Raw genomic sequence first — 122,697 nt, 5'->3', positions numbered from 1 at the left:
GCATCATCCTACTTTAATGTAAGGTCAACTCACTGAACGATCAGTAGGTTAGTATGTTATATGTACTTCAGTCTCACAACAAACTGGATGTCCTCTTTTTTATTTATATTTTTTTTTACAGTAGCATGCCCTAATAGTCTGTGATAAAAGATATAATACTATATTAGGGAGAGTGAGTATATATGTATGTGTGTGTGTATATATATATATATATATATATATATATATATATATATATATATATATATATATATATATATATATATATATATATATATATATACACACACACACATACAGTACATATACTCAAACACACATTCATAATCATTGATGGTTTTAAAGTTTCATTAAACAAATAATTAACATTAACTTGTCTAATAGTCTAGTTGTGCAATTGCCAAAAGTTGTGCATGATCTATGATATTGTTAATTTTTGTCTGATATATAAATTGTCTTGTTTTGAAACATATTTCTTACTGTGAACAAATTGCCATTTATAAATTGTTCAAAATAAATGTATTTTTATATTGAATCATGTGTCTCTATTATGCATGCACCAACAGTTTGGGTTTTAATGGGAGATGGAATATTATGATATAGTTTACACTCTTTTTTTTTTCCTCCTGGCGAAAGGATGCAAAGACAGAATATTTTGGCTGCCATTGAATGAGAAATGTCTGTATTGTCATGACATAAACCTGAAAACAAGATGCATGAAGCGCATGTTATCTGAAACTCAGGTGCCTTGTAGCAGCCAGCATATCAGTCCCAGCATTACACTTTTAATGATCCCTCAGAGGCTCTGAAGTCAGCTTTAATGGGCAGAAGTGGGATAACATCCATGTGAAGATTCCAATCTGACACTTTGACTGAGCTTCATTTTACCTCCATCACTCAAGTTGCCAGTTACAGATGGTTTCTATTTAATGGGAACAATTACTGAGGCAGTTGTCGAATGATGAGAAAGACAATTTTGTAAAGAACTACTTAGTATTGTGCATTCTCTCGTCTTCAGATTTTAAAAAAAACCTTTCACATTAAAATGGCATATCGACAGAAAGGTTTGGAGGAGAGAACTGTGTGTCTGATTGGCTGAAATGACTCTTCACACTCAAAGATGCAGCAACAAGGACCTTGTTCCTCTGTTTTGCATTTTGTTTGCCACCTCAACAGCAGCCTATCGCACACCAATCTCCATTACTCCAACAGTCATCAACGCCCCAGAGTCTTATTCTCGCTCCTGCTCTCAGTCTGAATTAACACCGAGGTCTTTCTCTAACTGCCCTGGGATGTTCGACGGTGCACAATCAAATTGAATGGTGACAATCCCTAATGGATGATTCGCTGCAGCCAGACACTAATGTAGCACTCAATGAAAGGAAACATGCTCATCAATTTCACACTGTGGCTAACATAATATTGCTGTAGGGTTATTGTTGTGGGACATTTTTCATTCAAGGTGCTACACATTCTGTGAAAATCTTCCTTGATTGTGTGCATGCGTGCATGTGTGCATGCGTGCGTGCGTGTGTGTGCGTGTGTGTGTGCGTGTGCGCATGTGTGTGTGTGTGTGTGTGTGTTGATTTCCCGGAGAGTGGATAATTAATTTGTTGCACAGTAGGAGAGCCAAAGAACTAGCCCATTAGAATCTCTCCAGGCTACTTGGTGCTTTTCATTGTCCTCCTGCTCGGCCCAATTGTATCTTGCAAATGGCTGAATTGAAACTTTGAGTGTGACAAACAACACTTGTTAGAGACGAAGCAGAAAAAGCAACAAATCTGAGTGTGAGTGCCCATCAATCACAATGACCAGTTTGGGTCATAGTGCCGCCATTTATGAAATTGACTAAATCAAAGGTCAAACACCTCTAAATGCTGCAGTCAACTCCATGGATTTTAACTGACAGTAGAAATAAATATAGCGGTTTATGATTTTGGGAAATGAGTTTTACAATCCGCCGACCTGCAATCATGTTTAGTTTCTGCTTTATTCCGCAACCATGGTAACTTCTGCGAGATCAAAATGAAAAACACAGTAACAGCAAGTCACTTGTAATTAAAATGAGCTGTTCAGCCTTTGAGAAACAGAAAATACTGCAGTTCACGTTACATTTTCTTCTTCTAATCAAGACATCTTTTTTTACTATCTTGAAAGAGGGAAAACAAAAATCATCATGCAAATATGTTCACAATCCTATTCACAGGTTGATTATTGGGACTTGACAAAAACTCTACGACGATCGGTGTAGAGAGACAGCGTTCGCCCGATAACGAGAAAGAGTTTATTTATGCTTCAGGCTCAGTCGCAGGATTGGAGAAAAGAAGTATGGAGAAGCCTCCAGTCAATTTGTCTTACTGACATATGATGCTGACAACATTTAAAAAGAAAAGTTGGATGAAGAAGAACTTCAGTACTTATCCCAAAGAGACAGCAGCTGACCAAAGCTCTGTGCGTAGGCTGAGCCTTGTTGACAGGAGATACGTCTTCTCTATCTATGTCCCTTGCAGCAAAGGAGATGAACAAATCCGCAGCCTTTTGTGCGCCGAGTCCTTGGGGGCAAACCTAGAACAGACTGCAGGCTCCTGAGGAAATGCCAGGTGGAGATGCTAGTAACATCGTGGTAGATAAACAGTCCCGAATAAATTAAAAAGGTGTACAATGAGAACATCTTTCCATTTAGACCTGGTGTAGTTTTAGGGTTGCCGTACTTCCTGTAACCTCCACAGTGAGCAAAGAAGAAAAAAACATGTGTAACTGTGTCAAGGAGCTCAAGTCTTTTAACTTCATGGTGGTACATCTCACAAACAAATAGCTAATTAATCTTGAACAAATAAGTAATTAATTAAAATACAGATCTAGCACTTTTTACTGCATCACAGTATGTGTTTGCGATTGTAACCATAGCTTCTTTGTTAACACAGAAATTATTCTGAAGATTTACATTTAGCTCTATTTATAGAAACCAGAATGTACAAGAAATGCTCTGGGCAACAAATAAGTACAAAGCACAAAATTGAAAGTCATTGCGTTGTTTAACAGTCAAATTGACTTTAAAACAATCAAATGTAAGATTTACACTGCACACATAATCCATATGCATGATGTAGATTAGAAATGTCTGTATAATCTGTTTAAAGTAGGTTTAACATTTATCATGTTAGCGCTCATACCACTGTCACTAAAATGACTTATTCGAGTCTTCTACACAAGAGGGATTGTTTCTCGTCTACTGTATATACCGGTCTAATATATTCCCCTTTAATCTTTTGTTGTTATTTTTGTTATGACATATATAACATTTTGAGAGGCAAAGAGACGGGCTTGATGGAATACACATATCTGGGACAAGAAGCCCTCCCTCCTCTCCTGGATATTGCAAGCTTTTCATTTGATGGGAATCGGGTGATAAGATTTACTGATTGTACAGAGCTTAATGAATCTGCTTCCCTCACTGTCTTAATCAGATAAGCTATTTCCACAAGTAAACTTCACAAACACAAACCCAGAAAACAGAAATAGGAAATATATATAGAGATATTATTATACATCACTTCTGCCCCGCTGTGGGATATTGTCATATTTGGGCAGACACAGCTGTAACCAGCTGAGACAAATAACTTTCACTTCTCCCATTATGGATGTACATTATTTACATAAAAAGATCAATGTCCTTGCAAAAATACAAGTATATTCAGTCAAAAAGTGTCCCTTTTCAAGAAGCAAGTATAAATCTGTACAGTCTCCTCAGAGGGATTAGGCAGCACAGTGTGAACTGGTCCATCCATGCATGGGTAGCAAAACACTCGAGACCATTCATTGTGACCGTGGTTTCATAGCTTGCTGGAAGTAACTGCCAAAGAAGATGTATTGCTTTCGAGTTGGTCATAGACTCCCAACATTAAAACACATGGGGCGCTTCATCAGAGAGCTTGATGTCAGTGTGAGATGGCAGGTAGCCTGACAAGGGGGGGGGGGGGGGGGGGAAGGAAAGAGACAAGAGCAGGAATTTTATGTATCCATTTGCATACGGGTGTATTTTTGCACGCAAACACATTTATCTTGGAAGGGTCGATTGTTTAGAAGTAAATCAACTGGAAACTCAGAGATATTTCTTGATGAAAATGCTTTCACTGCTCCGCTACTTTCCTGATGCACTAATTATTTTATTGGGTCAAATAATTCACCCAGACATTCTCATCACTTTAGCTTGAACTTGACTGCGCTTCACTTACCTGTGAATACTAATAGCTTGCTTTGACAAACTCAGGTTGACAAATACATAAATATACTGCACATAATAATAACGTGTCTTGATAACTCCTGTATGACAATACAGATGCAGGAGGAATGGCATCAGTACTTAACAACAAGTGAATATCCTCTATCGGGTTCCTTTCAGTAAGCTGCAACTTGTTCCTCTGGTTTACTTGAGGGTCAGTTCATGCAATTTACAAATCAAATTAAGATGTTCCCACATAATCCTTGAGATATGTAACTATAACCATAACTATTGAAACAAGTCTTTTCAGAAACAATGTTCAGGTCAAGGTACGGTCACTTTAGCCTTCTGTTTGATCAAACTGCTCCAAAATCAGGCCATAAACAAAGATGTGATGTTGCAATTGTGGTTTAGTAATGAACATTTTCAGAGCAATAGTCAAACTGTGTGTGGTTTATGAAAATGAGTATGTATTCTGGTAGAGTAATAGTGAACATAAAACATGTATTTGCTTTTTATTTCTGTCATGCCAAACAATTGTCCCATCCTACACGAGATTACAAAACACTGCTATATTTTTAAACATAACTACTAATTAAATCATACACAAAGCAAAAAGAAAATCATCAGTTCAAACATAATATGTACTTCCACGTACTCTCAAACAATATATATTTATATGTAAAACAAGTTGAGCATCAAATAGCAGAGTAAAGAAAAGACATGTTAGGAGCTTAAAGGTTATCCTGGTTAATAAAGACTTTTTTCCTCTCATCTACCAGGTTTTCTCCAAGTAACTGGCTGACATAAATGTTTTTCCAACTCAAGTCTTTTGTACTAATTAACAAGAATAAGCACTACATTTTCAAACAGAGTGCATCACTGTTTCTGCAAATTTGCAAGGAAAGCACAGAATACGGGTCCAGGACACGCAACGGAGCAGGAAGAGCATCCTTGTATTTGTCATGCTAACGATACAGGCTTCAACTGAAGTGATGGAAGTGTAATGTCACTGTACATGTACGGCTTTACTCATCATGTGTGAACAGCTTTTAAAGGAACAACGTTATACTAAAGAAATAGTTGCATATCTCACAACTGTGACAAATAAAACCACTACCACCAAATGCCACTACAGAAAATGTGTTTTTGTCATTAGTCAGTAATTCTGCAGTCTTTATGACCAGTACACCAACAACTTGTGTTGCATTGAGAACAATGCAGTTGTGTAATACCACAAACTGAATACCTAATTTGACAAGGGATGGAATAAAACACTCCATCAAGATTAGTCCAACATAAAAATGTGAAAATAACAATGAAAAAACCTCAGTATATTCTTGAGGAATAGCTATAGCTTAAAGGGAGAGACATAATTACCTCTGCCTTTTGAGTCCAACTGTACATCCACATGATCCAGTGAGGTCAGCTTCTCCCCCTCAGGGTTTGGGACGTCTATCGAGGTCACTGTCGGGATGACCTCTTGTTCTTTGTCAGGCTGCTCTGCTGTGTATGTGTTGATGCCCGGGATCTTCCTGGAGGTCATGCAGTGGGGGGGAAGAAAAGATTTTCTTTTTAAAAAGGCAAGCTAATGGAAACCTGCCATCAGGTCTGTTTCACTAATGCTTTCACTAAGCATAATGTGTCACACACTATTTTTAACTGTTAAGGATGGGAGAGGATTGCTTGAAAGCTGGAAACTAGGGCATTTCACATTCCACTGGGCATTGCTCTTTCACTTTCATATTGTTCACCTCCGTTTTCAATCAATTTTTCATCCCCTCAGATGCACCCACAATTCCACTTAAAACTAACATCTTGCATTTCTAATTTCAAAGTCTCCCCTTGTGATTTTGTGCCACAGCTGGTGCGATGACATTTGAGGCAGCTTTAGAAACTAAAAGTTGATTTTTTAATGTTGTAATTAAGATCTTGGAAGTGAAAGTTAAGTAATGTTTTACTTCATAATGAGTAAAATCCTGGAAACTACAGAGGAACTAAACCATTCCTCTATGATTGGCATGGGATTACCTGCAGCACAGGATGCTATTTACTGTATGTCCCTCACTGTATAATATATGTTGTCTCAGGGCTTATCTCCTCAACCTTTACTGCCATTCTGCAGAGTATGCCTCACCTTGGATGGCTGTGTTTAGCATTTCCGAAAGGTCAACCCTCACATTGTCAGATAGATGAATATTGATAACTGCAGGACTCTGACAGCCATTCAGCACTCAGGAGGAATTGATTAGACTGTCATTCCCTGTAATATTCTGCAGATTGAGACAGAGGGGAATTGTCGTATTCCTCAAGCTATTATTGTGTCGCGGGTGTCCATAACTCAGAGATATATGGAGTCTGAATACTTCTGGAAAGTTTTAGGAGTTAGGAGTGAGACGCTTGCTAGTAGATAATGGGGCTGACTCCGAAAAGGGTCGTTATGCAAACACACACAAAACAATAACACTATTTTATCATAGATATCTGCACCTACAAATCGGAAGATTGATCGTCACACAAATCCAAATATATTATACCGAATTATACTGTACCTTTTAAATTTATATATGACAAAGACAGCCAAGCCCATCAATACGACTGACACAAGCATGATGACTGCAGTTCCGCTGTGGCCACTATCGCTGCTGTCCACAAGAGGAGCTTTGAGGGAGAAAGAAATTCAAGAAAAAACAATTGCACATGCAAGCCAAATGAGGATAAATACTTTTTTCTTAATCTCATATGAATATAAATGACATAACAATGGAGATCACCGCTGTTTTATTATGCTGACAATAATCGAGAATCATGACTGAGAGAGCTTATATCCAATCAACTTTTTGTCTTCTTTTCTTGGTTTACTTTATCCAGGATAATCCCCTCACTCTCACTCTCCTGGGTGTTTAAATATATTAAAAACAACAACGTACCAATAATACAATTAAAACACGAGACTTCAGTTCACATTTCCAAACATGTAGACTTGGTAGTCATCTTCATCTTGAAACTAGAAGAATTGCACAAAGTCTGGCCTGACAAGCACCTGAAATGCAACTCTCTCCTAAAAAAGGATGGGACTTACATTTGTTGGAGTAGGAGTGTGGCTGAGGATGCGGACTCACCTGGAGACAGCTGCGTGGCGTATACGTTCACCTGCACCCCCGGTTTGAGTGTGAACTGGATGAGGTCTTGGTTCAAAGCACTTAGCAGAACCTGCGAAAGCTATGAGGAGGAGTGATGGAGCAGAGAAGACTCAGTTAGCAGCGGCTGCACAGCAATATTCCACAGTCATCAATATTTCAACCGCAGTCATTTCATCTAACAGCCTGAATTATGAATCAGAATTTTTGCTTCCTTCTAAAGAGGAGCAAACGTTGATATGACACCGGAAACCAAACCTGCTGCATCGAAACCCTGCAGAATTTTAATGGCGATGGAAACCCTATCAGGTAAAAGGGCAGCCCTATTGCTGTGGCAGTGACATAACATAAAAAAAGTATTGCTATTTTGATTTTGATTTCTTACCTCTTTCTTTTTTTGTTTAGTATTTTCCAGAAGATACAATTTAATAATTGAAAGTTCAGTGAGACAAAGCTATTGGAAATCAAAGTATGTTCTAATATCAGAATGTTTTTTCTTTTAATTGTTCTCCCTGAAGTGCCTCAAGTTCCCCTGCTTTCACACCTAGATGAAGCAGTCATTTAACAGGAGACCAAAATGCCTTCCCAGAGCCCATTTGAGTCCTTAGACATGCCTCACTAATTCCATCTTGCTCTTTCTAAAATCTTTCCACTGGTTAAAATTAGACTGCTCTACACAGTATGAATAATTACTTTTTGTTCTAGTGGCATATCAGGGTCAGTAAATCTATTACACATTTTAATAAGCTGCACCACACATACACTCACCACATGCATGTGTGTAACTGTGGGCACACGCTCACTTAATGCATCCACGTTGCAAGTCATTCACTCGAGATGAGAGCGGTGAACTGAAGATTTATTACCCTATTGTCTATGAGGTTCTGCCAGGTAATCAGACAGGCTTTAGATAAATACATCTCTTTAATTCCCAACCCAGGCCGCCTGCCCTAGTTTGTCTCCTTTCTCGATGCCAATTATATGATGCATCAATGTAATTAAATATCTATTAACTTTGTTCAAGACTGACTGTGAGCCAGCAAAATGATGTGTATTTGTGATACATTGAGATCCTACACGTTATGATGAATACATTAGCTTTAGTTTATCTGTGTTATTGTTTTGTTTGATAGATTTCTATAACATGTTAAGAGATTACTTTTGAAGAATCGTATTTTGCCGTCGAAAAAAATAAATAACAAGCACTATGCATCATGACTTGAAATGATTATGGTTTTGTTGTTATCATCACAAGTTTAAGGCAATCCTCCAAACTTTTAAAAGGTGGCAGTGAGTTTACAACATGTGCCAAGAAATTAGTATTTTTTTAGTGCTCTCATAGATGCAGTTTTAGTCCCTTTACACGGGAAGATATTGCCCTCTAGCGTTGATATTATGCATTACTCTTTAGGAGGGATTGAAAACCAGTGTGTGTGTGTGTGTGTGTGTGTGTGTGTGTGTGTGTGTGTGTGTGTGTGTGTGTGTGTGTGTGTGTGTGTGTGTGTGTGTGTGTGTGTGTGTGTGTGTGTGTGTGTGGGAGGGTAGGGGAATCAAAGGGGTTTACTCAAAAACTAAATGGGGATGTTTTATGGAGCTATATGAGAGTACCCTATGTGCCAGCATGCTAATAACAAAACACATTCCTCTTGTTCTCTGTGTGTGTTTTCACTTAATGAACCATACCAATTTTGTTGCATTTTTTACCCCAATTACTACAAAACATGTTCACTCCTCATTACTGCTGACCTTTTCCAAAAGAATAACATAGCGATTTTCCTACAGTACCATGTAGCCAGGGTGTCCAATCATCTCACCATGGTATCAAAACACATTTGCAAAGACTTTAAACGTGCTTGACTTCAGTAATCCATCACAATGAGCATCATGTCTGGATTTATTTTTGTCAAACGTGCCCTTATTGTTGCGCTGTGAAGGAGTGCAGACTTGCCAAATCAAGCTGCACTTAAAACTGTGTTACCATGCAACAATAATGTAACTTTGACAAAAATAAATGTGGACATGATGCTCATTGTGATGTATTGCCCCAGGAAAAAACAAGTTTAACATCTATACAAGTACCAACCAATGGCTGCCTGGAAGGTAGAACAAGGTTTCAAATGTTCAGCATGTAAAATGTAAAACAATTTATAGCAGAACTGGTGAATAATCAGTGATTAGTGAGATAATTGAGGATGATTGCAGTAATATATGGGAAAGCCATTCAAATCAATTTATATTGGCAAGTGTACAAACCCCATGATGAATAGATGTTGATGACTCATTTTTCACATCATACCAGGACAAAATATTTGATACATTTGCCTAAGAGCAAAGCTATCATGCAAAATGTTTGCAGCCAACAAAGGAAGACTGGACTACAACATTCAATGAAATAAATTGTAAGGAGAAATTTACTTTAAACAATATGTTAAAATACTGAGGGGGACGGCAAGGGAATTCTTTTTCATGTTTATGTGCTTATAACTTGTTGTTCACATCTAGCTAGAAGACCATGCTTCTGTACAAATATTGTGTTGCAAATGTCAACCCACTCAAGCAAGATGTAACCTTCTGGTGAGAGAAATGTCCAAACATTAAAATGTCTCCTTAATACAGCAATATAGCTCAAGCAGATCACTTGATCGTGTTGTATGGCACTCAAACTGTAAAGGACATATCCTCCAGGCACATATATCCTCTCTCCAGACTCTAGAGAGTCTTTTGACTTCCTGTGCTTACTTTTGTGCGATTTTAATTATCACAAAAAAAACCACATTGTCATGAACATCTGGAGAGGGCCATTCCAATAACATGATGACAGTACCTGATCCAGGTGTGCCCACTTTTCATCCATGCCCCCATCTCTTGGCTTCTTTTCAGGGACGATGAAAATCTCTGCTGTTGTTGGTAAACCTGGGAGCACTGTGACCAGGAGCTGCTCCTCATTTATTCCTGTGACCTTTAATGATAACAACAAAACATCATTAAAAAAGGGTTTTCTAATTGACAGTGTTTGGAGTGATATTCTCTGCTTCGGCTCTGTATTAATGAGTAAATTCTCCTGGCTCACCGCTTCATATATCATTTGCCTAAGTACCAGTCACTGTCAAGATATAATGCATGGATCAACTGAAACATGCAAGCTCAATTTGACAGTCTTTGGTAAAGGCCAGGGCTTTTAGTGCATTTATCCCGTAACCAGAGGTCTCCTGTCAGTTTCCTAGTGTAAACCGTGGTAATATCTGACAAGACAGAAGGTCAAAGTGAATGTTTCATACTGAGGGCTACTGTAGGATATATATAGATCTCAGTATCCAGGTCTTTTACATAACCTGCTGCTTTTTGACATCCCCACAGTGTCTGAGAGGGGAAACCGGATGCACTTAACCACAATCAAGTTCTTTTTACTTGAGGTTTTGGTGTTCTCTCTCAGCATTCAGCTCTTTAGAGAGCAAATGGCAACTACCACAGTGGTGCTTTTACTCCCCTCTTTAACAAGTTCAGTTGGAAGGTTGTAGTTGTAATAATGATTTCAGGTGAAGCGCAATATCAGTGTGTCGAGGTTAACATTACAATGAGACAGCAATTGAGGTTAAAGACACTGCAGTTAGCGGAGTGCAACACTTGACAAAAGACCACATGCATACATTACACACACAGCTTAAACAAAGAATGGAAATGTCAGTGGTTTATTAGACTTCAGTTTCAAGTGCAAAGCTTTATGCCAGAATGTGAATGAGGAGTTCAGTTAACTCCTGATTGTGTTATGGTCTTTATTATAAAAGATAGCAGATGAAAAACAGACCTGAACCATGTTGCTCTTCACCACTCGGCTGATGTCCTCTCTCCACTCAGACACCTCGGGGTTCAGTTCGTCCAAATTAGAAGAAAACCCCAAAGCGTGTGACCGAAAATAATCTAAAAATGAGATAAGCATACAATTCAGACCTAGGATACATATATTTATGTATGTATTGTATGTAGATTTTTAGAGGAGACACAGTACTTTAATCATTATAATTAACTTTGTGTGTGTGTGGCTGCGTATGTTTTTGGTACTAAACACTTCCCTTTGTCCATGTTATATAGTATGTGCTATTGTTTTGATGGTTCGATGTATGTCTAATTCTTTAATAAGCTAAATGATGGGTTGTTTGGGCATATAATATGTCACATATGTCGGGGATGTCTATAATAAAGACAAAAATAAAGAAAAATACTGTTTACAATGTATTTTATATGTAGGCGTTATTGGCTGTTCGTAATTTCACAAGCTATATCAAAATATGAAGGGATTAAAAATTACAAAAAATGGCTCAAAAATGGCTCAATGTTGACCTTCAGTCTTGACTTTGGAAAGGTCCACTTACATGAGCTTTCGGCCACATCTCATGGCCTTAATCAGTGATTTAGAGTTTACTCCACACACAACGACCTGCTATCACGTGGCCAAATTCCATACTTTCAGGTCATGTGATAACAACTAAACCATCACCATGAAAACTCAGCAAAGCATCCACTGATGAATGCCACAAAAGCTCTGGTGAAAACAACTTTCAAAACATTTATTGTATCCCTCTCAATATGAATGCACAAAATTGACTCTATAGTTTATGTTCAAAGTAAAATTATATTTCAAGGCTCTCTGTGTGTGTTGAGTTTACCATAAACCGCCAAAGTAATTTGGTCCTGATGGACAATATTGCCAACTGAAGCCTGAACAGTGACGGTGTGACTTCCCTCCTTGGAGAAAGTGAAGGACATCGCTCCGTCCAGAGTGACAACAGGCTGAAAGGCAAAGAGACCGAGATGCACTGTGACCTGTGACTCTATGCATTCAGTAAACAGGCGACATGGAAGAGGATAATAAAGTAAAGCTGACCTCCGTTTTGTTATTAAACCACCAGTAATAGCTGACTGTGCCCACACTGCTGGGCCGTAACACTGTGGTGAGGTTTACTGCTTTGTTCTTGACCACCACTGAAGGAGCCAAGAGCTGGACCTGTTCAAGTTGACCTTTAGAGAGAACAAAACTATACATTATAATCAAAACATTATACATTATAATCAAAACATTTTCTAAGAATCTGGCTAATGATAGAATGCTCAAAATTCCATAAAATCCATGTTTTTTTTAGGCATATTTTGGGTAAAGCAATGACATTGTGCCTGGAACACACTGACCATATATGATAGACAGACAGTGAAGAGGTTGATTGCACTATGGGAGTGTTTCGACGAGGGTCTGTGGATGTTTAGATGCCAACCATTACAATGAGCTGAATTCAAACTGAAAATAGCTGCTCTTCTCTTTCAAAGACCACAAACCACTGCCCTTTATGCCTGCACAGGGGTGATTGACGCTCAAAACTTTGGATGGAGATTTTGGATGTAGTCTCGGTTTGATGAGCCAATATTGAAATTACAGAAGAGTTGTTAGCATGTTTGTCCAAGTGTTATAATTATTTTGGCTTTGTAAAGGTTACAAGTTCAAGTATTTAGACTTATTTGAAGGCTGTTGGCTCCAAAGAGTCTTCAATTATCTGTGCTAAAGAATCAAGGACATGGCTTAGTCACTTTATGATATTAAGTAAAACTAAGTTAGTCCCGGAAATGTTCGTCTTACGTGTGAAGATGATGAGAGGAAGTAAAGGGATATTACACAATTGATTAAAATAATGCAGACAAAGAGTATTCTGGAGGAAATGGAACAGAAAGAAGAATCAATAGAAGAATAATACAACAATTGTTAATGTTCGAGCATTCACTTCTAGATGACCAGTTATTTAACTCACAGGAGACGTGGAGATAGAGTATCACCCTTTCAGAGCCCAGAGTGTTGGTTGCTGTCGCAGAAACTTGGTAGATGCCAACTTTACTGTAGATATGCTTGACCCCGTTGTCGATGGAGCTTATGTTAACATACGATATCGCTGTGCCGTCGCCGAAGTCCACTGTTATACTTGTCATGGAGCCGAGACCCTTCCAAAAGAAAACACAATACTGTCACTCACACTGCAGTCTCTTGTTTTTTCAGTGTCCTCGCTGACAAGTAACAGAGTGCATTTTCCCTAATATCTACAAGAAAGAGGTCATGTGGTAAATCATGTCACTGCATATTTATTGGATACGCTGGTGCTTCAGCCTGTCTGGCAGTATCTAAATATACAAATAAAATATTACAGAAAAGAATGAAGCCTTCAAGTGTCTCCTTGTAATAAACACTACTGTTGCTTTGATAAAGTGTAAGTCAGCACCTCTTCCAAAAAGACCAAGAAGGTGACATTCCTCTCCAGGGTTGCTACCAGTGTTCCCTCACTGGTGAGGAGCTGGAGGCCCCTGGGGGCCTGACTGGGACACGTTTGTTGCCTGGGGCTGTACTTCAACAATGTTCCATCAGTGCAGTTGTTAGACAAAGCCCGGCGATATCTGGAATTAATTAAAGCCCCCGAAAAGACACAGATAAGCACCACAATTGTAAAAGCAGACATATAACACATGCACACACAGTGGAAACATTTATTATAGATATACAACAGTGGTTCCTAAGCTTTTATTCGCTTTATTAGCTCAATTAGCCTTTTTTTTTAACAACACCAGCCATCAGTTTGCAATGGATGTTATTTAACACTATTAACAGTATACAAAAAATAACATTGTTGCAATATTTTTATCAAAGAAAACATAGCTTTTAAGAACATTTTGAAATGGGAGCTATTTTGAATTATCCACATGTGGTGTTCAGGTGCTGTCGGCTTATCATGGCTGCTAGTTCATAGGTTAGTCGTACACCAATTTGTGATCCTATTTGTGTTGTGATTTTCCTCCAATCCTCCTTCTTTCATCTGTTCTGAGCGTTAAGAAGCTTTCTCCAATAGTGTATATTGCGGCACAAACAATTTTCACACAGAGTAGCAGCTGATTTTAAAGAAAGTTGAGCTTGAATGTAACCAAGGACATTTTTACACCGACTACTCCCTTTGCTCATGTCGCCACAAAGGAATCAGGTGTACCCCGTGGTGTTGAGGAAGCTGTGCCCGGTGATGCAGTCTCTGGATGTTGCTGCAGGGACGAACCAGAAAGCCTGAGCGCAGCTCCCATCAATCTGCCTCTCGAACCCATAGTCACTGTTTCAGTTGGAACAACAGATAAAGAAAGAGAAACACTTAGGAGTCATCCAGATTAGTTATCATTCATTTATAAAATATAATTACTCAGCTCAAGAAGAATCGCACACAATAAGTGCATGTCTACTGTGAATAGAAGTGTTCTCGCCTTAAGAAAACTTTTCACAGCAAAGCAGCTCAAAGACTTTGAGACTTGATGTTTTATGTATCAAACATCTGAAGCAGAAAAAGGGTTGTGCGTGTTTATACAAAGTACAATCATACCTTGAGAAAGTCAGAGGGATCTGTCACTTTTTTTTATCATGATCAGAGAGACACAATCTCAGAGTTAGAAAGCTTAATAAACCTTGTATTTAGCGCCAGTGAGATTAGAGATAAAACACAAACAATATGAGACAAAGGCAAGTGATACAGAGGTTTAAGAAGTATTACTTGAAGTGACACTTGTTCGACATACATGAGTAAATAATAATAGACTCTAGAGAAAGGCTTTCGCTTTATTCATGATTCAAACCTATTCATGTGCACTTGATATAAGTAGTAAGATGCAGAAATCTACTGCTATCACATATTTGAATGTTGGGGCTGAGCTCCAATATGTTCTGTCATCTTCTGTCAGTTAAATTGGGTTATGATGATATGATATTACTGTTTTATAAAATGATGTCCAAATCAATCATTCCATGCTAATTGTAGTTTATTAAATGGTTTAACATATTTAAAAACAATATGTAATTTGTGATCACCTAACACAGTTCACTACATTAAACACCAGTGTGTTTGTTTTTAAATTTATATTTATATTGGATTATTGATTACAACAACAATCATAACACTTAGTTATGAATACATAAAGTGTATTCATAACTAAGTGTTAAAAAACTGGCATATTTTTAAATCATATACTAACTAACACCCTAAGTTGAAATAAGAATAACAAGCTCTGAATCATAAAATGTAACTCTTCAAACACTCCTCCTGGTGTGCCTTAGGTTTGCGTCACAGACTCTGCCTCTGGAGATTGATAAAGGGTTTTGTATTGGATTTAATGAAATGAAAAGAGTAGCTGCAGAGCAGGGAACTCACCACTCAAAATCTGCCTCTGTGCATGGACAGGAATCTGACATCTGGGAAATATACTGATTTCTGGCCTTGACACATAGAACGTTTGCTTTCAGTTTTTGGAAGATCCTCTTCATTCCCATGATGCACACTTCGCCCTGTGATGAATAATGCATCATAAACATTTCTGAGGTCCTTTATCCTTTTTTGTCTACCATCATGCTTTTATTGTGTGACTGAATCAAAGAGATTCACTTGGGCTTGATCACCGAGTGGCAGCTTACCTCATTGTGTAACTGCCATGTCATGTAATCTTCAGATGTGCATCGATGTTGAAAAATGGACCGAAAGTCAGTTTTGACAAGTTGCCACTCAGATCGATGGCTGAAATGACCGAATATTCTGCACGAACAAGCCAGAAATACATGGTCAACACATTCGGTATATGGGGCCGATTAAAATGAGAAAAACTCACTTAACATCTGGGTATTTTGAATACACTGACTTTAATCCATATTGAGGAACCTTCAATAAAAGCTTTCAAAATTACCTTGAATAGACTCAGATGTACACTTCTAACTTTTCATTGGGGTATTATATAATTACTCAGAGCAATAATTAACAAACTAAAAACAAAGGAGCTCCTTTTGATTCCTTCGTATCTTACGTCATTATGAGGGTGTCCTCTCCAGGCTCTCCCAACACCCCATCAACATAGAGTGGAGACGAGGTGAAGCTGTATTTGTCCCAGTTTCTGCCCTCATCAAAACTCAGCCTGAGGGAGAGAACAATGGTTGGATCACAGACAGACTAGCCACAAATAGAGTTGAATTGAGTATGAAAATTCTCAGCAGAAAAGCAGCCTCACTCCTTGTTTGAAGAATGAGTATAGTCTCTAAAAAAGATTGGGTACACCCTTGGAGAGCCTTACCAAATGTGTCTAATTGGAAGAGGTGTGTGTCGGATGGCCACCAGAGATCCTCCTTGATTCAGGAAAAACACGCTGTACTCTTCCTGAAAAACCTGCAGACACAACTAGCTTCACTTTATCACACCAGAGATCAATTGAGTGTACACAAAGTGTACACCAATGACAACATACGGGACATGCATACTTACACCTACACATTAAACAAGTATAAACCCAACTGTACTCTACACAAGGGTCTCAGCTGTGTGAATAAACAAAAGCTTCAAGCTAGTGTTGCTCTTGACTCTGTAGTCTCCTTTTGGTTTATTCGCTTTACAGATCAGAGATGTACACTTCTTCACAAGGCTGCGTGTCAAACTTCAATTCTTTATTTCTTCACCAAGAACTGAAAGGCGAGAGCTGAAAGTTGGCACTGAAAGCTCAGTCACATTCCTGTTCCTAATTCAGCTAATGCCTGACTAAAGTCAAATTGTTTTCATTTTGTTTTATATTATACTGAAGAAAAGAGTTATCAAATAAGCTTTTAAAAAGTTCAGCAAAGTAATGTACAAAATAAAAATGCCATTGCAGAAACGCAAGTAGTCTAGGGACCTGTCTTACAGTTATCATACTGTACCTCTCTCCAGTTGTTTCCAGCATCAGACGTGATGAAGATACTGACGTTATTACTGGTCAACTCCGGGCCAACCACACCTGGTTACAAAAGGTAGGATAGCACTATTTTTAGTAGTTTATTTTTTTTATTTTAACATTTATTCATTTGCACTGATGTAACATGGATCAGATATGCAGGAAAGATTGATTTCATTTCAGTTAGAAAACTGTTTCCGGATAGACAGCGTGGGGAACTGAACTAAAGGACAGAATCGACTGAGAGAAACAATCGAGGACCATCATTAAGAGTGAACAACAGTTGGATGTTCAAATGAAATAATCTCCTCACCTGACGCTATTATAACCCCTGGAGCTGAGTCTTTGCTGACGATGTTTCCCGAGGTGTAAGGATTCTCTGACACGTGAAGGTGTAGATGTAACGAGCAGTAAGGCTGCAAAGCAAAAACACAAGGAGAAAGGAAATTGAAAGGCTTGATACAGATTTGGTTCACCCTTCAATATTCAACAAAAAATGTTAATTTTTTAATCTGGGGATAAAAATTCGAACATGAAAAACTGTTAGTCAGAATGTGGTAAATATGTTCAAGAAGTAAAAGGTTTTCCCAATACAAAACATTAAATGGAGCTTAAGCGGTAGTTCAGAAGGAAAACTCTCTTTACACAGCTGGTCATTCATAAATATATGTCTCTAATTCTCCCCGTGATTACTCTATCAATGCTGCACCGTGTCCTTAAGCCAATCATATCGTGGCTGTCAACTTTTAAATAGGTTCTCTACTCTGCTGCTGTCAGTTGTCATTTCTGCGCAAAACGAGATGCAACCCTCCTCCACCCCAGGCACCTCCAGCCAGCATTCAGTCATGCTCCTTATTCGTCATCGGATTGTAGCAACATCATTCTTCACCACCACCACCACCACCAGTGTCTGGACTCCAGGAGGATTCTGCCTCATCATCATAACTCAGCATCACTGCCCCCTGATTATCCTGTTTCAGGATAGAGTCCAATCGCCAAAAACTTTGCACTATTCAGATGTATGGTTAAATTCGGACTAAGTCTCTCCTGATTGAAATATAATCATACACTCCCAAGTCTCCACTGATAATACTGACTGCAAATAATGTATGCAGGAAGCTCAATATTGAAATATCCTTTTGAAATGAGAATTTATCAAAATGTGTATTTCAGTAATTATTATGGCTAAAATACAATCCAATGAAAATACAGTAAAAGGCTGTCTGGATGATGCAATTATTTGTGAGACATTTATTGTGTTAAAAGTGCCTGTTTGACTTGATGTATGACTCTCTGTTAAGGATTGAATTCATTTTCATTTTATTGAATTTTTGACTGGCTCTACCACTTTGTGTGTGCGCCCATAAATTAGTATGAGTTTGTCCATCTTTCCACACCATGTCTTTTAGTATTGTCTTTTCTTGTCACCATGTGATAATGTAAAGCTGTTTTCTCTCTTCCATGTACCAAAACCTGTCTATAAAATGAATGAAAACATTTAACTAATGGTCCATTCCCACTTCCTACCCCCTCCCGCTGGCACTTTGCTCAGACTACACCCATCTTCAGATGCTATCACAATGACAAAATGTGTCTGCAGAAATAGAAACACCTGCCAAAGTACTCAGAACTGCTTCTGTGCTATAGTTGTCCTACAGTAGGTGTCTCCAGGACCACATGTTCCCATGATAACACTCAGTGACAAGGGGAAATAATACATGACAATAGAACAATGCTAATTTATTAAATGTTTTGATTTCCAATGAATTAAGGAGATTAATTACAAACGTGTGTATGTATGTATATATATATATATATATATATATATAGAGAGAGAGAGAGAGAGAGGTCGATAATTAGATATATAGATATATCTATATCTACAGTATATATATATATATATATATATATATATATATATATATATATATATATATATATATATATATATATATATAATTTTAAAAGATAATGGTAATCCAAATAACCAAATCTATTTCTTGTCAGTGGCCCACTTACTTTTTCACAATAGACCTTGTTTCCCTGGAGATCGGTTGTTGGAGCCTGAAGAAGACGCCAGTCTCTCCCCTTGTTGTATGTGATATAAGTTTTCACTTGGTTCTCAACAACTTTATTTGACAGGAACACCCCTTTAATCCCGGCAACCTGCGAACATGAGAGACGGAGAGCAGTAGGGGAAAAATAACAAAAAAGGGAGGGAAAAGAAATAACGGTAAATTATTCAGACTTAAGTAAAGCTGAAGGCCTAGTTCGGAGAGGAAAAGATGTCTTAAAGTGATAGTTTTTCTGACAGGGAGCACTATTTTGGACCATCTGTAGGACTCTGCTGAATCAAAACAACATATGGCACAGCCCTGAGATATTTCTTCTTCTGTGCACATAGATGCAGACGGCTATTCACATTTCTCTTCCATCTAAAGAGCACAAATCTTTGTCCCAGAAAGAATCACAATTTCATATTTTCTACTCGTCATTGAAGCTGAATATTTTTGGACAAAGGTGAGATAAAATAATAAAAAAAACATTTGCTGCTGGACAAGTCATCAGTGATGTTCCTGGGATCATCAGGTGTTTCGGGTTGTTTCAGCATCATGCTGCCTCCCCCACTCGACCCAGCAGAGGCCGATCAGACCCCTACTTGTGTCCAGCAGGCAACAACTAATACTTCCAACTGGCGGTTGTTCTCTGTCCAGCCAAAGCCATGTAGCGGCTCTCCCTGCTGTGCTGGTGGTCTCTCAAATGCCCTCTTCTTTTCTCCTTCAATTCCCAGTGAGCTGAGGGCTCTGGACAGCAAAGGCAGCATATATATACATCCAACCTGTTTCGGCAGACACTTCCCCTTCCATCCCGATTCTCTGCCCTAGATGGTAAGATCTACATAAACATTACACATAACATGTCTGTGGAGGTCAGTGAGCAGTGAGAGTAACCAATGCTGACGGATATCTTAGGTGTGTTTTTGTAACAATGTGATGCTTTTACTGCTGGCTGCAGATGAGGATAATCTAAAGTGATGTATACATGTGCAGCCACTGCAAACTTCATAGCACATCTGTCAACACAGATATAACATGTTCAGGGCACTAGTTAAAGCTGCTATTTCCCCTGTATTATGACTATGGGCTTTACATGACACAAGTGTTTCCTTAAACATCTGTATAGATGGTATGTTATCTGAAGACTGAACCTGCAAAATGTTTTTTTTTGTGTGTGTGCTACAATGTCACATGAAAAATATATTCAAAGCAGGCAGGAAGTGGATATGAGAGAGACACAAAATACAATATACCAGCATCTGTTCCATTATGGTGAGGACATCCAAGACAGTGCAGGGTACCCTTAAAGAAAGCACGGCAGATTAACGTCAAGCAAAGTTTTAGTCTGACTGTTGGGTCTTTACTTGTCAGAGTCTCCCAAGGCTCAAGCCCCCAAACCAAGAATTTCAATTTGTATGGTGATCTTATACACAGTTTCTAGTTCCCTCAAATGGTTAAATAAATGAAAGTTAGGTGGATTAGATATTCTAAATTGCATGTGAATGTGAGTGGTTTGATGGATAAAGCTAATGGGTACTTTATTAAAGTGTAAGTACTAATCTCATTTTTGATAAATCTCTTCAATATTTTTCTGATTAAACATTTATTCAGAACCTTGTGAAAAATGTCCATTAATTCTTAAAAACAAAAAGGGAGCTCTTCAATTTCCTTCTCTTGTACCGACCTGCAACTGTATTGATAATACATATGTAGTTTACGTTTCTAAAAATATCCCAGCTAGTAAAATGTAAAATGTCCTGCTTGCCTTTCTCTTAACATTATTGTTAACTGAACAATTTGTTTTGAACGATAAAACCAATTGGTTGGATAAAACAAGGCATCTGATACCTTTGGCTCTAGGAGATTACAATGAACACCATCCACCATTTTATGATATTGTATAGACCTAAACAATTATAAATGAATAAAAAAACGGTTTGAATAAAAATATTTGTTGGTTGCAGCCCTACTCTTGTCCAGCCAATAGTTAAAATACTGAAAAATAAAATAATATAATCAATTTGCAATGATACAAGATGGATAAAACAGCACATCCTCAACTTTGAGCAGCATATCTGAGAAACTGCAAATATCCTATGTATATATGAGAACTAGCAAACCGTCAAATGATAACCCAATTGTCAAAATAGTTAATAGTCGATTAACTTAATTTCTGTTAAATTAACATGAAGAATAATCCAAGTACGGGAAGAATTGGAACACACAAAATATAAAGGCTTGAGTGTATAATTGCACAAAATGTTTAAGGAATTGCTTAAAAAAAATGCACAAATGATCATGGAGCTGATTGTTTTGGTAGTAAACATTATAATACATGTCCTATATACTGCAGCAGTTATAAACCCAGGCCAGTGAGTTGAATTGGTTCAGCATGCCTGAATAACATAAAAACATATAAAGGATGACAGCACCACCCAACAGCACCGTCACCGCCTACCTCATAGAGGTCTATCATGATGTTGCCCTCCGGTCCTCCACTGCACACAGCGTTCTCCAGCATCAAGGTGAAGAACAGCCCTCTGGACTCAGACATGTACAGGTTGTAGGAGTCATTCTGGTGCCAGTCCTGAATCGCTGCCACCACCTGGTTATCGTCTGTGCTGATTATCTGCAAGTCCTAAATATGTGAAATTTATGAGTACTGAAGATGCCTACAGGGTTTTAAGATCCAACTCAAATGAGTTATCTCAACAAAAGTGTGAATCTGCATTTTAGTGTGTGCATAGGGGCCACAGAGATCAGGCAGCAAGCTGCCGATTTGTCACTTCTTGACATTATTCAGTCGGGATCAGCAGCGATTAGACCTCAGTTTCATGCCATGCACTAAACAGGAAGACAGGCTCCATTTTACTGAATCCCTTCTCCAGAGTGAGGTGAGGTAGGGGATGTCTGTCCTGCTCAAAGAAATTTTGACACATCCATGGATGGATGGACGGACAGACAGACTGATCGAATCAACACTGCAGGCATCTCTGCTGTTGTTGTGACATGGTCTCTAAAACCACCGGGCCACTCTGCTGCGCTTTCAGTAAATGGGATTCAGTGCAGGACAATGTTTTTGTGCAGATGCAAATTGACCTTTCTGCTTCAAAAAGTTCCTTTAGAGTTGTTGGGAAAGATATTTTCAAGTAAATATCTGTTAATACAGACGAGAGGGAAAATGATTAAAAGCTATGCCTGAGCCTTGAATAAAAGCATGATCTAAAAGATGTAATTATGCATAACTGAATACCGTTTCAGGAGGATAAGTGTGGGGAAAACAATTCAATGGATTTGTCGGCAAACAGTACGACTAACTGGGAACAACGCTACTTAAAATCAACCCTCAACAAGTCATCATGATACCACAAAACAGCCTGAAGGAATAAATCACGTTTCACAGTCAAAATGAATGCTGCACTTATTCTGTTGCTTGTTCCTCTGCATGTGCTCAACTCACCAAACACAATCTTACCTTTGGCAGAGTGTACTTGGGAAGCTTCATTGGGTAGAAAGCATTTCTTTTATAGGACACATAATGGACAGACTGACCACCTACTGGCACCTGGAAAAGCAAAATAGTGCAATTTCACATGTCAGGTAAATATTCATAAACTTGACTGTGCACACTGATTGCTAGCAGCATGTATCAAACAATTTAAGCCACCATTAAAACTCTGGGTTTGCTACTAACTAGGATAGTGTGCATTATGGTGGAGTGGAGCTGTAGTATAATGCTCAACATTGTGATTTCAATTTCATGCCATCCTTTCCCAGGATAATGGCCCCTTTTAGTTAATGAAAAACATGGCTGTACATTAAGATGCAATTGAATGCAGTGGTTTTACAGCTTTTAATTGTCCTTTAATGAAGCCAGACCTTGCAATAAAAACCCACCTGGATGAAAACGTATTCATCCTGAACCACCAGGGAATTAGGGATGATAAATCCAGGGAAAGGCTTGCCCTTGTTTCCATCAGAGCAATTCTGAAGTTTACAAGTGATGTACTGTGACCCTGTGGGTAAGCAAGAGATTAGTGCAAAAAAAAACACAACGGAGAGAAAAACAAACAATCTTCTGTAGTCCACCATCAAGGTTTAGCTTGTGCTGATGGTTTGAAGAGAGCCATAGAGGCAACATTTTGGAGGCCAATCTTTATTCTCACTAATAGATAAAGCAGAGCGAGAAAGCTGTCCCAGTATGTTAGCATCAGCCAAATGAGGCAATTTCCTCTGGGACAGGGCATTAACACAGAAGGCCTTGTGGTAGTTCCCCATCTCTGCACTCTGGCCAATAAAAAGAGCCAAGTCACAGCCGGCCCTTGAAAAATGAATTAGCTTAATCGTATGAAGAGTCTTGCTGCAGCCAATGCAGATGGGGCGGCATGTTTTAAGTATAGTATTTAAAAAAGAAGAAGCTCTTTATCGTTTTTTTTTTATTCAATGTTTAGGAAATATAACAAATGTTTATATTTTTGACATGTTTCTAGGTAACCAAGCACATCAAATTATTGTGTCACTCACGTCCATCAGAGATGCTGATCTCCAGGTGGATCATTCCTTGCTCTTTGTCCAAACCCATTCTGGACCTGTAACATTAAACAATGAGGTAACACATTTAAGATTTCTGCTTCAAAGAAAGTATCCGTTAATAACGACAATGTGTCCGTTAACACTGACAACGTGTCAGTTAATAAAACATAGTGTACATTAAAACGGACATTGCATTCATAATTATTGACATTGTGTGCATTAATAATAACACTGTGCTCATTCAAAATTATATTTTGTCCGTTAATAATCACTTTTTGTGCATTGTGTGCATTAATAATGACATTTTCTCTGTTAATATTTTGCTTAAGTCAAAAGACAATGTGACTTAAGCAATTATACAAGCTTTTCAATATGGCATTTTGAAGCTAGCATTTAAGCTAGCAATTTAGTTAGCGTTTTTGCGAGCATTTTTGTCAAAGAAAATCTCACTCGAACATAATATTAGTAATCATAACATAATTTGACCGGTAATACAGTATGCCTGTTGTGCAGTGTCCAGAGGCAGCTTGTGCACCCCTATTACATTTGGTCAAGTTTTTTATGTTTTCTGAAAAACTTGAAAAAATGACTTGTGAATTATTTTAGGAATATTGAATATAATTAACTGACAGAACTAATGCTACCTTGCCAATATATTAGTTATGTAGATATAAGAGTAGTAAGAAATATGGAGGATATGAAACATTGATTTATCCAGGGACGCTAGGTTGAGAAACCCAGGTTGGGAGCCACTGATTTAGGTTATGCAGTTTGCAGTGCCTGGAGTAGGCTTGGTTACAAAACATTATTATATAATTTTAACTTTCTTGTTCTATATTTTGAACATTGCATAATAAGGCATTTAGACAAAAAGCATTATCACCTATTTGTTTGCTGCCTCAAGGAATATTTAATAAAGGGATGTTGTGTAAATAATAACAGTATAACAAAAACAAAGATAATTGAGAATATAATAAGAATATAATGTATATAATAAATGCATTTAGGACACAGCAAGCTTTTCAGTTATCAGAGGCACAATATTTGGGGTTATATTATATATATACATTTTCTATATGTATATATATATCGTGGTTTTCATTTTGTATTTTTAAGGGTGTCTGGGAAATACAGCCTTGTTCTCTCAGGCCCATTAAGACAACAACCTTATCTATAACCATTGGCCTGGCAGACATTTGACCTGCAATGCACTTTATAGCTAAGGTGCACTTAGCCATTTCATTCACTTCCAACAGAGATTCTTCATGACGTGCAGAGTGACAAGAGTCACCACGTGTTGTATTAATAGCAGCAGTTGTGACAGAAGATGGCTTTCTTCTCATTTTCTATACCGTGTCTGAACTATAATATAAAAAGCCCCTTCCTGTCTACCTCAGCACTCTGTAATTGCCTCACAGCTCCATCTCTTTTAATGGACTTTATGTCAAATACTTCATCCAATTCTATCAGTGAACAGCGGCGCTTGCTCTTAAATAAACCCCTGCAATGTTACACAGTGTTCTCCCATAACCAACACATACCAGTGTGTCTGCCTAGCGAGGGGCGCTGTTAATGTGTTTTTGTAAATCATGTTTGTCAGATCTTCTCTGATAAGATGAGCAGTGGAGGATGCGATGAAAGAAATTCTTTCATACTTGAGCTCTGATGGCGTCGGGAACGTGTTTTATTTTTATGTTTTTGCCTGGCACGTTCTGGTTGACTTATTTCCAGGAGAGATAAAAGGAAGAGCATATGTGAACATCAAGAAATGTTGTTTTATTGATCATCTTGTAACACAACTACAGGATGATGCTAAAGAAAACTCAGATGCCATTTTTCTAATAAGCATATAAACCCAAGCTTTAAATACTGTGTATACCTGCCTTACCACTAAGATATTGTCGCATGGACATCGATTAATTGGTGAGGTAAAATCTGTATTCTGTATGATACATTTTCTTTTCTTTTTTTTGCAGAAAAAGTTGCAGCCTAATAGTTTGGAAGCTCAGTGCATATTGTTCCTGATGTACGAGGAAAGATGGTCCGTTGATGTAGGTACAAACCTAATTAAGAGGACATTCTCTCATGGAAAACAACCACAGTGTAGAGCCTTATGTCAAGCAAAATTTAACTCAAAGATCTCGTTGTGCACAGTTGAGTTTATGTACATTACCATTAGCGACAGAAACAGGTTTAATTGTTTCCTTGAAGAAAAGGGCTTTGTTTCTTCTTATGTGATTTAGGCTAGACTGAAGAGGATTGATCATGTTTTATTGCTCATTATGTGATGATTTAGGGGCTACATTTTATATAAAGAAGTCCTTCTTCTGTATCTCTACATAAGTCTACATGGGCTGTTAACTTGTATGTGCATGACACAATAAATAGCATAGACAACACACACAGGTAGAGAGTCACTCACTCATGAGAAGGTTAAAGATTAGACCCCAATAATAAATAAATGCCATAGATCTACCTTCTCTGGGGATCAACAAAATCAGCCTCATAAAACAAGACATCATCTTTGTTTTGTCTACTTAGTTGTCACCTCTTTACTAAAGTGATTTTCATTTACATTTAATGTGTTGGGTCGTTGTGTTTCCCAGACCAATGCAAACACTGTAAAAGCATGTACTGGAGGTCACTCCAACCGCCTTGATTAATCGATGGTCCTTCTTCTTTAGCTATATGTGTAAAAGGCATTCTGGAGCCAAAAACTATAAAAAGCATTATAAATTAAACATTTATCCAAGGCCATAATCACTGTAGCAGCACCCGACAGCTAATAACGGTAAAACACTCTGAGAGACACCATCTATCTGCCACATCAGAGCTGATTCTGTGCTTTATAGATCAGGTGTCGTATCAAATACATTACTGACCTATGTGGATATGATTTGATTTGTAATACTGTGGTATCCAAACAATAGTTAATGAGCAGATTCCATTCAGTGGATGACATATATATGTATGTCAACAAACTAGATGTTTAGTTTAATATATTATTATTATTATTATTATTATATATATTATTATTATTATATATATATATATTAATTTGTTTAACCTAGCTTTGTTTGGCAACCAATGATAAAAGCAATCGGAATAAAATGTGTCATTGAATTTAGCAACTCATGGACAGAGTTGTTAGCAGTTAATTCATGCATTATATTAACAATACATACAAGTGATCATTTCAATCAAAGAGGCCAAATATTTCAATTTGTAATACTTTAAGTACATTTTGCTAATATTGTGAGACTGCTAAAGAATGTGAGTATGTCCACCACTGACTAACAACAAATTACATTTCTGTGACAAATTCTGTGACATATTGTCAAGTATAAAACTTGTTACTCAAAAAATATCAAATCTGATATTTATAACTCAGTCAGAGCCACATGTTTACTTGTGGTTCTATTAAGTCAGTGAAAATATAAATAAACACATTTTCTAGAGAATGTTAATATGTACAGTGGAGGCATTTCCCCGACTACTGCTGTGAACAGAATGCTATAAATGCATACATTTTAATTATTAAATGTATAATGTTATTCATAGCGTTGCTGGAAACACATAAATATGTGGCGATAGTGCAGTATTTCTATCTCAGAAAGAAAAACCCTCGGCAAATGACTGATTGTTGATCTCACCAGTAGAATCTGTTGGGGATGACACCGTCGTGCACAAGCTGCCATCTCTTCCCAAATTCAACAGAGACATAGAGCTGAAAAATGAGAGGAATGCATTAACCAAATGAGTTACAGCATAAAGAATAATGTTCCATGTCATAATATCCAAGAGAATTGTTTCCTGATATATGCCTAACTGTATTATCAAGCAGCTGTCAAGATTTGTTGATTTTGTGGCATCAATGTGTTGATGTTGTTTTGAATATTGCGCTACTGAGTGCATACTCTGTAAAAATGTGTCAGTGAGGAGAAAATCCATCAGTTACTGTAAAAAGTAGTCTGAAGCCAGAAAAAAAAAATTATTGAAAGTTTATTTGTTCTGATGTCTTGGAAAAGAGGGAAGGAGGACAGACAAATTGGTCTCTGTATTCAAATCAAAGCGTCTCCTTCATAACTCAGCAGGATTTTGGCCTAATTGGTGTTATAAAATCAGTAATTTAACTGTCATTGTAGTCTTTTTATTTCATAAAGCCATTAGTCTTCTTTTTACTGCAAAGCTGGACTTATGTCAAAGCCTTCAGAACGCTTGTCATCTTAACATAATGATCGAGCTGCAAGCATCTTAAACCCGGAGCTTTATGAGGATAAGCAACATCATCTAAGAGCTTTACACTTTTAAAAGACATGACAGACAATCAATACATGTAAAATTAAATCAACCTAAGATTAATTTGAGCAGTTAAAAGGGAAAAAAAACATTAGAAAGACATATAGAACGACCTGAAGGCAAACGGCTCTGGAGGGTCTTTATTTTGACCCGTCTATGGTTCTCAAATAAGCTTTCATCTTCCTCGCTGCACCATTTATCTCACTTCTCAGACTTTGACTGTTTTTCTCTCACAAAATCAAGTCTTGCAATAGCAGGCTAAAAGGCCGAGTTTGATGTCTGCGGTGTTGAGTAAAGCAGACAGCAGGGTTCTCACACAGCGTAATGAAGGGTGCGTGCTCATGCCTACAGTTGTGCATTAGCGTGTGTGCTTGTGGATTGTTTGGCTGTGTCTTTCTTGTTTACTTTCCCCTGTGTTGTCTGGGACACATCCATTCAGAGCTTGAGTCTGCAGCCAGACTTTACGACCTGTTTTGGGGAGCAGGTGATCAGATGCCTCTATTTTAGAAACTGCAGCATTGGCTTAAGCGGCACATATTTTCATATGTCCTGCAAGCTAGCCGCTATTATAAAAATGAATGCTTTTGACCGTTACAACAACCTATGTTTTGAGATATTCTATTTTGCCCAACAGGCTTGTGATTTATAATCAGACAGAACAAACATCCGGCAGAACACTCAATCCGAGCTAACACGTGCACGATAAGCAGCAAGCGAACCCTCCACAACAGCCCTTATTCAGCAGCTTTTTTTCTCCGTCACATCTTCAGTTTTTATTCCAGCTATTTCATGCCACCCGACAGCTACACATTATACCTTTTGGTCGTGGCTGTAAGCCAGGATCCAGTCCTCCTGCTCGGGGTGAAAAAGCAGGCTGAGGATATCAAAGGCTAAGCTGTGTTTCTGATAGGTCGCCCCCTCGTCAAGGCTAATGAGCAGGCTGCTCTCCACCTCCGGGTCGGTAAGTAACATGATCTGAGACAAGACAAGAAAAGAGACGGGGGAATCAGTGGCCCACCTTGACAGCATTCGTTCCACAGGGCTTATTGTGTACTTGTGTCATGCACTGCAGAGGAGAGACGCCTGGCACAGATTCCTGTAGGGCTGCTATGTAGTGAAAGTGATAAAAACTCTGCGACACAGTGACAATCTTCTTTTTTTGGGGGGGGGGGGGGGTTTCCACAAGATGAATGTGGAAACTTACCTTCCTTTTGTTGTTCGGACTCACGTACAAGTAGCTTAGGATGGTTTTTGGCCCGACTTTCTCGTTAAGCTTCTCATATGTGGTCCCATAATCAGTTGACCTAAAATTCAATTATAAGGACGAAATAAATAGATTGTGTTGGAGAATTAAGGAGAATGGAGAAACGCCTACTAGTTAACATGCTGATGGTATCATTACGCATATCAGGCAAGCAGAAAATTGAAAGAGCAGAAATCATGAAGCAATTTGCAAGATGAAGGAAGATTCTTTTAATTATAAAACAAACAAGAATATCCTGTGTGGCAAGGAGATAAAGTATTACTATCATCAGTATTATTATTGATGCTTTGGGGTAAAAATGTAATTTCATGTATGTGATTTTCATCTTTTAACATTCACATGGAGGACATATTTGGCTGTTGGCTAAAAATATGCTTTGACAGAACAGAAATACACAATAAAATATGAATTTCCCTCTAAAAATCGTACTGCCCTGCTGACTTCATTATGGATGTCTTTATATGAATTGTCACATAGACATAGATGCTGGTCTCAGATGCTTTGTGACATTTTAGAAACAAACAGCCCTAAAATGTTTTATTCTGCATAAAAAGAAATGATTTAACTCTTGTGTATTGACGAACTAGCTTTATTTACTCATTGTTTGGAGTCCCACAGACCCCAATGCTGTATGTGTAAACAATACTAATGAGTGCTAAATCAACCCCATGTTTTTCTTTTGTTATGACCTCATTAAAACCCAATATGTAGAAGTATTTAAGGTGCAACTAACTGATTTTTCATGACCTTTTGAGTTAATAAAGCAAACTTGTGAGCAAACACTTGCTTATTTACACATAATGCGGTAATTCAGTCATGAATGCAAGTCAAACATTTTCTCTTTTGGCTCTATTTTTGGTCTCTACCAATTCCTGAGGGAAATATATGGCTATTTGGCTGCTAAATGCTCAATATGTTTAACAGCTAGTTGCTGCATGTCTCTCTCTGTCTGCTGTTTGGCGCTGAACAGATGAGTGAGTTTTAGAGTTTTAGAGCTTTTTCACTGATAACAGCTGCCTACTTTGGCCGAAAATTACGCAATGAGAGCAGTGGGAGTAAAACAAAGCTAAAATGTTGCAGACCAGACAGCTTGACAATAAGGTGAAACTAGTATCATGTTGTCATTTGATACATTGTTATTATACAACATATTTATTATAGCTGATTTAATGAATGTGACAAAACATGTGAATGAGCAAAATATATGTTTTGTTTTATGTCTTATATGGGCCATGCATAAATATATGTATATATTCCTTTACAACTTTAAGGTTTTAACGTCTGTTAGAATTACAATCAACTGTTATAAAACTAAAAGAAAAGAAATCCAAATGAACTTCTCTGGAATTTAGTGATATGTTAAAAGTGCTATAAACATCAATCGCATACACAAAGCATATAAAAAGCATTGCATTTAATCATAGGTCTCTGAGAACAAAAATATGTAATTTGTCATTTTCTGTAGAAGACATCAAAAACAATCAGTTTGAAATCATGTGTGTAACCAGACAGAAGAGCTTACCTCCATAGAGAACTCTCTGTAACTCGGCCAGAGTTGAAGTCATAGTACTTTGTCAACATGAGGATCACCTACGAAACAGATCAAACAGATTACTAGCTTCGAAAGGAGAGGTATCATCAGTTTTGTGAACAGCAAAGTGTCACATAGTGAAACAAAAGAACCGATTCATCCATGCACATGTCTTTAATGCTCCCTGACAGACGCAACTTTATTAAAAACAAAACTGTGATGACGTGTCAACCCATTCCTTTTTGTGTATATTCTCTGAGGAAAAGCTGACCACGTATGCATGCTATAATAGTTTCTAGGACCTGGTTGATTACCAGAAAATGCTACCACTGGTAAACTACGACTAAATGAATAAATAATATCATACATTCCATGCGCAGAGAGACAGACCTCGTAAATATCATGGACATCTTTTTGAAGAGGATCATAAAAAGTGTCATAGTAGTATGTGGTTTGCAATAAACAGGCCTTTACTTAATATACATAAAAAGCTGTAAATGTCTTGTAAATTACCCCAGATATTAATGAATGGCTCACTGTGGACATTTCTATTTGCCTCTGTTTATTTTTCCTCAGCAAATATCAGAACCTAAATCAAAGCCTGAGTGTTTCTCTACTGATGCATAGGCACATGTTAATGTACATTTTAACCAGCGTTTTCCTTTTTTTTTTTTTCTTTTTTTTTTACAGTGAGGCAATAATATGAGGAAATACTTATAATAATAAAAAATAACTTCCATCCAAAGAATACCTTTTTCCCACAATAGCCACACATTGTGCCCTTCACCCTATACTTAAATGTGTAGTGCAGGGCATTGCCTGCATTGTGCAACCGTAAAATCTGCGGATCATATTACTCTCTGGGGGAGACTCTCTGGGCATCTTTTCATGGCTATCCTCTAATTATCGAGTGTTATGAGTGTTTTGGGTAACATTCTGTATGACGAGTAAGAACTCCATCATGTAAACAAGAAACTTGAACTTTTTAAAACCTTGCTTGCGCAGTTTGTAGTTTTCATTTTCTTGTCTTTCTCTCATATTAAACGAGTCAATCATCCTCATCTCTGCTAAATAAAAGCCCGCCCCTTCTTGAAACTAACTGACAGACACACACTGTGCACACATGAGGCACATCGAGGTCCCTTATGTACAGTCGGCTCCAGGATTAAAGCTAAATTGGTCAATACCATGTTTGGAAATATGATTTACTGGTGCAACACCACAAACACAGGAACTCTGATTTATGAATACAAAACAATATTATCCAAGGGCTCGATTCTAAATATAGACTCACTATCCAAATCTCTTAATTGATGTTGTTAATTCTCGTATCAATAAACAGAATCACCAAAGCCAATGAAATCTAAGAAAGTATCCTCTAATTTGTTTGTCCAACAAACAAAATAACAATTACACAAAACACAGAAAAGCAGCAAATCCTCACAAATGTGAAGATGGAAAAATATGTTTGTGTTATTCCTTTAGAAATTACTTAAATTATTAAACACTTAGTAATCGTTGCAGAATAATCTACGACTCGTTTCAGCTCTAACATGAACTATTCAGTAGTAAATTAATTGTCCTGAAATGTCTTTCATGTCCTGCACATTCATCATTATGCTCATTTATGTTTTCTATTATAGATGTATGTGTCTGTACCTGCACGATATCTAAAAATGGTATATTGTGAATATTAAATAATGTACGACAAGTGTCTGAAGAAGTTCTTCTGCTGTTAATGCATTCATTTTAAACCTCAAAGTTTTGCTGGATTTCCTAATTATGTGCCCTCTTTGTGAATAAGCTGAATAAGAAAACTCTGACTCTGCTATTACTTTGTGCTGAATGTATGAAATCCTTTATACGAGCGTTAGTTCAGAGATAATCCATATAGCTTGTTATGTGGTACCAAGTGTCCAGACTGGGTTGCAGAGAGTTATGGTCTTCCAGTAAAATGGCTTTTATACCTTCCAAAAGTCATACCCTCATGGACACTGTCATATGCAATAAAACAGCCAGCAGCAGCAGTCTGAAAATTAGGAGAAAATATATGCTCCATTCTGTATGGCAATTAACATTATGCATTTGCTTGGAAAGGTTCCAGGATTACAGTCAGATATAATTTGCATCCAACTATGTCGGCTAGAAAAGTTTTCTGTTTTTTGAGGGATGTTGAAAGTGAAAGGTAAAGCCCCATGGCTGCAGTTAACTCATCAATACGGTAATACAATATTCACTTTGTAGATATTTCTGCTTGGAACAGGTGTTTGAAGTTCAGCATGTCACATAAGCCATTCAATTGCTATTTGAAATCACTGGACGAAGGCTACTTCTTTTAATGCTTAAACCATACACCGGATAATGGTAGAACTTAACGTTCTGATTTAAATAATACCATGTATATTAGCATATCTTTGCCAGCTACCATGTAGTGCACAGCCCATTAGACTGCAGTGGCACCAACATATCTCCAAACTGGATTATTTGACATCCAAGAGCAAGCAAATTGATTTTTCAACCTCTAATCCTTTGTAAATCTTAAACCTTGGAGGTAAATGGACTGGGATGAATTTGATCATTATGTAAGAATGAATGGAGGCCTAATGGTGACTTACAGGGCTTAGGGTGCAGAGATTACTGTTGAGAAATGACGGTGTGAAGAAGAGAAGGGATGTGGTATCAAGAGAGCAGAAAGGGGGATTCTGTTATTGAAACGTGAACACCTGAGACAAATGACAGGACAGAATACGCATTACGATTCATACCCAGTCTCACCAACTCCTTGATCCAGCCTCATCAGCTGTTGGAATTCAGTTGCCTCATCAATAAAACTGTCATCATATTTACCCACTGCAATTAAACAGATGGATGATTCCATAAAAGCAATTGTTACAGGAGTTACTGACTGGAATATTAATAATAAAGACAAATATGACATCTCAAAAGCTGGCCACCTTTTGCCCAATGCATGATGTGATAAGCTCAAACAGGAATAGACATGCATATATATATATATATATATATATATATATATATATATATATATATATATATATGAATGAATGCCATCGGACTTTCTCTTATTGTCTAGTTTAGACAGTTTCAGTCTTAACTGAAAAATAACTTAAATTAACCTAGGAATGAATCAATTAATTTAATAAACTGCAGCCACAATTTAGTAAAATAACAGTAAAGTATAAAACAGTTGTGCAACAGCCAGATGGCTCACTCTTTAGCTACTTTCATCATTGATTTTAGACACAGTGGTTGTTTTTACTGTATGTGATACTTGTCTTTGTGTAGTGTAAATGAGCTGATCAATTATATTATAACGTATTATTTGCTAGCTGCATAAACTTGCGTATTTGCCGATACTTGACCCAGAATCGTAGTCTTTACTCTAGCAATATGTAGCATGAAAGTTGCAGGCCGTAAAACCAAAACAATGAATTACAAGATGCCAAATTGCGTGGTAATTATCTGTCAGTCAACCCCTTCTACATACAAGTCATGTAATCCACTGTTGTTATAAATAAAATAGATTTTAGCAGCTTTAAATATAAAGATTTGAATTCAAAATTTCTAAAGAAGAGAGAATATGTTGTTTAATGCTGGTACTCAAAATTATGATAACTGGTGACATAGAGTGTCACAACTTTAAGACAATTGAAGGGAGAAGGGTGAGAACACCTGCCTACAAGATATTAACACTCCAGAAGTGTTAACAATGTGACAACAAATGCTTTTCAAAGTATAAAAAACACACATTAACGAGCAAATCCAAAGACCCCAGGGGCCGGTATAGCATTAAGTATGGAACTTCACTTGATAAAATCACCACATTAAACAGCATCATTTAACGCCTTTAATAAAAAAAGAATTGTCGGTTTCTATTACATTGTTTATAGCCTTGCAACTCACTCTGCAGCAACAAAGGCCTGCAGGAAAGCACATCCTCATATACTTCAATACAACCTCAGTGAGACATGTAATGTACAGAGGCTTTTGTCTGCCACTTCAAATTATATCACTTCATTAACAAAGGCAACATTTCCTCATAGACCAGATGTTGTGCTGCAGGTAGGTTGTTTGAAGTCAGAGCTGTTGGCTCTCCCATGGATAGCAGGTCACTGCAATCATGAATTATAAAGTGACTTCACAATATGACTTTGCTGAAAAAAAACTATTGTTGTCCTAATAAAATCTGAACATCTTCTGTGCTTGCATTAATGACTTGAATTGCATGAATATGAAAATAAACATGTCATTCTTGAGTAATAGAGTTCAGCTATAATGTGACTGATGGCAACATACTGGTAGCTTGACAGACAGTGATACCATTGATCTGTGGACATCAACTAACTGGCTTTTTAAATTGATCGAGAACAGATACTCCGTGTTACTGCAACGGCTTTCAAGCAGAACAGAAAGTGCCTGACTCGTGTCGAGACAACAGCGCTGTGTGGGAAGTAGCAGCTTGGTTGACAAGTCATCTGAAACGGCTTTCCTTCTGGCTTCTACTCTCGCATCATTTGCTTCTTCACCATAATGGAAGTCAAGGCAAGTTCAGCAGCTAGGCTATGGCAGCCTGCTGAGCTTAGAAGCTTCACTGTGCAGGCGGAGGGGGTCTGATCAATGCAGGAAAGATTAGAAAGCAAGAGGATAGATTTTTTCTTTTTAACGCAACCAAAAAGTTTGCGTTTTTTTTACCCAAACTGCTTTTTACTCTTCGGCACTCCATTTGAAAGTGCTGAGTGCAATGGTAGAACATTAGTTGCATGTTGACAAGCTAAAAGCTCCCAGGACTCTTTAATAAATAACATTTTCTCTTACATAAATAAAAGTAAAACAGCTAATTAGATAAATATGCTAGGGAAGAATTGATCTCACCCATATGCCTCCTTATAGGGTCACCAACAGTGTTTGAAACCTCCTGTTTATGCATTACTATAAATCCAAAAGGAAACTTCAGTGTGTAAATCAATGTTAGGGTTTTGAATATGAGGCTTTTTTTTTTTACAGCAGCCAGATGGTGTAACTCATACCGTATGAATGAGCAATGCAGGCGGCCACTGCAAAATGAAAGAGCTCTGAAACACAAAATGAGGTGGTGACTGAGCAATGGCCAAAAGTTGTTGACAACGACAACAGAAACCAACGAGTGTTTCTGTTGATGGAGCACTGAGGCGCTGACTGTATTGGTTTTAATCTAAACACACAGACCAGTTGAGGTCTTGAAAGTAAAATGAAAAATGTATATAGCTGGAATTTTTATTTGGAAAACAGTGAAACAGACAGAGCACATACACAAAAAAGATATAAGTTTGATTGAAGCAAATGCAAAAAAGTGCCAACACAAAGTCTAAATAAATAAAAGGTAAGATTCTGCATTGTTACAGCCAAATTAACTTTATCCTGGTCTTTTTATTTTTGGGGGAATTTCTGCTCTTTTAGACAACGCAGTAAAGCAGAAAAGAGACATGGGTGATGTTTACCCATGCAATGTAGGCAATGCCACATCCTGGAATTTGTTAAGAAACATTAATTATTTGTCTTCAGTTGCCTGTGGGCTTCCAATTCTTATCAATATGCATTTAATTAATTAATTAATGTTTCTTTAGCAGGGTGTGTGATGTTCCCGCCCTAAAACAATGCTACATAAACCCTCCATCCTTCACAGCCTGTCCATCAGGAGAGAGGGGAGCTGCTGGGCTTCTGAACTGACAGCAGCCGCAGGGTTGTCTGAGCGTGTCAACATATATGCGGGAAGCTACATGCATCACAGTGTAAAGGTTTTTGGTGATGTTATGCTGATGAGGCAGAATCAATGTGGGGGAGGTAGGCGAGATAAAATGGTGAAAAAAAGTGTTTCGGACTAAAGTAATTCAACATTGATCATATTTAGTCATAAGGTACAACATGGAGAGCCAGGGCTGAACGGGTATGATTACTGACAAAAGTAACATATTTCAACCAAAATAGATTTTGCTGTAGTAGGGCAAGCGTCCTAATATGTAAATACTTTATATATTATACTTTCATTCAAAACCGTATACTGTGTGTATTCAACATATAAGGGGTCTTTAAGGGAGATAGATCAACAGATGTGAACCTGGAGATTATGCAGCCAACATTGTGCTTCAAGTTGTTCTCGTAACAAATCTGAAAAAAAATAAAAACAACAAATATTTCGCAATGAATTTGTTTTATTAAGTTGTGGATGTGTAAAAGGCCATATACAGGTCAAATGTATGTTTCTGTCAATAGAGTCTTGTAGCTTTAGGGGGAGAGCATATAACAGACATTTTTTCCCCATCTAACTCGGTGAATTAAAGGTTTATTTTGATTAAACCAGAGTTGTTGACTTTTAGAACGGTAGAACGATGGTTTTAATGGGTTTCATTGGTTCTGTCGAGTTTCAAAAAGACTGTTCGATGTTCGATGTTGTCTGACTGGAGTCTGGTGGCTTTAAGGAGATATTATATATAATATAAATTATATTAATTGTCCAGATTTTGACTATATTTTTTATATATTCACTCCAATGCGTGTCACATAGCATCGCACCGGAAAAGGAGCAACAATTAGCGTGTCCATTCACACGCCATGTTTCCATCACTGTCCCTCAGAGCTGGAGCTGATAGATACCCGTAACTACGGCAGAGAAGGTTTTGAGTACAGAGAAGCGGCCATTCAGCAGAGAAAGATTATGATTATCCCTTTTGCCAAGAAAGGGAAGTTCACTCAGACTAAATGCTCTAACTACTAAAAAGCCAGCTGAAGCTCGAGGCCAGTGAAATGTGGACACAGGCTGTTCATCAGCAACTTATTATTTTATGAAAAAAAACTCCCAAGAAATGTCCTGGATGCTGGATCCATCCTCTTGAAGAAAAGAAGAGGATGGTGCACACTTCAAACTGACAACTTCATGCTTCTGAACACAATTAAAACACAAGCACCTTTTTATTTGTTAATCCATCACCTTCAATATAATAAATAATACTGTGTGCTGCCTGTATTGCTGCTGTGGAGAATGTTAAGTGATTAACATTAAATGCCTGGCATTTAAAACAGCTGGGTAGAGTGGAAACAAAACAGGGCAGATGTGTTCAAGGTCGTGAGGGACTGGGGCCTCTCCCATCACGCACTGGGCATTACCCATGACAGTTTAACAATCTCACATGGCCAATACAGAATGACAAACACATTCACACCTACAGGCAATTTAGACTTCCTGATTCACCTTACTTGCTTGTGGTTGGACTGTGAGAGGAAACTGTAGCACCTGAATAAAAGCCGAACATGCCAACCAGGGCTATCACAAAAAAAATCTAAACTGACATTTAATTGATTCAAATTGATTTAAAAATAGCCTAATCCTAAAATGGAGCTGTACTTGCATAGCGCTTGTCTAGTCTTCCGATCATTCAAAGCACATTACTTGTCATAATTTACCCATTTACACCCATTCATACACTGGTGGCAGTGGCTAAGGTATCACCTGCCCATCAGGACTATCTAAAATTCATACGCCGTAGGCACAGCTACAGGAGACATTTGTGGTTAAGTGTCTTGCCCAAGGACACATCGACATGGGCTAGCGGAACCGGGGATCAAACCGCCGATCGAAGGACGACCCTGCTCACCACTGATCCACCATCGCTGATCCACAGCCTACAATGTGTTGTAGATTTAATATTGTTCTGCTTATTTGCAATGCTTCCTCTGACATAATTGACAAGCTAACGTTATTGTAAAGTAAAGCAGACACTGTGCCAATTAAGTGGGCTATATTTTGACCCTCAATATCGCTGCCAGATTGGTTGTCGATGTTCAGTTTGAAGTGGATCACAGCACCTGATTAAAAGTATAATATGCAGTCACATTAATGGTTGCTCTTTGTAAACACAGCATGAGAAAAATGAAACGTTATTTTCTGTGTCATGCGGTTTGTGAGACTCGGGACGACGAGAGGCATGACAAAGCAGCGGTGGTTGACCTGCGAATGCGACCGGGCTGCACATTCGCTTATTGGCTGGGGGTTACACCCCCACGTAGGGTCAAAGATGTCTTAGATGTTTCGGTGTCATGATTATAGATTCAGCACAGCTTGCTAGTTCTCGCCATGTTGTGTTAATAATAACCGAGAAGGCGAAAGGTCATGCAGCGGGACAGCAGCAAACAGAGCATTTCACGAATGCACAGCACTTGAGTACAAGGCACGCCCAGTTATACACTGAACATTTGGCATTTGCCATTTGAACAGATCAATACAGATTAACATTTGCATTTGAGCTAAACTCGTACTATTTAAAACTAACTGCATGAAAAGTAATCGCACGAGAGTAATGTGCCTGTGCAAGAGTGAGATTGTTTACGCAGAAGTGTTTTGAATGGAAAGATGGTTGCAAAGACGTGTGTGTTTGGGAAGTGGTGAGCATACGACTGCATGAATGAGAATTTGAAAATACGGCATGAGTTGTGAGAGAGTTTGTGAAATGGTGTTTTGAGATTGTTTTGCTGTTGTGAAAAGCAGCCCCCATTTACTTCAGTGTATCAAGACATTTCTCCGGTTTTTGAATCTGTTCACGTGGAGTCATGCAAGAAAAAATATGTTTTTGTCAAGAATTCAAGGTAACATGAGGGGAGTATATAAATGATCATTCGAGGGCTGAAGTGTTCCCTTCAGCACTTACATTTCCTGGAGTAAAACATGTTGTGTTTTTTTGCTCGCTGCTAATAAAGTCCCAGTAGGTCTTTGATAAACAATCTCTGCAACACAAGATGATTGAAATTATGCATCTGTGCACTGACTCCTGTAGGTAAACCATTCAAGGCTGTAGCAGCATGGATGCCACAAAAGAGTTCCGAATAAAGCAAATACATCTTTTCCGTTTACTGTAGGCCTACTATATAATAGATTATTATTACAATGTATTTCATTACAATCAAATCCTTGGTGTATTGCTAAAATAATCATGAATTACTTAATGAATTGCTAATAATTACATTATATTATAAAAATGAAAGTTATTTTGGTATTACAATGTTAATTTGGCTGTATCACTCATTTATCAGCATTCATTCAGGTCTGTTTTCCTATCAAGGTTGCCAGCGAGTTGCCATCTTTGTTTTGTTTGGGAAACAGAGGCACAAGTGTGAAAGACCTTGACGACTATATGACCAAAGTATACTTGAAAAGCACAAACTCGGGCTAGTGACGGACAATAACCACAAGAATCAGTGTGGTATAGCAGCAAGGGACTGATCACATTTTCCTTTGTTTTCATGTTGATTCAAAAGCCAAAATGGCACTGCAGCTTATCAAACTGTGATAATTGGACAAACGGAAGAGCAACAGTAACACCCAACAACTAGGCTTCAGCAGCAAATGACTGGCAAAAAAAATACCTGGAATTTTTCAGGAAAACTAATTATCATAGTCAATAAAAAGCTTAGACTTTGTGTCTCACAAACTGTAAGCACAAAACCAAATACCAGATTTCGCAATTTGAAAGTTGCAAAAAATACATTGCAACTGCACTATCTAGGCAATTACCAGATGTCTGAGTGTTTGAGTTCAAGTGTGAATTGATTTCACATAGAGAACATGTGAGAAGTGTCTGAGGTGTCAAAACATGGCAGTATTTTCCAGATGGTAAGCTAAAGGGGATATTTGGTATATGAACACTGCAAGCTTTCACCAGAACCTTTACATTTCCTTTGCATTTGTTGGCCAATGTACCCACATTTCAGAAAGTGTCGCCCTCTCTGTATTCAGCATGTAAGATACGGTTGCTTATTGATGTGTGACTAGCTGCTAAAGCTGATTGCAGCAATTATGACTGAACTATATCTGTTAATACGAATTTAAAAAAACGGGACATTGGCCACTTTGGAAATAGATTATTACTTTAAACAGATTTCTTAAGAGTACACCAATCTGTGAGCTTTCTTGACATCCTGACCTGCACCTATACAGAGAGCGAGGGTGGGGCACGTCGCCGGAGTGGGAACACATCGTTACACAGTAGGCGGGGTACGATTATTTGTCAATAGGGGGGAAATCACTCAGATAGGAGTAGAAGGTTCTTCATGTAACTGTGAAAAAGATAATGCCAAATGAGTCAAAACATTCCCAAATATGTGATACTATTTGTATTAATGTGTAATTTGCTGATCCTTATCCTGTACCCCCAGGGTACTACCCCTCTTAGTGTCTTATGCTGCGTTCACACCAAAAGAGTTGCGAATTATTCGCGCGAGTAGATTACATGTAAAGTCAATGCACAGATGCGAATGGTTGCAAAAAAGCGAGGGCAGCGCGAATGAGGCAAAATATGACGCTGAGTTGCGAAGGCCAATCAGCGTTGAGATGCTCCGCCCGTCGTCACTGTCGTCTTGCCGTTGCTGAATTCAACTGGCTGATGGTCCGCCTGAAGTAGCGCTGGAAGCAGCACTCATTCAGACACAGGTCGGAGCTGTGTGTGACCACGGATAATATTACGTTTGTGGGACTTCCACAACAAGTATAAAGCAGAACTAGTGGTGATTTCAATGGTGGATGGCGGAAATGGCAACTGTTTTCACAGAGTTAAGCCACGGAAAAGCTGCGCCCCCTTTCCGCCGCGAAAAAGCGAATGAAGCGAATTTACCACATAAAATCGAGCGAGTAAACTCAGGCAAAAAAGCGTTGCGAATTTTTGGTGTGAACGCAGCATTAGTTGTTTCTCTTTTTGTGTACACTTGAATAAACAGGATTATAGCATGTTAATTAGTACATTTTAGAGGTTCAGCTCGGAACATTGTGTTACCTTTAGACAGAGTGAGGCTAGCTGGTTCCCCTTTGCTTTCAGTCTTAATGCTAAGCAAGTCAGCTGCTAGATATTGCTTAATTTTCTTATTTACTCACATGAGAGGCAAGAAAGCAAAAAGTATATGTCCCCAAATGTTAAACTATTCCTTTGAGGCGGCAATAGTTTGAAAAACATAACTAAGAATGGTGGGGTTTATTTCTGTGTTTTTTTCTTTTCTTTGTACCACTTATTTGTATCTGTTTTACAAATGAACAGTCAACTTTGATATAGTTATAAGGCATTAAGACAAACGTTTTAAAACATGTCAAGTTCAGTTCTATGGGCTGCATTAGATCCATTTGAATGAAATGGCTTGGTCTTGCTGAATATGTTTTAAATCATTAATACATGACTGGGACTTGGCCTCATGCTCTTCTCAGTCGACACACTGCCCTGAGATGATGTCATCATATCGTGGATTTTCACAGCTACGCCAAAGACACACACACACACACACACACACACACACACACACACACACACACACACACACACACACACACACACATATCTGCAGAGCCAAATTATACAACTGGCTCACAGCCTTGTCTGCATTTAATAAATAGATGAGTTATAAGTCTCTAAAACTGAATGAAAGACACGCAGGACATAAATACTTGTGCTAAGCCCTGAGGCCAAAGGAGATGCACCGTGCAAGAACCTTAGATATCTGGTTTCTCACATCAAGCCTCGGCCCGCTGCCTTTAGTCTTAAATCACACCTCTAAATCAGCTTCTTTCATCTCGGAAAAATTGCCACGGTGCAATTTAAGCCAGTAAGATGTCAAAAAGCTAATTCATGCTGTCTACATCTCAAGCAGGCTATACTGTAGAGTAAGACACATTTCACTGGTCTAGCTGAAAAGTCTATTTAGGGACTACAAATAATTCAAACTCTGCTGCATGAGACCTGATCAAAACAAGAAAAAAAAATGCGAGGATGATTTTGGTTGAACTGTGCATAGCTCCAGCTATCTTTTAGAATGTAAAGTCCCTTTGCGTGTAGACTATAGCTCTCAGCTTACATCTTGTTTTGAGTGCTTCAGATTCACTCAGATCCTTCCACTGTGGGTTGTTAGACTTTCAGAACCAAACATAAGACAATAGGACGTTCCCATTCCCAAACTGGGTTAGGTAGTATCTATTTTGATAGCTGTTTTCTTCTTCTTTTATCGCTTATTGTATCTTTATTACGTATTTTACAATATTACTAAGATGCCATTTTCAACCTTTTGCTCCATATTTCCCTTTATTGTATAGAACACTTCCAGTTACGCTCTATGTAAATGTGTAATCACTTTATAAACCTGTGTAATACTTTCACTTTTAGCCTTCAGTATGTGTTCAGTGAGCTGTACAATTTCTTTTATTAGCATCACGCATCTTTCTATTTTGAGCAAGGCGGATAAAGCTCTAGCTGAAGACTGGTGCATGGAAAGGTTTATTGATCTCATATAAGCACGAAATATATGGCTTTAGCTCAAATCAGTGATAGAGGGGGAAAAAACTCGGAGCAGATCAATAAAGTTATATTATTAAATACTTATCTTTTTCCTTTGCACTTCAGCCTACCTGCCACGTTAATTAATCAATCAACAATAGTATAGATTGTCTCTTTGTGTGCGTGCGAGACAATAAGAGAGAATGGAGCAAGCAAGGCAAGACTCACTCCTACAAACTCTGCAACCTCTCAGCAATCACACAGACGCAATAATGACTTCATTCTCAGTCAATATACAACTGCTTTAAAAAAATCAAATTACCATGCAACATTGGTGATTGAACGCGGACCACACTGCGTCAAACGGGGTCCGTGCGTAAATATTTTGCGGATAAACTACTTACGCTGCTATTTTGTCCGGACCAGTGCACCATCGCTTGGTTATGAGCCGTGTCCCCGGTGAGTGCAAATGTTGAACTTGTGAGCTCAAACTCCTCCTGGTCCGAAAACGAAGCGTCCTCCCCGTCCTCGGGTCTGAATCCGGACCAAGTCTCTGCGCTCCTCGCGCTCCGTGCTCGTCTCCAACCGGCCACATCCGTATCCTCGGTGAGGCCCACTGTCTCATCAACCTGCGCCCCATTTTCCTCGTTATTTGCTCCATCATCGGTTCTATTTTCGGTCACGTTACCCTCACTGGGAGAAGGGGCAGCCGCGGGTGAAGCACTTCCAGGAAACACTTTCGAGCCGGAAAGTTGTCGCTGATCGTTCAACGCGTCCTTCTGGAGAAAACTTGCCTTATTTCCCTCCAACCGTGGGTGCACTTTGGACGAACTTTCTTCGCTCGCCGTTAATTCTGCAACGTTGTGCTTTTCGTCTCCGCCGTCGGCGGGTTTGGCGCCCGGGGACCAATCCGTAAATCCAACAAGATCTGTAGTTGGTGCCTCGCCAAAATTAGCCAAATCCAGCTCAGAGAGTTCCCGGGGAAGAGCTTTAATTAGCGGCAGCTGGCACGAAGGAATGCACCTTAGCTCTGCTTTCGTTCCGCCCAGGATGGAAGTTAGGGAGAAGACCCAAATCCACTTAGAGAAAATGATAAAAAGACAGTGACCGAGGCGCGTCTCCATTCTACGTTGATTCCGACTTCAGGTGTTAAAAACATACCATGTTCACTCTTGAGCGTTGGTCTGTCATCACCTGGTTAAGTGGAGTCCGTGAATGCACTGTGGGGAGGTGCAGCAGCGCGCGGACAAGTGTTCCCAAGTACTGATGCAAACGATGCATCAGAGGAGGAGCTGGAGGCTGAATCCTGGACGAGAGGGGAGAGGGGCCCATACCCCCGCATCCTCGTCTCAACCTGGGTATAAACTGGGCGTTCTCCTAATTAAGTTATATATTTCTGTAGAGACACGTGGTCTCCTGGGGTTTTTATTCAGTTTTTGATCAGCAGTGTGCCAGATACTATTCCACTGTGAAATATTTGACTGCATCATTATCCTATAGGTAATTATGCATTCGATTAAAACCATCTGAAAGGCATTCCGAAGATGGGGACTCTGGAAAAAAAGTCTAGAAACATTATTGGGTCTGCCTCTGGTAGATCTTGTGTGGAACTGTTCCTGACTTGGGCTTTATGGAAGATATGATATGCTCTGCATTTCAGTTAGCAAGTATATATAATCAATTAACAGCATTGCATGTGTTCCTTGTCAATTTTGCCATGAAGATAACGACTGCGGTGGCCAGCCTGCAAAATGGCTTGTAGATTATTTCACTTAACTGCACTCCTGTAGTATCCATTTAACACAGCCGAGTGAATAGTGCATATTCATATTTGTTCAGGTTAATGTAGGGGTGTCCGACATAAAATTATGAAAAGGATTCAAACAAAAGGTGAGTAAGTAATAATTTTCTCCATCAAACACCTCTGGTCTCTGCGGTTGCATTTAAGCATAGAGGAGTATGCCGGTGCCAAAATACCTAAAAACCTATTATTGCCATGCAATGCGGACACCCTGGAATATAATGTTATATTTCTCAATACTTTGGGTTTGTTCCAGTCAGCTAATGGTAAACCATTAGGAGAAGTAGAGCCTGTCCAAACCCTGTGATTAGATTCTATTTCTAGGCAACATTTAGTCAATAGGATGGGGATGCTGTTGACTGGTGACTGATGCCGAAGAGACTGCCTATATTGAGCTGTGTTCTCCCCATCGCTCTGAGCTGCGACGTGATCCTGTTCAACACACGGGTCAACTGCACAGAGACGTCTTTCATTGGCAGCCATTAGTGATGCAGTGAGCAAGAGCTGTCTCAATCTGTTTCAGTTAGCCCCCACCAGACAAGGGGAAACCAGTCTATAATGCAGATTGATGTCTGACTGAGAATTTCAATCATGGGGAACATTGGCTAAAAAGCTCAAGTCTTGACTGTAATGCAAACCTAATGTGCAGTCCAACTATTACAATGCGGACAACGTCTGAATGGAAGTTATGCTTGTGTCTGTGTGGCACCTGTATGAATTTGTACATGTATGTTTTACTTGCTGTGGCTTTGTGTGGGATACATCTGCAATGACATTGTGGAGTAATAATAATGGAGTTTTGCCTGACCTGCCTGCTGAGTTTAGACACGGATGGTTGTGCACCTGCTGGGTTTGTGTATGCCTTGTTTTTAGTACTTTGTCTTGTTTAGCTTGCACTACTTTATTTGTGTGTGCAAAATTATTTCCCCAAATATGGATGCAACTAACAGCTAGATAGATACTAATTAACTCCTGATTATCTTCTTGATCAACCAATTCATTTTTGAAATAATGAAAGAAAGCTGTCATTATTTTCCTGGGTCTACGGGGACATTTTCAAATCAGTTGCTGTATCGGAAAAATAGCCCAAAGCCTAAAGATATTCAATTTGAACTTATCTAAATCAGTGAACAGCTGGAACATGTCCCATTTTAGAGGTTTGAACTGAAGACTGTTTGACCTTTGAAGTGACCTAAACAATGACTCAACTATCACAATTATTGAAGATTAATCTAGTTGTAGTTTAACTTCTACTTCTTCTTTTGTTTATAGTGTATATTTCCCTCTGAAGTCACAGTGGGAGGATGAAGCTGTTATATATATTTAACATATTATATATATTTTAAAAAAAACAATCATTTATTTTCAACGACTGAACTGAGGATAGTCACATGTTAAAATATATATATATATAAAAAGTGCAAGCAGACTTTGGAGATGTGCTTTAACAATCAAACACAAAATACTTTTGAATTGTTCAGACTCTAAATTTCCCTGCGCAAGGTGACATATTTCCGGACACATTTGTGGTCACAACATGGCAGCTGAGTGGAATCATTGTCTTTCGACAGACAAGATTGCTGGTTTTCTGCCTGTCACACAGACTGAATACAAACTGTGTTATGATCCCTGAGCTCATACTTGATGGAAACTTGTGAGCAGACAGTGTGAAAAGCACACAAAGGATCGGGGCGACAGCAATCCATGTTGTTGGTTTATTCTCCGTTTTTTTTAATTAAACAGATTTCAGTGGAAGAAGAAAAGAACACCGTAAAGCCCCTCTCTGAAATGAGACCTTTTCCACTATGGTGTCTGGTTCACTTTCACAACTGTTCAAATGACTCCGATGCTCATAACGGTAATAAAAAAGAGAAGCAAAGACACTCTGAACATTAGTCATGCAGAGTACATTGTCTCACCCTTCTGCTCCAACTAAAAAGCTAACATCTGCTAGGAGTGCTGCATTGAATACAAGCAGCAATGTGTGTATGACTAAAAGCCGCACAGAGTTGCTATAGAAAATTGTCCTCTCTTTTCAGCATTCAATTATAATCTACGCACAATCATGATTCACAAAAAAGTGTGAAACTTCTGTGCATGTTTTTGCCTTCTTGCAGATGTTTAACAGAACCACTCGTGCTGAGATAGAAGGTGTTGAAGTATAGACACGCGAGACATCCACTTCAGTTAGTGCTGAACACACGTCTGGGGCACCTGGAGAGAAAATCGCCTTTTCAAATAATGATTTCAATTACATTATTGAGAGATATGGGGAGAGGCAATATGGACAGCAGGTTAAGTGCTCTGATCCCAACTTTACATTAATCCACATTTAAAAGATCAAATACTTCACACAATTCGAGGAAATGATAAGAAATGTATGTTATTTTTTAGCAACAGGACATGTATTCCTCCTCGCTTCACTCATGCCAAGAAAACGAAATGCACTGATGTAAATTTGTGTGCTAGATCTGAGAGAATGATTGGCCTGACCTGTTTGTAAGATTAGAAGAAATGAAACTATAGCCTAGGGCACCGGGAATGAACTTGAGCAGAAAATGGTAAAATATAGGCAATTATGTATGCAGTGTTGGTTGTTTGATGTAATTTGTATAAATACTTGCAGTAAACCAGTGAACTATTAGGACTATGCAGTATCATCAGCAATCTCAACTGGGATATTCATTATTCACAGCATCAGTGCTTGGATATTGAAAATGTGTTTACATTCACGTCTGCTAACATTGCAAACAAGCTAAAAATCCATTAAGATCCAAACAGACGCACATTTACTAAATTGCATTGTATCTGTTGTCGATCTCACAAGACATGATATAATTGATCCGTACTGTTTATATTTCAATGAAACTTTTTTCAAGTATGCAGAAAAATCATGGAAAGCTTGTTAAGTAAAATAACCTATATAATAAACTCATCTAGATGTTTCAGCCAATCTGTACTCTCCATTAAAACAGAATATCCCATTTCTTGAATTAATATTCCACCGATTTGCATGTACTGTATCTGTCCTTTCAGTATGTCTCAGCCTAATATCTTGTTTCAATGGGGAAAGAGACACTTTTCAGGAGTGAGATGTTCTCAAAACAAGGTTGTTGTGGCCCTATACATATTAGTGCTAATAGCATTCTCTGTGTGAGTGTGCATTGTTGTTTTACAAATGTAGTTGTTATTTGGTTCTCAAAATAAAAGCTAAAAAGACATTACTTGTGAGAAGATGATTCTAAACTCGGAGTAACATTTATTTTAAGGGTCACAAATTCACAGTTTGCAAATAATGGTCCTATTCTTATTTTTCTTCATAAAAATGGACATCTTGGGAATTGACGGCGAGGTGAATCATCCCTTTATTAGATTAGCAAATTTGATTCCTGCCGGATTCCTTCAGGATGCCCCGAGAGTGCAAAATGAAAAATAACCTCTTAGAGACTCCCTGGATGTAAACATTAATATCTGAGAGAAATATTGAAATATTGGCACAGACAGCCAAAGTTCTCCTGAAGTTTATTGTAATTAAAACTTTTAGAAGTCCATCCAGTCCACTTAAAGGCTATGTGGTAGTGACAAAAGTCTGGGCACCCTAAAGAATCATGATTTTAATTATCAATTAAAGATATCCCCATTTAAACTGTCTACTCCTTTTGCAAATGACGAGTCATAAAACCCAGTCCATCTATCTCCCTATTCATTCATCCATCCATAATGGCCGATAATAACTGATGCAGTTTGCTGTAGTGGTGCTGAATATAATAATATTATTTTCACTTAAATTAATAGTCTGATATTACAACAAGTGCCCCAAATTAAAACACAATATACGTTCATGCCAAATATTGTCCATGCCCTCTTCCATGCATGGAAGCGTTTAATGATCTGACGGCAACTATTGGCAGGGCGACATTTGTCTGTGCCTTCCAAAACTGTCACGAATCCTTATTGAAAACTTAAATAAGTACCATGGGACCTTTGTTTACATGGTTATAATAGAGTGCTGCAGGAATGTATTTAGGATTTTGGCACTCCCAGTTCCCTCGTCTTGAAGTCAATGGTTTTTTTCAATAGGTTTTTGGTTACATGCCTGAAAAAGAGATTTGAACTTCTTGTTCTACAGCAAAATACGCCAGTAAATATCCCACACATGCAATTTGAAGCTGTTAATTGTCTTAAAAAAGGCAGTAGCTAACAAGTGCCAAATTGAGACTAATAAACATAATTATGCCGAACAAAGTCCGCCTCGAGCCGAGTGGTGGTGACGTAAAGGCATGCGACCATGGTGTTGTATGTTAATAGTCAACAATAGCTTCTTACTTCTGCCGATGGCATTTACTCTTCAAAAATCATGAACAACTAATGTTCATTTGTGAAGATTATCTTGTGGAAGAAAACATGTATCATAACAGACCTTATTTTCAGCTAAATCCATATTCCAATGAAAAAAATCCCATTTGCTTTTTATCGAGGGAGTCAGTACGATGCCAACTTCCAGGTTGGCCTACAAAGATGTGCATCCCTGCAGCCCTCTAAAACCCTTTAGGTTCAAGGTTGGTTTAATAAAACAAAACATCACCACTGCAACCAGCTGCAGCTTTATATGTACTGACCAGAGAGTGATATCAATGTTCTAATGTCACTCTCAGCCAGTGCTCTGAGTACTCGTACCTCTACATTTTATTCCTTGGGGTACAGTGACTTTTTCTTGTGCACCAGCTATTCATAATCACACGGCCAGCATTTGTTGGGGCACTCCTTATAGATATGCACATAAAAACAATGTGGAGCGGTGGGTTGAGAATGAGGGTGCTATAATTCTTCATAAAGTTTTCTGAATCTGCACTTTTGATCGACAGAATATGATTTCACAAACATTTCCAGAAGAATGTTCAGACGAAGGCACAATATAACATGGTTTTAAAAAAAGTTAGTAAATCAGAACTAGTAGCAAGAGATTGCTGATACCGATACACACAGCAACATATAACTTACTTATATAACTGGCACTTATTTTTTTCACTTCAAAAAATGGCATTTCAAGCACTGCTCTCAGCAAGAAAGCGAAGAAGCATAAATGATTTCTCTAAACCTGGCTTACATACCCTTTGGTAGCAGCTTAGCTTTGGCAGCAACATGCTGTTCTTGTGTTTCTCCTTGAAAAGCAGTCGTCTTCTCGTCTCCGTTTCCCTGAACTTAATTAGTTATGGAGAGAAACGTATGAGAAAAGGAGAAGGTCATATTTGTTGTTTAGCAATATGGAGAGAAACTTTCGGACATAGAACTCTAGCTTCACATGCTAACCAGCAACCACAAATGAGGTCAGCACAGACTTTGCTTACGGGTCTAAAGGCCATGGCAAACTTAAAAACACTGAACTTTGCACAATACCAAGGGAGCGAGAAGGGGTTGGGAACTCCCACACGGCACATCAGTAATTCACAAAGTGAAATATTTCATCCTGCAGAAGACCCCTCTTATTTTCAGGAATGTCATTTTTGAGTCGTATGAAGGAGCTGGAGAGAGACCTCCTTTCCAGACATCAATTATTAACCAAAGCTTATATCACAGCCTCATAGATCAAAACAGCAAGCTTGTAATATACTAGAGGGCATCTCATATATTTAGCGCTGCCAGAGAATCACTCCTAAGACAGAAAGGTTAGGCGTTTGAAATCTGACGCGAACTCACGAGTCTTTGTAATTTCCCTGACAGGTACACGATATGGCACAGGAACACTGTAGGGTATGTGAGTCTATCTTTGTACTTCTCCATCAGAGGCAGAGGATTTTGCACCACCACAGAATAGGGTTCCTGTGAAAATGAATATTTTATGATATTGCTACCAGGCTATGATTGGTAGCATAAGAGTAGATTTGCATTCCAAACTGCCTGTTGTGCAAAAAATTCATCATTACCAACCTAAGTCTTGATGTACCCAACAGTCCAAAAACATGTGGTACGGTGTGTTCTATTGCTCCCCCTGAGGTTAAAAAAACACAAGGCAGGTAAAAATATTTACCATAGGTTAAAAGCCCACAATTCCCTGACTCATTAGAGTCATATGTAGCACTGGGAATACTAGATTTCAGCGTGTGCCCCATTTCATTCTGCTGCTACAAGTGATGATAAAAGGACGTTTCCCCTCCTTGTGGGTGCTTTTAATATTGATGAGATACAGTTGCCATAGAACCTTTTTATTGTATATTTTCAGCTAACAAAAAAAACTATTTTTAGATTTTTCTTTAGAGTGAACTTTTTTCTCATTTGTTTGGCAGCTTCCCATTGGTAGTTAGCATCTCAGAGTGAAGTCAGTGGTCCTGCTCGGTTTTAAGCACTGTTGCAAAACAAAGACAGGTGAAATGAATAATGAAGTCATTTCTCAGTAAGAAGTTTGGACACTTGCCTTAAGGGGGGCTGCACTCTCTAAGCGCCTGTCACCTATATATGTTTGAGTTGGTTTTAACTGCCCATCGGGGAGCACAGCTTTCCAATGCAACAAGCCTGCAACGTTAAAATAGATGATTCATCTATGTCCTTGTGCTGTGATGCGTAAATCTGATACAGTACATTTGCCAACATAACATACCCCATACCAAGTTATTTAAAATGTATTTTTATAAGATTTTGTGTGCCGTCACAGATATAGAAAGTGCTCTGTAAGCAAATCCACAGCCTATATCTGTAAGAAAAGTCTAAAGCAAAAATAACCTCACTGCCTCTGCATACCTAAGCCTATTTCATTCTCATCCAAAGAACCTGTCACTCTCCACCTTGTGGTGAGACAAACAAACTGGAACCACCTCAGGTACTCAATGCTGATTTGCATTTTGTATCAAGTTCCTTGGTCCGACGCCAGCACAAGTATGAAAAGCTCTGCTCCCTAGATATGGGGGTCCTGATTGAAACTGTAGGCAGAGAGGAGGCTCTCGCTGTGTGCTCACTATATGAAGAGCTCATTAGTTGGAGAGACCTGTGTGCATTGTTCCAAGTCTGCAGAGTCAGCGAGAGAGCCACTCATCACTACGCACAATCCAGACTCCTGCACATCTGGTCTGGCAGCTTCAGGGTGACCTGCACACACTCACACAGACACACACATGCACATGCAATTGTTGGCATAGAAACAAACCATAAACATTCACCAGCGCACAAAGATGTAACGAATGGATAATCTCCTGGCTGATCATGCATGCATTGTGTAGACAGAGTGTGAGGATGAACAGCACTGAAATATAAAATATTGGACACATATTCTTCCCCTCATACACACAACTTCCCACAAGCACTAGCCTTTATCGCCTGTGATTTACTGTCCATTTTACATCAAGCTGAGGTAGCCACCTCCAGCGCTGACCCTGCACTGCAGCTCAGGGATGCGGGTACAGCATTTGGCAGCACTTCCACCAAGAATCCCCAAGCACAGACGGCAACTCTGCTGTCAATCTCCACATATGAAGGTTTTAATTTAATGGATTGAAGGTCTAAAATGCACATACAGGTCAATCCTTTCACTGCTATTCCCAGTTCTTGATTATACGGCGAGCTGGTCTGCTCTGCAGAATGCTTTACCAAACTGTATTGCTGCAACCGTGTGTGCTCATATTTACAATGCTTTGGCATTGAGATTCTCTGAGAGGAAGTCATCAGCATGCAGGTGACTGTCACAAATGGCATATGAATAAAGAGAAAATGAAATAAATCTATTCCACGGCAAGGGAAAGGGCATGCCTCTATTGAGAGCATGTCAGTGTTCATTCTATTGACAGACCCGCTTTTTCTTGCTTACGTCACTTCCAAGACACGCTGAGCTGTGGAGGAAAGAGTTGACTGAGAAAACTGAGAACAATAAAGTCACATATTGACTCTGTATCAGTATAAAATAAATATACTTACTGGACCCATGGATGCCATTTCAAAAGACAAAATTAATCAATGGAGTTCATTGGAGCAGATTTCACACAATGGCACTCACAGAGCGCTGTCATTTAAGACCAAAACCACTATTAGAAATCAATGCTTTTTCGCTTCATTGCCAGTGGCAAGATGCCATAGTGACTGCCTCACAAGTGACCCGGGGGGGTACGATGAGATCACGTTCATGACTCAGACGTGGTGTGAGTGGAAGATGAGGGAGAGGTATATATTTAAAGAAAAACATTTTCTTGGGAAATACTCTTCTTCATGCAGAGAGTCAGAACAGAATTGCACCACTCTCGGGTTTGTACGTTAGCTAAATATAGAGTTGGCCGGCTAACGTTTAGCTCAAAAAAAGAAACAGGAGAATCAGCGAGGTCGACTGTCCAAAAATAACAAAATCCAAATTGCATCTTGTTTGTTTAATCCAAATAGCGATGGTTCGTGAAGTGATGAACATATTTCTTGTGAAGATTTGTAAAATAGCTCAACAACATTTTTCCTCCACACACATGTTCATTGTCTCTGTCAGATAATACAAAATGGAGCCACAGCACCTATAGGAAACAGCCCAAAATGTAACAGTCTCACCATTGTCAACCTGCTTTCAGCTAAGCTGTGCAGGTCTCCCACCAGCTTACAGTAGGCAGGTGTGATGTGAGACTGGTCTACATTATCTGGCAACAGACTTCAATTTCTGGAGCAATTTATAAGCGGCTTGGACAGGTGTGCTGTAAGGATTAGACCACCCTTGATCCAAACATACACAATCAATCATCACAGTACTTTACTTCATATGGTTTCTGGATTATTATCAAGCTTAATATGATCTTTGTGAGACAATGACAACGACTTCAGATAGGCTTTAACAACTATAAATTGAATTCCCTGGCTGTCACAACACCTCTTCAGAAAGCTGCTAATTGGGAAGACTCAGCCTATTCTCAGAAGCCAAGGAAGGGAAAAAGAAAGATAAAGAAAGGAAGAAAAGTGCGAGACTTCGACGTCCCAGGCTCGACTGTCATAGCACAACGTAGCGCTGTTCCTCTGAGATTTGCCTCTGTGAAAAGCAAACACAAAGGCTTACAGACTCCTCAGTTGAGTTTTATCGGAGGTGTGAGAGAAGAGAGAGTTGTCAAGGCCATCAGAATTATATTCTCAAACCGTACGTAGGTTCAAATTAATCTGCGTGAGGAGTCGTGCGGTGACGTCAATAGGCTATATTTATGGAGGCATCAGTATTCGGTGTTAGGGTGATGACACTGGAACTTAATTTAACTGCATGACCTCATCATTATCCAGCTTCACTGCGTGCACTTTGTTGTGAAAGACTGAAATAAGAAACATGTCACAAATGAGGTACAAGCATCTCACATGGGAGACTGTCCGAGTTCAGGGGCTTCTCAGAACATTTTTGATGTGACAGCATTGGAAATATTGCTGCCATCAAAGCTGCAAATTGTGGGGAAAACTCATTCTAATGATGGATTTCAATGATATCGTGTTTCCGCACATTTCATGGTCCATGCATTTAAGGACACTCAAACTCTACAGAAGCACGATCCCTCAATAACAAATACCTACAGATGCATTCATTTCCATATGTAAATCTCTTCATAAATTCACTCACCTGTTGGCTGTGAGTTTTGCCACTATTTGTAGTGTGACATTGAGTAGCCATTTGCCCCTGCAGTGAAAACACTAGCATTTTCTTATCTGTGAAAGGAGATTGAAAAGTTAGCATGTAATTAGTTTCTTTACATCTGATAAATCCAAAGAATCAAATCTCAGAGAAAAGCCAGTCAGGTTTGGTTACTGGAGACATGCTGATCTTTCTCATCTGTTTTATGAATGGAGATGGAAGATTACAAAGTTAATGCTTTTCCTACCTACTTTAGGTGAAACCAAGTCCACATCAGTGTTATGAAAGCCTTGACAGTTGTGTTCCCAATATGAGGGACAATAACTTGGAAAATAGCAATATGGGGCAGTGAATTTAATTAATTCACTATTCACCAGGCGTGACCCTCGGTGGCTGCCTTTGACACGTTATCACAATTATCCCTTGATTATTTCCTCCAATTAAACATTTGTATGAAATTGACATAATCAGCACATGAATTACAAAAGGTGTTTTGTGAGGTCATAATGATCTCTGACCACCAAATTTGTATCACTTCATCTCTGAGTTCAAGTAGACTTTTGTGCCAGATTTGAAGAAATTCGTTCAAGGCGTTCCGGAGGTAGCAGAAGAATGGCACGAACATTAGGTCACAACCTCTGATCACAGCTGTCGCTATTGTGTATCTGGTGGAGTTTTAGAGCTTCATTTTTGGATACTGACCATCCATTCTGGGTTTCTGTCTCCAAATGCAGTGTATCGTTTGTTGAGCGAGCTAGCTGTTAAATGTAAATGTAAAACTTTACCAGTAGGATCTGTGACATTTTTTTTGTGGCCATAATGGAGAAAATATATCAGTGCACTGGGGGTGGTTTTGATGTTTAAATGGGTGGCAGCTCGTTTTGGACGAGTGGACATTGCAGGCGCCAGTTGTGAAGAAAGAAAGCGTCTTGACTTTGGCACTAATTCTTGTCTCAATTGTGGTCTGATAAGTTGGAAATCCAGCGCCTCCTATTTGCATTTTCCAAGCTTCTGTAACTGTCATGTTTTGTGGAACCCGTGTGAGAGTGGTAATGGGTACGCAGCTGTTGATGGTTGCTTCCTACAAAAGTGGTCATGGTTTCAAAGTTACAAAAAATAAACGCATCCAGAAGGAGTTACCCTCAAAATGCACCCATATATATTCACATTTTTGGATATGGAGTGAATGTCTTCAAACTTTTAATGTGAAATGAAATAATTAAAGGCAACATGTCTAAACTCTCCATTCTGAAAGGAGCTGAAATTTTTATGAGCACAATCCAGTTTTTTGAAGCCTGACGTAGGAAGCCGAGCCTTCTCTGTGACACACTTTTCAGGCTTTATAAATAAAATATGACGTTCACATGGGTGTGCTTAAGCAACAAAAAGAAACACTGTCTGGGTTGTTATACAATGATTTCAAATAAATCTTTTGTGAATAAGAAAAAAAAGACACAAGCAAACAAAGTCATTGTCACTTTTCATGATCAAAGTGTCTGCATTGCCCAGTATTAAAGAAATCAATCAAAAGTGAGGGTTCTGATCTCATTATTTCGGTAAATTAGAGCCCTAATGATGGTTTAATTGCATTGTGATACAGTCAAAATTGATTCATTTGTTTGTTAGATTCCAGGCCCGTGGTGGCTTTGTTAGTCATTTAAATATGGGTAACCCATTAATTCTGCTCATAAAGGTATCGGTCACAGCAGCTGTCACACACTATACGTCATGACGGACAATAACGATGCTAACACAATGCTAATCCAGCACCGTTTGAAGACCAAATTACAAGGTCAAGGTGAGTTTGCTTTTGTGTGTGACTTCTGCATGACTCACATTATCTAACATTGATAAAACTGCTTTATCTTCATGAATTCCTCTCTTTCATGTGATATTGATTGCTCCGTTTAATTAAAATATAAAAAACACAGGCCTTTTCATTCAGCATTGTTCGCAGTATGTGGGTTCCTTTTATAGAAAATGAAGTTACGTCTGTACTACTGATTTGCAACAGTAACAACAAGCTGCAAGTGTCTTGCCCAAGGACACTTGTCCCACAGCGGACTCATACGTATTTTAGCCAGAAACATGGCATCGCCTGGTTCTAGCAATTGTTATGTTTGTAAGCCATACACTCTGGTCCTTGCCTGTCTCAATAACATTTGGACCATATACCGCCACCATCAGGTTGATATATTTCTTCATATTTATATTTTATAAGTGTCGTGACAACTTGAGATTGAAAAAGAAAACACACATTTGTGTCCACCTTTAAGATGCATTAACATAGTGTTGGTGACCTCTGACTTTTCCTCTCTAGCCATCATTAGGCTACTTTGTGTTTAGTGCTAATTAGTAAATGTTAGTATGATACACTAAATTAAGATTTAAAAAATGATGAAATGCAACATTGTCACATATTAGCATTTAGTTCAAAGCGCTGCTTTACTGAAATACAGCCTTACAGGGTGGTTACCATAGACTCTTAGTCCTCTTATGATTACATTTAGGAATGCAAAGCACTCTATTAAGTTTAAGGAAAGCGTGTGGTCTTGCTTACACATTGAACAAGTTTACAGTGAATTGAAACACGAGACAGGAAAACTTTACCTTGGTCTTGACTAACATTCAGGACTGGGTGTGGACCTTTCTATATTGTCGTGGTGCTGCCCTTTCTACACCCACAATCCTCTCAACCACTACCCTTGGATTTTCATCAGACTTGGATTTGGAAATACGTTGCTTGTGAACATAATCCATGCACATTAGGTTTCTTGCCAAATTATATTTAGTTGTATTTGATTATTAAATGGAGGCCACTATTTCTGGATGCAGCCTGTTGCAGACTCCACAGAGGATGATTATCTCCATGAGCAACAGAGCATTGTTTTGGTGTAACTATAGAATGCATTGTGACAAGCGCAGGATTTTCTCCTCCTTTAACGTATAGGGCTGTGTTGTGTTTGTGCACCGCTGGAGATCCTACTGTATACAGTATGTGTGTCGCTTTTTGATTTCCTCTGAGGAGCACCAAGGAGACATGCCTCATTAATAATGAATGTATTGGGTGGTGTAGGGGGATCGATGATACAACAATAGAATGCATTTAGTGTGGACCCTGCAGTGACATCAGGGACATCTCAGTCAGCAGCGATATGATGAACTCATTAAAATGATTAAAGTTGGTCTGCAAAAAATGCAGTTAAAATCCCAGGGCAGCTGGCTAACATGAATCACATGACCTTAATTCTTTCATTTAACCATAATGCTTTTTGATAATGACAATGACAACCAAGAGCACCAGGTACTGCACTCAACCTTCAGCTATATTTCATGAGCCAAACAGGCTTTAATTTCAATCTATTGCATTCGTTTTTGTGACTTATAAAGATCCCTTCGAGTTTCTGTTGAATCTTTTTGTGCAGTAGGAAACTATATGTGATACTGGGGTAAAGTTAAGGTGTAACCCATTTCCACATTGTCTTTTTCAGACATGTGCATTATGAGTCAATGAAAAGAAAGGCAGAGAAAGGCTGACATACTACACACCAAGAAGCACACAACAAATCACCAACATCATTAGAATGAATCCTCTATGAATATGTAATAGCTCTGTTGCAAATGTCATAGCAGTCTATGAAATAGATATTCCACTCTGAATCACAAACGACCACCTCATGGTGGCGCTAGAGGTAAAGTCCTGGGGACCGTGAATGTCATGGACAAAATGTCATGGCAATCTATCTGATATTTGTTGAGATATTTCAGCCTGGAACAAAGTGTTGGACTGAATATTGGCCATTGCCATCCCTAGTTGATTTTCCCTCGAAAGGCAGCAGCAAACAGAACCATTTTAAACTTTGATTTAAAAGAACTGTGGGTTGGAACATACCTCAGGTTTACTGATATGGGGATGGATGCCACAAACAATTGAATGCTGCCTCTCCAGACTCTGGGGAAAGCAAACCTGCCCCAGACAAGCTGAGAGCTCTGGATGGTTCATAACATAGCTGCAGATCAGACATCTATTTTGTCCAAATCGTCCAGCGCTAAAAATCAATAGCAGTTTTTTAAAATCACATTTTTTGACAAGAACCCAGTGCAAAGATTTGAGAAATGCGAGGTACTGTCTTGTGAGGAATCTAGCAGTCGAGTTTTGAATAAGCTGCAGCATTTTAGAGAGAGCTATGGACCGTTTACAAGGCCACTGTGACTCATGGACACATGACCCGACTTTGCCAGGAGTGCTTTTGACTGACAGGATTTCACTATTTGTTGAAATGCTGAAAAATGATGGCATATAAAAAAAAGGAAAATCTTATTTAGCTGAAACACTGATGCAGACAGTGGTGCTAAAGTCCCAGGCTTGAAGACTTTTCAGAAAGATGATTGAGCATTGTCTGACAATGCATCTGACGAATCTATCCAAAATGTTTTTCACTGTTTGGTGAAAGATACCCTTAAATACTTTTTTGTCTACTTTAAAAATAATTGTATCCTCAATCAAAAAGCAGTTCTTCAACACCGTGGACAATTCAGCTGCATCAACAAGGAATCGTTTCACACTTTGTTTAACAATCCTTTCAACATGAGAAAAAAAATTTCTTAAGCCCATTCTCTCATTTCCGAAGATGAATTGTATCTGGGAATCTAAACTGTCAGCTGTGGCCAAAGTTAAGTGAAGTTTCGACTCAGAAGACTGTGTTTGCTGCATTCTGCACTGATGGTCCTATCCTCTATCCTAAAAAATCAAGTGACTCTCTCGCTGCTGTCACCTTTAAAGTAGCATAGGCAGCAGCAGGACTAAAGTTTCAATGTGAATGACCAGATAGCACCTCCTCTCCATCAGTGGCGCTCTTGTACGCTTCTGGAGGGGAGAACAGCAACTTCGAGTGTTTGCAACCAAATATCAGATCGGAATCCACCTTGAGGGAGGGTCCACATAGAAAGTAATCGTGTTTTTTAGAAATGCATATGGTCGGTCAACTGTCGGTCAACCATTTTTAGTATTTCAAGAACTATTGGGTACTATTGGCATTTTGTACAGACATTCTTGGACTCCAGAGGATGAATCCTGATTAATTTGTCATCCCTTAACATTTAATGTAGCACCACCCAGCAGGTCAAATTTTCACTTTCTAGTAAAGTATCTAAATATCTAGAAGAGGAATTGGCACAAAATGCACAGGAACATTCATACTCCAGGATGAATCATACTGACTTTGTTGATCCCCTGACATTTCCTCCAGCACCAACATGCAGTGTACATTTTTTCGATTTTAGTCAAACGTCTCAACAACAGATGGATTGTCTGGAAATTTGGTGCAGAAACTAAAGGATCAATTCTAACAATATTGGTGATGCCTTAACTTATCATCCAGCACATCATGTCTAATTCTTTGGTTTATTACTAAATACTTGCAGAGGTAATGATAGTCCCATCAGACTCGGCTTTACGTTCAGGTGTGTCCTTATTAGCAGATATTAGCATGCTGACACTAAACTAGCCAAAAGAACTGCTGTGCCTGGTAGCCTCATATGATTAAAGACTCTTAGTCTTCTTAAACCAGAAACATGAAAGAGGAAAAATGTAACAAAATTAAAGTCAGCTTCAACAGATTTAATATTTCTTAACGGTTTTCCTCACTTGACACACAACAATGAAAAATGTTATCATAAGTACCAGCCTGATGAGGGGCGACAAAACATAGCATTACATTAAGATTAGATAAGCCATTTACGCAACTCTGCGCTAAATGGCTCTGCTACAGTAACATAATGTCTTCTGGCACAGTGAAAACCTTCAAGTATTCAATGATAATAACATCAAGAGCCACCCGGGGATCAAGTTCAGGTGCAAGTTGGACATTGTCGCTGAATATAGTCTGATCGCTCTCCTCAAGGATCTTGGGGAAAATAACAAGACAAATGCGCTCAAGTTTTTTTTGTAATTGCCTCTGCAACACCCAATCTGAGAAGGATATGTGTTTATTCAAAGCTACGGTGTTGGGAGTTCACTGTGCTGCAAACAAGTCTAAAATATTCTTTTATTCTTCAGCTGTAACATCGAAAACAGTTTTTGATGTCCCACACATGAATCCAAGTGACCAGGTGTGTTATGTGAAAAACTCAGTGTGGTATTTCAGATCCCAAATACTTTTGTTCCTTTGAAAAAGCCCAGGAAGATCAAACAACTAATTGGGCACTCTGGGGACAATAAAAAGGTAACAAATTGCACAGTCTGCATGTGAGAAAATCTGCTTCACACATCCTAACATTCAATTTCTTCTCGACATTGTTTTACATTAGAAAGTTCTTGTATCACTCTTACTCATATGGCATATCAAAGTATTACAACCCTCAGAAGAGTGATCATCCACACCATCATCTCAGTCATTAAAAGTCAGTGAAAGTAACTTTTAATGACATGTTCCCTTGTTATTCTACTAGAAATAACTAAAAAATAATTGTGTTTTAAAGTCCAATGTTAGAAACCATTCCTTGACCTAGAAACTATAGAAAGTTTCTCAGCATGTGTTAAATATTTATCTCAAACCGGCTCTCTTATTACCTACACTTACAGGGCCATGTTGTTGCTTCTTAGTTATAATGTTCTACCAAATATCTCAAAATATATGGATGGACATATTTTCTGGGCAGGTCGGCCTTGAGCCAGAGAACCATTGATTACATTTTGGTAGTGGTCCAGAGATGGGATTTCAACCATTAGACAGTTATTGTTTTTAATCCATAACTATGAATTTACAGCAGATAGAGGCTTGATTACAAATGCTGAGGGTGTGTCTGTGGGGTTTAGGAATCAATTTAAGGTTTAACTGACCCGACGAGTGTGGTTGTTGTGCGGGCAGGTTTTGGCGGAGCTTGGCGGTCTTAAAGTCCTTCTCAGTTTGATACTATTAAGCCTGAAGCCTCCATGAGTCTGGGCTTTAGCCAGGTTTAGAAAACTGCAGGACAAGAAAATGATGATCACAGGGGGGATGTGCTTTTAATGTTTTTCATTTTAATGAAGTTTGCTTTCCATTCTTTACCCCTGCCTACCCGATTCTTTGCAGGAGTAGTAATTGCCTTACAGGGATTCTGGAGCAGCGCAGTAGTCGGCCACTGCGTTAGATATCCATCTATGCCTCTGTTCCTGGGGTAATTAAGGTTTGGAGTCACCTCAGGAGATATTGTGGCTCCTCATACTAGCTGGCTTTAGCAATCTGTGTCAAAGAGTAGGGGGTAATTTAACGGCAAACTAAGCCAGAGTGCAAGAGTTAGGAAAGTGCCTCATGTCCTCCTGAGTGAACCTGTCTGAATCCATTGGTATTGTTTGAGATGACAGAGGCATAATTGTTTAAAGAAAGGGGCTATTTTTGTCTTTATTATGGTGCTGCAGAAGAAAATTATACTATATCTGCAACAGCCGTTAGGCTACCTAGGGTCCTCCACCATTCAAATATTAACGCTATGGAGCGTCCTGTTGTCAAGCAAATTACTTGGTTCACAAATATAATGGATTCCATTATAGACTGGAAAAGAGTTTTTGTCCCCAATTTTCCGAGACATAGTGAGGCGAAACATTATTTGCACGGTAACAAATATAGAAGCCTTAGAATTCTACTATCAGTTATGATATATCAATAAAGAAGTACATCTATATAATTAAGGCAGCAGTGCATCCCAGTTGGCTTCATCACAACCACAACAACAGTTAATTGCTTTGTGCCTGAGACAGCCTCTTCAACTAGTTTGGAATATGGTCTGACAGCAGCCTGTCCTTCCAACATAAAGTGAAACCACAGTTGGGGCTTTGCCTTTTAGATCAGAGCCTTTCTTCTTTTTCTCTGTGGCGAGTGGGGCCGGCTCTGAGCTCTGGTAAGGGGGTGCAGGGAGCCAAGATTGGTCCAGCCAGTCAATAAGGGCAGTCTGATTAGCATTTTTACCCTATCTGTGAGTTTCTATCGAAGGAGCTGGTGGTGTAAATGACCAAAGCAAACGTCTTGGCGAGTGCTTGAATGACAGGACTGCAACACAAGAATGGCAAGCTGCAAAGACTCTTGAATACAAAGACCATAGCCCTGTAGCCCCAAGGGAGAAGCTGTGATCTATTTACAAAACTGTTGGGCCCTGTGATAAGTAACGGCATCAGAGTCAAACACTGGTGGTGGTGCATGCTGGTGTTGTTGCCTACATGAAAGCAGCTCAAGAAAGAACCAGAACTCTCATCTCCAGCGTGTCTTCCTGACAAGATCTGTCTCAGACTATCTCTGCCACTGCAGATCATCCTTTCACTGCTAGATTAAGGTGATGTGCTTCACATATGAGCCATTCAAAGGTGTGTGTGTGTGTGTGTGTGTGTGTGTGTGTGTGTGTGGTTGGTTACATGTTTTAAGGTGATGCTTAGGTTTGATGCCAGTGCTTCTGACAAGTCACAGTCACGCGTACAAATGCTCTCCTCTGTAAAATATCTGCTCTTTTGCTTCATAGTTGTCTCAGCGTTGTGTCCTTGATGAATATCTCATGGAAACACACACAACATTCTACGCAAGACAACACAAAAGGGCAAAATTAGTTTTTTCAGTCATTGTTTTGTAGAATTCAGATCTGAGAATTAGACCCACATATTCACCGAAAATGTAATATGTCCTTGACAAGTTCAGCTCATTGGTTTCTTTCATGCTTTTCAAAGCTTATTTAGCAGTGTATGTGAGATGAAACAGAGTTATTTGTGCCGTATTTGTCACATCTGTTACATCAACGTACCTGACATGATCCCTCTTATGCTCCATGATGTTTCGCTGGAGCCAATTTTTGTGATCATGTCACCACTCTCCGCCGAAGAAGCCCTGAAGAAGATCCTTCATATATTGATGCCATGTTTATGCTTAAATACTCATGAACCTGATATTCAGTTGAAGGTTGCTGGGGGGAAAATAAAGCAATCTGCTTCGAACTAGTTACAATGAAAACATTTCTTTAGAATTCCACTGCAAATTATAGTTGAAGGATTTACTTCTTTGACCTCTAATATGTATGATTTACTGTATATATTTAAATAACTTTACCAATCTTATAGATTCCTGTCATATTTTAATATAAACCATTGTTGACAGTTGTAGTTTGACTCCGCAGCAGAAACAAACTGAAGTAAGTTTTTCCCAAATCTGAAGCAGAAAACCTGCAGCCCAAAGCTACTGACCATCGACAGAGTGACATTCCCTGCTTTCACTGCCCTAAGCTTCTTATTTTCTTGATTTTCCAGATAGCTGGTTCAGCCTGTCCAAAAAACAAATGAGAGAGCAAGCGTGAGAGTGTTTGTGACAGGAGGAGAACCAAGAGGAGAGGTGACATATTTGACTGTCATCATGTTTGCAGAGTCCTCACTAGATGGCAGTGTAGTGTAGGAATATTGTTTGACAAGTTTTACCAGACATGGCATAATTTTAGAAACTTTATCTCTATGTGTGTGTGTGTGTGTGTGTGTGTGTGTGTGTGTGTGTGTGTGTGTGTGTGTGTGTGTGTGCGCGCGCGTGTGTGTGTGTGTGTGGGTATAACACAAATTAAATAACTGCTCAAAATTATACTGGTATGGAGGAAGTGTCTGAATCTCACCATTTGTATGTTTATTTGAATATGTGACCTTTGACCTCACGGGGTGCACTCTTTGGCTGGGGCCATTCTGTGGGTGTGGTTCAGTGGTTGCAGAAAACGCAGGAAATGAATGTTTTATCAGCCTGTGCAAAGACAACAACAACAGCGTAGTGGAGGGAACGAGAAAGGTCTATATTTAAATAAAATCATCAGAGGGCAGTTTCCTGTTGGTTTTTCTTCCAAAACATTTGGATTTTTTTCAGATGGATAAAATCTGTGTTTATCAAGAACATAAATATTATATGATAGGTTTCAAAGCAGAGCCTTGTTGAGCTGGAATCTAAACAATAAGCGAACACGTTACTCTCTTGGTGCTTCTTGATGGGGTTTTAAGTGCCTTTAATCTTTTTTGAGAAGACAAACAGCACCCATACCCACCTATCACAGGCATGCATCCCACATATACTGCCTGGTATATTCAGGAGGTGCAGTAAAGAGGGAGAGCAGCACATCCCACTCACTCACTGTTAGAGAGTACGTGGGAGGAGGTGATAGCGGGCAAACATTCACTGTGTGCAATGTCCTCCTCGGCAGCAAAATTTAGAAACATGAAGCACACTCAATATGCAGAGGAAAAATATGCCTGACAGGAAATTGCTGCAGTTTTCCTCCATTTATGGTTAGATACAGATTTACTAGTAATTCCTGCTTAATAAAGTATTTGATTTTTTCATTTTCTAGTTTTGAAGTGCTTAAAATCATAAGATTTAGGGAAATATGCCAGCACTACAGCTAAGAAGGATTAATATATAATAAATGTCGGGGGTGAAGGCTCGTCCCTCCCATTTTTTCAGTCCAGTCCAGTCCAATCTGAAAGCTTGGTCTCCAGAACCTCCTCTGACAAGTTCCCCTGCTTTCCTGTGAGAATAGGCAGCCGCCGTCACAGAGGAGCCGAGGGAGTTCAGGAGATCAGAGGCAAAGCAGCAGTTGCCTCTCTTCTGGGAAACCAGATGACCCTCTTCAAAGTGATAATGTAAACAGCTAGTAACTGCTGCAACCGTGGGAGTTTGAAGTAAAAACCTGAGGAATTCTCCTGCAGGATAAGTTTAAAAAGGGAACAACACCGTAAGTTGTATTCTTTTTGATATTTTTACCTTATTGAAACGATGTTTGCTGGAGCTAAGAACAAAGCACATGCGTTATGTGGCATGGTGCAATTTTGTAACCGGTGGGGTTTGAAGCTCTGGAAGAGTAAGAGGTTAATTTTAATGCGCTGTTCGCAGATAAAAGACACTTTACGTGATACAGGTTTTTGTGAGACAATTTCCACACAAAAAAGACATGGTGTATATGTGTTCTGTGCAGTACCTTTTCTTTGAGCATTAACATCTATGTTTACAGCATTCTGAAGCTCAAACATTGAGGTAGCTCTTCATTGCTATACTGGCCTGTCTGCAGCTGCACTATCAACTCCAGCTGCAGAGGCTTTAAACAGCTGCTTTCAATTAATGTCGCTCTCCCCCCCCCCCCTTACCATGAACAAGCATTTGTTGACTTTAGATGTGGGGTTCAGGCAGAAACAGGATTTCGTAACATGTGTGCCTGGTGATGTGAGTTATAGACCGCCATAAAACTAAAAAGGCAGGTCTTGATCCACACTCTTTCACCCGTGCAATGGATTGTTCCTGTTCACATTTTTACAGTTTCCATTTTACGAATTTTACGTTCGATTAAGTTTTATGATGTCATCAGCTTGTCGCTCAGTGAATGTCGTAATAAATTGCATTATTTTACTGCAGTATATTTGGATGCTTTTCAGTTTGTAGTAAATGTCAGGTTTTTGCATAAATGTTTGAGGTTTACAGGAATTTTACAGCATTACTAAATTGAAAATCAGCACTTCCTTTTTCCCAGGTTGTTGGTTACAAGGTGACACATATGAGGGATCTGTTAGCTCGACCACAACCTATAGTAAAAGTGAACCGCACACTAACCACTAGATCTCCAACATGGAGGCCATCCAAAGACAACCAGTATAGGGACGACAGCCAGCTCTATTTCCCCACCACTGCAATGTGTGTGTATGTATGTTTCCATGCATGTGTGTGTCCCAATGCGATTCTACACCCAAAAGCTGTGAAGGCACCGATCCAACTGTAACAATGTAAATTGTTTCAGGTTCAAAGTGTGCTCTGTTGTTGCCACCCACCCTGCTGTGGGAGTGGAGCGGGGCCATTTTTAGCAAATCGGGATATATTCTGTGTGAAGTTGTCAAAACAATGGCATTGTTTTGTAGCAGAAATACAAACTCTGTGGTACAAGTTCTCTTTTCTCTCCAACCACTCCGAGGTTAATGCAAAAGCTTTAGTTTGGGGATTATGCAAATGAATATTTTAATGTATAACATTCCTGGAAAACTACACCCTCTTTGCTCAGCAACATTTGATTGTGTTACCATTCCCACAAATTTGAATTATGGTTGTAAATAATACACACGTGATAAGTCATTTATATTGCCCAAATGTCCATCAAGTTAGACAGTGCCTCATCAGAATCAGAATAATGTATTGCGAGGTGGAAGGTGCATAACAATAAACAATAAACAGTGCAATAATTGAGACAAAATTTCAGAAATATGGTAAACAAACAAACAGATAACAGTACGTTAAAACAAGTATATGTTATAAAATAAAAGTGGCATGTGTATTTTTTAAAGAAAAGATGTGCAAGGAAATTGTCCTGGGGAAGAGTCAGAGTCAGAGGGGGTCCCGGGCTTTGTTGATGAATCATAAACACCAAGTGAGCCACATAAACCGAATGATATTAACTTAGTTATATTGTCTGCATAACAGAATGCCTGGAGAACCGCACAGATAACTCACGTGAAAACATATACAGTTTTAGGTTTTACAGGTATGTAAAAGGTGGTCTACAACTCTTTGTGGTTCATGATCATTCATGTTTTTGAGGGCAAACCATCACCTGTGTCGGGTAGACTACTGGGGAAATAATATCTAAATATCTTTAAAAAACAAAAAAGATTCACAGATTATTGTGCTGCCATAAGGCGCTAAACAATTTTGCACATGGGGCAACGGGTCAGGTTGAGTTGATATAAAAAGGTGCCCAGCAATGGCCAAAGTATAATTACCAGAAATGGTTATCTTAACGGGGTCTGGCAAAACTATGAAAGGGTTTTGGCCAATATATCAAAAATGTCCATAGTTGGATGGGAAACAGTTGTGAATTCAATCTTGTAGGTGATCAATACAGAAGGGCTGTAATTAAAGAGGGAATACAATGGCCCTTTCCTTTGTGCTTTAATTACAAGGAAGAACAATCAGTGAAGGAGGCAGAACAACTGGAGTTCTATTTGCTTCTCCTCATTGTGTTTCCATGTGGAGTTCTATTTTCTCTTTTCATGCATTTTTCAGAGAACAGACTCTTGTCTGTAAAAGTGGACGTTATCTGGCAGAGATTCACTCTTCTCCTAATTCAGGCTCAGACAAGAGACATGCGTACGTATTGGTTACCATGGCAACTGTGCTGGAAACAGGCCTGAGACAAAGTTGTCATTTCCCCCCCTCCACATCAATCATGATAAGAATGTTACATCTGTTGCTCCGGGTGTTTGTAGTGCTTTCTGAGTGGTTCCCAATAAACCGTGATGATGATGATTGTCTATTCATTCATTGTTCCCAATGACAAAGATCCACTGAACACTCTAGTCTGTGTTATTCTCGTCATGCAGTACTTTGGTGACATCTGCGGTACCTGAGAGTATACATGATGAATTTAGAGTATCATCCGGCAGCTTGAAGCAAGACTCTGCAGATCCCACAGATTATTTTTCATTCCGAAGAATCTTGCAGCTGAAAAATAGGTTTTATGATCAAACAAAATCATTATCATAATATCCAATGAACCAAATCACCTAAAGCTGGCTTTGTTGTAGTCCAGTACTTATGTACATCATCAGCTATGAGGTGTTTTATTATTAATGACCTGAGAATAAAGCAGTCCAGAAGAGCTATCAAAAAAGTGTGGTAAAAATGGGAAAACCCTGTGCAACAGTTGTACAACATGTGCTCTTAAGCTTTTGTCAAATTTGAGAAAATGACCTCCATGATGTCATTATCAGCTTGGACTTGGAGGCAACACATGTATAACATACAACGTCTGTGTTACAAATTGGGGTGAGAAAGACATGCCCTGTTAACAGGCAGGGAGGGTCTAATGAAAGAATGAAACACACTATTGAGTTGCATCATGGGAAGTAGTGACTAGGGACTAAAAGTCCAGATATCTGGAGTTCCATTATTAATTTCACTCACAAGTCATTACACTCCAGAGAGGTAGATCACCGCGATAAAATTAATATCTAATCACATGATTCATATTTGTGTATGGCCTACTGCAGGCCAAAAGGTGGCTTTATGCATCCTTGCGTTTTCAGTACAACATGCTCTGTCTGCCATGGTGCCAGACTTTTTTTAAGCTCAACCAAAGTTCAACCGTGACATGATGCTGATTGTTATTCTTTGTACTGATGTCTCTCTCACAGCTTTTACTGTGGATTCCAGGCACCATTTGTGTGTCTGCATGTGGAAGTTATTTCCAGGGGAGTAGCAGGTTTGTGACAAGACAAAGGTGTGCTTTTATCTGCGGACATCATTATCCTCCACAGTAATCTGTATGAATGAGACGTCGACTAATAACGCCTGACATTTGGTCAATGCTTTCAAGATAGACTGCCCTCGCTGAAAAGTTCAAATAGTCAGCAAGAATGCGGGGGCTGGCGGGTGGGAGGATGTTGAGTGTGTGTTTAGTGTGTGTTTGTGTGTGTGGAGACATTTAAGCTTGTATGTGGTTTCGGTGGGAGCTCGGCCAGAAACAGGGAGGCAGGGTTTCAGGGTTTCGGGGTTTGAGGGTTCACACAGCCCTGGAGTGAGGAAGTTCTGCTTTTCATTACATCAAACCCATATGTCCACATTTCTGCTCCGCCTCCCAGACTGCACTCTATGTCCTGACATTGTTATGTCAGTCAGTCTCTCTCTCTCTCTTGCTCCCAAAATCTAGATATGTGTGTGTCTGATTGGGTGGGATTAAAGGGGTAATGACTCGGGCAGGGGCAGGGTGCTGGGAAAATGAGAGATTCCTGAGTTGCCTTCACTTAAATTGGACAGCATTTGAATTTCGCTACACTACTCTGTGGAGAGACCGGCCAGCACGACAGAGAAGAGTTGAGAGCTACAAAGGCTGCAAAGCTTCGCATTCGCTTTAATCTTGATCTTATTTCCCGTTTACAGTTTGAGGACCAATTTAATTCGCTTGAAGAAAAGCAGCGTGCAAGTCTTTTCTGTAACAACCGAGCACACGGCTCCATTAGCTGGTGTTATTATCGCTATATTATAATTAGATGATCTTATATGCTATTTGACTCGCAAGAAAGCAAAGCCAGCACATTTAGTGATGATCATTTTGCTGTTCAATGTGACCAATGGTGGACAGATATACTGCATGTCTGATGTAGTTTAGTATAGTATAGTGTTGCACATGGCTTTACTTTAGAATGATCAGGGTACATTGTGTTTGTAGGATTGAGTCGAAAGTGAATAAAATAAATCAGAAATAGTATTGTGTTTCCTCCTAGAGAGAATAGCTGCGTTTCATTGCTTTCTTAGAGGCAACCTCCTATATTGTAGAAAACTTTTTTTTGGGTAGGAAGCACTCACTTTTTTGAGGGAAGCACTTGTTCTGGCTTTGAAGTGCTTCTGTTTTGTTATGGCTGGGCCATATAGCTTTGTTGAAAACCTTCACTGAGGGGTCATGGCAACACAGGAGCCTCAGTTATTTATGAAATGAGGTGGTAAGAAGCTAATGAATCACGCACGCACGCACACACACACACACACACACACACACACACACACACACACACACACACACACACACACACACACACACACACATAGATAAAGTATCTAAAATTATGCGAGAGAGAACGGGGGGCAAAACAGATCACAAACTCTGGCTCAAACGCAGAAACTACAAGCCGGTACAGAAAAGCTACAGTGTTGTTGTAAAGAAGAGCCTAAAAAGCTGTCGGCTGGTCCTGAGTGGCCATTCCTTTGTCCCGCTGCATACATAAGACCCGGTGGTGGGTGGATAAGTGAAGTCACATGGTCACTTTTCCTTTTTTCCCACACAAACACACCCACACCCTCCTCCATGCAGCCGCTCTTCACTCTTCTTCATCTCGCCACTCACCCGCAGCAGGCAGCCTGCGCCGTCTGGAGACTGTAGCGGCGCCAAGTTGCGCTCTTTCACACAATGTATCAGAGTCGGGACTAATATCCTGGAGCCTCTTGTTTTTAGGAAACTCGACACCTCACCGTCCGGAGCCTGTGAACTCACGAATTGAGCACTTTGTTTCAGGTAACTATCAACTTACAGTAACAGTTTTACTCCTCGTGGGTTTGTGTTCGCTTCTGCTACCATACCCCCCCTCCCTCCCGCGGTACTTTTCGCAGTATAAAAGTGGTTTAAAGTTGTAATTTGACGCCGTGTACTGAGTGTTCTGGAGGGCATTCTCCTGCAAAACCACCGGTAGAAGTTTACGTTGGGTTTGCAGGCCTAATGTAACGTAGTGCTGGCCGGGTCTCCTTCATCCATCCACCCCCACATTCAGGTACCACGGCGGCACTAAAGGTGCTAACTGCTATTCAAGCGAGCTTATTTACATGAGGCCTACCTTTGTTTACTGTTGTCGATGCTTTTATAGCTTCTGGGTGAGCGGTGGAAGTGGGGAGGCTTTTATGAGTCGGCCTCCATCTGTGTGGAGAAGAAATAGACAGTGAGATTTTTATAGCTAAGAACCCACAAAGTAAGAGGAAACTAAACCAGTGAGAATGAGAGTTGTTGGTTCACATTCACTGCTGTGTTATTGCATTGTAATTACCTCTGTGAATACTACATTGAGTTTACAGCTGCAGTGACTAACTCATATTTTTTTTTGCACATCAACAGCTTTGCACTCACAAAGCAGCATCAATCATAAGACAACGTCCTCCCCGTGTTTGTCCTCATCCCTGTTATTACATGAGTCACCACAGCACCCATACAGTGTCTTTCCTGGTGAAACAACAACCCGTCGCCTTGACAGCCTGGATGTGAAGTAAGCCGCGTTTTTTCATCTTTTTGTTACAGATCCCAGAGGAAGAGTAGGAGGACATGAGCCTGGTGGAGGTGAGGCAGGCGGCGGGGTCCCTCACCCTGTCCTTGTCCAACAATGACAGTGACCCGGAGTACCTCCGCAGCAAGAACATGTCGCCGGACCTGAGGCAGGACTTCAATATGATGGAGCAGAAGAAGAGGGTCACCCAGATCTTGCAGAGTCCAGTATGTAGCTCGCAGCTCCGTATAAGTGCCCTCCTACACACTAGCTTTCAGCGTGTATGAGTAATAAACCGAGCTTTCAAAGCCGGAGAGGCACCTTCACTCAAGGCCGAATGAAATGCATTGTTATTTTCCATTTATTTGAGGGTTATTTCATACACGCTGATGGGTTTAGCTGTGGTTTACACTGCAGCTGGAATGAAATGTACCGTCACACATAGGCAACTTGTTTTTAAAAGGAAGAATAGACATATTTTAACACATTTCTGATATACTTAAAATACACAATATCTGTATTGTAAGCTAGAGCTAAAACAGCTAGTCCATTCAAAGATTAGTCGATTAACTCGCAACAATTTTGATCATCGATTAAACATTTACATACGATTTTAAGCACGTTCTCTGGTTCTGAAAAAAGGTTGGCTTTATTTGTCTTGCACAATATTAAGGGTTGGAAAACAAAACACGGAATATAAACGGGCAATCTTGCTATGTTTGGATAATCAGGAGCTTAAGCCATTAACCGGTAATGAACATATTCTTTGGTTGTCGCCCTAATTGTAGTATTTGTCTTTCATTCTGCACCCATATACTGCAGGAGAAAATATCTCAGTGCAGTGGAGTTAGATGAAGTAAACACATGTCAATGAAGTGCATCGAAATAAGACAAGCTCACACTCTGTGATTGCATAACAGGCCCAACAAGTGGAGCTCATCTCATCACCATGGGAACCATGGTTGGATGAAGCAGAATGCTGGAGCTTAGCTGCATATGAGGAAAAAAAAGTGCTGTTTCAAGACTCACAGGCTACTTTTGAAGGCAAACATTAATTGTAAGGTTTAATTCGATCCCCCTGCTTCTACTCAAGTCCTTTTCACAGGCATACAAAGAGGTTTCAAGTTGTCTTTGGTGATTTGTTTACAGATTTAATAAGCATGCTGTGCTCCCTGGCATCCTGAGGTGTTGAAGTGAGATACGGTTAGGCTATGTTTATAGTGTTGCTCGTTAAATGAGCCGTACAATAAACTCTCTTTTTTTTTGTCTACAGGTGTTTAAAGATGAGTTGGAAGGTCTGATTGAGGATCAGATGACGAAGGGCAACAACCCTACAGGTCTTCTGGCTCTGAGACAGATTGCTGACCTGGTCATGGCCAGCACCATGGGAGGGGCAGGCCCTCTGACTTCGCCCATCAGTGAGTAGCAGTGTGTTTGTGTGTGTAATTGTCTCAAATCTCTCCATCTATCTCCCTTTTCGGGTCTGATTGTCATTCACTGTGTCTGCGTGTGCATTATGCAGGCTGAATATCTTCATTGTCAGACTCCTGTGACACTGAGCAACAACCCTGAAACAGCAGAGAAGGCAGAAAGCTGTTTACAGCATTCTTCATTGTCAGTGTTCCTATTAAGTAGCCAGACCTCATGATAAGTCTTGGTAATGATGCAGCCATTTGGAAAGTGGATTATGTTTGCCTAACCTCTTGGTCTTATGTGTCTGTGGAGGTCACAGAGATCACTCAGAACTGGAAATGTTCAGGAAAAATGTCACTGATGGAAATATCGATGGGGTTGCCGAGGCAGAGCCATCTCTATAAGAAGCTAAAGTGGCTGTAATAGATAAGGGTCCTGTATCATTAAATGCCTTTTTATGGTGTTGCAGCCCAAAAATACCCTTCGGTTTCTCCATGGGAATTCTGAGATAGGCCCTTTTTAAGCTTCATCTGAAGAGACTCCCTGGGATGTTTTTACTTTATATACTGTAGGAGCAAACCATGTCATCACCATTCTAGATGTTTGAAAAAAAATACAAATGTACTGTTGTTGGTGCATCACAAGTTGCTGATGATAGTATGTCTCGTGGCAGGCATTGGGATGGTGACTCCAGTGAATGACTTGTTTGGCATCGAGTCTCCCTCCTTTGCCAAAGGGGAGAAGCAGAGTCGCTGCAGGCTGGCCAGCCTCTACAGGCTTGTTGACCTCTTCAGCTGGGCTCGTTTTACAAGCTCCTACAATACTGTGAGTACAACTTCTTGCTGCTCCATTGCACATCTGCTTACGTATGCCACACACGGTTTGTGTAACTTTATGTGTGCCTCATGTTTTATGGCTACTGGTAGGCTTAAAGGGAAATGCCTCTTAATTTTCAGAGCCCATATATTATTTATGGTTTGGAAAAGTCAGATTTGTGAATATGTACAGCTTCCCAACAGCAAGAACCCAAACTGAAATATGTGATGAACACCTGCGATGTCAAGATACAAGGCTCAGATTTTCCCCAAAGACTAAAGCCTAGAAAGTCAGTTTTCTCAACCCACACGCTGATTCTTTTAGTTTTTCAGAGTGAAGAGAGCTTTCCTTTGTGGTTCAGAGTTTCCTGTACCCTTGAATCTAGGAAATGGTTGCTCTGGGTAGCTGCTAATCCATCTTAAATAACTTTTTAAATAACAGTAGAGATCTGGTCTCCTGTGGCTTTGGTGCTTTTTGACCATGGCAAGAATACATTTATGAGGGAAACATTCCTGCAGAAGCATTATATGGTTCAGAAATACATATACACAAATGTGTCTACGTGTATGTATGTATGTATGTATATATATATATACATATATATACACACACACACGTATATACATGCATACACATATATACACTTATGTATGTGTATGTATATATATATATATATATATATATATATATATATATATATATATATATATATATATATATATATATATATTTAAGTCTTAGATTCTCCTGCCTGAGCTTAGTCAACATTGATTATACACTGGAGTAACATCACAGACGTTATTAATTTCATTGTAACCTAGATCGGTTTTGGATTTTAATAATACGTGCATTGTGTTTCAGGTCCGTGTCAGTAAAGAACAGGACCATGTTCTCATTAGTCCACGAGGTCTGTCTTTCGCTGAGGTGACGGCAGCAAATTTGGTAAGCACAATGACTGTTTTGTTGTCATTTTCTGATCATGAGTGCAGCCTGTTTTGTCCTGGAATTTTAAAACACGCACAGGGCAAAAAAAAAATGAATGTGTAAATGTTTGACTCGGATTATCAGTGTTCGGATTATCAGCGAATTTTAATCAATTTATCATGTGTACAGAAGATACATGATGAATTAGTTTGGCCTTAACGGCACTCTGTGGCGTTTTTGACTAGTAGTAGTGCTATGGAGTCATACACAGTAAAAAGTGTTATAATGATACCATCGAGTGTTTGGTGGTGTGGGTCCTTGTTTTATTTGTATGTCATGAATGCCCACAAGGGATCATACATGGCGTACAAATCCCAGCGAGGTTCTATGCACATTAGTATAATGAGCTGCATGCAGACAAAGAAGCATGAAGGTGACGCAATACACACACACATAGTAATGCTCCAGCAAGAGGTAGGGAAGAAGGAGACTGCTAGCAAGCAAACAAGGACGTAAATGATGCCGGTTTCAAAATATATTAAAGGGAAAAACTGCATTGCAGCTGTTTTACGAGGGAAGAAATAAATTCAACGCTTTGTCTGGCCTCAAGTAGCTTTGTTTGTTTACAAGAAAACTCCACAGGGTAACTTTAATGGTTCACATATTTTGTATTTAAAATAATGACCTGGTTCTTCTTTTTTTTCTGCCATGTTTAGGTGAAAGTAAACATAATTGGTGAGGTGGTGGACCAGGGTTCTACTGATCTGGGCATCGACCACTTTGGGTTTGCTCCTCATGCAGCCATTTACTCAATGCGCCCCGACGTGAGATGCATTATCCATATACATACCCCCGCTACAGCTGCTGTAAGTACACTCCAGGCGATATTAAATGAGCTTCATCTTAATCAAAGCATAAAAGCTGCTGCTAAATGATTATTTAGCAACCGGGTAAAAGGCTGAATTAAAAGCAGGCCCCTGCTACTTATTTTAGATGCAGACACCCTGTAATGGGCTTTTACAATTTCCTTTGAAGCTGGGCTGTAAAATGCACAGCGCATGATGAACATCACTGTGTAAAGTTTTGTTTGTGCCTGATAGCAAAAATATGTGCTTCTATTTATATGTCGGTGCGTCACAGCTTTTTGCTTTTATCCCATGCTAACAGGTGTCCTCGATGAAATGTGGAATCCTGCCCATTTCCCAGGAGGCTTTGCTTCTGGGAGATGTGAGCTGCTGTGGTTACCATGGCAGCCTGGATAATAAAGAGGAGAAGGTGGAGTTTCAGAAATCTCTGGGCCCGACTGCCAAGGTACTGTCAAACCAAGGGACTCCATTAGTGACAGGCTCACTTTCTCATGGGATAGCAGGTTTTGCAAGTCAGGTGTTATTTTATTAGACTGATTGCACAACTGGAACTGAAGTGTGTCACATGTTGTTACTAAAATTTAATGCATTTTTTTCTTTTTTGCTAACTAACCGTAAATATTTTGTCACCATCACTTTACAATTACATTAAGGGAACAGAACATTTGAAATACTTTTGACTCGTACAGTTTAGCATTTTTCGAAATACACTCATTTGTTTTAATTGCTGAAAGTCAAAGATTGATATTTGACTGCTGAATATGAAGCTAAAGCCAGGAGATGATTACCTTAGCATAACGACTGGAAGAAGGAGAAGGCAGTTAGCCCGGCAGTCCAGAGATAAACACTCTTGATTAAAAAAATCAACATGCTATTAGTGAGCAACAGAGGTGCTGATAGCTACCAGACTTTAAAATGTGAGAGTGGCATCGATCTTATCTAACTCCCACAAGAAAGTGAATATGCAAATTACTCATTCGCATAGATGACAGGGACAGACTATTAGAAACACCTGTCGACACCATCTATTCAGCTGTTGGTGCTCATATGTTCACCCTCGGGAGACAGCTTAGTTGATTGTGAAATTAGTTACGAAGTTCACCGTTCAAAATAACCAGAGGGGCACAATGAACAATACTATTCGGTTTAAGATGCAGGGATGTTATCAGCACTATGGGTTCCACAAATGTTGATAGGGGAATATTTTCTAATTAACAAACACATTGATTCATGTTGGCCATCTGGCCATGCTATAGTATTATCTCAGCTGGATTTGTTTAGCGTTTCATAGTGATTATGGTCGGCAGCTCAAGTGTTGCCCTTGTGTTTTTTAGGTGATGATCCTGAGGAACCACGGGCTGCTCGCTTTGGGAGAAACCGTAGAAGAGGCTTTTCACTACGTGTACCACTCACAGCAAGCGTGTGAAATCCAGGTATGGAAAGCTTGATCCTAATATTCTTGATACCACCTCTTCCTGATTATGACATGTAATTTGCTATATATTTGCCAGAGCAATTTCTGAACTTAAAGGTGGCCTGATTAAACCTTTACACATTTATAAGTTAACTACAATTCAATTCAATTCAGTTTATTATATATAGCCCATCATCGCAAATACAAGTTTGCCTCGGAGGGCTTTACAATCTGTACACATGACATCCCTGTCCCGGGACCTCACATCGGATCAGGAAAAACTCCCCCAATAAAGATAGTAAAAACCCTTTCACAGGGAAAAAAAGGGGAAGAAACCTGAGGGAGAGCAACAGAGGAGGATCCCTCTCCCCGGATGGACAGAAGCAATAGATGTCATGTGGCCAGAATGAATAACGTAACAGAGTTACAGCACATTCAATGAATAGGACAGAAATTATTCATATAATGAGTAGAAGGCATGGTCCATGATCCAGATAGCCACGATCCATTAAGCAGAAGGAGGTAGAGAGGAGGGGCATCAGCAGGGCCATGGCAGCTACATGTGTTTAAATCACTTTATCATTACTATCACAAGCATTTTTCTCATTTCACCTTTCTCAATCTTTTCCATTTCTTCTATGAATGAGTCAGACTTCGTAGTCAATAACAAGGTAATACTGCAGTTCCTGAAATGAAAGCAAAGCTGATGTCTAACATACAGAATGTTTGAACAAAGCTAAGTCAAATATGTGACAGAGAGCACTATTCAGAGTCAGAGCCAGGTGGAACCCTGCAGTGTTTCTGAGAAACTCCTGCTGGGTTTTTTCGGGGAAGCAGTTGGTTTGTTTTTTCATCATCCCAGTGTGTTCTATTGTTTAGCCCTTATGTCTTATAATTACATTTCTTTCTAAATAAAAATCCTACTGTATCTTAGAAGTCAAAATATGACATTCTCTAAATAAGCTTTGACATTGCAGAATACAAATTAATTAATTAGGGGAAAAACATCAGTCATTTTCTAGAGAATAATAATAATATGTCTTGTAACTCCAAAAGTAAGAAACGTGTATCCCAGAATCATTGATTTTCCTTTGTTTAACTTTAGGTGAATGCTTTGGGGTGTTCAGGCAGCGTGGACAACCTGGTGCTCCTGGACAGAGAGAAGTTTAAACCCCTGACCCAGGGAGTAGTCGCTGCTGGGTTGCTGATGGACAACGAGGTCAAGTGGAAAGTGGGCGAGGCCGAGCTCGAGTCCCTTATGAGGATGCTGGACAACCTGGTGAGCGAACCCTGACCTGTGCCTTTTACCCATGAGGCTTTGAGTTTCCTGTGTAAGGCGCTTCCTCAGGAAGTGTCTGATTAGGGAACACAATGAAGCTCGATATGTTTTTGTTAATCTAATCTGCAAAAAATTGCGTAATTGGATCAGCGGTTCAAGTTTTGTTGTTGTTGATACTCGTGTAATTACTGTGAGACCATGTTTTTCTGTCTGTGGCCAACATGCTGTCTGCAGGTTAACGATTTTGGTGCTGTGCAGTGCTCCTTTTCTGTCAATTTAAACCCTGCTAGACCACCACACTGCTAATGACCAGGCCCTGACAAGTTCTGTGGACACAGAAAATGTCAGATTGTCTGTTTTAGTGTGCGTCTCGCTAACAAGTGTGGCTGGAGTGAGCTGCAGCTGTGTTAGCTCTGTGTGATCATAGCCCGCCCACAATCATAGCTTCCAGATGGCGAGGCATGCTGTGGGCAGTCACATCCACAGAGACCACACAGTCACTTGGTGTAAGGACTCTGGTGTATGCAATTTTGGAAATTGGATGTCTCCGAGCCTTGAATATGGCGCTAGGTGCAAATGCCAGTACACCCAATGCAACAGGCAGTCTGAAGGTGCGTTCTGCTATTGTTCATAGCAATGTATAAGTTAATCAAGCCTATACACAAAAAATGCTTGAAAACTGTGCAGTGGCAGTCAACAATAATGTGAATAAATGATGGCCTGCCCACATTGTGGCAATCAAAGCCCAAAGCAGGTTGTTTTTTTCGGTGGCAAACTCGTCATACTGCCTGCGAGAAAATGCCAATTTTGATTTTGATTGTAGTGTTGCACTGTCAGCTTCAGACTACACTCTGCACCCACTGCGAGTTCCCATCGGTTTTCTAGTTGTCTCTCTCGTCTTTGATGTATTGTTAACAACACACTGCTTTAAACCAAAGTTTTATCTTTTTCCTCTGAAACTGGGCACATCTGCAAAAACGCTGTTTGTATATACAGTGTTGTTGAAATATTTAGAAGCATTGTCTAAGTGGATCTTGGGTGGCCTGTGCATCCTTTGAATTTTGTATCTTTTATATTTTGTATTTGATCATTCTTATTTAATGGGTGTGATCTGGAGAACACAAAAAAATACTGCAAAGAACACAAGAGAAAGAACATTGTTAATTTAGTATGTTAGAGCAATGCCTCCTTTTCGTGTGACCTTCTAGGGATACAGAACAGGCTACTCTTATAGGAACCCCATCGTCCGTGAAAAACCCCGCTCTAAGAACGACGTGGAGATCCCTGCCACGGTGTCAGCTGTGTCGCTGGAGGACAGTGAGCTGGGTCTGCGAAGCCCCTTCAAGTTTATGGCGCAGAAACAGCAACGAGAAAGGACCCGGTGGCTCAACTCGCCCAACAGCTACTTGAGGGTCAATGTTCCTGAACATTCACCCAGCGGGGATGTCAGCCCCAGAACCAAGACCATGGTGCGTTGATTTTTCATGTCAAACTGTAACAAGGAATTTAATAATCTAGCCCTTGCGGTTTTTGCCTCGAAAGGAAATAGTGAGCTGGGGAGCAGCTATTCCTTTGTATTAGCCTGCCCTCTTGTGGTCAGTTCGAAAAATACAATTTGGTCTTATTTGAGTTCTTCCCCCAATTTGTACTTATTCCTTTTTCTCAGTGGATGAAGTCGTCAGAGCCCGGCAATAGCATCGGCACACCAATAAAGATTGAGGACCCCAACCAGTTTGTCCCACTCAACACTAATCCCACGGAGGTTTTGGATAAGAGGAACAAGGTCAGTTGAAACATCACACGGCATATATATATAATTCTCAACCTCAAAGACGCCCAAATAATTAATTATTATTGTCTGCATCGTATCATTATTAGAGTTGGTATTTTCAAAAGGCACATCCCGTTTAAGCTCAAATATACTATTTTAACATTGCATTCTCTGTGTGTTCGTATGTATATATGTATATTTATATATATTCGATAAATTGCAGCCGATCAATATGTTTTGGCAAGTAAGGCTGCAACTAACAACTATTTTGCTCATTGATTGATTTGCCATTTATTTCCTCTATTACTTGTTTTTGTCGATATTATAATTTTCCACAGCCCAAGTTGATATTGCCAAATTGGTTGTTGTATTCAATCAACAGTTAAAACAATTAAAATGTACTTTGCTGTCATATATGACAAAGAACAGAATCAAATTCCTACATTTAAGGATCTGGAACCAGCGAATGTTGGTTTGTTGACCAAATAAACGATTACTAGACGGGTTGATACAGCTCTACTGACTCCCTGGGAGCTGCAGTCCATACAGAATCAATCACAAAGATGATGATCAATTGAAGAACTCTTTGGTCATTTGCTGTATTGTTGAGTGTTTATAACAGTATGACACACATATATTGTATGTGTAATGTCAAATATTCCAGAACCAAGTTTAATATGATTTTGTTGCTCACATTTGTTCAGATAAAAGAAATGCACAGAGACCTGATGACTTCCGGACCAAAATCACAGTTACTATCAGGCATTGTCGTGGACACCATAAAAGGCCCTGTGAGTATATTTAACATTTGTAAAAAGGTACAAAGTCAAAGGTGCAGCCACACTGCATGTGTCACTGTGTTCTAGTTTTAATTGCTGAAGCACATTTTCTAAAACACTGCTGCAGCTTTTAAATCATGAAGCACAATCACCACGGCCCTTTCAGATTACTACAACACTACCATTCACTCAAGACATTTAACTAATGAGCCACAAAAGTTGTTTTTAAATCATAGCATTCAACCAAAGACAAAAAAGAAAGTACTAAACGTTTTTACACCTAGATCAATAAAAATGGCTATTATTAAGTTATCAAAGTCACATTTTTGCACAGGGGGAAAAAAAGCCTGCCTTAGTGTGCAATAGTCCTTCTGTTTCATGGTTGAGTCCTTTTAACTTCACCAACAATGTGATTCAAACCACTTTTAGTCTTTTGTATGGAAACATAAATGTATAACCAGTTGTCCTTGTTACCCGTGAGCAATCACTTCTATGCCCTAAAATAAATGCATTACATCAGGTGTCCATAACATCTTTTTATTCTCTCCTGTCAATCAGGCTTTCATCGTCGAGGACGAGGAGCAGACTCGCTCTCTTCCCCCCAACCCTTTCAATGAGCTCACGGAGAGAGTGCTGCAGGAATACAAGAGCCTGGTAGAAAGAAAGCAGCAAGGCCAAGAAGGTAGCCAATAGGTTCCTTTTCTAGTACAAAGCCTTAAAGTGCTCTATTGCTCTTAAGCGGCACAGAAAACCTCTACTTAATGTAATCCTTCTTGGGTTTACACAAGCTCATATCTGACATCATCCCATGTAGATTATGGGTGTATGGCGTTTTTAAGTTAATCCTTAATGTTCAAAGAGGTCATGAAATTGAGATGGGGAGACGGAGCTTATCTCAAAGTTTAACAGCAATCTCTGACTTCACCAAGCAAGGCCAAAAAGAAGTAGTTCAAACTAGAATTTCGGACCCAATAAATGCAGATTTTAGTAGAACCATGGAATCAAATAGAAGTTGTTTGTCTTTTAAATTAAAGAAACACACATCATGCATTATTGCATAGATTGCAATGACTATGTCTCGATGATTATTTGGGTGCAATGCTAATATTGTAGTTGTATATGTTCCAAAGGTTTGCTGTACTTCATGACAGCAGTCTCACACACCTGTGGTCCATGCAGTTAATTAGTCCGTCCAGTCAGAGTGCTCGGTTCCTGCCTGGAGGAAATGTTGGAACTATGTTCACTGAAATGAGGATATTCCTGCAAAAACGTTCGCAGGAAAACAATGTCAGTCCATGGTTTCACTCTTTCTCTAAGCTAAGAAGTCAACTCACAGGGACGGGGAGAAATGAGATGAAAAGACATTGGTCTTGTCAGACTATTCATGTCTTGGTTATGACTGCAGACAGTGAAATGTGGGCGCAGGAGGGAAACATTTTTACAGCTGTGGATGGAGCACCTTTATTTTTTGACTATCTCAAGAACAATGTGTCAGCCTTGGAGCACATCAGCGAATAGAGATTGATACAAATGTAGCAATGTTGTTAAACCAGTTTTTAGTTGCAACATGGCAATGCCGTGCCCTGTTCTTTAGCGCCATCATGAGGTTTTGATTGAAATGTCCTGGATTGGATTGCCATGAAATCGGCTCTAGACATTCATGTCCCCTTCTGGATGAATTGTAATTACTGTTGTGATCCCTTCATTTTTCATTCAGCGCCATCATCAGGTCAAAAAATATATTTTCTGGTATTTTGTTTTATCATGAAATCGGGGGGGGGCATAGTCTCAGCTGTGCTTTGAATCTGACTTTAACATGTAGCTCAAAGCAGCCTCACAGAGCAACTAGCATGGCTGTAGACTCATAGTCCTGTTGCTTCTGGAAAGAGTGAAAATTCTAAAACAATTCTGAGCAACATGAATTTGTTAATCTAATAGGCCTCACTCACTTACACAGTGGCTTTATTGAAAGACTGACCTCTGGTGACTTTAATCCTTTTTTACAGAAGATGATGATGCCACTGATGCAGAGGAGATGACAACATTTGATGGTTCAACTATCTCCCTCTCGCTCTCTCCCATAATGACGCCAGCTAAACACGGTAATTAGCTAGCCAATAGCTATTGAAGTTATAATGATTTGAAATTGTCAGCAGTAGCCGCTTGTTTGCTTCTGTGTTTTACATCCATCTGGTGTAATCTGTAAAAAAAAAAAGCCTTGCGATGCACTTCTCGTCTGCATCCTCGCTCACTGACGGGGTTTCATCTTTTGACAGACGCGATACCCAACGGGAAAGACCACCTAGAAGAGACGGACGAGGATCTGAGCATCGAGGTATCCAACCTGAGTTTGAGCACTTCAGAAACAGTCGAAATCTCTATTACATCGAATGAGAAGACGGGGGAGGCTCAGACCCCGGAGAGCCAGACCAAGAAAAAGAAAAATAAGTTCCGCACGCCTTCATTCTTGAAAAAAAGCAAGAAAAGGAAGGATGAGAAAGAAAAAGTAGAGGCCTGAGGTCATTTGCTGTAAAAACAATCAGTGTTTGGCTTGGGAAACGTCTGGATTGCCTTCTTAATTTCAATCTGGTTGAAGGGAATGAAATGTATCGTTTAGTCAGAAAGTCTCCCAGGAGGTTGATTTTAAAGCCTTCCCTCATTTACAGCTATTATTTAATGTGAAAGTTTTTCCAAGAGGTGCCAGCAAATGGTAATATGAAAGTTTTTTCCTCACGAGGACCTGTGATTAACCACTCCCAAAGGGCTCAGTAAAGACAAATCAAATGTGCAAAACTGCTAATCTGTGGTTATTACCCATATTTTAATGGGATTTAAAATCAACGGTTATGAAAACATCAGATTACAGGTTACGTTCTTGTGTTTTTTTCCTCCTTTTTGCACAAGTTCATTGTTGAATGTAGACTGAAAGCTAAGAAAATTGTTTTTATAATTCTTAAATTGAACAATCACACTAGTTGCGTGTAACAGTGACTGAACATACTAAGATTATACAACGTTAAGCTTTATATGAAGTACGAACATATTCATAGTTATACTACCTTGTAATAATATATGTTGGTTTATATTCTAGGTATTACAATATAGTGTTTGATAGTTAAATACATAATTTGATAGTCTTTACATATTTACATACTAACTCTTATACTAATAAACATGCTGTGATGGATAATTCAGTAATAATTCCCAATGCTTTTTTAAACATTTTTGTCAGTGGTATTGTTCTCATGGTTGCTGCTTTATTGTAATTGTGACAAGGAATTGACTGTGACTAACAGAAAGAGCCCTGCAATGGGATGATTCTTGCATATGGAGGTTTGAGTGGCAAAGTTTGACTTTTACAGAAATTACTTGTTTGGGCAATGAAAGTGCCAGGAATGCCGGAATCACAGATGGTTGAAAGCGATGGATGTTTTGACTCATAATGTCAGTCGATGGTAATATGCTGTGGAAAGCTCGTCTTTATAGCCACCGTTAGAGTTTGATATAAAGTATATTATAGGACATATATATTAACATCCCAGTCAATAATGTGAATGATTTGTGTTGACCCGACGGGAGGGAACTCTTTGCCTTTGTAAATAGTTTGTTTTTGTGAAGTTCTTTTGTTACGCTAAACCAAATGTTGAACAATGAAACATAGAAATGTGACAATACAATCTAATGACTATATTTTAACACTTATTTTATCATTTTAATTCCACCTAATTAAGCTCCATATTTAGTGAATATGCACAGCGCAGAGTGCCCACAGGTTGTATTACTCATGTGATGTGTGTGCCTAGTGCTTGTATCGCCTGCATTGTTTACACTGCTATTTGTGTCGCCTGGTTTCCTCCATGGTGCTTAACATTAGTCACCTCCCCTCACAATCAGTCTTTTGAAAATTGCCTTTCACCTGATGTAATAAAAGGTTGGATATGTTTCTTTAACTGTTTTATTGCTCTCTTGCTTATTGATTAAAACGTATGCGACGTTATCATTCCTTATACTCAAATACAGTTGTGTAGAGTTTTGTTTTTTTATGCTGTTGGGTACTTTTGCATTTATACTTTTGCAGTCTGGTGTGATGTGAAACTCAAGATAAATATCCAGTTCTAAGAGACTACGACAACTCAAGTACAAAATAAAGCTTTGTAGAAAACTGTGTACTCAGCCTACCGTTTTTTTTAAAGCAGCGTCCCCCTAAAACAATGCACTCCGTTCAGTGATAATTGACCGTGTGAGGCTGTATAATCAGTCTTCAGCCATGATATGAATGGCCGTTGTCATGGTAATCCACTGAGAGGGGACTGGAGACAAAGAGGGGATTTGGTGTCTCCAACAGGTGTTCATGTTGGGGGAGTGACAGGGTCTTTACCTACACACCCCCAACACACACACAGACCTCTCCTAGGCGATGACAATGCAGACAAGAAGATCAGGTTAAAAAGTAGTGCATTTAATGCAACATAAAAATGAAAACATTTAGAAAATGAAAACATCATTTTGAAGTAAGACACACTTATAAGATAAAATAAGATAATCCTTTGTTTAGTCCCGCAGTGTATGTGTATCATTGAAGTGCATATTCAAGTTATATTAGGCTAACAAAAAGATTGGCGGTATATACGAATATATTGCTCTTGTATGTCAACTTTGTCTTCCCTTTTCTTCTGTAAATTGCATGACCACTGACAGGCTGACAACTTGTTATCTGAACAACCCTTTCAATGTGTGGATGACAAAGCTTAGCGCTGAGCTCTTCCGTGTTCTGACAGTGCTAAGGAGAGGACGGAGCAGGTGACACACGTCTGGCCTGCTGCAGCGTCCTTCTGCCGTGACCTCGGGGCAAAGTGCAGCTATTGTTTTATAACAACAGGCGACTGCTGCTGCACAACAGGGCTTCATCTGAGCCCGGCCTCTTGTAGACCACCAGCATGTGAGACGATCAAGTCAGATCAATAAATAAATCGACAGCTCTTAATAAAAAAAGTGAATTTCACCTTTCAACATCCCAAAGGCCTTATATTCCACGCCGTGTTAGGCCCGTGTGGATGTTTGTCACATAAACATTTTCCATAAACACACACACACACACACGCCAGCACCGTGTGACTTTGCCTCCTCTGTGACAGCCGAGCCAATGGTGTAATCCTCAAGCTTTTCAGATTACTCCAGTTGGGGTCACATTCTACACCAACCTGCAGCGGGTCAGCTTTCCACGCCACCGCTATCAGCGTGCAGCTCACAGTCGGCCACGACCTGCACGCCAGCCTCGCGGCACAGATGAGCCTTTTCCTGGATGAAATGGCCATGACTCTTGTATCTGTCCCTTGGACACGTGGGTAGCAGCAAATACAGTGATCTCAGAGTTTTACATTTGCATTAATCAAATGTGGGAGAGGGGGAGGGGAGCATATTAGCAGGGAAAGTATTCCCAAAAACAGGCCTGTATTTGTTGGGATTGTATAAGACTAGTATTGCGTCTTTCCACAAATTCAGCCTGTTGTTTTTTTTGCCACTAAAGAGTGCGTCTCTGTTCCAGTGTTCAGATGTGTGTAGGCTCAGGCCTTGCCAGGCAGCTGAAATAGACTCCATGGGAGGGTGTGCTCTCTCACAGGCGTCTGTTACAGGCCTGCATGGTCACATCTGCAGCGGGCCAGCCATCTGCACCCATTGTCTCAGAGGCACAACACAGCCCTGCACGCTCGGCTAGCCTCGTAAAGACAGGCCCTTTCCCCTCTGTCCTCATCCGTCCCTCATGGTGTGGGGGAAAGAAATGACTTCTTAATCAGTCAAAAGGCATAACAGAAGTGGAAAAGCAAACGAGAAGTGAACCACATTCTTATGTAATCTGAGGAAACTTTAAAGAGCATGGTTACTTTCACTATCAGGTCAATTATGTTGAACTGAAGCAGCCCCAGCAGATGGCTCATTCTGACATTAACCATAATTTCACTGGTTTATTACGTTCTTGTTATCTCGATGTGAGTTTAGATTGCTTTCGCTCTGGAGAATTTTACAACACACCTGGAGACGCTGAGGGGAATATATATATATATATATATATTGGGGAAAACAACTGAATTATCTCGAACAAATAACCTCAAACTATAACTCTGAAATCATGTCAATATGTGGTATTCACACCGAAGGGAAAACACATGAACACTCTGAACATTGGGAAGTAAACCAACTTAAAGTACCACATGAGACACCAAGCCTTTCCATATGTCTCCAGTATCCATGTTTAAAAAGTCTGGTCAAAACTGGCTCTTATAGGTCATAATTAATTTACAAGTTACAAATGAAAGCAGGCATCATGTGTGCTATTTGTTACTCTCCTGCACTATTGATAATGAGGATTTATTATGGCAAGGTTGACAATGAATGCAATGTGCATGCGTTAGTGGGAGGGATTATCCACCAAGTAGGGCAAGTGGCTGAGGCTAAGGACTGCAATTCCATCGAGCCTAGTTCATTTCAGTCATCGGCTCAGTGCACAGACGGGACAAGGAGAGCAATTCCACCGCTGCCTATTTGTCAAAGCCCCCCCACTAAAAAAAAGCCTAAAGTGAACATGGTAAAGTACATGCGACAGCACAGCGAGCTGAAACCCGAAGAGGTTCTGTCGGAGTCTGATGCGTCCATGGACCAGCAAGATTTCGGAGAATTGTCCGACTATTCTTTCAGCGACGTTTTATACTCCAAATGTTCCGCAATGGACCAAATCGGCACTTTCATGAAGAACGTGCAAGTGCTGCTCGATGCAGCGAATTACCTAGAAAATGTCGAGAAGAGCAACGGAAGTAAGTAAACACGGGCAAGTAAGGGGATATTAACACGTAATGCGCCGAGCAGACAACAATAGAGGCGAAGGCGACAAAAGACGCGCAGCGGACAGATGAGCTGGCCCGACAGCAGCCAATGATATTTCACCTGCTTCTGAAAAACTGTACTTTAATCGACCTTACACTTACAGCATATCAGCAATTGAATAGCAGGTCGGGTGATTGTCTACTCTTTTTTTTTTTATTCGGAAAGAAACGGCATCGCCAGAGACTGATTGTATTGCAATAGCCTTCAGCTAAATTATCTTCTGCTCCCATTAACATTTTTTTTTTGCCGACCATGGGAGCCTTGGTTGAATAAGCACGATTCATTTGTTACATAAAGAAATATGTTTGCATATGTGCACATGTTGGTTGTTTCTTGTTGTCTATATATTTATGATGTTTGAGACTTCCCATTTCCTATTTTATCTTTATATCTCAGTCGATCTCAGCTCCTTTCTTGCTTATCCCGTTTAAATATCGTTTTCTCTTCAAAAATATCACACTCGAGGACCCTCTTGCATGCACTAACTGCGATTTAGAGTTTATTTCCTCTAAACATTTTCAATTCAAAGCCCATCTCTCATTTGCAGAAGCAGCTGCTGCTTCCTTGTATGTGTTGTTCACATGGTTTCCACATGGAACAAATTGTAAAGTTTTCATTGGTCGACACGCATGTTCCCAGAGCAGGAGTCACAGGAGAGAGCCAATCACACGCAGGTTCAAGTCTGGCGTCGCATGTTACTGGGAAGGTGGGCTCATGGGAACTGTAGGCGTTTTTTTAAGCAACTCTAAAAAAAACTAGACTAGGCGTGTGTGTTATAAAAACATAATACATGCATGTAAATTTACATTTTCTACGAAGGGTCGTCTTTCTATTTAATTATTTTAGTTTAATTCCAGGGATGAGTTGCCCCTGGCCACACATTTTAATGTAATTTGCAATTCAGGTCAAATAAGGTCACATCCACCATGCAAATCTGAGCCCTCATGAAGCCTTTTGCTTGTCGCACATTTGTAGAAACTGCAACGCTATTGTTAATCCTCTTGATCTTTTTCATTACCAGAATGTGAGCATGGGTATGCTTCAACGTACCCTGAAACCCAGACTGCACACCAACAGAAACAGCGTAAATTCAAGAACAGGAAATTGGACAATATTCACAATAGGTAGGTCAATGTCTTGCAAAAGGTCCTTGAATTAAGCTAAATATAGCAGATGTGAATGTTATGTTGTGCTTCATTGATGTATGGATGACACAACACATTATAAATACTTCCTGATGAACAATAGTGAAATAATTATTAACATCATATTATCACTTTTCAGCATGATGGTAAAGCATGATTATGGCACCATTGCAGCATTCGTTTTTACAACAATTGGATTTAGCTCGTACATATATATTGTAGAATATGTTGTATTTTGCATAGAACAGTTTTGTTCATATATTTATGATTTCAACAGGTCAGCACACAATGAACTGGAAAAAAATAGGTGAGTAAAACAAAATTAAAGAGGTCATGTGTATGCATGTTCAAAAGAAAAGTACTGAAAGGTGAAGAGTACACTCAGGGATATTAAGAGACAGGAAACAGGAACTAAATGAAAATAGAGAAATGTTGTGACTGGATAGTACTCTTGAATTTCCATTGCTATCTTACTTTAATTAACTATTGCTATATATGCAGAACAAGTGATGTGCAAAAGTCATACAGAAGAAGGCGAGAAAGACTGAAGCATTTGAACTCCTGCAGTAAATGAGGCACACAGAGAGACTATCTCCAGAGCCAACTGTCTCAAAATGGAGCTTCAAACTGATAAACCACAAGCTTTCTCTACTCTGCCATGTTTGCATATCTTGGTGCGTACCATTTCAAAATGAGATGTGCTGCAGGCCTATACATCAGCTCATTATCATCACAGGACTTAAAAAAATATGTTTTCTTCAACAACAACTTGGAAATCCACCTGGTGTGTATGATGGCAGTATGCATTTTGCAAGGCAAATAAAAGGGAGGCGTAATGCAGCCTCAGTAGCAGCACTGTTCATGGAGGACATGCAGACATTTCCCCCAGTCAGCAAATGGGAAACGTCTGTTTCCAGACAACAGGGCTCCTTCCTGAGAGAGTCTCGGCTGCAAATTTAACAGCAGCTTGCTACGCAATAGATACCGGATAAGGCAGCCGCTGCTCTGAGCAGGACACATTTATCCTAATATTAAATGCCCAGTTAATCCTCAAAAGCAAGCCATGTGTGTGTGTGTGTGTGTGTGTGTGTGTGTGTGTGTGTGTGTGTGTGTGTGTGTGTGTGTGTGTGTGTGTTTGTGCGTGCGTGAGTGTGTGTGTGAAAGTCTTGGTTTGAGAGATGCACTCAGTGATGCATCTTCAAGAGCAAAGCTTATTTTATAATGGGCTATTTGATATCATAAAATGGTGGTCAATGCAGAGAGAAGGGCTGACATCACAACCTGACCTACATTCGACTACATTATTTGAAAGGGGAGTGAGTGTCCTCTGCCAGTTTCTGCATTTGGTCTGCATCCACAGGCCCAGAGGCCTCGGTGGATCAGAAACAGTACGAGCTGACCTCAGCAGCTTTTAAATCTGGGGCCAGACAGATCCATACGTAATTGCAAAAGAGTCAGATGGCGTGGATAATTAGCAAAACGGATAAACAGATAAATCAAGTACCTAAATATATCTTGACTGTTACATTTGCTCATCACACATGGATTAATGCTAGCCTATCAAAATTAGAATTGATCAAGACCGATCACATAGTGGTTTGCCTCAACTGTTAGTATAATCTTATTGGATAGGGAGGAAATATTATAATCTGATTTAATCACAATCAGTGTAGAGGACAATTATACATTTGTCTGGTAATGTATCGTTTTGTCATGAATAATTATTGTATAATGCACATTACGCCATGCATGCTTACTCAAAAGAGAAATGGCCCATCTTGATTACGTCTCCTTCCACAGACGAGCACATCTCCGGCTGTGTTTGGAGAGGTTGAAGTCCCTCATCCCTCTGGGACCAGAATGCAGTCGGCACACCACACTAGGACTGCTAAACAAGGCCAAAGCACATATCAAGGTGTGGTAGCCCTGTAGTGTTGTACCACCATGGGATTAAGGGCTGAATTCTGTACATGTGTGTGCTCAAAACATATTTACATACTGCTCCCATTGCTTCATTGTACTCTTCTTTCACTCTTGAGTAGAAAAACTGTTGATGTCCTTTTGATAGCAGATATAGATCTGCAGGACTACAGGGGATGACTTTGATGTACACAGGGAGGCATCTAGCACCCACTTGAGCCCTGTGTGAGTCCCAATGTGAATCCATAGTGAGGGTTTACAAAAGCCTTACTAGTCAATAGGCGGATTCTTATTTCTTTATTTTTCACAAGAACATTGTATTTTAGTCTCTTAACTCTCCCTCTTGGTGGCCAAGCTGCGGCGATACTTCACTGTCTGTCCAGCGTGGCCATAACGCAGCACAATCTGTCAACACATGCTGCTCAATATATAGCCTGAAATCCATTTGAACTTTGAAATTCTACACATTGCTAGGTGCGTTAGGACAACAAAGACACAACATGTTTTGTAATCATAGATAGCACCGTATAACCGGCAGAAAAAAAGGTAGAACGGCCTTGTTTTCTACCTCTTCTTTGATCTTTTTGGCTTAGTTGCATGTCTACTATAAAGGTTAAGACAGCACACACATAATTAATGGAAAACTGATACAATTTTGCTACTAAACTCACATTAAATGTGCTTAAATTAGATATGGGATTGACTATGTACATAGATAAATTAGGGGTTTTCCCCAGGCAATTCCATCCAGTCAGAACCATTAGATGAGCTGCCCCTGTGGCCTCAGCAACAGGGCATTTAGCTTGCTGCTTGGTTATTTCATTTTTTTTTTTTTCTTTGAACAAATCTCCCTTTGGCCGTTGCCAGGACATCCTTTTGTAGGGTCTCTTATTGAGTGTTTTGATTAGATCATGTGTCTTTCCCACTACAGGATAATGTGAATAGTGCACAGACTTGATTAATCTTAAGAGCACCAGATCAGTCCTCGTGGTAGAGCTGCCTGCCTGAACTGGCCCCTGAGTTTGTCTGGACCGCACCAATGGCTAGTAGCCGCAGAGCATCCAGGACTATACTTTAGCTTCCTTGATGGCTTCAGTGTGAGACAGATACTGCTCCAGCAGTGGGAGGCGTTTGAGGGATGATTGAGGGCTGCAATATGAAAGAAATCCTGGTAACAGTGTGTGGGAGTTTATTACAGCGGGGGGTAATGGATAAAGTACCTACAGTATGATGTCAACTATTGACTTTGGACTTGCCTGTTTTAAAGTTCAGGAAGTGTGGCCCCTGAATGCGGCTGTGTTGTATTTTTGGAAACAGAGGTTGTGAGACTAAAAGGGTGGGGCAGGTGCAGTCGGCAGCATGAAGCTCACGACTGCAGGCAGCAAAAACTCAAAGAAAACACCCTGTATTGTGCGACAGGAAAAGCATGAATAAGTGCTACTCTCACTCGCATCAAACTGCACTCACACACGGGAAACGTACAATGTCCCCACGTGCCTTAATGAAAAGCTGTCCTATGGTACGCTAATTTAGAGAATCTACAATACTGACTGCAAACTGACTGTTTTTTATTAATGAATTTCATAAAAATATCCCAGATCAGTATTCAATACACAAACATATCTCTTTGTCAACTTGTATGCAGTGTTTATTTACATTGCTGTACAAAAGGCCAGCAGTAAATCTTGCTCAACAACTGGCTGGCATATAAATGTTAGTACTTACATGTACTAACATTACTTAACTAGTACTTAATATGCTACTATTGCAGCATAAATCCATTTTTTATATTTATGGCACGATCAGATGTGATGATTGGTGTGAAGTGATTGGATTACAGATGTTCATAGTACCTCTTCAAGATTTTGTTTACTTGTTTGCTTGTTAGAAATATTTATGAAAGTCCGATTGTGTGTGATGTTTGAAATGAACCAAAATCAAGCTGGAACAAATAAATTAGAGCTAAGAAGGCAAAGAATAAATGATTCTGCCAAACAACCTTTATGTTAATTTGTATACCCATGAAGCAACTCTCCCTTATATTCACCGCACACATGATGCCAGCTACTCCTCTGGAATCCAACCGGCAACTTGCAGTCCTTGTGTGTTGAATATTTCATTATAACGCACAGGGGGCGTCACATTTGATGACAAACATATTAACATCACTTCACTGCACACAAGACAAGTTCACCATCCTATCATGCATTTAGTATGTTAATCATGAAGAACATCTCCAGAGCTTGATTCGTAGCGGTGTGATTCAATGCTACATAATTCATGTAAACGCCAAATGAGGCACTTGGGATCCGCGCACGCCGATCTTCTTGATAATCGTTACACAACAACACAATTAACACTTTTGCATTTCCCTCTTATTTAGAAACTTGAAGAGATGGATCGGAGGAGTCTGCACCAGCTGGAGAGCTTAGAGAGGGAACAGAGGCACCTGCAGAGGCAGCTATCCCAGCTGCAGACTCATGGAGACAGGGATCGGGTCCGTACGGACAGCCAGGGCTCCCACATGGACTCTGACCGCTCAGAGTCTGACAGAGGTCAGTGTCCGAATCAAAGCGTTCACCTTTGTAGCATCATTAGGGTTTGCCACCATATAAACTAAGGTGAGCACAATTCCAAGTATTTGGACTTGCATGACTCAGAAAAGTAATCTGTAATAATTTGCGTTTTTTTTGTTTTTGTGCAGAAGAGATAGAAGTTGATGTAGAAAGCACTGAGTTCTCCCATGGAGAAATGGACAGCTTAAGCACCAGCGGCGCAAGTGACCTGGACGACCACAGCAGCCGGCAGAGCTCCGCCAGTGATGAGGGCTACTCCACATGCAGTCTAAAACTGGCCATCTCTGCTTGAAGCACCAGCCTATATGTTTACTTCAGCTGCAGTCCTTTATGGCTCTCACCAGTACCAGCCGACAGGTCCATTCTCCCTTTGCAGTTTAGGGTTAACTGTCTACATAAGAAGAACCACCTTTACCTGACAAATGAAATGTCTGCCCCCCCCCCCCCTCCCTGAGAACCAGCCTTAAGTTCAACACTCTCCTTCCAAAAGCAAAGGGGCTCCTCGACATCATTCTGAAACATTTTACACAACAGCCTCAAATGTAACTTCTCTGGCAATACACAGTTTCTTCATTTTCAGAGTTGACTTAACCAATCACCTGAATGTCCCTTAACCCATTACCAGCTTGAATCCACCATACCTGTAGAGGACCCACGCACCAGTGTCCAACACTGAAGGGGCAACTCTACCTTTAATTAAGTTCATCCTCTGAAACCAGCAACAAAAACTAAAACAAAAAACACTACAAACCCAATACCAGCTAGAAGCTCACCATTGTGAACGTTTGCTCCATTTGCCTTGTAATAACATTGCCCTTCTTCTCTGAATAATATATCCAGATGGCACTTCTCGACAGTGTACAAGCCAGTGGCAAGGGCTACAGTGTCTGCATTCCAAAATGTTTATTACACCCCCAGGCCCTCTGCTTTAAGACCCACACCCATCACTGATCCACGTGGCGTCCCTTCTCTTGACTGAAATACAGTTTTATCCAAACAGGTGGTGCAGTCCACCCTCGTTATTCTAATTTATTTTGCATATGATTATAGTATTTATTTTTGGTATATTTAATTTGACTGTAGCTAGGTGTTTGGTCATGCTTGAAAGAAGAAGAAAAAACTGCTCTTAGTTTTCTTCACGTTGTTTTAAAATAAAAAGTTTACCAAATTACTTGACATTAAATTTAAGCCCAACTGAAGCATTTGCAGTGCTAAAGGTTTTAATGCATCACTTCAGGTTTTGTTGACAGTAATACGCGATCCCGTACTTGTCCACGCACAAGGCTGACAGCAATAAAGCGTCTACTTTCATCACAACTGTAATGTTGGCTGTGTTTAGCACACTATTCTCTCCGTCCAACACCAAATTGCAGTTTGCTAGTTTGACACTTGCCCAAGTAGTAGCATCAATTTTAATATTCAGTAGGAAAATCGATTGTGATTGATTTAAAAAAAGAAGATATGGTGCATGTGTATTGAATGTAGCTATCATGTTGTAATGTGCTTTGGATTGAAAACTGTCTGTAGCATGAACATAAACACTACAGAATACCAATTTTGATTTATACTTCAATGTTTAATACTGTATAATTTATGTATCGTAGCATAAAAAGAACAAGTTCAAATCCTTGACATTTGGAGACTTCCCATTAATAACTATATGTTTTTTGGACACAGAATTGCACTGCTGACCTGTTAGAATCCATGAAACCAAATAAGACATTTCAATAGTCCTATGGAGATCACCACCAAATTGTGTCTTAACATGGGTATGACTCTTGCACAAAGTTCCTTGTTACAGGTCCCCCCCACACCCACCCACCCCAACCTGTTTGGGAATCTATAAAATGCACTATGAAAAATACTTTTGTTAAGAAAGTATGTTAAAGCACACCCCAGAATGTTTTTTCTTGTGTGTAATCAGCCATCCAAGGTGACTATTTTGCAAAACATGCTGCTGGTCCCCTGCTAGTCAGTCTTACAGTTCCTGATAACTGTCCCTGGAATCTTAATAAACCTCTACCGCCCAAACATAAACAATGTTGTCTTTTTTCTCATTACACCTATCATCAATAATAATTCCAACTTGAATCATGTCTGTGGTCAACACTGTTCATGAAGAATCCTGAGCTAACAAAGTCCAACATAAAACTCTCTAGACGTATTATGGGAAAAGGGGTTGTACTAACAGTTGCAAAAGGCTACTAGATTTGAATAATGCTGAAAGTCTTTACTGCCACCGACAGGACGTGGCAGAGCAGCAATCAAATGATAATGTAAAAACATTCAAAATGAGATGGAAGCAATGATCTCAAAAAATGAAAACAAAACAATGTTTATTTCACTGTTATATACACATATTAAAACGTAAATTCAGCCATGTCAAATCAACACCATTATTGACATTCACACTCCCCCACCCAACAAAGGGTCCGTGTTTAAAAACCAACTTTAAATTTACAAAACCAAATCTGCCGGTGTATATTGAGACTCTTCGCAGGTATTTGGCCTCAGTGGAACCTGGACACACGTCAAACTCTACGGCTTTTCTACAACACCACTGCCTGTTCTTGCATAACTGGTGACATTGTTCTAACCCCTGTTTGGATTATTTTGTTGTTGTACCTACAAAGTATATAAGACAACTACATCAATACTTAAATTTTCAAACAATGGCGCGCAGGCAATTCCATTCTTTACTTGGGAAACATACATTTTGTAGAAACACAATGGAAATGCACCGATACAGCTTGTACACAGTGGATTATTATACACAGAATATATCAGGTCATTGTGGCATTAGATGTCTGACGTTGTATTTTGACGTGTCATGGTACAGGGTCATTGGCTTGTCTGCAATACCACATGTTCCCACTCCCACCTTCCCATTGACGCTTTCTGGAGATGCAAATATGCTCCTCTTTACCTAGAGGAGGGGGAAAAACAGTGTTTCATTATTGATTCAAAATATCAATAATTTTCCATTCATAGAAAATGGATTGTTGAATAACTTTTACTATCTATCTATCTATCTATCTATCTCACACACACACACACACACACACACACACACACACACACACACGATGAGCTAGTGAGTGAAATGGCTAAAATCCTTCTTTGATGTCTGCCAACATTAGGATTTTAATTCAATCAAATTTCATATATTGATTAGAAGAGATTCATGCTAATATGTTAATTCAATATTTCCGTTTAACTTTTTTTAAATCATTTTATATTAGACGGCAAAAAGTGGAGATATCAACAGTAAATACCAATTGTCTACTGCACCATGGGTTATGGATCACCCTCTAATAAATTCAGGCCTCTATTAAAAACATATTTAAAAAAAGTACCTGTCCTTTCTTGTTCTTTGAGTAGGCTTTGTTGTTGAACGATTGCCACTTTGACTTTTGTTCCTCCCTCTCTTGCTCCAATTCCTTCATTCTCGCTACCTTCTTCTGGGCTTTTTTCTTCTTATACTCCCTCTGCTCTGCTACCTGCTCTTTCCTAGAAAGACAGACAAGGAAGAGAAACGTATATTAAATCATGTTTACGATGTACACATACAATGACAAACATTATATATCAATTCAATAATAATACTAGTGAGTCCAACATGCAGTATAACTTAGAGTAACACTGCAATATTGGTACCATATAATCATTAACAAAATATATGCAAGTATAGTACTGTATAAAAGAAACTATTGAATATTAACTGTTTCCATTAAGTAAATATATGCTAAAAGGGAGCACACTAAAGGTCTCATCACTTAGTATGTGCATATAAATTGTCTTTCTTTGTGTAGAAAAATTACACTGATTTTGAAAATCAGTCAACACAGCAAAGTGTTTACTGAACACCACTCCACTCACTGGTGCTAACTTTCTAGAATCACAATTTAAAAAAAGAAGCTTCTACAGACCAAGGTAGACAAAAAATGGTGAGTAACTAAAAAAACTGAAGGCACATGTGCAGTGTAATGTGAATCCCAATATATGTCCTTTAAAATTGTAATAAGTAGGATGAAAGCAAACATGTATGTGATGTGATGATGTGTGATACATGTACATGTATCACACACAAAGTGAGTGTTCATACTTTGATTTTGGCTTCCCGTCCTCGTTGGAGCGCTTCCCCTCCTCTGCTGCTTTGAGGTTCTGCAGCGGAATCACTTCAGCATTTCCATAGCCAGCGAAGGTAACAGCTGCAGTGCCGTTTTCCCGGTCTATCTCCTCAATCTCAGCCTCATACACCCTGTCAAAGAATCACGTCTGTAAGCAGGTGAGTATGAGCCAAATACTCAAGCTCTCCCTAATAAGCAATGTTTAAACCAATATATAATATTAATGATAAATTAAACTGTGCAATATATGACTTGGATAGTCTTTCTATAACAATTTACCACAGGTATATACATTTCTGACTTTTGCTCCCCTTAAAGTCAAACATGCATGTAACTAAAATTACAGCTGCTTGTCTTTTCACTTGTTTTGGGCAACGCAGGACCAACAACATGCTGCAAGTCTTTCTCTTTGGTAAACAAACATCGTTCCCCGAGCATCTTAGGCCCAGTTGTCTAAAGCAATCTCGGACTTCTACTATACAATAAAGAGCCAAAATTGTGCTCTTCTTTAGGTCTCTGTTTTTAAAAGTTGTTCTGAAAAGCTGATATATGATATGAGCAGTGTGTGCATATTTAAAAGATGCATGAAGAAGGCATGCAATTGCATATTTTATTTTCATCAGAAGAGGCTGCTGATACTCACTGTCCGTCCTGATTCCAAACAGCCATACAGCTGTCCCCCACTTTCCAGCCATGCTTCTTCACGGGTACAGTGTCCGAGCTGTTGGTACTGGAAGAACTTTCAGTGGGCTGTGAGGTCAGGAGGTCTTTTGTCAAATCAATAACTTCCTGGAAAAGAAACGCAATCAAAGGGTCATGGGAAGTGTCAGCAAGTTTCCCCTTCCATGCTTGCAAAAGTGACAACGGTAAGAGGTGGGAATGAGATATTTTCAGTGTTTTGGCTTTCCTTAAATAAAGCAATGTCTTTGCAACATGCCTGAATATTCAGAGTTAGCAATCTAGACGGGTAAGTTTGCTCATGTAAATGCTCATGATACACCGTGTCAATACTAACATAACACTTAAAACTGTAACATTGCATGCTCATTAATGATTACCTATATTCTTAATATGCAATAATACATTTCCCAATTCTAGAACGTTATCGTGCAAGAATGCAAAGAAAGGCCTTAAGGATTTGATTAATATTTTTTCTTTTACAGTTTTTAAATGGAAAAATAGTTCCAATATATACATAGCATCTATCACTATCAATGTATTCCATAACATTCTATATTTCATACTTGCAATAATGTGAACTCCATCATTTAGTCAGATTTTTGTTTTACAGTTTACTTATTTATTATAAATGTGTTTTTTTCCCCATGGATGCCTATTGTTGTACTAGACCCTTCGCTGCTGTAATACTGCCGATTTCCCCCGCTGTGGGACTAATAAACGATAATCTTATCTCTTATATAAATCATGTATGCCATGTATACAGTATATAGTCATCTTTACATGTACATAATCGGAAAACTGAATTGTATCCATTCAGTAATTAATTCTTTGCACCATTTATAGTTTACAACTACACAACACTCAACCTATTACACCGACGTTTCTTTCTTAAGTTATTGTTGGTCATAGGTGCTTTTTATATATAATCAAATAAGATTTATGCATCCATGTTCCACTACTTGTGTACATACCAGTCCTGTTTATATTATAAGTAAGGCTTAGTTGTGCTCATCACTAGAAGTATTACATTTTCAGCACTGGGTTAAAAGCATTGATTAGCTCGATGATCAGTTGCTTATACAACTAAATTGAGTATAGCCTTTGAGTCCTATACGAATCCAGCAACGACGAATACGCTTCTTCAATGGAAATCATTTCAATGAATCACATTCACACAAACCTGTAAGTCTTTCTGGAGTTTAAGAAGGTCTTCATTTTCTTGGTCGGTAGATAAAGCAACTTCTACTTGCTGTAGCTGGGCTTTGTAGCTACTCAACTGTTTCCCCAAGTCGTCCGACATCTGTGTGTTGACAAAAACAGAAGAACATTTTCTCGTAAACTTGGCTAACGACAGGTCAACTTAGCTGCATTAAGCTAGCACGTCCGAGAAGCTACAGTTAAACATATTATAATTATCTTAACTTGGCAATAATAAAAGCACACAACATGCTCGTGTAGTGTATTACATGCGACACATGTGAAACCGCGGCTACTAGATCATAACGTTGAAGGGAAAACCTGACATAACGGTATGTAACAACATTAGCCTCACGCTAAGAAGGCTAGCTAGCTAACGCTACATCCCTCGGCCTCTTACGTCGACGGAGATTTTACGTAGGACGGCGACGTTAAAGCCAGAAACAAACGGCGGAGGACAATCACAAAGAAACTACAGCGGATCAGTGTGAATCTTACCTCGGTATAAATGCTCTTGACCGTTAAATACAGCAGGCATCCAAATCTCTAGTCGACGATTTGCCCAACCGACAGCTGAAAAGAACAACAGTACCTTTCCTGCCGTACACAAATATCCAATCGGAAGTCCGCTATAGACTTTCTCGCGATAACACGCAAGGTCACGTCAAGTCGAGAGCGGCTCGTTAGTGTCCCCAGCGGCACCATGGATACGCAGTCTCTTCGGTTTGCTTTTCATTTTCCAATGCTGGTTTGTACTAGCTATAATTAACATGGACGCATGAGACTCTGCTGTCTCTCACAGAACCGTAGCCATACCGTATGAGTTGTAGTTGCGGTTGCTGAGTCTGACTATTTCTGTAATGTGTTTTTTACATGAAGAGGAACGCTACTTATTGAACTCAATCGTAATTTATCTAGATAGTAGTTATACCCTGATCCAAGAACCAAAAAATGATCTAATAAGTAGCTATTCTTGAAATAATACTGGCCTCTAACAAATATTTAACTGAAAAAGTCTGAGAGGGGGAAAACATATAGACCGCATTAAACTCATACAAATGCATACATACATACATACATGCATACATACATACATACATACATACATACATACATACATACATACATACATACATACATACATACATACATAACATATACATACATATATACACATATATATATCCATATATATATACATCCATATATGCATGTATACATACCCATACATATATAGACACATACATTCACATTCATATATATATATATATATATATATATATATATATATATATATATATATATATATATATATATATATATATATATATATATATATAATTAGGACTCAGCAAAGATGCAATTAATCATAAAATCTCCCATTCCGGCCTCAATTTGATTTGATGAATATCTGTTAACAAGTAACAAACTCCACCTACCAGCATCTCTGAAGCTCAGTAACAAAGATGTTATGTTTAATTAATACAAAGACGTGGATGAGTGATCATTCAGGGTCAATGCATTAATTGATTGAGAGCAGTGACGTCATGAAGTCTCCACAAGACAAACATACAGTCAGCCAGGTACGAGAAATAGGGCCCTGAGTGTGATGAGTCGCCAGTACTTCTAAAATCCTGGTTTTATCTTGCGCCTAAACTTTACCTTAATATTTAAGTACAAAAATAAGAATAAATACTACAGGGAATTAATGTGAATTAAAATGTATATGTTACAGAGAAACAAGAGAAATCTCAGAAAACAATGTGAGCAAACAAGCTCTTTTTATTTCTCTAATGAGAAGCAGGAGATCATCATGAAGGCATATGAGGAAGTCAATACCGTAGTCATTCACAGCAAACGCGTTGCGAATATTCCAACATTTTTGCAACATTGTTGCCGTGAACGCAACTTTAACAGCGCCCGCTGCGAGACATAAGCGTCGCAAATATATCAGACAAGTTAAATGCGTCAGTGCTGGGAAAATGTATCGGCTAATTTGAAGTGCTTCATCACCCAAATCAATCAGATTATATTTACGAAGACATATATACTTATGAGGATATTTGTACTGTATGCACGTATGAATCATGTATTATATATGTGTATATGAGTTTGAATATGTGTATGGGCGGATCAGTATGTATGTATTATTCATAATCAGAAATTCAATCAATTGAAGCAGTGAAAATAAATTGTGTGTGATTCTCTGTATTATCACGATCACCTTAATCATGTTCTACAATAATGATATGCATGGTGTACTAATAACACTGTCATATAATTATGAGTGCTTTCAACACATCCATAAGTTTCTTAAGAGCTAAATAAACTTAAGAACAGCGGTATGCAGCGGCTGATAGTCTGTGTCTGAGACGGGCGATCAGCTGCGCCTGTGGTGATCATTGTCCGCGACTCGAGAAGCTCTCGTAAATAAATTATTTCTTGCCGGCAAAATCTATATCGCCGCGTACAGGAAGTCATGATAATATAAAGGATGGATCCTGGCGATCTGAAAGAACTCTCTCCCTATAAAACTAATGTAACTAATATCGCTCCTTCATCAATGAGGAAGGGAGCTGCCTTTTTTGTCCGTGGGAGTGGCCAGTTTATCCAGTGAATTTCAGTAAGCCTGCCCGGGAGCAGGTTTACATTTTTGGATGTGTTGCTATGGTGATTTATCTAAGCTTGCTTCGAGAAACCGAGAAAGTCTGACCTACGTCATCTTATCCTGACAATTAGCCCGCTAACTCAGTAAGCCAGGTACGAGAAATAGGGCCCTGAAGAGGAGCGGGCGCGCGCATTTATTTTTTCTTCTTCACTCAGAGTCAGAACGGCGGCTTGGTCACGTGACACAAGAACAACGCGTCACGTCGCCCTGGGTTTCGACGTGCTTATTTTCATATTTAAGTTTTTTTTTTTTTAACAACTATCCTACAATTGTGTATTCCGTCTTCTAATATAACTTACTGAAGCAACTAATAACGACATGAACCAATGATGATAGAAAAAGGAGACGATAAATATGACATTGTGCACCTGTATTCAGTGTTGGGGTAGTTACTCAGAAAAAGTAACTAGTTACAAGTTACTAGTTACTTCTGAAAATTGTAACGAGATTACTTTACTAGTTACTGCATTTGAAAAGTAACTTCACTACTAGTTACTTTACTTTCCATTTTTTTAAGCAAATGTCTAAATTAACCGCAAAGATACATCGACAAACATCAAGGCCCTTTCATCACTTTATTTTCAATGTTCAATAAAGGGCATCTCTTAGCCTTTCCACATAGTGTATTGTAATTGTAAACATGTAAAACAAAATGGCATATAAAACTCAACCATTAACTTGAACGAACATTAACCCTGTTCACACTGTCTGACCTGCAAACATACATACATACATACATACATACATACATACATACATACATACATACAGTATACACATACATACATAACATATACATACATATATACACATATATATATCCATATATTCATATATATATATATATATATATATATATATATATATATATATATATATATATATATCTATATATGCATGTATACATACCCATACATATATAGACACATACATTCACATTCACATATATATATATATAAACACACACACACACACACACACACACACACACACACACACACGCACACACACACACACACACACACACACACACACACACACACACACACACACACACACACACACACACACACACACACACACACACACAAGTAGACAGTCACAAGTAGAAGTGCTTTGTATCAAGCAATCACAAGGAAAAAAGGTTGGGAACCACTGCCATAGATCATGCTGCTCTATAAATCATTGTGCTTCTCTTTTAAAACAACGCATGTTGAAGTAAAGCTGAGCCACAACAAATCATATCATACTCTGTACTTTAGTATGGATGTCAGATGACTAGGGTGTAGCATAGAGATGCCTCACAACACTAAAACTTGAATATATCTCTTTATAGAAACCCGTTTTATACTCCTAATTATTATATATATTCAAGTCATTATCGTAAAACATGTGTCCTGGTGTTTCTGTCTGAATAAAATTACAGACACATCCTCAACTATAACTTGTAATGCATGCTCAATGGCATGCATTTTCTTTTTTTTGGCATTTTGTTACAATCATCACAAGCAAAATCCTCAGCGTATCCTATACTCTGGCACACATACGACATTGCACATAATAAATACAATCTTGCATACAGATGTCATACTGTGCATTTTTTGCATAGTAGTTGAAAATAATTATTATATTTATCTATCAAATACACAACATGTCTCAGTGTATTCATTTTGATTTTTTCTACTTTGCTATTGGGAAAGCAAATTATGTCTAGCTGAAATCTTTATCAGTAAATAAGATGCTCTTACTCTTGCACTACTAGTGATTGATCTCATCAGTAAGTTGCTCCAATCCTTTCGATAGATGCAGGTTTTATTTCAAGCTATTTTTCAGGATGTATCCGAACATTTTGTTCATAAAGTAGAACTGCAAAACCATAAAGAGTGTACTCTTAATCCATTGTAATTTAATAAACTACAGAGATTACATCTATAAATCAAAAATGTTGTTAATGTCATAATCAGTCAGTGGTTATAGGGTCTGAGAGCAACACAAAATTGCTTTAAAATCTCCAGCAGCAGATGAACTCCGCCCATTCCTGAGCTCACTGAGAAGGAGTCAGCATCACACATCCTCAGTCAGATCAAGCCCATATAAAACAATGTGCTCTCCACTTCAGTCACAACAGATGACAAGATCTCCCTGAGCCAGGACTATCTGCAATGTAAGTCTGTTTTATGAAAGTTTCTTTCCTAAAGAGTTGTTATTTTAAAGAATAGATACATCTCTAAAATAATCTCATGTGGGAAACTGTGAATGAAACACATTTCCCTTTATTTCTTTCAATGTTTTTGTCTTTTTGATCTGAAAACACAAATGTATCATTATCTTTTCTCTGTTGTCTATTTTCTTACCGACAAAGAGGATGGAAGCAGAGATTTCTTCAGCAAAATCTTCCAGGGGGCAAAATGAAAAGACTCAATTCTCGGATGCTGTGTTCTTGAATGGATGGTATTAATAGACTGCTGGCAAGCACAGCTTACAACCCTCCTGAAAGAGCACTGTTTGGACGTAATCATCGACACAACTCATCCTGATGGGTTGTCTTAACTTCACCAGCGGAAATGAGACCTTGTCTGGCAGGCACCTATACACAGTGCAGACCTCTGTGCCTTTAACGATCCTTGTGGGAATCCTCATCCTGCTAACTGTGTTTGGAAATGTGATGGTAGTGATCGCTGTATTCACAAGCCGAGCCCTGAGAGCACCACAGAACTTGTTTTTAGTCTCTTTGGCTTGTGCAGACATTCTGGTTGCCACCTTAGTGATGCCATTCTCTCTAGCGAATGAACTGATGGGTAACTGGTACTTTGGTAAAGTGTGGTGTGAAATCTACCTGGCTTTGGATGTGCTCTTCTGCACGTCATCCATCGTTCACCTGTGTGCCATCAGCCTGGACAGATACTGGTCCGTCTCTCAAGCCATTGAGTACAACCTGAGGAGGACACCGTGCAGGATTAAATGCACAGTCTTCATAGTTTGGGTACTGGCGGCGATCATTTCCTTCCCTCCGCTCATCACAATGAAAAAGGACGAGGGTAAAGAAGACAGCCCTAAATGTAAAATCAATGAGGAAAAATGGTACATCATATTCTCCAGCACTGCCTCTTTCTTTGCTCCCTGCCTCATCATGATTATGGTGTATGTTCAAATATACCAGATTGCCAAGAAAATAACAAGAACCCAGCCAGGTGAAAGGCAGAGAGAATGTCGCAACCCAGAAGATACAAAGTGTGGCTTACACCCTCTGGAAAGAAAAGACGGTCGAGATATCAACGGGCTCGACGTGGAGGAAGATCCCTCTTCGTCTGATGGGAATGAAATCATCCTGTGCTCGATGAAGAAGATGAGAGGTGTACAGATAACTAAAGTGGCCCAGGAGAAGCCTGGAGAAACCTCTCCAAAGCCGGAGGCGCAGCCCTGCGTTAGCGTGAGCAAGTGGACAGGAAGGCAGTACAGAGAGAGGCGCTTCACATTTGTTCTGGCCGTGGTAATGGGAGTGTTTGTTCTTTGCTGGTTCCCCTTTTTCTTCACATACACGCTCACCGCTGTGTGTGACACCTGCTGTGTCCCAGAGACATTGTTCAAACTGTTTTTCTGGTTTGGTTACTGCAATAGCTCACTAAATCCTGTTATATACACTATATTCAATAATGACTTCAGGAGGTCGTTTCAAAAGATCCTTTGTAAAAGGGACAGAAGAGGTTTATGAATATGATTTTTATTTAAAAAAAACAGCAGTTTGGCCATCTATATTTAGGCTCCTATCAGCTTTGTAAATATAACATTAGACGATATTAAAAGATATTTATAGAATATTTGTGAAAAATGTGAAATGTAGCATGTTTTCCTTTAGTGTTTGAACATTTAGTGTGCTTCCACATCAGTAGATGTTTGTAACATTAAATCATGCAACAGCAATTTAATGTGCACTTTGTTTTACAGCTGGTATTACACTGTGACAACCTGTGAGTTCACATTGCACATTTGTGACAATATGGATGTTACACTTACACGTATGTGTTCATTTGTAACCGTGTTTAAATGTATTGGTCAACTATCAGATATCCTCTCCAGGGTTTGGGTGCTCATTATTTATGCGTTCAAAGGATTTAAAGAACGACCAATGTAATAATCATAATGTGTGTAACATTAAGGCAGACCACTAGGGCTCACGTCACAGACTGTCCAACTTAATTCATCAACTTTTCCAATTGACAGACCATAGTGTAGTGCAAGAAACATTATACTCAGGTTGGTTGTGCCATCTGCTAGAAATACTGCAATCCATTGAAAGGTCAATAGATTCTAAACAAACAGGGCCAGTGATTTCATTATAATGGAAAACTCAATCATGTTCTCATGACAGTAATTATCCTGCAAGAGGAATGAAATGCCAAAATTATGCATATTATTTAGAAAGTATGCCTCTCTCTGTAATTGGAACTGAAAGGAAAGACAGATTTAGAAATGTAGGTAACCGTAAATGCTAACTTATTACTAAATTGAAGAAAACAAATATTTGTTTAATTGTACAAAAGCAAGAGCACAGGAAAGCAGATTGTCCACAAAAAGACATTTTCCCCATAACACCAACAATCTCCTTCACTCAAAACGAGCACGAGAACGTGGCAACTATATGACAAGGAAATTACGCCTAGGAGGTACAAGTGGCATAACAATATTGAATGGAGTATTATGAATTATTGTGCTTCATATCAGGATATTAATAAATCATCCCCTGGAGTCAAACACAAACCATTCAGCAATAGAGTGGCTGCGGCAAATTACACTGTAAGGTTAATTAATATCCCCACAAGCTTATACATGGTGTTCTCCTATACTTGTTCCGATATCAGCATTCCCCATCTATTTTCCTTTGTAGCACACTGTTAACAGCCCTATGACCTTTTATATATCCACTTTGCTTCAACAAACATACTTTTGGACCCCTATCAGTCTGTGAACCAGAAATAAAGTAAATGCACCGGCCATAATTGCGTTAACTTAGCAAACATTTCTACCAACCACCTCTCTTATAGACAGTAAATAACATGATTCCCATGACTTGCTCTCTGGGACTCTGATGTTTTGAGATTCCTGTGGTACACATGTTTGGGTTCAACCATGTCTCTGAGTCTTAAAATACAACATATCTTACTCACCACAAATGGCAAACCACAGACACACTGTATTGCTGCTAGAGTTCCCACGAACAATCTGACACAAGAAATATTAGAAAGCATTGGTATTTGAGGATGGCAATGTGAAGCTATGCAAGATAAAGCTGTTTTGGCAAAGTTGTTCAACCAATATGAGGCTTTTTTAGGACTGACGCTGACAACTGGTATCATTATGTTTAAACTGTACGGGAAAAAAGTCCTGCCATAACAGCACTTATAAGAGTGAAATAAACTAACTTAAATACATGATTATTGTTGTTGGGATATTCTAACAGATTCACATACAAATACTTAGCAATCCACATTATGTAACATTTCGTAGCTTAAAATATTTGCAAGACAGTCCTTAAAATGTTTCTTCATGGCCGTGATCGATGGCACATCAATGTGTCTGTTAATGAAGATTAAAGTGCAACTATTGTAATCGGAATTCATCCTTTAATAAAATGACACCTATAAATGATTCAATGCTAAATTATGCTTGAGCAACAGGATGCATACAGTAAATGTTTAAGGCCTATACTATCCAAGCAATAAAGATGCAATGTCAAAATAACCATTACAGTACTTGTCCAAAAAGAATAAAGAAACAATGGAATCCTCAGAGTTGACATGGCAATATCTTGTGATTAGTTTCTTTATTGGAAACCACAAAAACATTGGCGACATATTGAATTAATCACGTGTTACTGAATGTTCCAGTGAAATTTTGTTTTCAATCTTCTATGTCTCACTCACATCTTTATAAATTATGGTTGGTTACAAACTGTAAACAGTAGGTTACTATTACTATTCCCAGCGTCGCACACGTTCACTTTCGCTGTCTTCGCATAATGATTTATTTCCCCCTCTAAAGGCCACTTCAGAACATCATAATTTATGTTTGTGACACCAGGGCCTATAAAACTATGCTTTATAAACTTCTTTTGGCAGGCGTTCCCACAACTTTCACACAGCTCCTAGCCACTCAATTCCTTTCTTTTATTTCATTCTTATTTCTCCCGCCTCCAGCTTAATAGGTGCTGTTTAAAGCTGCTCGTCATGTACCCTAAAGAGGCTGGTGGATTAAAGACCAAAGAGAACCGACTGCATCCCAGACATAGAGATTGTCAAGTGAGGATTCAGACAGAGGCATCAAGACCACACTAACATCTTTAAATCATAGTGAGGAACAGAGTGTTTTTAATTGAATGTTGGGTCATTCATTATGGATTGAGCACAATGCATCATGCACTCTGGGGCATCCATTACTTCCTCCTTCTTGAATTGGTAGGATGTGAGATAATCAAATAATGTTGTGAGGGATGTAAGCAGCCGCAAGATCCTGTTTAATTTGCCTCATCCAATCCCTGTTACTTATCCCTACTATGTTCAGCATTGCATCTGCCATGGACATTTTACTCAAAAGAAATTGTCTTGTTTTAACCCATAGTTTCTTAATGTTTTTAATGTATTCAATGAGAAGATTTCTAGTGGTCTGAGATGAAAACGTAGTATTAGTATTGGTAGTGTTGGTATTTTCTGAATGACTTGCCAGGTCTTCTTCTTTTTATTTTGAGCTTTTCCAGTTCTTGAGAAAGGGATTCTTGAGTATTTAGGATTTTAAAAGTTATCTTCAGCTTATATATTCTTAGCTCATCAAAAAAGCAAAACATCCTTGTCTGGATGGGGCTCAAGAAGACCCCGGGGGAACGAGGACCTCGCTGGGAGTTCAGAGCGCCAAAGTGCATTGAATGTGGAATTTACCAAATATATCAGGAAGTTTATTCAGGACAGCCAACATACTCTTTACTACATCATTTGGTGTAATCATATTTGACTTCCTCTTGTTTCCACATACGACTCCAAATGATCTTTTCATTTTGAGCCTATATTAAAAACAATTTCTGAAGTTGTTATTTTAATAAACAACTAAGTGTGTTTAACAGGTAATTCTGAACTTCCAGGAACAACAAGTGCCTATGGGTATAAGTGTGAGAGAGAAGAAAAGAGTGGGACATGGGAATGAATATGAGTTAATGTGTTAATTTGTCTTGACAGACTTTAGAAATATGACACAGGGAGTTCAAATTTAATATAAATTTGAATGAGTTTGAAAGCACTTCTTCAAAAGCAGAGCTCCTCTGCCCCCGTGAAACTCCATGCAGCCATGCTGTATATGCTCTGCAGCGAATCCTCATTGATACCACATTAAGCACTGGCAAATCTCCGCTCCGGACATCATAATTCTTCCTTAGCCATCTTGTCCTGTCTGGGCAATCGATCGTATCCATTTCCAGTCTGGCGTCCTCTCCTCCTCGTGCACAAAATTCTGCACAGCACCTCTGCCTCCACACACATGCTCTTGGATGATGTCGGCTACACACACAGGGTAAACACCAACTCCTGATCAAGTTTACTCTGATTGTACTTTATCTGTCGTCACCAGTCAGCTGTTGTGGACAATAATTCATTCCTCAGTATTCTGTCAGCTAACAAAATACCTCCAGAAAGAACACGCTGTACCACACTATCAAGCAGGACATCTCTCTGCTCACCGCTTTTCCTTTTCACCTTTGTCATCCACTTCAAGGGTGTCAACATTGTCTGTTTTATCTCGTTTTGACAGGTTCTCAGACAACAAGGCAAGCCTATGCCGTCTACTGCCGTGGATGAATCATAAATTATAAAACATGATTATGATTTGAAATGAAAACATGACATGGCCACATTATGCAGATAGAGTGAAATCAATATCCGAGGTTATTAGTCGCAGTATCCAATTTTTCTAAGGGATTCAGTAATGGTTGCAAATAATGTTCTGCATATTTGCAGATGACATCAATTTTCCAGGCAAGATAATATATCATATGTTTGTAAATTAAATATTTAAAAGATAAAGTGAATCAATTGTGTATGACTACATTTCTAAAACAACATGAATAAAAGGCAATATAAGCAAGATACTTTTTTGAGATGTTTTTGATTGTGCTCAGGCTTAAATATAATGCAAAAAAATCTATTTTCAATTTAATTTGATGGGTTTAGTTTCACCTTTGGGGACAGATTAGTGCTGTTTCACTGGTATCAAGTAACTTTTTAAAACATAGTGGATATTTGAGTGGTTTCACTTTGGCAACCAAATTACCAATGACAAAATTACAATTCTGAAGACTAGTGATTATAATATGTCTAAATAGCAAATGATTCCTTCTTTTTGACATATGTATGATTGGCCTACTACTTATATTTGAGATATGCCAGTTGATATGTGGCTTAAGATTAGCGCGTTGTCCTCTCGTGTGAGCAGATGGCCCCTCGTGTGGCTATTTTCAGGGGGATTTGTAATAACTCTTTCCTTCATGAGCTAGCTAGTTTTTACACATAGTGTGAAGACGTTTGATTTGCTAATAGCTAAAAAGTTAGAAGAAAGAAACAACAACACTTACAGGCTTTTTGAACACATTTCCCGATTATTCAAAGAGACGTTTAACGACAATCCATTGCAACTCATATAATCGGTGAACTTCATATAGACATTTGAGGGGTTCGATCCCCATTGATGTGTATGGAGAGCACGTGTCAATACGATTAATATAAATAAACTTGGATACAAATAAATACAACTTATTTTGTTTAACATTTGTATCATTTGATCCAGTATGTGTTCTCTGCATATGTGTGTGTGCGATATATAAATATCTGTAGTTTTAGTTTGTTCTTGTGTCATGTTGTACCATGATGACTGACCTCTTCATCCTGACAATGGCCTCCTATGGTACCCATGGCAGATTTCCTTTTACCTTTTGAGTTTCACTTCTTTCTCTATCTTGCTGATGCCAAACAGGATGCGATTTTCATGTGCTCTAAGACATTAAGTCTGATAATAGATTATCTGTGGTGATCCGTGATAGACTTCCAGACGGTAATTTCTAGTTTAATTTAATGACCTTAAGGGGGGACTTCCTTCCTTGGGGTTTTGGGCAGTATTTGTTTCGCGTGTGTGTCTTTCTTATACCGCTTGGAGCTGCTTTGGGTTTTTTCTTCTAAAACAAATTAATTTTTTCCTGTTTTTGTTGTTATTTAATAACTGTATATAATTAATCAGATGCTGTGTTAACCACTCTAAAGAAAGCTTGTAGTTAAAGTCATGTGGCACACTTAGAATGCCAAATAGCTTATTGAAGCAATGGAGAGATATCATAACACTGTAAATGCATCCATTCTGGTTCATATGCCATCTGGTGAGAGACTTTTTGTAATGAGAGCGGGGATGTGAAGCGGATCCCAACATTCATAAAACTTAACAAAATTACAGACAATATTGCATCCATCATACATTCTGACAGCACTACATGACAATCTAAACAACTTACATCAACAGAATATAATATTATTTGAGATATTACCTTGAGAAATTATTTTTTCCATAAATTTCCATAAATAAATGTTAATTGTGTTATTATTGAGCAACATATATGTGAGTTGATTGAATCAACATCCCTGACATTTTTTCATATCGTATGTTCTACATTAAACTGAGCTGAAAATAATACCCTAATAATTAATTTACTCTCTCAATCCATGTGACAAAAGAAAAATGCGCTTCTGATTATACTGAGAAAAAAAAAGACAACAAAAAGCCCTCTCAGTTGTAGAAATAATTGAATTTTACCAGAATAAAGAGTCATACTAATCTCCATGGTAGCAAACAGTCATTGTGGAGATTTAGTATTAGGTTTTTCTTTGTGAATATCCTTCAATGCTCCTCGGGTAAGGGCGCAAAGCAACTCTAAACCAGAAAGCATACATTTATTCACAGATAGGGACTCTTGGAAACTGATCAATACAGTGCAGAGGCAAATAATATAGATATATAATGTAGTATATGTACAGATTGACCACAGCACATTACTTTATGTGTTTTTACTTGCTGGCAAAACTTTTGAACTATGTGCAGACATGAGTGTGGGGCTGCTATAATAGTTATAATTCAACCAAAACGTGCGGTCTCTCTCGGGCGTAAACGCCACGTTATAAAACAAAGCTAATATGAAACTTGCCACTGGTGTTTATTGAGGTCGTGGAGGGAGCGTGTCCGGGCATGCGCGCGCTCTCGGTTGGCAGACCCGACCTCGGTCTGCGTGCTGCGCGAGCCAATCACGTTGTAGAAAAACACAATATTGCGTCATTGTTATTGTGGTAGCTAGAGCTCCAGCAGTTGACAGAGATTTCGCCACCACGCTAGTTTAATTTGACCACTCTAACGCTGCGTAGACGGCTGGACCCGCAACATTATACGAGTGCCATGTCGCTTATTTCGTCGGACGAGAGTTTGCAAGGTAAACGACGATAACAGCGCGTACGTGGCTCCAGTGTTTAGACTAGCGAGAGACAATAGTTCAGAAAACACAAGGTGGCGTCATGCTTGTTTACTTAAAGGCTGAGCTTAATAGTCGATGTGCGTAGGCCTGCTCAACGTTACATTATTGTATCGATCAGAGAGCACAAAGTGGACAACCCAGTGCCCCAGTTAGTTAATGAGGCTCATCATAATGGTGCAATAGGAAAGTGCCTTCAAGCCAAGTCCGTTGTATTGTGCTGTCGTGCCTCTGCCCAGCTGATACAGCAATCGCGTTGACTGTGTCTTTGATTTAAGGTTCCTGGGTTGAGCTGCATTTCAATGGCAGTGGCTCTCAGAGTACCAGTCATCACGGGAGCCAGGAGCACATCTCCACGACCGTGCAGGAGGCTGACGTGGAGAAAATGCTGCTGGACGCACAGCACGAGTCGGGCAGGAACAGCTCCAAGGGAAGCTCTCAGTGCAACAGGTTCGTGGGGGGGAGAAAGGGGAAGCACGGTTTGTGTTTTTCGTGTAAAACTGCATACTTGTTTCCGGAATGACCAACCGTGTGTGTTGTCTTCCTCACAACAGCCCACTGAGAGCCCTGACCCCACTTCTTCTGTGGAGAGGCTCAGAGAACAGCACACAGGTATGTGTGTTAGAACCACTTGAACTGTATCCAAATATATTATCCAAGTCTAATTTATTACGTGTAGTTTAGTGGAAAGTGATGACCAAATTGTTGCTTGAATGTTTATATTTTTATTGTGTCTATGTTTATTGTTATATTGTTATGCACCTTTCACCGAGTCAAATTCCTTGTATGTGCAATGCACTTGGCCAATAAATTATTCTGATTCTGATTCTGAATTTGTGTTTTTAGTCAGATGAAGACTTCCAAGAAAGAAGACGGGAAGTAGAGAACGTGATGAAGAAAAACGCTGACTGGATCTGGGACTGGTCCAGTCGACCTGAGAACAATCCACCCAAGTATGTAGCCCCCACTGATTGCTGTTAGGTTACTCTCAGTATTGGGTATTTGTTTTGTAATTTCAGTGGTGCTATTTTAGTCAAAGTAATTATTCCGAAATGTGTCAGAAATAGCTGATGACTGTGACCCACTTGAATGCCTTTGGCTGCGCATGTAATCAATACCAATAGAAACAGGGAGTAATGATTACAGAGTGGGTAGTCATTACAGGGATGGTGGAGCTAACAGAAATAGGAAATGGTTAACTCTATTGTACTAATCTTTCACACACATTAGCCTAAACGCATATTTACTTTACATCGTAATTTTGTAATTGTGAGAAAGAAATTGCGCGAGCAGTCTGACATTCGACTGGCACTCATTGGTTTGTGAAAAATTAATGTACTCCTCCATAGGGAGTTCCTGCTGAAGCACCCTAAGCGCTCGACCTCTCTCAGCATCAGGAACACCAGCGTCATGAAGAAGGGAGGCGTTCTCTCTGCCAACTTTCTGAAGCTTTTCCTTCCTTCATTAATCATTTCTCACATACTTGCTGTTGGCCTAGGGTAAGCAACATCATTTAATCTCTAACTGTGGCAATTACAGTATCTCAAAAATAAAAATAAAAACATTCAATGAGAACTACTGGAGGAAATTGCAGATGGATGCTTAAAAGAATGTTTAAAGCCCACATTTTTGAACCAGATTCAATTGATGTATCTTCATATAAATAATGGAATAATTTGACGTACAGATAAAAAATGCATTTGGTATTTTTCAAATGATCATACGTGAAAAAATGTAAATGTTTTCCGACTGTTTATAAACACTGCTGATGCAAAACGATCTTTAACAGCACCAACACAACGTGAATAATTTAGTGGTCATCTAGTATCAGTCTCTGCATTAAATGGCCTCTCAATCAATTTGAGAGTGATAGATCCCAGTCCTGTGTTCAGATGTTTGGTGGTGAAACAACCGTGTTATTGACATCTACTATGACATTCATAAACATTGCTCTTACTTCTATGAACCTCTAACATGTAGAGTAGAATAGAACATTTTACCACAACAAAATATAGCCATTTGAAAACCTAAATATCCAGAGGGCAGTGGCAACCTATAAGGGTTCCTCATGTTCAGTGTCTCAGACTTAGTGGGTAAACAATACAAGGAAATTACTAGTATATAGTACTCTTTGTCACACTTTATCTTATCTAAAGTATATATATATATATATTTAAGTGGCATTTCTTTCTGTTTTTTTCTTGTATATTTTGCTCTCAGCACCATCTTACTTTACACGTGTGTCTCTTCTTTCAGGATATATATCGGGAAGCGTCTGACCTCCCACAACACCTACTGAGTAGGATGATGCTGGTGTGTTGCGACACCTTGATGTGACCATCTAAGTATGTAAAGAGCCTTAAAGTGGGACCTTCTGATGACTGAGGGAGATGTGGCCATGTGACGCGGTCCAATTCGATTGAGTGCCCCATTTAGCTCACAGGAGCGTGGGGAGTTAAGGATCTGCCATTGCTGTGTCATGGCGTCTGCTCCTGAACACAACAGTGACCAATCCTCAGCTCCTATAGCTGTGGTGTCTGGCCTGAAGATGACTGTTCTGCTGCTTCCTGCTCCTTAAATCTGCACGTTAGGGAACTTTAGCGTACGCCCATTGCCTTTTTCGTTTTGCAGTGAGAAATCACTTTTGATTTAAAATGATGTATCACATTTATTTGTAATCAGCTTTGAAGAAAAGTAAAATGTTATGACTTGTAATGTACATGTATTTGTTCTAATTAGATTGCTAAATGTGTGTGCAGCTGTAAATTGTGATAACGCATTATTAAGCACTGATATGGTCCATTTTGTTCATCTTACGCAAAATAAAAGTTGGAAATACACATCTGGCCCTGACGGATTTATAAACCAGTTAACACCTAGAAACATGGAAAGAACCACATGCAGATGAACACAATTAAAATTTTATTTAACTTTGGTCAAAATAATAAACAAGTGAATACATTGCCACCATGTTAGGAATCAATGGACAAAGACAATGCATTATGTGTTTGTTTTAATGTCATCAGTATATGTTGTGTAGCCAACCTTTATTTCTGCGTTCACAACTACGGCGATAAGATCCACATTTTAAAATACGTGGTTCAAATTTAGTGACATCCCTAGTAAATCAATAAGGGCACATGTATGAGGCCTGTCTGAATGTCCTACTAGTATATGATTAGGAGGCACTCTATTACAAACTGTATGGTGTGCACTTTTCCTCCTTTGTGTTTTCATAAACAGCCACATATAGCAGCAGTATATGAGGACATAACTCTATAAAATAGGATTTACAAATAATGCACATGAGGTTTGTAAAACGTTTGGGGACATAACTTGTAGCTGTCACTGATAGAAGTATTAAGGCTGCAGATTCCCTGTGTCCTGGGCCCCACCATGTGCCATGTAGTTTCCAGCCTGCATCCAAACACATGGTCAAAAACTAGAAATGAATCTCTTGACACAAATACATCATCAGTTGTCTCCAACAGTAGTTCCGAAACCAGTAGCCCCAAATAGTATTTCCATAACAAGTTTGCTTGAGATCTGCTCAAAGACAGTGGTGTGACTGGACATTTCTCCACCTCTCTACAACATAAAAACATGCAAAGCAATAAACATGTTTTAATACATACTTCTAAATTTAAAAACACATCTGTAGTTTTAGTTTCTTTTATTATGTGGATGACAAGGTGTACTTGAGTAGATACAGTCAGTGAAATTATGTCACCGTATTGACGGGAGGGATGGGGGTAAAGTAAGAGGAAGGAGGGGGGAGGGGAAGAAAAGAAACAAGTCCACTTTCCAAATTCATGGCCACTTCCACCAGTGGTTTGGTCTGAATACATGGCCAACGGGGGAATGTTACAGTTAGGCTTATTGGCCATCAATCCGTGCTTCAGAGCGCCCAAAATCTTTGAGATGATGTTACAACTTTGACAAGACGTCATTTTAAGGGCTTCCAATAGTTCTGTTGTGAAATCATGAAATGAAGGCTTAAAATGTCAACACAAACACCAACGTTCAAGAGTTTGACCTCTAGGGAGTGCCATTCCGTCAATTAGACCCGAATTGGGATTTCTGGGTCAGGGGGGCATGTTGATTGCCCTGGTGCCAAAGGCAAAAACAACCTAAGCTCAGACTCAAAATAAAACAGGCCTATGGATCAACCTCCTGTGGCAAGAAAAAAAGTAGACACGTGCTTTCGAATTCTTCACCAGGAGGACAACGAGGCTGTTTCTTCTTATACAGATAGACAAGTAGTAGGCTTAACTACACAGGTACGGTAAAAGCCCTATCCTCTGGAGCCCCAAATCTTCTAGTTGATTTTGTCCTGGAAAATGTACAAGTTGTTGGTGGCTGCCACAGCTATCACGTTATCTTTGGGGTGCCAGGCAGTGTGGAGGATCTTCTTGTTGAAGTCCAGGCTGTCCACGCTGATCTCGTCCTTCTTCCTCTTGCCACCAGTGGACACTTTGCGCGGCTTGAGCGTAGCCCGTGGTTTGCTGCTCTCCCGGGACGCCTCCAGTGTGATGTCCCGCCTGGTGTTGCGGTCAAACATTCGGAAGAAGTTGTTGTAGGAGCCGGTCATGATGGCACTGTTGGCGGGAGAATAAAAAAAATAAAAGATTTGTCTAAATTAACTAGAAAAAGCAAAACACAATGTCCTCAGTTATTGATTTTTCAACTGTACGATTCAGGAATACAAAACAATAAAATATACAACAGAATCTGCAAACAATGCTTTTCTATGCAGGAGCGGGGGCACATACCTGTCACTGCCATTCCAGCAGCACTCAAACTTGTCAAAGATGCAGTCGTTTTCATACAAGGAGCACAGTTTACTGCGGAGGTATTCATGGACCTGAAACAAAAACACATTACATCACGTAAGCATTCACTTGAGCCTCGCCGCTTTATCGCCATATATAGTTGAGTGTAAAAGGACTCATACGGCTAACATACCTGGCCTGAGTATTGCACTTTTTCCATCAGCAAATGGTTCTACTCATATCTTTCTGAACAGAACTGGCCTCAGATTGCTCGGCTAAACTGACACACCTGTGAGGCTGCTTTGTTCGTGAGTCACAAGGAGCTTGCAAGTCATCTGCTGAATGTTTTGTATTTCTTTGATTTTTCTTATTTAAAATCACTAGCATCAAGAAAATATGTTTGCAAAATTGATGTGAATATGTGGATTTCAACAAAACTGAAAAGGATTTTTACAGTCGCACGTAATTATTGTTTTTTCATTTGGGGAAAAGCCTCACGTATTGTGAAAACTAGAATTACTGCCTCTTCATTGTATGCTCTTTGAACCAGTCAAGTTCCACTTTACATCGTTGTCTGTCCAAAATCCCATCGCTTCATCATTCTCTCTGAATTGACATTTGTGTGACATTGCCCCCATTAGCACATCAGTTCTTGAGTTGGGTCACTGACCTTTGACCACCAAATTATTATCAATTCATTGTTGAGTCCAGGTGGACATTTGTGCCCAATTTAAAAAAATTCCCTCCAGCAGTTCCTGAGATATCACATTCACGTGAATGGACAGGACGGGCGTACCAACAGACAGACGTACAGATGGATAACCCAAACACATTATTATTACACTGTTTGAGGCTTTGATCACAAAAATACGATGCTTTCTCAGGCTATGTAAGACATATCTGAAGCGAGGCTTGATTTAAGCTTTCACTTGAATCAAAGGTAATTTGTAATACTAGAGAGACACCGATACTGACAGATCAGTCTGACAGACTCAAAAAGCTGGATCGGGTATCAATCACGATGAGCCAAACTGGTATCAGATACCATTATTTAGTTCATCTATATTTATGTATTTGTTTGTTACATGATATTTTACAAAGACAGGAAAGCAATGTTCAAGTCAAGCCTGATGTTGCCTTCCACACAAAAGAATGATCCCAGTCTCCCACACACAGTGAGGACAGCTTATCAATTGAACGCTAGTCTCTAATCGGTTCTCAGCATCGGCCGATTACCAAACCAAGGTATCAGGACTGAAAGTCAAATCAGTACATCCCTATTTAAAACCCTGCAGGGCCTACTTAGTTCCCACACAGGATTAATGCTATATTTAAAGCCACAAGGTAAGTATGTTTATTGACCTGATACGTCTCCACTGGCCTGTTCTCCATGTTGAGGTCCCAAACTTTGACGGAGAGGTAGTCACGTGTCATCATATAGCGTCCGCTGTGACTGAACTTCACGTCCGAGATGGAGGAAATGATCTCAGAGAAAAAAGATCGGCTGCTTGGATCCTCTGGCTCCTCAAAGACTGTAATCAAGATTATTATTTCGAAAATTACTTAATGCGTTATCAGCATTCTATTTGATCAATTACATTTCCACTGATGGACTAATTAATTGACTGGACATTACTACTTACACTTTGAGTGCCTGTCACAGAGTGCCGCTGCTCGCATGTCACACAGGCGGATGGTGCCTTTGCTACTGCTGTACACAAATACATTGCATTGGAGTGGATGGCACTCAGCAGCTGTGATTACTTCTGTCAGTTCCTCCATGTTGGCGGGCTTGATGTCTACAATATCTGGGAACACACTGTTAAGGAACTAGCAGTCTTGTGTTTCATTCAGACACAATGCAGAGATTATCGGTCGACACATCATAGAGCTACAACACGTCTTCTGGTGAAGGAAAAGGATACTAAAACTTCTGTCTGTGATTTCCAAGTGCCATAGATTTATTCTTAGGTCATCTGCGGAGAGGTACGTTTCATGATCACTATTTACAGAAATGGAATTAATGTGATAGGTGTGCGCATTTGCAAAGATCCTCCGTGGGCTTGCTTCTACCATGAGATCCATTGGCATCAGCACAGGTACCTGAAAATACAACGTAGACAAGGTTTAGAACAACAAATAAAAAAAGCTGTGACAGGTCAAAAAAGAGACAGCTCTCACAATATGACTAAACATACCCGTAAAGAGCTGATTCTAAAGGGGTCTCGGAGTCGTCCATCTTCATCTTTCAGGTTGTAACCTTCTGCTCTTTTATCTCGTTCACTTATTTTCCACAATTTGATAGTTTTATCTGACAAAAACAGGGAAGAGAGTTGTCAAATCGAGAAGTGACAAAGAACGAGTGTAAAATTCTAGCGCTAAACAATCAAAATAGATATAAAGTAAACTCTTACCATTTGTCGAAAGTAGAAAGTGAGCAGCATTTTGTTGGGGAAGCCATCTTATTTTATTAATTTTTTCCTCAATTTCTAAACTTTTCAAATAGTCAAATTCTGGCTCGTGACTCTGAAAAGTGCTATAGACGTTGTACTCCCCGCGCAGATGTGGACGATTCTTTGACTGAAAACAAACATCACAGAAACATAAGTCACAAGATGTGTGTGTGTGTGTGTGTGTGTGTGTGTGTGTGTGTGTGTGTGTGTGTGTGCATATATATGCATTATCATTGCAACACAGTCAGCAACTAACTTTTGAGGCTTTATTGATGATAAAGCTACTCATGTGTCGCTCCATGTGAATCTTACCTCCTGTTCATGTTGAAATATCACTACTCTGCCTCCTTTATCTCCAGTTGCAAGCAATTCTCCAGAATAGTTGAACTCAACCGTTGAGATTATGTCAGCTGAAAATGGACACAAATCAGAGTGAATCCCACCCACAAGCTCAGCTTCCAGGTGAGCGGTTCTGATGACAGCTGAGGTGCTTTGTTGAGACTGCACACTAAATCTGGTGCCCGAAGACAGTTTATTAAAATAAAGCATCAGGTACATTGACAGCATGGGGGAAACACGCAAAACGTGGACACCCACTCACGTATGAATGAATGAAAACAAGAATGATGTCACTCGACAATTTATGGACGCAGCACATTGACGTCACGGACACGGTCGCTCCCCTTTAATAGCTTAGCCGCCACCTAGCATACAGCTAGCTGGCGACATACAGCAATTTACAGAGGAAGGGGATTTATGTGGCGCCGATCCACACACGGACTCACACCGGCCACCACGGGGGCCTTATGTTGAACCCCCCAGCGACCTTCTAGCTGTCGTGAAGCCCACAGAGCATCACCACCACCAGAACATCTCTTAGCTAGCTACCCATCGTTTTAGCCCCACGCTAACGTTAGCCACGTACCTTCCGCAACATCTTCATCTATCGCTCCTTTCACTTGAGAGAAACACCACTGAAAATCATTTCCGCCTGCAACTCCTGCGGGAGAAAAAGAAGCACATAGTTAGTTCGTATCCGATTCGCGTTTCGCCTGAGCACAAAAATGACCGGACAAGTGACACAGTTTTGACAACTAGCAACTTAGCGAGCCAGCGCTAACGTTGGCTAGCTAAGTTGCAGATTCAGGCCATCATCACACCAAGTGAGGTGGGTCCTTTCCTCTCCCTTCAAACGTAGCTTACCCGCCATTGCTTCATGTAGCAGCTCTTGCTGTACACGGCTTCCAACACCTAATCAACCAATGCGGCTTGCTCGGGGGGGAATAGATAGCATCCACAATCAGTGTGAAGACTCGGGTCCAGATCTGTCAAGACCACGGAAATTATCCGAGATTTTTTTTCTTCCAAAATGGCGCACAGTACATGGAGAGATGACGTCATGCACACATGCCACATCCTGGCTCCATCCATCCTCTCCTGAGCATCATGTTGTTAAATGTGCGCTCAGTTTGTTTTTATTTTCCATGCATTAAACGGTATGTCATGATCATATTTGATACCTGCTTAGGCTGTTCAAGCCAGTTCAACTGTCCTGTGATGGGTGGGACAGATGACATGTATACACCAGGATGGTGGTACTTTGATTCAAGTTAGAGCAAACAAAAATACAATTAACCAAAAATAGCCAGAATAAACAAAATGAAAAAACAAATTGTAGTCGTTTTCTTTGGCCAGGTATGTTTCATGAGTGGGATTCTCATGAAAAGTATTTTAATTGCTCATGTAAAACCAATACACATTCATTAACAAATAAAAACAATTCATGATCAAACTTTTTTTGTATTCGCCTGGTTGTTGTTGACGTTAGATATGAACTGTGTCCTAACTCAAAGTTGTATGACACCTCTCGAGAACCCTCGCTTGTATTGTGTGGTCAATGGGTGACATCTAGTGGCGAGATGAGAAAGGTTCAGGTAATCGTTGTTGGGTATCTTGCGCCCACCTCTATGGGTAATAAACTGAATGTACTTCTTAGGCCCTATTTCACAGACTCCAAGCTTCAAGTCTTTCACGAATTGGTCTGTAAAACCTGACTTACCAAACAAGTCCACTCAAAACAAACATAAATCATGTTAACATGTTAAAATGTATAATTTTAGTTTCAGTTTTTTTTTTGGCTTGACCTCTACAGCATGTTATCCATATAATCCTATTGGCCGTAGAGATGCTGTGTTCATTCAATACCTTATTACAGTAGTTACAGGGAAATTCAGAAAACCATTATTGTTTCACATTGAGGAAGTCACAGGGGACCCATACTATCTATCTATCTTTATGTTTTTGCCCCACATCAATTTCAAAATGGAAAAGATATATATATATATATATATATATATATATATATATATATATATATATATATATATATATATATATATATACTGTTATGTATATTTATTTTTTGGTTGATTCCGACTGTCAACCTAGCTCTTTCATTGCATGCTATCAATCATTATGTTTTGTTTCCTTCAAATAGTGCATATTACATTAGGGAGCAAACTTTTCAAACTCCGCTCAACCCAATTCTGCTAAGAATCCATCAAAAAGTCTGCCTCTTATATCTTTATTTTTGTGAGCATAATATGCTCAAAATCATGGTGCAAAAATATATAGACAAAAATAGATGTTTGAGAAAGTAGTTTTAGTTTTGTGCTTATTTTTCTGTAAACAGCACTCTCAGAAGGGTTGGGGCTGTCAAGAATTGGGAGGAGAAGGAACGCCCATAGGGGCTGATTGTGCAATAATACAAAATCAAAAAAATAAAGAAATGGCAAATGCTGATGAAGTGTGAAAATATGTAATATCTGGGCCACATTTCAGTTGACAAAATAAACTAAACAGAGCGTTGTTCTTTTTAGTACACCAGTTGATAGAAACACACCATCCTAATAACACTAATTCTGCAGAAATAAGGTATGGGAATAAGAAGGGTGCTCTATTTGCCATCTCCATAGGGCTTTTCAACTTTTTTGTTTTGCTGCATTTGCAAATTGTCCTGAAGGTGCACGTGAACAAACAAGTATGCACCCAGAAATACCTGGACCAGAGCTCACCAAAACCTTACTTACTGGCATCTCCCAAGCTCCACAATCCTCTCATCACTCACACAGCACCCCTTGGGGAGAAGCATAGCAGACAGAGGCCTGGAGGTTAGGAGGGCACACATATATTTTATACATATAAATGGATGGTCTAAGACTATATTTGTAGAAGTGAAAGAGCGT

At 39.3% G+C, this 122,697-nt stretch overlaps 7 protein-coding genes across 7 annotated transcripts; 4 read left to right on the top strand and 3 right to left on the bottom strand.

Moving 5' to 3' along the window:
* Nucleotides 1-3,901: 3,901 nt before the first annotated feature.
* LOC306747103 (VPS10 domain-containing receptor SorCS1-like) lies at nt 3,902-44,228 on the bottom strand (the record flags this gene model as incomplete). The annotated part of the gene is made up of 27 exons (XM_079230115.1): nt 43,497-44,228; nt 30,788-30,855; nt 29,206-29,305; nt 28,818-28,976; nt 27,356-27,429; nt 23,694-23,758; nt 23,067-23,185; nt 22,645-22,734; nt 21,628-21,807; nt 19,132-19,278; nt 17,426-17,528; nt 17,099-17,175; nt 16,483-16,574; nt 16,219-16,326; nt 15,836-15,953; nt 15,576-15,709; nt 14,376-14,489; nt 13,620-13,791; nt 13,158-13,344; nt 12,245-12,378; nt 12,027-12,150; nt 11,168-11,280; nt 10,187-10,321; nt 7,345-7,444; nt 6,775-6,883; nt 5,603-5,757; nt 3,902-3,960 (listed from the first exon to the last, which is right to left on the bottom strand). Exons 1-27 carry the CDS (start codon nt 44,214-44,216, stop codon nt 3,902-3,904), a joined length of 3,756 nt encoding a protein of 1,251 aa, XP_079086241.1. The 5' UTR covers nt 44,217-44,228.
* Nucleotides 44,229-71,285: 27,057 nt separating this feature from the next.
* Nucleotides 71,286-83,006, top strand: add3b (adducin 3 (gamma) b; the record flags this gene model as incomplete). Its single annotated transcript, XM_079230172.1, has 14 exons — nt 71,286-71,453; nt 72,500-72,644; nt 73,313-73,464; nt 74,317-74,397; nt 75,096-75,245; nt 75,547-75,690; nt 76,580-76,678; nt 77,765-77,938; nt 79,147-79,407; nt 79,605-79,721; nt 80,414-80,500; nt 81,047-81,170; nt 82,495-82,590; nt 82,765-83,006. 14 exons carry the CDS (start codon nt 71,286-71,288, stop codon nt 83,004-83,006), a joined length of 2,040 nt encoding a protein of 679 aa, XP_079086298.1.
* Nucleotides 83,007-87,068: 4,062 nt separating this feature from the next.
* LOC306747034 (max-interacting protein 1-like) lies at nt 87,069-93,300 on the top strand (the record flags this gene model as incomplete). Its single annotated transcript, XM_079230025.1, has 6 exons — nt 87,069-87,297; nt 88,389-88,491; nt 88,790-88,819; nt 90,313-90,427; nt 92,816-92,987; nt 93,137-93,300. 6 exons carry the CDS (start codon nt 87,069-87,071, stop codon nt 93,298-93,300), a joined length of 813 nt encoding a protein of 270 aa, XP_079086151.1.
* A 1,936-nt stretch (nt 93,301-95,236) lies between these two features.
* smndc1 (survival motor neuron domain containing 1) lies at nt 95,237-99,632 on the bottom strand. Its single transcript, XM_079229364.1, has 6 exons — nt 99,515-99,632; nt 99,000-99,119; nt 97,782-97,927; nt 97,114-97,269; nt 96,365-96,518; nt 95,237-95,934 (listed from the first exon to the last, which is right to left on the bottom strand). Exons 2-6 carry the CDS (start codon nt 99,117-99,119, stop codon nt 95,797-95,799), a joined length of 714 nt encoding a protein of 237 aa, XP_079085490.1. The 5' UTR covers nt 99,515-99,632; the 3' UTR covers nt 95,237-95,796.
* A 4,588-nt stretch (nt 99,633-104,220) lies between these two features.
* Nucleotides 104,221-105,396, top strand: LOC306746719 (alpha-2A adrenergic receptor-like; the record flags this gene model as incomplete). The annotated part of the gene is made up of 1 exon (XM_079229676.1): nt 104,221-105,396. One exon carries the CDS (start codon nt 104,221-104,223, stop codon nt 105,394-105,396), a length of 1,176 nt encoding a protein of 391 aa, XP_079085802.1.
* Nucleotides 105,397-112,071: 6,675 nt separating this feature from the next.
* bnip4 (BCL2 interacting protein 4) lies at nt 112,072-115,061 on the top strand. Its single transcript, XM_079229328.1, has 6 exons — nt 112,072-112,188; nt 112,506-112,677; nt 112,782-112,839; nt 113,074-113,180; nt 113,577-113,726; nt 114,484-115,061. The coding sequence occupies exons 1-6, from the start codon at nt 112,155-112,157 to the stop codon at nt 114,524-114,526; spliced, it is 564 nt and encodes a 187-aa protein (XP_079085454.1). The 5' UTR covers nt 112,072-112,154; the 3' UTR covers nt 114,527-115,061.
* A 75-nt stretch (nt 115,062-115,136) lies between these two features.
* Nucleotides 115,137-120,768, bottom strand: LOC306746413 (serine/threonine-protein phosphatase 2A 55 kDa regulatory subunit B delta isoform). Its single transcript, XM_079229327.1, has 10 exons — nt 120,656-120,768; nt 120,378-120,452; nt 119,765-119,862; nt 119,414-119,579; nt 119,198-119,310; nt 118,925-119,102; nt 118,643-118,807; nt 118,362-118,531; nt 117,000-117,091; nt 115,137-116,825 (listed from the first exon to the last, which is right to left on the bottom strand). Exons 1-10 carry the CDS (start codon nt 120,660-120,662, stop codon nt 116,546-116,548), a joined length of 1,344 nt encoding a protein of 447 aa, XP_079085453.1. The 5' UTR covers nt 120,663-120,768; the 3' UTR covers nt 115,137-116,545.
* Nucleotides 120,769-122,697: the final 1,929 nt, after the last annotated feature.

This window comes from Taurulus bubalis (genome assembly GCF_910589615.1).
Source record: "Taurulus bubalis genome assembly, chromosome: 14".
Taxonomy (NCBI): domain Eukaryota; kingdom Metazoa; phylum Chordata; class Actinopteri; order Perciformes; family Cottidae; genus Taurulus; species Taurulus bubalis.
This window is presented reverse-complemented; position numbering and strand designations above follow the sequence as displayed.

Bases quoted from the DNA above. Each gene is read 5' to 3' on its own strand.
- smndc1 (XM_079229364.1), bottom strand. From the start codon at position 99,119: ATGTCGGACGACTTGGGGAAACAGTTGAGTAGCTACAAAGCCCAGCTA. The intron at 96,519-97,113 runs GTATGAACACTC...CTGTCTTTCTAG, and splicing joins GACGGGAAGCCAAAATCAAA to GAAAGAGCAGGTAGCAGAGC. The intron at 95,935-96,364 runs GTACTTTTTTTA...CCCCTCCTCTAG, and splicing joins CAAAGAACAAGAAAGGACAG to GTAAAGAGGAGCATATTTGC.
- bnip4 (XM_079229328.1), top strand. From the start codon at position 112,155: ATGTCGCTTATTTCGTCGGACGAGAGTTTGCAAG. The intron at 112,189-112,505 runs GTAAACGACGAT...CTTTGATTTAAG, and splicing joins GTCGGACGAGAGTTTGCAAG to GTTCCTGGGTTGAGCTGCAT. The intron at 113,727-114,483 runs GTAAGCAACATC...CTCTTCTTTCAG, and splicing joins ATACTTGCTGTTGGCCTAGG to GATATATATCGGGAAGCGTC.
- LOC306746413 (XM_079229327.1), bottom strand. The intron at 119,863-120,377 runs GTACGTGGCTAA...GTCCATTTTCAG, and splicing joins AGATGAAGATGTTGCGGAAG to CTGACATAATCTCAACGGTT. The intron at 117,092-118,361 runs GTCAATAAACAT...TTTTTGTTTCAG, and splicing joins GGCCAGTGGAGACGTATCAG to GTCCATGAATACCTCCGCAG.